Source organism: Colossoma macropomum, unplaced genomic scaffold (assembly GCF_904425465.1).
Source record: "Colossoma macropomum unplaced genomic scaffold, Colossoma_macropomum, whole genome shotgun sequence".
NCBI lineage: Eukaryota > Metazoa > Chordata > Actinopteri > Characiformes > Serrasalmidae > Colossoma > Colossoma macropomum.
The window spans coordinates 43,167,786-43,307,046 of NW_023494795.1; the positions used below are offsets into that span (position 1 = coordinate 43,167,786).

Below are 139,261 nucleotides of genomic sequence, written 5' to 3' on the forward strand. Positions count from 1 at the left end.
GTTTGGAGAATCTTTCAATATTCAGTTCTTGTGTGGGAAACTGTGCTTTGATTTACAACAAAGAAAGTGGTATCATTCTGTCATTTGTGGCTTTTTTCATTCCAGGGACGATCATGATTTCACTGTACCTAAAGATCTTCTGTGTTGTAAGACAACAAGCTAAAGTAATGTCTGAACGGGTAACTGTGAGGCGAACCTCTTGTGAAACACACATCCACTCCTCAGAGCAGAGGGAGTGGAAGGCAGCAAAAACTCTGGGCATTATTATGGGAATGTTTTTACTGTGCTGGTTGCCATTCTTCATTGTTACTTTGACTGATCCGTTTCTCAACTTCTCAACCCCTCTAGATGTTTTTGATGCCCTGATATGGTTTGGATACCTCAATTCTACTTTCAACCCCTTGGTCTATGGCTTTTTTTATCCACGCTTTCAGAGGGCGTTTAAGATCATCATCACAAAATATGTTCTACACCTCAGTAATGCAAGTCATTTAGTACTGTAATTCTACCTGGTTTCACAGGCCAGGGTGGGTAGTGTCATGAGCACTTTATTAGGTACACCTACCCTATCTGCATTTATTGCAAAATTTATCAGCTCCATTTAGCAAATAGGATCACTTTGTAGTTCTACAGCTACAGACTGTAGTCCATCTGTTTTCTGCATTCTTTGTTAGCCCCTTTTACCCTGTTCTTCAGTGGTCAGGACCACCACAGGGCAGGTATTATTTGGGTGGTGGGCCATTCTCAGCACTGCAGTGACACTGACATGGTGTGTTAGTGTGTGTTGTGTTGGCACGAGTGGATCAGACACAGCAGTGCTGCTGGAGTTTTTAAACACTGTGTCCACTCACTGTCCACTCTTTTAGCCACTCCTGCCTTGTCAGTCCGCCTTGTAGATGTAAAGTCAGAGACAATAGCTCATCTGCTGCTGCACAGTTTGTGTTGGTCATCCTCTAGTCCTTCATCAGTGGGCGCAGGACGCTGTTGGCTGGATATTTTTGGTTGGTGGACTATTCTCAGTCCTGCAGTGACACTGAGGTGTTCAAAAACCTTAGCAGCACTGCTGTGTCTGTGATTGTAGAACTACAAAGTGCTCCTCTATGGTCAGTGGAGCTGATAAAAATGGACAATAAATGTAGATACAATGTATCTAATCCATAATAAAGTTCTAAATAAGTATGGATACATTACAAAATGTAATACTGAATTTAGCATAAACCTTTGTTTAATGCATGCATAAATCTTGCTGTACTCCTTTGTTGTAGTGTTAAAGTTTGGAACATTTAAAAAGTTATATCTGGGCTAACAAGCAAGTTGCAAATTAATCTGAAATTAATTTTTACACATTGGCTAAGTACCACGCCTGTTCGGCCTTCACTCTGTCAATGTGTAAATTAGATTTAATAATAAAAAAGTTGAAATGTAAGAGACCTTTTTTTTTTTTTTTCTTCAAGAACATTTTTGGGGCCTGTGAACCTGTTTGGGGGCTTTTGTAAGTACAGTCAGATGTGTTTTGATCCAGGCTTTCATGCACACAGTTTCATAATTCCATTATATTGCTAATCAGTTGTATCCGACCTTATTATTTTTCATTGCAATAAAAACACGTTCACTAAGGGAACACTAAAAATCACTTCCGTAGTTTACACGCGGTATTGCCAAAAAGCAGCTGTACATACATCTGAATCTAGATTTCTAATAAACAATCTGATGGTTACAGTTCATAGGTTGAAAAGGAATGACCACTAAGAGAACCAAGGATCTCTAGGGCCAAGGCTCACTGAACCAGAAATGTACAAGAAGGGTATACCAAAGCCATGAAGGCACAGTAGGAAAACATCAGCCACTGCTGTGATTTTCATAATTCTTTGGTTACTGATAAAGAGGCACTGTGAGATCAAAGGAAGCACTGCAGATCATAAATCAATGTGTTTTCAAACACTGTTGAGGAAAACCATACCATCTCTTCATCAGTAATGGTATTTTACAATAAATGTGGACATGAACTGGCAGCCAGTGTAATGCTGAAAAAATAAGGGTAATATTCTCAGGGTATTTGGGCTGATTCCCTATTTCTGGCCTGATTAAATCTCGAATGTGCGTTGTATGTGAGATAACAGTAAATAATTTTACCCAGTTGTCACAGGTAAATGTGATGTGATGTTGAAAATACATAATGTTCAAACTGCTTGTTCCTAGGGAGCTTTGGAAATAAGTTAGTGGCAGCATACAATCTATATAAGAAAAAATATTGGTCCTAAAACAGGGCCTTGTGGGACACCGAAGTTAGTTCTTTGGTGTTCAGTTCTTTGTTTAATCTTACAAGTTGATAAATATTGTGGTCTACCAGCATGTGTAGAGATAGAGCCCAGGTGGAGGTTGAGCCCCTGCCCTTCCCTTTTGGCCTCGGACTGTACTAGTACAAGATCAGATGCCAAAGACGCACAGCTGCACTGAGAACACAGCTTGTGGGTCAGCTTGGGCTCTTCTTTTCCACCTCTTCAAGTGCAGTACAATTGCGTGTGGATATTTCACCTCAGTCATCTCCCAGCAGTCATGGTCATTTATTTAATGGCCAGATTGCCCTTTTTTCCTTATACCCCAAATCTCTATGCACAGACCTGGTTGTCTATTCTCTCAAATGCCAATGCAGTCCTGGTCAGAGGACAAAAACAGATTGTTTGTTACATCCCCTGGTGTTGTTTGTGTACTGTGATATGGCCTAAAACTGTGATGTCGTCATCATCATCATCATCATCGTTAACCGCTTAGTCCAGATAGGGTCGCGGTAGCAGTTGGGAGAGCAGAGAATCCCAGGTGACCCTGTCCCCCGCAACTTCCTCCAGCTCATTCCCGGGGACCCCAAGCCGCTCCCAGGCCAACTTGGAGATATAATCCCTCCAGCGGGTCCTAGGACGACCCCGGGGTCTTATTCCGGTAGGCCGTGCCTGGTACACCCCCACCGGGAGGCGTCCAGGGGGCATCCGGATCAGATGCCCGAACCATCTCAGCTGGCTCCTCTCAATGCGGAGGAGTAGCGGCTCTACTCCGAGCTCCTCCCGGATGGCCGAGATCCTCACCCTATCAAACAGAGTGTAGCCCGCCACCCTGCGAAGAAAGCTCATTTCTGCCACTTGTACTCGCGATCTCATTCTTTCGGTCATTACCCACAGCTCATGACCATAGGTGAGGGTCGGGATGTAGACTGATCGGTAAACCACTACAGTCCGGTACAGCGACCGCATTACTGCTGCCGCTTGTCCCAGCCTGCGGTCGATCTCACGATCCTTCTTCCCATCACTCGTGAACAAGACCCCGAGATACTTAAACTCCTCCACCTGGGGCAAGTCCTTTCCCCCTACCTGGAGTGGGCATACCATCCTTTTCCGAGCTAAGACCATGGACTCAGACTTGGAGGTGCTGATCCGCATACCAACCGCTTCACACTCAGCTGCAAACCGCTCCAGTGTGCGCTGGAGGCATCCATGCGATCCAGCCAAAAGAACAACATCATCTGCAAATAGCAGAGATGCCACACTCCGGCCTCCACACATAATGCCCTCCTGACCACGGCTACGCCTTGACACCCTGTCCATGAATATCACAAACAGGAGTGGAGACAGGGCACAACCCTGGCAGAGTCCAACGCTAACACTGAAAGAGTCTGACTTAATGCCGAGTATACGAACACAGCTCTCACTCCGGGCGTACAGAGATTGAATGGCCCGGAGTAGTAACCCCGGCACCCCATACTCCCGGAGGACCTCCCACAAGATATCTCGGGGAACACGGTCATAAGCCTTCTCCAAATCCACAAAACACATGTAGACTGGGTTGGCAAACTCCCATGCCCCCTCAACAATCCGTGAGAGGGTGAAAAGCTGGTCCATTGTTCCACGGCCAGGACGGAATCCGCATTGTTCCTCCTCAATCTGAGGTACAACTATCGGTCGAAGTCTCCTTTCCAGCACCTTGGCCTAGACTTTCCCAGGGAGGCTGAGCAGTGTGATACCCTGATAGTTGGCACACACCCTCCAGTCCCCTTTCTTGAAAATAGGGACCACCACCCTGGTCTGCCAGTCCAAGGGTACTGTTCCCGAGGTCCATGCACTATTGCAGAGGCGTGTCAGCCACGACAGCCCCACAATATCCAGAGCCTTAAGCATCTCCGGACGAATCTCATCCACCCCCGGTGCCTTGCCACTGAAGAGCTTGCCAACTACCTCAGTGACCTCCACCAGGGAAATGGAGCTTGACACGCCAGAGGCCTCTGGCCCTGACTCCCGTAAGGGAGGCATGTCACCCGGATTAAGGAGTTCCTCAAAGTGCTCTTTCCACCGACCGACAATATCCTCATTTGAAGTCAGAGTTTCTCCACCCCTGCTGAATACAGCCTGAGTGCAGCCACCCCGACCACTCCTGAGTCACCAGACAGTTGTCCAGAACCTCCTCGAGGCCGACCGAAAGTCTTTTTCCATGGCCTCACCAAACTCCTCCCACTCCCTGGATTTTGCTTCTGCCACCGTTGCAGCTGCCACCTTTTTTGCCTGTCGGTACCTATCTGCTGAATCGGGAGTCCTTTGGGCCATCCAGTCCCTAAAGGCCTCTTTCTTCAGCTTGACGGCCTCCCTCACCACCGGTGTCCACCAGGGGGTTCTTGGGCTACCGCCATGACAGGCACCAACAAGCTTTTGGCCACAGCTACGCCTGGCAGCTTCCACAATGGAGGTTTTGAACAGGGTCCATTCAGACTCTATGTCCCCTACCTCCTCCGGGACATGAGAAAAGCTCTCCCGGAGGTGGGAGTTAAAATCATTCCGAACAGGGGCCTCTGACAGTCGTTCCCAGCACACCCTCACTATTCGCTTGGGCCTACCGGGTCTAACCCTCAGTCTTCCCTGCCATCTGATCCAACTCACCACCAGATGGTGATCAGTTGACAGCTCGGCACCTCTCTTCACCCGAGTGTCCAGAACATATGGTCCCAAGTCAGATGAAACGACAACAAAGTCAATCATTGACCTTTGACCCAAGGAGCTCTGGTACCATGTACACTTATGAACATCCTTGTGTTCGAACTTGGTGTTCGCCAACATGAGCATTGAAGTCTCCCAGTAAGACTATGGAGTCTGTAGTCGGGACCCTTTCCAGAACCCCGCCCACTTGCTCCAAGAAGGCCGAATACTCCGACCTGTTGTTTGGTGCATAAGCACACACAACAGTCAGAGTTTTCCTCTCTGCAATTTTAATATGCATTGAGGCGACCCTCTCGTCCTCCAACTACATTGCCGCCAGCCGGGGACTCGTGAGTATCCCCACACCTGCCCAGCGCCTCTCACCTTGTGCAACCCCGGAGTAGGAGAGGGACCAACCCCTATCCAGGAGTTTGGTTCCAGAGCCGATACTGTGGGTGGAGGTGAGCCCAACTATATCTAGTTGGTACCTCTCAACCTCCCACACAAGCCCCGGCTCCTTCCCCCCAGTGAGGTTACATTCCACATACCAAGAGCCAGTTTCTGCCACAGGGGCCTAGACCACCAAGGGCCCCCCTGCAATCTCCCACTGCCTGTACGGCACTGCACCACTCCCCCATGCTGGACCTTGCGGGTGGTGGGCCCACATGGTCCCCCCACGTTGCCTCTTCGGGCTGAGCCCGGCCAGGTTACGTGGGCTGCCCGGCCACCAGGCGCTCGCCGAGGGACACTACCCCCAGGCCTGGCTCCAGGGGGTAGGTCCCGGTGACCCTCTCCCGGGCAGGGTACACGATGTTCTGTGTCCATTTATCATGGAGGTTTTTGGATCGAGTTCGTCTGGGTCTTCGCTCCAGACCTGTTCGCCCTGGGAGACCCTACCAGGAGCATGTTGCTCCTGACGACTTAGCTCTGAAGATCCCTAGACCACACAAGCCCTTCCGCCACGACAAGGCCCTGATCCAGGAAGGGAAAACTGTGATGTGGCCTGAGTAAAACATTTGGAAGGTATGATTCCTCTGTGAGGATGAGCTGTGGTGGTCTCAGGATGGAGAGCTTTGTAGTGTATTACCCAAAGTGGGCATCTCTCCCCCAAATAGGCCACCTAAAGGATAGGGAAGAGTGTAATTACACATTCTTATTTTGATTGTTGAGCAGTCGACATTGCTTACCAGCTTCAGCTTGGTATCTTTGATACATTTTTCTGATATAATTCTGTAATTTAAGCTTTAGCAGCCCTGCCAGAGTGGAAAGAACTATCTTTCCTTTTTTTCATAAGGTACGTGAAAGCCCAGAATAAAGTAAAAAACTGATATGTTGAATCTTACACATCATTATTCAAACCTATGTAATGCTGTAATGTAATAATGCACAGTTTACTTCAGCTCTCCTTTACATTGCATGAACATTTCATGATGAGTGAAGCAGCAGAAATGATCCATAATTAAGTGGAATGGACTGGTGGCCTGTGCAGGGTGTTTCCAATGACTGCTGGGATAGGCTCCAGCACCCCCCATGACCCAGAAGGATAAGCAGCTTAGATAATGTGTGTGTATATCTTTGGTAAGACTTTATTTGAATAGCCCATTGGAAATGCTTCATAGATGCTTAACTTAAGCGTAGCTTACGTTCTACTAATTATCTATTTAGCTCACCTTAATTTTCCCCAACTTTCAGCCTTCACCTAACTGTAACCCTAACCTTTACCCCAACCCAAAATCTAAACCTATCCCTCACCCTGGTCCTGAACTCTGATTTGCAAATCAAGTAACTCAACAGGTAGTTAACAAATAGAGATCTATAGACAATCTCTTGGGACCAATCTAAATAAAGTGAGACCAAATCTTGTCACATTTACTTACATTGAAATCTAAGATTGTTTTGTCCTTCTTATATAAAGTTACTATTTTGTGAGTCACTCATCAGTCAAATTAGAGCACAACAGGGCAGACAGTCCTAAGCAATAAAGACTGAAAAATAAAAGATTCTTTTGCACACAATTTACAGTCACTCCAAACCAGTTGAGTACTGCAGGATGATGCTTTATTACCACAATCTGTAGGTGAAATGGTATATTTTAACTCTTAGAAATGGCTGGCCATAACAATATGTTGTACTTTTAAACTAATTATCATTATCTTTACAACCCCCCCCCCACACACAACCCAGGTGGAGAATGGCATGGATATTGTGTGTGTGTAAACTAGCCAATCTTCCATACAGTAAATCTTTCTCACTGGGGGGGGACGTGTGGGGGGTGTTGGTCTGGTAGTGGCCAACTGTAATGTGCTATCTGATTACAGTTGTGATAACGTACAGAATAAGATATTTTTGCATAATCTAAGGCAGAATAAGATTTTATTTCTGCTATCAAAAGAAAAATGGTCTCTGTTTCTAAATAAAAGCTCCAGTATTTTATTTCTGTTACTTCATCAGTCTTAAATCTAAACACATCTTGTCATCATCTTATCTCAATACCTCAGATTTCAAATGTATGTATATATTTACATAACATTTTGTGTGGAGTTCACTAAGTTGTTCACTAAGAATTGGTGCCATTGGAGCGCACGACTAACACTAAGATGACAGATGAGGACAGATTTCAGAAGTAGCTAATGTTTGTTTGGTCATGGATGATGTCATATTAAACCAATCCAATTGGTGAAGGTGAAATCCAGAATCTATTTAAGCCAAGACGCTACTGTACAGCCTTAATTTGTTTAGTTTTGTGGGTGTAAGTCATATTTATCAACTACAGCCATATTTTAATGAAAATCTTTTTTCCCACCTATTAATAATTGTACTATGTTGTAATCTGTACCCTGGTCAATATTTTACTTTTGAAGGACGCATTTAAATGGCTTGGATGGATGCCCTTAATAAGAACATGACTGAAGCTGATGTGGAGAATGTGCTTCTCTGCTTCCCTCACCAGCCTGACTCCTGTCTGAGAGCACATCGCTTTCTTGCACTCAAAGTTGCCGTGTACGTCTTACTGCTGGCTACAATTCTTATGACTGTTTTTGGGAACCTGCTGGTCATCATCACTATTTCCCACTTCAAACAGCTGCATTCACCCACTAACCTCATCGTCCTCTCCCTGGCCTTAGTGGACTGTTTGTTGGGCTGTCTGGTCATGCCTTTCAGTATGGTGCGATGGTTGGAACGCTGCTGGTTCTTGGGTGATATTTTTTGTAAAATACATTCTAGTTTGGATATGACACTAAGCATTGTATCTATTCTACATCTATCATTGGTCTCCATTGACAGGTACTTGGCTATTTGTGAACCTTTGAGTTATAGAATGAGGGTGACCAATGGCACTGTGGCCGTGTGCATCACTGTCATTTGGCTGTTTTCGCTCACATATAGTTTTGGGGTTGTTCTGTCCAATGCAAATATTACAGGTTTGGAGAATCTTTTAATATTCAGTTCTTGTGTGGGAAACTGTGCTTTGATTTTCAACAAAGAAAGTGGTATCATTCTGTCATTTGTGGCTTTTTTCATTCCAGGGACGATCATGATTTCACTGTACCTAAAGATCTTCTGTGTTGTAAGACAACAAGCTAAAGTAATGTCTGAACGGGTAACTGTGAGGCGAACCTCTTGTGAAACACACGTCCACTCCTCAGAGCAGAGGGAGTGGAAGGCAGCAAAAACTCTGGGCATTATTATGGGAATTTTTCTACTGTGCTGGTTGCCATTCTTCATTGTTACTTTGACTGATCCGTTTCTCAACTTCCCAACCCCTCTAGATGTTTTTGATGCCCTGGTATGGTTTGGATACCTCAATTCTACTTTCAACCCTTTGGTCTATGGCTTTTTTTATCCACGCTTTCAGAGGGCGTTTAAGATCATCATCTCAAAATATGTTCTACACCTCAATAATGCAAGTCATTTAGTACTGTAATTCTACCTGGTTTCACAGGCCAGGGTGGGTAGTGTCATGAGCACTTTATTAGGTACACCTACCCTATCTGCATTTATTGCAAAATTTATCAGCTCCATTTAGCAAATAGGATCACTTTGTAGTTCTACAGTTACAGACTGTAGTCCATCTGTTTTCTGCATTCTTTGTTAGCCCCCTTTTACCCTGTTCTTCAGTGGTCAGGACCCCCACAGGACCACCACAGGGCAGGTATTATTTGGGTGGTGGACCATTCTCAGCACGGCAGTGACACTGACATGGTGTGTTAGTGTGTGTTGTGCTGGCACGAGTGGATCAGACACAGCAGTGCTGCTGGAGTTTTTAAACACTGTGTCCACTCACTGTCCACTCTGTTAGCCACTCCTGCCTTGTCAGTCCGCCTTGTAGATGTAAAGTCAGAGACAATAGCTCATCTGCTGCTGCACAGTTTGTGTTGGTCATCCTCTAGTCCTTCATCAGTGGTCACAGGATGCTGCCCACAGGACGCTGTTGGCTGGATATTTTTGGTTGGTGGACTATTCTCAGTCCTGCAGTGACACTGAGGTGTTCAAAAACCTTAGCAGCACTGCTGTGTCTGTGATTGTAGAACTACAAAGTGCTCCTCTATGGTCAGTGGAGCTGATAAAAATGGACAATAAATGTAGATACAATGTATCTAATCCATAATAAAGTTCTAAATAAGTATGGATACATTACAAAATGTAATACTGAATTTAGCATAAACCTTTGTTTAATGCATGCATAAATCTTGCTGTACTCCTTTGTTGTAGTGTTAAAGTTTGGAACATTTAAAAAGTTATATCTGGGCTAACAAGCAAGTTGCAAATTAATCTGAAATTAATTTTTACACATTGGCTAAGTGCCACGCCTGTTCGGCCTTCACTCTGTCAATGTGTAAATTAGATTTAATAATAAAAAAGTTGAAATGTAAGAGACCTTTTTTTTTTTTTTCTTCAAGAACATTTTTGGGGCCTGTGAACCTGTTTGGGGGCTTTTGTAAGTACAATCAGATGTGTTTTGATCCAGGCTTTCATGCACACGGTTTCATAATTCCATTATATTGCTAATCAGTTGTATCCGACCTTATTATTTTTCATTGCAATAAAAACACGTTCACTAAGGGAACACTAAAAATCACTTCTGTAGTTTTTTTTACACACGGTATTGCCAAAAAGCAGCTGTACATACATCTGAATCTAGATTTCTAATAAACAATCTGATGGTTACAGTTCATAGGTTAAAAAGGAATGACCACTAAGAGAACCAAGGATCTCTAGGGCCAAGGCTCACTGAACCAGAAATGTACAAGAAGGGTATACCAAAGCCATGAAGGCACAGTTAAAAAAAAACATCAGCCACTGCTGTGATTTTCATAATTCTTTGGGTACTGATAAAGAGGCACTGTGAGATCAAAGGAAGCACTGCAGATCATAAATCAATGTGTTTTCAAACACTGTTGAGGAAAACCATACCATCTCTTCATCAGTAATGGTATTTTACAATAAATGTGGACATGAACTGGCAGCCAGTGTAATGCTGAAAAAATAAGGGTAATATTCTCAGGGTATTTGGGCTGATTCCCTATTTCTGGCCTGATTAAATCTCGAATGTGCGTTGTATGTGAGATAACAGTAAATAATTTTACCCAGTTGTCACAGGTAAATGTGATGTGATGTTGAAAATACATAATGTTCAACCTGCTTGTTCCTAGGGAGCTTTGGAAATAAGTTAGTGGCAGCATACAATCTATATAAGAAAAAATATTGGTCCTAAAACAGGGCCTTGTGGGACACCAAAGTTAGTTCTTTGGTGTTCAGTTCTTTGTTTAATCTTACAAGTTGATAAATATTGTGGTCTACCAGCATGTGCAGAGATAGAGCCCAGGTGGAGGTTGAGCCCCTGCCCTTCCCTTTTGGCCTCGGACTGTACTAGTACAAGATCAGATGCCAAAGAGGCACAGCTGCACTGAAAATACAGCTTGTGGGTCAGCTTGGGCTCTACGAGCTTCGTTGCCTCTTTTCCACCTCTTCAAGTGCAGTACAATTGCGTGTGGATATTTCACCTCAGTCATCTCCCAGCAGTCATGGTCATTTATTTAATGGCCAGATTGCCCTTTTTTCCTTATACCCCAATTCTCTATGCACAGGCCTGGTTGTCTATTCTCTCAAATGCCAATGCAGTCCTGGTCAGAGGACAAAAACAGATTGTTTGTTACATCCCCTGGTGTTGTTTGTGTACTGTGATATGGCCTAAAACTGTGATGTGGCCTGAGTAAAACATTTGGAAGGTATGATTCCTCTGTGAGGATGAGCTGTGGTGGTCTCAGGATGGAGAGTTTTGTAGTGTATTGCCCAGAGTGGGCCTCTTTCCCCCAAATAGGCCACCTAAAGGATAGGGAAGAGTGTAATTACACATTCTTATTTTGATTGTTGAGCAGTCAACATTGCTTATCAGCTTCAGCTTGGTACCTTTGATACATTATTCTGATTTAATTCTGTAATTTAAGCTTTAGCAGCCCTGCCAGAGTGGAAAGAACTATCTTTCCTTTTTTTCATAAGGTACGTGAAAGCCCAGAATAAAGTAAAAAACTGATATGTTGAATCTTACACATCATTATTCAAACCTATGTAATGCTGTAATGTAATAATGCACAGTTTACCCCTTAAAATCCCAGTCTTATTAGTATTATTCAGTAACTACATGGACTGCAAACTGGCTAAGCTATTCTGAGGTTATAGAAGTGTGTAATGAAACGTTGGGCCCAACAGTGGGCCCTGGCCATTTAAGGGGTTAAATGCATGGAGGCCATACATCTGTGCCAGATCATCTTGTGCTTCCTGTCTGGTCATATGACATACATTACTGTATTGCTAAGGTAACATGTTAAGCAACAAACAAGCTGATGTAATGTTTAGTCTGTGGTTTCAGATGGACAGTAGAATGAAAGTGCAAAGCAATACGCTGTTGTGTCTATTACACCTGTAATTAATCTGATACCTGAGAGTGGAGCTCCATCATTTGAAGTGAGAGGTGATAACTGGCCTCTTAGGCCATACCTTAGATACCTACTCAAACAAACATTACATTATGGAGAGAGAGAGAGAGAGAGAGAGAGAGAGAGAGAGAGAGAGAGAGAATCATCCATAATGTAAAGCAAGAATCATCTGTATTGTATTAAACAATCAGTTGGCGTTACCTCAGTTTAAATTTAGGTAGGCCAACTCACTAAGCCAAAATATTTCCATTTTCTACTGTGATCTAAAACGAACACTTAGGAGAACTCAACACATGGTAGTCAACATAAATGGGAAAAATTGTCTCACAGTAGAGTTTGCAAGGAGGAAAGATCAAAGTGAAGTGGGTTCAGAAAACCAAATACAGCAAAAAGCATATTGTCGCTGTTGAAACAAAACCTCATATCTCTGGTTTTGTCATTTTTTCACATTATTTAAAAAAACTTCAGCTCTCCTTTACATTGCATGAACATTTCATGATGAGTGAAGCAGCAGAAATGATCCATAATTAAGTGGAATGGACTGGCGGCCTGTGCAGGGTGTTTCCAGTGACTGCTGGGATAGGCTCCAGCGCCCCCCATGACCCAGAAGGATAAGCAGCTTAGATAATGTGTGTGTATATCTTTGGTAAGACTTTATTTGAATAGCCCATTGGAAATGCTTCATAGATGCTTAACTTAAGCGTAGCTTACGTTCTACTAATTATCTATTTAACTCACCTTAATTTTCCCCAACTTTCAGCCTTCACCTAACTGTAACCCTAACCTTTACCCCAACCCAAAATCTAAACCTATCCCTCACCCTGGTCCTGAACTCTGATTTGCAAATCAAGTAACTCAACAGGGAGTTGACAAATAGAGATCTATAGACAATCTCTTGGGACCAATCTAAATAAAGTGAGACCAAATCTTGTCACATTTACTTACATGAAATCTAAGATTGTTTTGTCCTTCTTATATAAAGTTACTATTTTGTGAGTCACTCATCAGTCAAATTAGAGCACAACAGGGCAGACAGTCCTAAGCAATAAAGACTGAAAAATAAAAGATTCTTTTGCACACAATTTACAGTCACTCCAAACCAGTTGAGTACTGCAGGATGATGCTTTATTACCACAATCTGTAGGTGAAATGGTATATTTTAACTCTTAGAAATGGCTGGCCATAACAATATGTTGTACTTTTAAACTAATTATCATTATCTTTACAACCCCACACACACACACACAACCCAGGTGGAGAATGGCATGGATATTGTGTGTGTGTGTAAACTAGGGGGTGTTGGTCTGGTAGTGGCCAACTGTAATGTACTATCTGATTACAGAATAACGTATAGAATAAGATATTTTTGCATAATCTAAGGCAGAATAAGATTTTATTTCTGCTATCAAAAGAAAAATGGTCTCTGTTTCTAAATAAAAGCTCCAGTATTTTATTTCTGTTACTTCATCAGTCTTAAATCTAAACACATCTTGTCATCATCTTATCTCAATACCTCAGATTTCAAATGTATGTATATATTTACATAACATTTTGTGTGGAGTTCACTAAGTTGTTCACTAAGAATTGGTGCCATTGGAGCGCACGACTAACACTAAGATGACAGATGAGGACAGATTTCAGAAGTAGCTAATGTTTGTTTGGTCATGGATGATGTCATATTAAACCAATCCGATTGGTGAAGGTGAAATCCAGAATCTATTTAAGCCAAGACGCTACTGTACAGCCTTAATTTGTTTAGTTTTGTGAGTGTGAGTCATATTTATCAACTACAGCCATATTTTAATGAAAATCTTTTTTCCCACCTATTAATAATTGTACTATGTTGTAATCTGTACCCTGGTCAATATTTTACTTTTGAAGGACGCATTTAAATGGCTTGGATGGATGCCCTTAATAAGAACATGACTGATGCTGATGTGGAGAATGTGCTTCTCTGCTTCCCTCACCAGCCTGACTCCTGTCTGAGAGCACATCGCTTTCTTGCACTCAAAGTTCCCATGTACTTCTTAATGCTGGCTACAATTCTTATGACTGTTTTTGGGAACCTGCTGGTCATCATCACTATTTCCCACTTTAAACAACTGCATTCACCCACTAACCTCATCATCCTCTCTTTAGCTTTGGTGGACTGTTTGTTGGGCTGTCTGGTCATGCCTTTCAGTATGGTGCGATGGTTGGAACGCTGCTGGTTCTTGGGTGATATTTTTTGTAAAATACATTCTAGTTTGGATATGACACTAAGCATTGTATCTATTCTACATCTATCATTGGTCTCCATTGACAGGTACTTGGCCATTTGTGAACCTTTGAGTTATAGAATGAGGGTGACCAATGGCACTGTGGCCGTGTGCATCGCTGTCATTTGGCTGTTTTCGTTCACATTTAGCTTCGGAGTTGTTCTGTCTAATGTGAATATTACAGGTTTGGAGGATCTTTTAATGCTAAATTCCTGTGTGGGAAACTGTGCTTTGATTTTTAACGAACAGTGGGGTGTTATTGCTGCACTCGTGGCTTTTTTCATTCCAGGGACTATCATGAGCTCACTGTACCTTAAGATCTTCCATGTTGCAAGGAAACAAGCTAAAGTAATGTCTGAACAGGTAACTGTGAGGCGAACCTCTTGTGAAACAAAGATCCTCTCCTCAGAGCAGAGGGAGCGAAAGGCAGCAAAAACTCTGGGCATCGTTATGGGAATTTTTCTACTGTGCTGGTTGCCATTTTTCATTGCTACTATAATTGATCCATTCCTTGATTTCTCAACCCCTGTAGATGTTTTTGATGCCCTGGTATGGTTTGGATACCTCAATTCTACTTTCAACCCTTTGGTCTACGGCTTTTTTTATCCACGCTTTCAGAGGGCGTTTAAGATCATCATCTCAAAATATGTTCTACACCTCAGTAATGCAAGTCATTTAGTACTGTAATTCTAACTTCACAGGTAGGGGTGGGTAGTGTCTTGTTTAGTTTAGTCAGTTAGGCAGGGATGGAAAAGTCAGTATTGTTAGTTTTGACACATTGTTGATACATTAATAAATGCAGTATGGAAATCAGTCTAAATCTTTAATGCATGCATAAATCTTGCTGTACTCTTTTGTCGTCATGTTAAAGTTTGGAAAGTTGTAGATATATCCAGACTAATAAACAGAGTTGTAGATGATTCTGACATTTATTTTTTAAACATTGACTGAGTGCCATGACTGTTCTGCATTCACTCTGACAGAATGTTTAAAAGTAGGTTCAATAATAAGAAGGTTCAAAAGTGAGCGACCTTAGCTTGTTTATTAAAGTATATGTTTCCCTGGTTGGGGGCTGTGACCACTATACCAATCTTACTGGAAAAGCACTAATGCTTTTGTAAGTAAAATCAGATGTTCTATGATCCAGACACACCATTTCATAATTCTGTTATATTGCTAATCAACTGTATCCATTTTCATAGCAAAAAACACGTTCGCTAACAGTTTAGACTCTGAATACACAAGGCATTGTCAAATAGGAGCTGCACACAAATCTGCGTCTAGATTCCTAATAAACAACATGAAGTTCACAGTTAACAGATTGAAAAACACTGAGAGGATCCCAGACTTACTAGGGTCAATGCTCACTGGACCAAAAATGTACAGAAAGGTCATTCCAAAGCCATAAATGCACTGAAGGAAATAAAACCAGCCCCTGCTGTAATTTTCATAATTCTAGGTATTGAGAGGCAAACTGCTGGGCAAACCATTTCATTAGTTACAGATGTAAATAAAAAGGCATTCAGTGTCTCATGGCAGCATGGCCTGTGGTGGGAGACCAAACCGCTTGTTCCTAGGGAACTTTAGAATTAAGCAAATGGCAGCATACAGAATATAAGAAAAAACACTGGTCCTAAAACAGAGCCCTGTGGGACACCAAAGTTTACTTCTTTGGTGTTCAGTCTTACAAGCTGATAAATATTATGGTCTTCCAGCATGTGCAGAGACAGAGCCTAAGTGGGGCTTCAGCCCATGTCCTTTTGCCCTCAGACTGTACTAATATAAGATCTGATATTGATGAGGCACAGTTGCACTGGGAATACAGTCTGAGGGTCAGCTTGTGCTCCACAAACCTCATTTCTCCTTTTCCACCTCTTCAGGTACAGCACAATTGCCTATGGATATCACACCTCAGTCAACTTCGATCAGTCATGGTCAATTAATTTATTTCATGGTCAGATTGCCCTTTACCACCTAAGGGATTGGTAAGAGTGCATTATTATTCATTTTTCTTTTGGTTGTTGAGCAGCTGGCACTGCAGCTTTAGTTTGGTACATTTGACACATTATCCTGACCTGACCTGCAATTTTAACTTAAGCAGCCATGCCCAGGTGGAAAAGACTATCTTTTCCTTTTTTATAAGGTATTTGCAGGCCCAGAATAGAGTAAAAAAACTGATATGTTGAACCTTTTACTTCATTATTCAAACCTATGTAATATTAATGCTGTAACCATTTTAATAATGCACAGTTTAATGCATGGAGGCCACACACCTGTGCCAGATCATCTTGTGCTTCCTGTCTGTTCCTAAGTCATGATTATTGTATTGCTAAGGTAACATGTTAAACAACAAACATGCTGATATAATGTTTAATCTGTTGTTTCGGATGGACAGAATTAGATGAAAGTGTGAAGCAATACGCTGTTGTGTCTATTACACCTTTAATTAATCTGGTACCTGAGAGAGGAGCTCCATCATTCAAAGCAAGAGGTGATAACTGGCCTCTTAGGCCATACCTTAGATACCTACTCAAACAAACATTACATCATAGGAAGAGAGAGAGAGAGAATGTGATCATCCTTAATGTAAAGCCAGAATCAGCTGCAGTAATCATACGTATTGCATTAAACAATGAATTGGTGTTACCTCAGGCCAACTCACTAGGCCAACATAGTTCCTTTTTCTACTGTAACCTATTTCTAATAAGAATACTTAGAACTAGAATACTCTAATAAGAGACCTCATCACATGATAGTCAACAAAAAAGGGAGAACCTGTCTCACAGTGGAGTTCACGGGAGGGAACGATAAAAGCATGGGTTTCATGGGTTCCGAAAACCAAACGCAGCAAAATGCATACTGTCGCTCTTTTAAGAAAACCTGATATCTGTTTTTATCATTTTTTTCACATTATTTAAAAAACTCCAGCTCTCCTTTACATTGTGTTTCATTTAATTAAACATTTAACTCTTCGTAGATGCTTATCTTGAATGTAACTTACATTCTGCTAATTATCTATTAAACTCACTGTATTTTTTCCCAACCATAAACCTTCACCTAACTCTAACCCTAAACTTAGCTCCTACCCAAAACCTAAACCTTTCCCTCACCCTGGTCCTGAACTCTAATCCTTACACTATTGCAAATCAACTGACTTTCAACGGATAATTTGTTAATAAACTTAGCTTCTATAGACGATCTATTGGGATCAATCCAAATAAAGTGAGACCAAATCTAATTAAAATAGCTTATGTTGAAAGCTTAGATTATCGTCCTTCTCATGTAAAGTTACCATTTTGGAGATGATATTATAAGTCAAATTAGAGCGCAACATAACACACCTAAGCATGTTCTGATTAAACCCCAGTAACACGTACGTAAAGGGGGGCATTATAATGTCCTTATAATGCTCTTATTTTATCAAGACTGTAGTTGATAATTAACTGGCTACTTTATTAAGCAGCTATTAGGACTTTTTAAAAGCATTTATATATTATCTTCATCTTTTGTACAACATGTGTGCTGTTATTTCCTTATTAAGCTTTATCAAGCCAATAGATAGTAATTCATTCACTGGTTGCACATTACTAATTTATTAAGCAACAACTTAGCCGAGTTATTGCTTAATTCAGTCTAGTTATTAGCAACACCCCCACCCCTCCCTGCCACTCATGGTTCAACTCACTCTCTCCATGGCTTTTTTCCTGTTCTATATTCTTATTGGTCAGTGGGTGTTGCCTTTTAAAAATCAAAATGTATTTAAGTTCAAAGTTGGTGCTTTTCCAAATGATCTTATTTCCACTTGCACTGAGTATTCTTTTATTCCATTAGTGGACATGTAGGTCATCAGCTGTACTATCATTGATCATCTTCAAGTTATTTGGACAAAATTGTTTTTCTGAGGAAGTGCAAATTTGAATGGCTTGGATGGATTCCGTCATTGCAAATATGACTGAAGCTGATGTGCAGGATGTGCTCCTCTGCTTCCCACACCAGCCTGACTCCTGTCCCAGAGCACATCGCTTTTGTACGCTTAAAGTCATCATGTATGCTTTTATGCTGGTCACTATTTTTATGACTGTCTTTGGGAACCTACTGGTCATCATCACCATTTCCCACTTTAAACAGCTGCATTCTCCAACTAACCTCATCATCCTCTCTTTAGCTTTGGTGGACTGTATGATGGGCTGTCTGGTCATGCCCTTCACTATGGTGAGATGGGTGGAAGGCTGCTGGTTCTTGGGAGATTTTTTTTGCCAAATACATTCTAGTTTGGACATGACTATAAGTATTGCTTCTATCCTGCACCTGTGTTTGGTATCTGTCGAAAGGTACGTGGCCATTTGTGAGCCTCTGCAGTATCGAATGAAGGTGACGAACAGTAATGTAGCAGTATGTCTCGCCATTATATGGCTCTTTTCTCTGAGCTTCGGCTTTGGGATCGTGCTTTCCAAAGTTAACACTCTGGGTTTGGATACAATGATCAGCTCCTGCGTCGGATACTGCGCTTTGACTTTTAACAAAGAGTGGAGTGTTATTGGGTCACTTTTAAACTTTTTCATTCCGGGGACTATCATGAGCTGTCTTTACTTGAAAATCTTTTGTGTTGCACAAAAACAAGCTAAAGTAATGTCTGAGAGGACAGCGGTGGTAAAGTCCTGTGAGACTAGCCATTCCTCAGAGCAGAGGGAGAGGAAGGCAGCCAAAACTCTGGGCATTGTTATGGGATTTTTTCTTCTCTGCTGGCTGCCGTTTTTTATGGCCAATCTGATCGATCCGTTCCTTAACTTCATGACCCCTGTTGATGTGTTTGATGTTCTGATATGGTTGGCCTATTTTAATTCCATGTGTAACCCTCTGATCTATGGCTTTTTCTATCCACGCTTCCAGAGAGCTTTTAAGATTATCATCTCAAGATATGTCCTCCGCCTCAGTGACTCAAACACCTTAATACTTTAATTGGGACCGGTCTCACAGGCAGTAACTTGCTTAACGTTGGTAGTTTTACTATATAATAGGTAACTTCAGTGACGCTATATATCGTAATCAAACATAAATATGTGCCTAGGTTTTTGGGTTGTAATAATCCACATAGGTAGATTCTCCTTCATATATATTGTTTAATCCTAAATGCTGAACATTTTCTTTTTGTATATAGAATTTACATGTCAAGATGATACAACTAAGTGCAATGATGCATTTAAATTGTAAATAATCTATTATTCGTAGATGTGAATAATATCTTTGAGTGCATAAAGTAGATAAAGACATAAACACGTACAAACTCTATCAGTGAGTTCATCAACCCTTTATGAAACATTGATTGAGTGCCATGACTGCTGTGCAGTCATTCTGACAGCAATTTTAAATACAGGTGTTATAATAAAAATTGCATGTGTGATAGGCCTTGCTTATTCACGTGTGTGTTTGCCCAGCCCATCCCATCTCCTTTGTTGGAGGTTATGATCACTTTACAAGAAGCAGTCCTTGCTAGCAGAGCACTTGCAAACAGAATTAGAAGTGCTCCAGGCTTCCTGCTCATATGCTCTACTGCATTAGTAAGCCTGTCATCATGACTCATTCAGCAATCAGTGAAGCAAGAAAAAGACCAAATGCTTTATTGCACAGGGTGTTGGCTTGCTGTAAAATCCCTGATCCACCTTAAGTACTTACAAGACTTGACAGGGCATTTCATGATCCCACCTCCTACCTTTTTTGTTCTACTTACATTTTATTCTAAGACTGAGACCATCGTAAGATTTGAACATCGATCAGCCACTTCATTAAAACCACGTCCTTGTTTCTACACTCACTGTCCATTTTATGAGCTCCACTGACCATATAGGAGCATTTTGCAGTTCTACAGTTACAGACTGTAGTCCATCTGTTTCTCTGTATACTTTGTTACCCTGTTCTTCAATGGTCAGGACCCCCACAGGGCCACCACAGAGTTTTTTTCTGTGCTGGAGTTTTTTAAACATCTCAGTGTCGCTGCTGGACTGAGAATAGTCCACCAGCCAAAAATATCCAGCCAACAGCGTCCTGTGGGCAGCGTCGTGTGACCACTGATGAAGGACTAGAGGATGACCAACACAAACTGTGCAGCCGCAGATGAGCTATCGTCTCTGACTTTACATCTACAAGGTGGACCGACAAGGTCAGTGTGTCTAATAGAGTGGACAGTGAGTGGAGATGATGATGATGATGATGATGAATGCATTTCATATACATGTACATTTCAACACGCCATATTCAAAGTCAACCACAAGCATAAAACATGTCATTCAGGGAGTTTTATAAGAATCCTCAGAATCCCCACATTCCACAAACGAAGGACAGCCAAGCAGAAGGCGTGATCACCCCTCATATGGCACTTAGTTCTGGGTAAGGTGAATATTGTTAGATCTGAGGTTAGTGAGTTAATGTAGGGGGTAAGTGTTGCTCTGAGATCTGAGCCTGGTGCATTTGATTTCCATGAATGTACTGAAAGCATAATGGGAGACTTTTTTATGAATATCATAGTCCACTATATCAAATGTAGAATGAGTCTGAAACGAGGGGGAATGGTCTCACCAAAACATCATTCGTCATGTCATGAGAGCTGTTTCAGTGCTGTGGGCTACATAAAGGCCTGACTATCATTTCTCATAAAGGTTTCTGTGAGTAAATGTGGCCCTGAAGATGAGCAGCACCTTCCACACATCATCCTGATAGGTGTAGGTTTTTACGTGAAAAGAAAAGTTTTCTAGTAATTGTAGCTGAGTGTGTATTGAATGCCTTGATTGGAGGATGATGATAGATTATGTAATGCTCATGCTATATTTTAAGAATTCTTACATTTAACAATGGTGCATAGTGTTTAACTTGACAGATGAAATTTATCTGACCAGAGGTGGCAGAAGTACACAAATCCCTTACTTAAGTAAAAGTACTAATAATCTAGTAAAAAAAATACCCAAGTAAAAATAGAAGTAGGACTTATTACTTTTTTCTCAAGTAGAAGTGTAAAAGTATATGCTCAGAAAAGTACATACAGTAAAAAAGTTCAAAATAATTTCTAATTCAATTTTTTTAACAGGATATCATTTTATTGAGAGTCGGAGGTGCACATCATTCAAACCAAGCGTACATAACGGTTTATACTACAACTGCAGGCATCATCCTTAAAAATGCACTTATGTCAAATGCATTTACGTGTTTGATTTCCTCTACAAGAATTTGAGATGGACATTGATGGAAATTCTGCTAAGAAAAAAATGTGTTTTTTTATTTTAGCAGTCAATCAGACTGGGAGTTACATGATGCAAACCAGCCCACACTCCACACACACACAAAACGCACTATCGTCCTGCAATGTTAACCTCATTACATCAGGCAATAGGCTATTCCTAACATCAGTGCAGTCATCACCCTATATATTCCAACACTTCTGCCCTGACACAAAACAGTAGCAACCAGAAAGCTGGATTCACTCAAACAACCAACACTGCAGCACCTTCCACTCACCACAGACACAACTTCTACACAGAGAAGACGACAACACTGAGTTAAAATCAGACAGCTGGGATGTACGGTGTTAAACCTACAAAGTTAAACATGTACAAACTTAAAACCTTATAATTATCGAAGACAAACACACGCGTTACTGCCACATCAGGCAGACTCAAATGAAGATTACATGAAAGTTAAATCATACAGCTGATGTGGGAAGACGAGGAAAACCAGCACAGCAATCTTAAACACCTAAACCTAGTCATCCCAGGCTAAAGCATATTGCCACAGCAGGCATGAAACAAGTTTATGGTTTATATATGTCTTACCTGTAATGAATCGATGCACTGCAGTAACGTCTGTACAGAACTGAATGTCTGTACAGGCGTCTGAACGTACTGCTACATCATTTAAGCTGGAAGGGGGAAATTAAGCTAACTTCAGCTTTATCTAATCTCTATCCACAGTATGAGTCTCAATTACAGTCAGTAAACCGGGGCTGTATCACTTGGGACGGGGGCCGCTGGTTTAATCCTTAAATCACTACAGAAATACAGTTGAATGTAACATTTACAGTTACATTACAGTCATTCTTCAATCTGAAGTAACCGGCCCAAAACACTACCAGCCCACCAGGAATTCTCTCGACTCTCCTGATTTCCCTCTCTGGCCATGGATGTAGGTTTTTTCAGACGCATCATCCGCATTATGTACTGATCCGATGTTGTCACTTTCTAAAGATTCCGTTGTCTTATCTGTTTATTTTTCATCCTTTTCCCGTGTGCTCAATGCTGGGGCCTGTATATCATGATAGCAGCTGGTCACAGGTTCACTCTGCTCCACCTCTCCCGCTTCACATCCAGTAGGATTCCGATATGTGCTTCAGTAGGTGCCTTAATACAATTGCCTGATTAAAAATATATATAAATTGGTAATTAGAGATAAAATAGATAAATAGATCATTAAAACTAAAGTAATGAGCATGTTTTGAAAATGTAGTGAGTAAAAGTAAAAAGTATATGTCACTAAGTGACAGAAATACTCAAGTAAAATACAGAAAACTAAAAAAAATACTTAAGTACATTAACAAAGTACTTGTACTTTGTTATTTAGCACCTCTGTATCTGACACTACGGTTTGCAGGAGGGAGGAGGGAAAGAGAAATGGGTCTAAATATCTAAATACAGCGAAAAGCATGTCACTTTGAAATTTTCCTAAGATTGAACCACTTGACCACGTTGATTGTAGCACAAGGGGGCACATTTCTAAGCATTCTAAGCATTTTTAGGGAAATCATTACTATGTTCTTGAAACTCACAAAAAATGATGCCCCTCCTCCCAGTGATGTTCAGCTCACTCCCAACTCTGCGTGTATGGTGCCATGTGGTGATAATCTAGATGTTCCTATTGGTGAAGGGCTGTTACCTTTTTAAAATCAGAGTGTATTTAAGTCAAGGAGCTATTCTAAATGACTAGCATGCACGGAGAAGTGCATGTAGATCAGCTGTTTTTTTTTTGTTGATCCAAAAAGTTTTCTGAGGAAATACAGGTTTGGATGGACATCCTAATGACAAACATGACTGAAGCTGATGTGCAGGATGTGCTTCTCTGCTTCCCACACCAGCCTGACTCCTGTCCCAGAGTGCATCGTTTTTCTATGCTTAAAGTCATCATGTATGCTTTTATGCTGGTCACTATTTTTATGACTGTCTTTGGGAACCTACTGGTCATCATCACCATTTCCCACTTTAAACAGCTGCATTCTCCAACTAACCTCATCATCCTCTCTTTAGCTTTGGTGGACTGTATGATGGGCTGTCTGGTCATGCCCTTCACTATGGTGAGATGGGTGGAAGGCTGCTGGTTCATGGGAGAATTTTTTTGCCAAATACATTCTAGTTTGGACATGACTATAAGTATTGCTTCTATCCTGCACCTGTGTGTGGTATCTCTTGACAGGTACGTGGCCATTTGTGAGCCTCTGCAGTATCGAATGAAGGTGACGAACAGTAATATAGCAGTATGTCTCATCACCATGTGGCTATTTTCATTGATATTTAGCTTTGGGATCGTGCTTTCCAAAGTTAACACTCTGGGTTTGGATACAATGATCAGCTCCTGTGTTGGATACTGTGCTTTGACCTTTAACAGACAGTGGACTCTTGTTGCTTCAGTTGTGGCTTTTTTCATTCCGGGGACTATCATGAGCTCCTTTTACTTGAAAATCTTTTTTGTTGCACAAAAACAAGCTAAAGTAATGTCTGAGAGGACAGCGGTGGTAAAGTCCTGTGAGACTAGCCATTCCTCAGAGCAGAGGGAGAGAAAGGCAGCCAAAACTCTGGGCATTGTTATGGGATTTTTTCTTCTCTGCTGGCTGCCGTTTTTCATGGCCAATCTGATCGATCCGTTCCTTAACTTCATGATCCCTGTTGATGTGTTTGATGTTCTGATATGGTTGGCCTATTTTAATTCCATGTGTAACCCTCTGATCTATGGCTTTTTCTATCCACGCTTCCAGAGAGCTTTTAAGATTATCATCTCAAGATATGTCCTCCGCCTCAGTGACTCAAACAACTTAATGCTTTAATTGGGACCGGTCTCATAAACCAAGGAGACTTAGTAATGTGTACTATTTTCTCATGTGTACATAAATAACATTTATAAATGTGACTTTGTTGTTTATATTCTAAATTTTACACAGAAATATACAACAGTGTACTCTTCTCTTCATACGGAACTGATTCACACATTTGAATCAAGTAAATGTAATGCCCATTCTTTAGGGTGCTGTTGGGTTCTTCAATGTGAAATTGGTCTGAATCATTCTGGCTGTCAACAGTTCTGCAAAGACATCTGCAGTTGAAACAGCTGCCCATAGTGAATGGTGCTATGCCCTTTCTGTATTTTAGTTCAAATTGAGAGGAAAGCTCCTAATAAGCTCGTTCCAGTCTATTCTTTCATATTTTTCTATGGACTTTTTCAGTTTTTAGTGACATATCATACAATGAACTGAAAGATTGATCTTTTTTGGCAAAAGCAAACACATTTTACATGATTTCTTTGTCATGTGATTTAAATAATGAAATAAACAACAGAATTTTGAAAAGTTGAAAAGTCTGTGCCTTACTGAGCCTCTTGCATGCTTTAATAATGTTCCCAGTCAGTGTTTTAATTCAGGAAATAGGATATTTATAAGCATATTCATATAAACATCCTTTTAAGAAGGACTAATGGCAACCATTAAAATGGAACCATTATTAAAGCTGCACTCTGCATGTTTTCTGGATTTGGGGACCTCTCTGGTGGATGAATTTGATGACTGAAAGAGAATTCGAGAGAACTCAGTCAAAACTTGGTGAAGGATGTATGAATTATCTATTATTTTCATCATATCTTCATTAATATAATGTTGATTTTAAGGTCGTTTGAGACCTAAACATTGAGGCGGACCGTGTTTTTGACTTTTGACTTTAGTCATTAGCTCAGAGAAGCTATGTATTGAAATGGGAAATAGCAGATCTAAATCTTCAGTAAACGCTGTCATATAGGCAATTCATTTACTCATTGATCTCTACATTTTGTGAATATTACTAAAATTTATCTTAGCTGTCTCACAGAATTCTAAAAGTTCAGTCTGTCGTATTAGCATTTTGCACCTACTGAGAACCATTAACTCTATCTCCATCAAACAGCTGGCGTAGTCTTAGTCTTCCTCCGTCGTTTTGATGGAAGTTGTTATACATTACACATTTTTAATTGTCAGTGATTATTGAAAATATATGGCAAGACAATCATTATATATTGTCGGAAAAAGCAAAACGGGTTCTTAGGTTTTAATTAAAGTTAAAAGAAAATTTATTTTTTCCAAATAATTTTGGTCCATTTCTGCTGGTCCATTCATCACGAAATTCTCATCTGCTGATTTTAATTTATGCAGGGAAGAAAGAAAAATGACAAAAATGGAGACTTGACATTTTGTCCTGACACTGATGACAGACAGATCCCCACTTGCACTTTGTAAAAATGTGTGACCCCAGTATGCTGTTCATAAACAAGTATATTTCCATCCCTTAGGTCAGGCATGTCAAACTGGGAACCTTCCAGGCCAAAGTGCTGCGAAGATTAGCGTTTACCCTCATCTAACGCTCTGAATTCAGTTTATGAAGTCCCTGCTAATTAGCTGATGAGACGAATCGGGTGTGTTTGATGAGGCAGCATGCTGAAGCAGTGTTTTGGCCCACAAGGACTGGAGTTTGACGCATGTGCCTTAGGTTATTAGTAATTGTGTTTCATTCAGTGAATGACAGGATAAAGTTAGTGGTAGCTTGTATATTCTTTACTCTACATGACACTACTATTGAGCTTCAGGTGACAGACACCAAACCCATCAAACCAAGGGCAAGTACAATTTATGCTCTAACATCAAACATTTGAAGTTCATTAGACGTATTTTATATGTTTGGACATTAGACAAGAGGAAGACATGACCTTTAAACATGCGTGATGGAGAATAACATAAGTAACACTTCACTGAGGTCTGTGTTCTTAAGGTTATATGACAACACTTTCATGACAAATGACATAAACCGACAGAGATGTTTATAAAGGCTGTGTCTATTTTAAGTGACATCAGTCCTGATATCATGCCAGGTTGAAATGACGTAGCACATTATAATAACTGGCATAATGCTGAAGAAAAAAGTGGACAAAGGTGAGCATTTCCAAAAGATGTTCTGCAGTTCATTAAGACTGATTCCAGCTAGAATCGACTGTCATAAAAGCTTTTTTGTCAATGCAAATGCAAAGCTGACATAACACTTACACAAAGCCTTTTTTGTTGATATAAGGTTATGATACTGGATTAGAGTGACATGACAACTGATTCTGTAGTTCTTTGTATTTCTGGTATATCAGAGTAACGTTACTTATGATCTACATTGCCAAGTGAGACTACTTGGAAAGTTGATGGCATTGGCATCACCATGGAGAACATATCAACTGCAATATAAAGTTTTATTTAAAAATGAATGTCTCTGTGGAGTGCATCCGCTCGGTGTTCGGGCCCTGCTTTCCTGCAGGCTTTCGCGGCTGTCATCAGGGCCCGAACACCAAGCGGTGACGAACCCTGGCGAGGACGGCGGAAAGAGAGCCGCGAGTGAGTGGGGAACGGTGCGCAAATCCCGACCACCGCCGAGGGACGCGAGTAACGGCGGGAGGAGGTTGTCAGCTGCAAGAGAGGGAACGACGACGGCCACAAGAGGCACAAAAGCGGGAAGCGAGTCCTGAGTTCCGCCTTCTCGTCACCACCCCCACACCGCAGCCCATCCGTCTGGATCGGACGTCAGGTGGAGTGGAGCGGCCTCTCTCCGGAACAGGGGGTGGGGCCCGGACGGCAGAGCTTGGGACTCGCTTCCCTCAGCGGAGGTCGGGATTTGCACACCGTTCCCCACTCACTCGCGGCTCTCTCTCCGCCGCCCACGCCAGAGTTTGTCACCACTTGGTGTTCGGGCCCCGCCTTCCTGAAGGCTCTCGCGGCCGTCATCAGGGCCCAAGGAACAGGCACATGCCGCAGTCTCTCATTACAATAATTTTATAGTGTGTCACTATAATGTTATACATTTCTTACCCAAATACAAAACTAAGCTGTAATAAGAGAAGCCAGTCATTTAGACGATCAAGATTCGGAATGGTCACAGAGTGGGAAAGCTGTGGGACTCTTTTTGAGGACACTGAGTGGGAGATATCTGTTAACTATAGCAGAAATGCCAGTGAAATTACTAAGACTGTAATGGACTGTGTGTCCAACAACTAAGCATGGTGTCTAAAGAAGTAAACAGTACAAATGGCCACAAAGAATATTTTTAAGAATTATTTTATTTCACTGGCAATTTTTTAATGAAGTCATCCATTTTTTGTGTTGTCATGTTCTGTGTTGCATGTGCTGTGTTTGCGGGAGTGTGTATGTATTTTGTATTGTGATGCAGCCGTCATGAAGCCAAAGGCACATTTCCGGAAATTGACAATAAACCTACCTACTCTACCTACCTACCTACCTCTGTCTATCTATCTGTCTGGGATATGATTGCCATAAGTATCATAAGTATTATGTCAGCATTATGCTACTGTCATTTATGTACTTTTAACCCAGCAAGTGTCTAATCAGGACCTTATGGAAGTGGTATCCAATCTTATCCTCAAGGGTCCAACGTGGCTTCATGTCTTCATTCCAAACAAGCTGGAGCTTGTCCAATTCCACTTGTTAAAATAATTGGTCTCAGTCTTCACACAACTGAACAGGTGAGCTCCTCTAGCTACAGTGGCCCTCTGTGGATAAGATTGGACACTCCTGCCTTATGTCAATGTGACATCAGAAGGGTCATTCAACACCTTCTCATCTAGAGCACCAAAGCTTCCTATGAAAAGTTCAAGCAAAAACACCTTTTTTATTTATGAAAAGGTCATGTAAAATTAAAAAGATGGGGTCCAAATACTTTCTTAGTTATCATTCATAAAACTTTGCTCTATTAGGTTCCAAATCCTAAATATTGATCTCAATCTTAAATGTAACTGTTTACAGAATGTGAAAAAACAGAGTGAAATTGTTAATCGTTAAAATTTAAACTTCGTCATTTTTCGTAATTATTTTTTGAAAAGTAAAGTTTCCTGCATTTCTATCCAATTTCTTTATGCAGTATTTTTAAGCTAAACAACAAATTTAAAATGGTTTCACAATTAAAAAAAAACATTTTTCAGGCCCAATATGTCTTATTAAGTAAAAACTTTCAGCTGTACCTAAATATATTCAAATGAAACCAGTTTATTTAGTTTTTTTTTATCATATCATTATTATTATTATTATTATTATTATTATTATTATTATTATTTCCTGGATGTTTGCCAGTCAAGAGACATTGTGATTGGTTAATGTCTTGCCCAACCTCCAATGCTAATCACCTCTTGGTGCTGAGATGATGTCGAACTGGAGCTTTTCTATTGGTGAACTGTTGTTGCTTTCGTAAAAAACGGACGTATAAAAGCCACCATGAAGCAGTGTAGAAGGTTCATCTATTGGACTCTGCTAGATACAAATGTCATGTACTAGACTAAAATATTTAATATCATTTATTCTAACTGTTGATGCCTGAATTTTGCATTTCTTTGATATTTGTGTGCTGTTTTTATATCACCTGGAAAGCTTTCTGCATTTTGAAGAAGGACGCTCTCTGAATGGCTTGGATGGACACTCTGTTCATGAATAAAACTGATGTGGAGAATGTGCTTCTCTGCTTCCCTCACCAGCCGGACTCTTGCGCCAGCAAGAATCGCTTCCTGGTGCTCAGAGTGACCATGTACATCTGCATGCTGGTGGCTATCCTCATGACTGTCTTTGGAAACCTGCTTGTCATCATTTCCATTTCCCACTTTAAACAGCTGCATTCTCCAACTAACTTCATCATCCTCTCTTTAGCTTGGGTGGACTGTTTGTTGGGCTGTCTGGTCATGCCCTTCAGTATGGTGAGATGGGTGGAAGGCTGCTGGTTCTTGGGTGAACTCTTTTGTCAAATTCATTCTAGTTTGGACATGACATTGAGCATTGCCTCAATTCTCCACCTGTGTTTGGTATCCATTGATCGATATGTGGCCATTTGTGACCCTCTGAGTTACAGAATGAAGGTGACAAATGCCAATGTGGCTGTGTGCATCGCAGTCATTTGGCTGTTTTCATGCGTGTTTAGCTTTGGGATTGTGTTTTCAAAGGTAAATATTATGGGGCTGGATGAACACATGCTAAACTCCTGTGTGGGAAACTGTGCTTTGATTTTTAATAAGGAATGGGGTGTTATTGCGCCACTTCTTAACTTTTACATTCCAGGAACTATAATGAGCTGCCTCTACCTTAAAATCTTCCATGTTGCAAGAAGACAAGCAAAAGTAATATCTGATAGAACAGCTGTGATGACGTCAGGTGAGAAAAGCCAAGTGTCGGAGCAGAGGGAGAGAAAGGCAGCTAAGACTCTGGGCATTGTAATGGGGGTTTTCCTGCTGTGCTGGCTGCCGTTTTTCCTCACCACTGTAATCGATCCGTTCCTTGGCTTCTCAACTCCTATTGATGTATTTGATGCCTTGGTGTGGTTTGGCTATTTCAATTCCATGTTCAACCCTCTGATCTACGGCTTTTTCTATCCACGCTTCCAGAAAGCATTTAAGATTATCATATTAAGATATGTTTGTCACTTGACAAATTCAAACTTAGTACTTCAATAATTCTGCAAAGCAAATATCTCTAAGGGCGGAATAACGTGCAATAACATAAATGTCAATTGTGTTATTATCATTATTGTTATATCGTTCCTGTATTCAGATTTCTGGAAATTTCAGAAAACTGGACATTCATGAGGTGCTATACAGTACAATCTGATAAAACTTGCAAAACACACTGTAAATAGCACTTTAAGTCGAAGAACTGAAAACAGAAATTATAAATAAACACTTTTAGAATACATCATTTGTGAAGATATACTGGGCAGGGTTACATGGGGTAAGTTTAAATATCCCTTGAAATAGGACAGGAGAAGACTTTGTATGTGAAACAGTGGTATGTTTATGTAACAAAATCAGATTTTTTATGGTAAGAAAGTTCCATTTCACATCTGAATTATAGCTTGGTTTGCACTCATGTCATGAAAGTTAAATGTTTTTGTATTGTCTAAGCCAGTTTCTCTAGTTTAATTTGATGTGTGAAATGTATGCTGGTTCAAACATACATGATCTAGCAATGTCACGACTGGAGAGGACAGGGTGGTTTGTAAAACACAGCGTAACGTGGCTGACCAAAGGACAACAGGCCCTAGATTTCTTGCATAAACCTAACTAAGTGAAGGTTTAATTGTCAACAAAAATTAAACATCATCTGCAGCTTACACAGTGTTACATGTCTAATATGTTTTGGTTTAAATGATTAGGCCAAATATCATTGTTATTTCCTGTTTATGTGAAAATAAAAAATGTACCTCAAACAATTTTATTAGAACTCGTCACCTGTAATAGTTGGGCAAGCTGTAAAACGAGAATTCTCTTGTGTTTTACACAAACCATTGCTCTAAAAACAAAAGTGGATGTCTTACACAACAGTTTGAAAGGAATCACACAAACAGTTACAGAGGCAGACACAGAAAGTCCAAATTTGATATCGTACATTTCGTTTAACTTTCAGGTAGAGGTGTGCGCGGGACTGTTTTTTCAGTCCCGTTCCCGCCTGCTGTTCATCTCCCTCCCGCGGAAAATCAGAATCATTTGTCCCACTCTCGCCAGGGCAGCTCCGTCAAGGCAAAGTGACATCCAATGTCTGACATAGTCTAATCACAAATTTATTATTCTCTGCTGATGTAACACGGCAGTCACGGTCATCAGGCTCACTGTGAGTAACTTTACCAAACGCCATTTATTCCCAGTGAACACAAAGCAAGAATTAAACCACAGAGTGGTTATTTTTGGTCTTTTGCCAGACAGCCGTGGCCATCAGACTGAAGGCTCCGCTGTCTCTGTAAGCTACAAGAATTTGCATATTCTTCACATGAACGGTTGCTTTGCTCTTCACTCTTTAGAAGGACTTTGTTCATTTTAATTGTTTTACTGATTTATGTTGTTTATATATATGATTTAGTGATCTTTCTACTTTATTTAGGCTATTCTTTCATTTGCGGGATTTCTCTTCATGTGTGCTGCGTCCCACTCCCGCCTGCAGTGGGCTGGTTTCCCACCTGCTCCCACGTGCAACGCTGAAAATTAGTCCCGCGCCGCTAGATATTGTGGCAAGTCCAGCGGGAATCTGTGGAAGTGCAAACCTCTACTTTCTGGTAATAAATATGAATTAAGACTTTGAAGTTATGTAATTTTGTGAAAGAAAAAGAGAATGACTACATACAAAATATATACAAACACAATTAATTCCTAAACAATTTGCCACAGGAAACGAAACAAAATACTATAAGAAAAGTATTAGTACAATTCCTGCTGAGTCTTTTAGGTCAAGGATGCAACTGCTAGTGGAGCTCTTATACTTGTTGTACTGAACCCATAAGGCATGTTAGAAAACAAAAGAAAAAGAAGAAATTCACTTTGAACCAAACAACATTCTTCATGTAGGGCACTAGGCTCTAACAGTTCTTTGTTCTTCCATTGCTCTTATAGAAACTGTGCTGTACTTGTGGTTCTGTGTTCATGATGTTCATGACCAGTGAGTGCTTACAGACTGCATTTGGCTCATTTAGATCGGCCAATGCCAGTTCAAGAAGTACTGACAAAAACAAGCAATGCACAGAACCAAACTGTCAGCTTAGCAGATACTGTGATATTGTGTCGGAAATGTAGATGTGTTACTGGTGGATCCTTTTAGAAACGCATGGTGGACACTAGTACAATATCATTACAGTTAAGCTTTATTACTAAGTCATTACAATGTTCTAATTAGTAACTAGGATGGAACCAATATGTAGGTTTCACAGTTAAGAGAGGGGCTAAAACAAAATACCTTCTGTATGTGGTTAAACTTTAACTGCAAAAGTAATGTTAGCAGTGCTAGTATATAGCAAACGGTTTTGTTAAATGTAATCATTTTAGGTCCATAGAAGAGATAATAATTAATAATATGATTTGCACTGATGCACTACTGAGCACCTCAGTCTAAATCATTCTCAGACAAGACCAAGCTGCAGATTTCTGCAGTGCAATTTAAGACCGTTAAACACTGAATGCTACACAAATAAACAACAGAAAAATCTGCAACACAACAGCATTCGCATCACGAAAGACAGAAAAGTGGGCAGAAAGTCTTTAAATGAAGAAATAATTTTAGCTAGCGCTTCACAAAAGGGCAAACAGTTACATAGGCTATTTTCTTCACAGATGCTAAAAACAGATGTGATGAAGCAATCCTAATCCTTACGACATCTGTGCATCTTTTAGCTCGGTTGTTGTCACGCCAAGACCAGAGACTAGCATACTTGGTCAAGTAAGTTCATTTTGCAAAAATTCAACAAATATTAAAAATTATGCGTCCTTCCACAAAATTGTTTTGGGTATGGAAGATATCATAAATGACGCTGTCAACTTAGTTTATTGACACCTGAATAAACTGCACAAATAACACATATTTGCAAATGTACCATATCATTTTGTTTTCAGGCCTACAGGGAATTTAAGTTTGCTATACATTTCAATAAATTATGTGTGACACAGTCAGTTCAAAAGTAATTAATCATATCTCATAAAATAATAATTTTCCCTATATGTTTATCTGGCTAAACAATTAGCTGGGTTGCTTATTCTCTGCTTAGAAGTGATGCAGTGAACAGGCTGAATAGTGACAAAATGTATAATAATGTGAGGTTCCTAAACAAAACATTCAGATTTGCATAAGATTTACTGGGTCAACTTTCCAAAAGAGAGCATTTTTACACTGCATAACGTTTCTGTAGAAACAGTAAAGGAAAAGCCACTAAAGGTTCATGTTTTTTTTTTTTCATTTGTTTGGTTCCACTGAACATGGCTGTTATTGGACCACAGTCTCCCAGGTGGTCATCTTCCTTGAACAGGAGGCAAATATAAGTTCTTGCATTTCCATAACTAGGGATCATTCCACACATCACCATCTGACACAGTGGAGCCTCTGACCGACCTCTGTATCTTCTTCGTGTTAAGGGAGGCTGCAGGATGCTGCAAGCTACAAATTCATCTTTCCTGGTGGAGGCAGATTTAAAGGAGTACTGTTATCCTGAGTCTAATGTGTCTTGTGTAAAAAGCTCTTACAGTGTAACCTCTAGATCTGTGTTATATGTGTTACTGGTGTTGGCGATGTCAGTGACCATTATAGGGAACTCAGTGGTCATCATCTCCATTGCGCATTTCAAGCAACTGCACACACCCACCAACATGCTGGTGATGTCTCTAGCCCTGGCGGACCTGTTGCTGGGTGTGATTGTTATGCCGTTCAGCATGATCCGATCTGTGGATGGGTGCTGGTACTACGGAGAAGCCTTCTGCTTATTGCACTCTAGTTTTGACATTTTCCTCACCTCTGCATCGACCTTTCACCTGATGTGCATTGCTATAGACCGATATCAGGCTGTGTGCCATCCGCTTCAGTACCCAACAAGAATAACCATACCTACTGCATGGCTGATGGTAGCTCTGAGCTGGATTACAGCCGCAGTGTATTCCTACGGTCTCATGTATTCAAAAGCAAATGTAGAAAGTCTAGATGAGTACATTAAATCAATTTCTTGTATGGGAACTTGTAACCTTGTGTTTAATGCACTGTGGGGGCCTCTGGATGCATTGTTATGTTTCCTTTCACCTTGCACAGTCATGTTTTGCTTGTATGCTCAAATTTTTTTGGTTTCGAAAAGACATGCAAGGAAAATCGAGGGAACAAAGCAGAGCAAAAATGAGACGAGCTTAAACAGGGTTTCTCAAAGCATGAAACGTGAGAACAAGGCAGCGAAAACCCTCGGCATTGTTGTAGGTACGTTCATTTTTTGCTGGATGCCGTTTTATATCAACTCTCTAATGGAACCTCACATTAACTTTTCCACTCCTGTGGTACTTTTTGAAGTGTTTGTCTGGTTGGGTTACATTAACTCAACTTTAAATCCCTTAATATACGGCCTCTTCTACCCGTGGTTCAGGAAATGTCTCTATCTCATTGTTACACTGAGAATATTTGCTCCTCATTCCTCTGACACCAATGTATTTGCAGGTTAAAAGCATTTAACATCTCAAATGGAATTCATTAATGGTTTAAACCACATTTGAACTTAATTTCTGGAAAGGAATTAATATAGAAGGTCCATCAGTTCAGTTTTTCCTAGAGCAGATATGTTAGGAATTTTTCCACCTATTTATTCTAGAAAACCTTGTTCTCTGATACATACACCTGATACAGGTGGGCTATTGTTCTGTTCTCATTACAGAAAATTATACACTGTGAAAATCATCCAAATCCATGTTATTCTAGAGGAACTAACAGAAGGCCTTGAAGATGCTTTCGCTACTTTTTCAGCTCCAGTCTTATTTTATCTTAAGACAATTAAAAAGAGAATTGAATCATTATAAACTATTGTACCGTCACTGTCCAAAAAAAACCCTTCTTTATTTTCAATGTAAGTTAATGTAAAGACATTTTATTCAGAGTAGTTTTGGAGCATTTCTACTGGTCCATTCATAATGGATTTTTTACACAATGTAAAAGCTGCCAAGTTCAAATGATGAAGAAAAGTGAAAATCCAAAAAAGTGGAGATACATGTTTTTTTGGACAGTGCGATATGTTTCTAAACTATTTTGTATTGATTACTTTTTCCACATGAGATGAGTGACAGCTACAACCGTGTTTACAAAAAAGCTGGGACACTGTGCAAAATGTAAATAAAACAGAATGCAATGATGTGCAATTCATTTAAACTCTATATTTATCTGAAAATAGTACAAAGACAACATATCACATGTTGAAACTGAGAAATTATTATTGTTTTTTTATATATATATATGCCCGTTTTAATTTGATGCCTTATCCCTAGCTCCGGGTGGTCATCCCCATCCACCAGAAAAAACAGCCCCCAGTCCCCTGTACAATGTATCTGTCAGCAAGATAAAAGGGAGAGCAAAGTCAGGTGAGTTCAATAGTAGACCTCCACAAAGCACTGCTTTAACTTGAGTAAAAACCTGCTGACACTGCTCCATCTACTGGACTGGATCTGGTGCCCCCTTTTTAGTGATATCAGTCAGTGGGCTGGTGACGTCCAAATAATTAGAAACAAACGTGTTATAAAGCCAGCCAACCCCAGAAACTGTCTCACCTCCTTTTTGGTCTTGCTTCTCAGACAGGTCGCAATCTCATGAGTCTTATCAATTTAGAGACGCACCTGTCCATGACCCAAATGGAAGCCCAGACACAGTACCACCACCTATCCAATAGCACACTTCATCAGGTTTGCTGTGAGCCCTGCCTATCTCAAGGACTCAAGAACAGCCCTCAGATGCCATACATGTTGCTGCCAGTCATTGCTATAAATATCCAAATAAGATTACGAATAACTTTATTGTCATTGTACAAGTACAATGTGCACTTTGCTATAAAAATTACACTAAAATAAAAATAAAATAGAATAAGATAACATAAAATAGAGATAGACAGCACATTTACAGAAGAACAAATATGTAAGGTGCAATCCAGCCTTAGGTGCATGTGGACACACCTGTGGTGTGAGTATGTGCATATTCTGGAGTGGGCGGTGGGGGTGGTAGAATAGTTCAGGATGGAGCACCATGGCTGGGATTTTGCAGTACAAAAGTGACCACATAGCTATAGTCAGTAGCAGATGCCGACAGTCAGGTAATGTAGCAGCTTCACATTGTATCTAATGCTATGTAAATTGAACAATGTGCAAAGGTATACTATACCATACCATAATATGCAATACTATACTGTAATATAATAGATACTGTTCTATTCTACTCTAGGCATATCACACCTACTATACTACACATAATATGTAAGTGAACAATGTGCAATATTAATTAGTAGTTGAAATGTAGTTAGTAAGAAAGTGGTCAGAGCTGACATTGGTCAGTGGAGTTTATTGTGGTGTGTAGAAGTGAAGATCCTGAAGTCTGATTAAGGAGGATTATTGCTCTGGGGAAGAAACCATTCCTCAGTCTGGCAGTACGGGCGCTGATGCACCTGTATCGATGTCCAGAGGGCAGTAAAGAGCTAGGTGGCAGGGGTGTGTTGGGTCATTGCGGATAGTCGTGGCTCTGCAGAGACATTGGGAATTGTAGAGCTCCTCCTCTCTGCACTGTTGACTCTCTGGGGTGGTGTAGCTGGTGTGTTATCCTTTTTTTGTTGGGTCTTTTCTCAAATGCTTTGGGGGTGGTTGATATTCCTGCCCTCTATGGGGGCTCTAGAGTAGTATTAATAGAGGAAGCCAAACAGGAAGTCTTGTCTGACCAAGCACACATACTCTCTGCCTGGAATCTCCTTGGTGGGAAACTCATTGTTTTCATGCTCACTGTAACTGCTTTTATTCTATTCCTGATGGTGCACTGTTGCCTTTTTAAATCAACATGCAATTGCAATATCCAGCTTTGTTGCAGTTATAGGCTGTGCTAAGCTAGCGCTAATACTAAGCTAAAGCTAAAAATGCTAAGCTAAAGCTATTTTTGTAACTAAAGTTGGGTTTGGTGTGGGTTTTTTTATACGCTGTAATCATCTTTACATGCAGGAGTTTTTTGAACTTATATAATACATGGACTGGTTTATCGCTGGAGGACTGTGAGGAGTTTCAGACTTAGTTTCAGACTTTGATAAACCTCCCTTTCTACCCCAAGGCCTTCCATCTTTGTTCTCCCAGTTACTAGCTATTTCTACTTCTTCAGGTTAAATGTCATTGCCACATCAAAGACTTCTGACTTTAGCAGTCTGTACATAGCCTTTGTGTATATAGAATTTGTGGGTGGGTTTTCTGGGGTGGGAGTTTGTTTTATTGTTTGTGGGGTTGGTTCGTTGGTGGGGTGGTCGAACATTTGCATCAGGGGTTAAAGCTTTGAATTTATGGCCTTTTTTTTACATCATAACTTGGTAAAGACTATTGATTAGACCTGTTTGTTGTACCGGGTCTTCCTTTGAACTCCTCTCTGGCTGCTTTTATACATCTACACATATCATAGGTTGTCCCTACCCTTAAGTTTATGTAGCTATTTTTTCTAGAGTGTTCTCTAGGAGGTTAGTTACACAGTGGCGCCCAAACAGGGACCCTATATTTCTATTGTATTTACTCTTGTTTCCTATGGCAGCCTGTCAGCCGGAGGCAGTGGAGGGATCTTCACCCACACTGGATTTTACCATGGGACCATTTGTCATTTGAAGGGATGGGGTCAGCGAGATCATCTTAGTCATTTGTACATAGAGTCTAATTAGGTGGGGGTGGAGGAGAGTTCTGCAGCTGAGCAAGGGGATGTTCCAGAATGGCCACTGCTCCCTCCACCCCCACCTCCTGAGGATGGCAGTTAGTTCAGTCTGGCCAAATGGCAGGCTATGGCCATTTGGCCATACAGGCTATGGAAGAGGGAGTTTACAGTCTTGAATCCAAACTCCAAGTGATGCACAGTTACACGGATGACACCATGGCAACCAGGGAGGAAATTAAATCCATGAGGACAGAGCTTGAACAGAATGACAGTAATTGAGGAGCGGCTTCTCATGTTCTCATGCTTTTTGATTTGATGCCCATTGCTTCTACCCCACTTCCATATGCCCATCCTATGCATCATATCACTGGAGCTCAACAACCTCAACCAAGTTCTGTTGGTGACAGTCCATCCAGCACTCATCTAAGGCCACCCATCAAGCTAGAATTCCCCAGGTATAAAGATGAAGGTGAAGAGCAAGACCTTGTAGCATTCATCAAAAAATGTGAGGAGTTTTTGGCTGTCTGACCATTAAGTGATCCAGAGGCGATGACTGCCCTCACCTCTGTGTTATCAGGCATCGCCAAAGATTGGTGGAAATCTGAAAAGATATCAGTGAGGACCTGGGCTCAGTTCAAGCAAGCCTTTCTCAGGTCTTTTCTGTTAGAGGACCATGAGGCCGAGGCAGAAAGGCAATTAAGAGACCAGAGACAAGGTATCCGTAAGAGCATCCGGGATTTTGTCTTCCAGTAGAGGGCCCTGTGTCTTAGGTAGAGAGAGGACATGACTGAAAGAGAACTGCTGCAGGCCATACTAAGGAACTGTAATGCACGGCTGACAAGTTTGTTAAGAGGGACTGTTAAGTCAGTGGATGAGTTGGTGAGGATTAGGACACTGGTGGAAAGGGATCTGCCTGGTGCAAAAAGCTATTGGAACTAAACTCAGCATGATGCTGCAAGAAATACATCTCAGACCTCCAAAGCCACCAAGAAAGGCCTAACCCAGAACCCAGGACATGCTAGGGTGCTCCAACATGTTCCACCTCAGGCCAGAACCTTAACATTACCACTCCATTTGAGGGAAAAGGAAGTTGCAGCCATGGTAGACAGGCAGTGCCTACTTTTTATTTAAAGAGTCCTTTTGGGAAATGCCGAAGGAAAATCATAAGATATGAAGGAAAGGAAGAGCGCAGAACTTTCTGCTTGCCAGTGGGCAATCTCAAGCTGCTAAAGGGGTGGTTGAGCTTGACAGTCAACTACATACTTATCAATTGCGCCAACCTTTTTGCATCATGAGCAACAAGGACTTGGCATTTCCTCTCACTGTTTGTCTGGACTTCCTGCATTCCTCTGGCATCAATCTTAACTTTCAGAATGCCACCTATTCCCTTCCTGGAGTTTTCACATCCTAGTTTTACATGACCAACAACTTCAATTACAAGCAACCTTCCCACACAGTAATTATGCACCTATATATTGCCCAGAATGTGACTGAACCACTTGATCCAGAGTTACCGGAACAGATAGAAACTTAAGTGGCCAAGGCAGATGCCACAGACCAGCACAAACAACAGCTGGAAGAGCTGTTGCACCAGTGGAACTCCGTGTGCTCCAACAAGCTGGGGAGGGCAACGGTTGTCCTTCATCCCATAACTATCATTGATGAACTTCCTATTCAACAAAGGCCATACTGGGCTCCAATGGAAAAACAGCAGTTCATTAAGGAGGGTATAGGCAATATGCTTAAGAAAGGCATAATCCGACTATCCACATCACTGTGGATCGCACCTGTAGTGCTGATTCCTAAGAAGGATGGAAACGCAAGATTTTGCATGGACTATTGACGTTTATCTTATGCCACAAGTGCAGGAGATTCTGGAGTCACTCCATGGAGCTACTGTTTTCAGTACTCTTGACCTCAAGAGCAAATACTGGCAGGTCAGTCTTGAGCGAGACAGCATCCAGAAGATGCCATATGTCAAGGTTTATTTGAGTTACTGGCTCCTCCTTTCAGCCTCAAGAATGCTGCTTAGTCATTTCAGCGTCTGATGGAAACTGTCTTGCAGGACCTAAAAGGAGAATCATGCTTTGTCTACATTGATGATATGGTGGTCTTTTCTGCCTCTATCAAACAACCCCTTTACCCCCTGCAGGAAGTGTTTGAGCATCTCCACTGAGCTGGGATGGCACTGAAACTGAAGAAATGCAACCTGTTGTAAAGGTCTCTTGTCTTTTTGGGCCATGTGATTTCTAAAGAGGGCATACGCACAGAGCCAGCAAGGTGGTAGCCATACAACTTTAAAGCTTTGATTTCTCCATCCGTTACCGATAAGGCAAGTGCAATTTAGTCCCTGACACTCTCTCCTGCATCAAACCAAGACAAGAAGTGGGTCTCATCGCCACACACCAGGTGACTGACTCATTGGTGGATGACTTACCGGTGGAATGGGCTGAAATCAGCAGCGCACAAGAAGAAGATGCTGACCTTAAGCCTATCAGAGTGGAAGATGAACACCTAAAGCCAGGAGAAGACCAGATTTATTTTGTGTTGAGTAATGGCATTCTATTCCAGGCTGTGGATTTTATGGGTCCACTGCACAAGAGCCCACATCAAAACGAACATCTACTGGTCAACGTAAACTATTGTAGCAAATGGGTGGAGATGTTCCCTCTGCGTACAGCTAAGACACCTGCAATCATCCATATTCTGATCAATGAGGTATTCACATGATCGTACCTGGTGTCGGATCGAGAAGCACAATTTACCTTTCACCTGCTTCATTTCACTTGTCAACAGTGTAGTGCAAAAACTCACTATGGTTTATCACCCTCAAACTAGCCTGACAGAACAGATAAACCACACCCTTAAAACCATGACTGCAGCATATGTCAGTGCCAAGAACCAACTGTGGGACCAGTTGCTGCCAGAGTTCCATTTTGCTATCAACACCGATTGGCAAGAGAGTACAGGTTTCACTCTGGCTGAGGTGGCCTTGGGTAGGAAACTTAATGGCCCTTTGACAGGTTTTTGAGCCAAGCACCAAACCCTGGGCATATGGCCTACAAAGTCATCCAGAGACAACAGGACCTTCTCCAGCAAGTTCAGGAGAATGTGGCGAGAGGTCAAAAACTACAACCACCACTGGAAGACGGTGGATTTCCGAGAGGGAGATCTAGTTTGGGTGAAGTCACATCCACTGTCTCGGGCTGATGCCGGGTTTGCTACAAAGCTGGCAGAAAAGTGGAAAGGGCCTGCCTGAATTGTATAACAGCTTAATCAAGTCAATTATCAGGTGTTCCCAATGAACCCATTCAGGTTGATACTGTTCACATAGAGAATCTCAAACAATACTATGGTCGGGCCAGGTCACCTCTTAAGGAGGGGGTATGTAACCAAATTGGTTATCATTTTTTGTTGGGTCTTTTCTCAAAGCTGTGTGCAGCCCCCCAATGCATACACCCAGGAACTTGAAACTGGGAACTTTTCCTACCATATCATCATTGATGAAGAGTGGAGCGTGTCCATCCATGCCTTTCCCGAAGTCGAGGATGAGCTCCTTGGTCTTGCTGGTGTTAAGAACTAGGCTGTGGTCTGAACACCACTTGGACAGGTGCTGTACTTCCTCTCTGTAGGCAGACTCGTCAATGTCCGAGATCAGCCCTATCACTGTGGTGTCGTCTGCATACTTGATTATGGTATTTGTATTGTGGACAGGAACGCAGTCATAGATGAAGAAAGAGTACAGGCATGGGCTCAGTACACGGCCTTGAGGAGCACCAGTGTTCAGTATCAGTGGGGAGGACTGGTATGTCGCCAGCCTGACTGCCTGGGGGCGAATGGTCAGAAAGTCCAGTATCCAAGTACAGAGGTGTTGACTAAGGCCCAGGTTGTGAAGCTTGGAGGCCTATTTTTGGGGGATTATTGTGTTGAATGCGTGCACTGAAGTCAATAAACAGCATTTGAACATATGTGTTGGGGTGCTCAAGGTGGGATAAGGTGTTGTGAAGGGCAATAGGAGTGAGTGCGACCGGACAGAAGTCATTGAGGCTTTTCGTGACTGTTTTCTTTGGTACAGGAACAATGGTTGCAGTCTTAAGGCATTTAGGAGCGGGTCTGTAGGTAGGAGTGAAGAACAGGGAGATGTGATCTGATTGCCCCAGGGTGAGATAAACCATCAGTAGTTGATTAGTGGTTCCTGCCCCCCACATTTGCTGCCATGTGAGCCTCTGCCATGAACGCAAAAGGCCAGTTGAACTCTCAGAGTATTAGTGAGTGGAATCACTGCCGGTGCTGCTCGGGGGTCTGGCCCACAAGCTGGAGAATGGCTTTCTTCAGCTCTGTGTACTTCAGCTGTGAATGCAGTGAGAGCTGCTGAGTGGCCAGCTGAGCCTCCTCAATAAGAAGGGGAAGCAGTTGAACTGCCTAGTCCTTCTCGTTCCACTGACTTGTGCAGCAAGCTCCGCACCATTTTCCGATCCTTCTCCTGTCTTTTCACTAGGGCCTCAAAATGGCTCTGTTGTTTGTGGAAGGAGGGCTTGATGGTGGCTCTGCTGAATTTGAGTGAAGGTTTTAATAAAAAAAAAAACACTATGTTTGGAGAATACAGCTCTAATCAATAAGCAAATCAAGTGTCTGTCGTCAGTCTTGATGTTTAGGCTAAGCTTTTCATTCAGATGTTAGGTTTCTCTGCTGCCTCTGTTCCTCTCTCCCAGCTCTCTCTCTCTAATGAGCCCAGTGTGTTCTCATTGGTCAGCTCACCCACACTGTTCAGACTGGTCAACTGCCAGAGTGGCTCTTTCCACCAAACACTGTAATGATTTTGAAGGCAAAGCAGAGCTTGAAAATTAATGGTGCATAAAAAGAAACAACACAGGAGTTCGCCTACAGACAAGCATGCCAGTTTTCAGTGTAATCAATCTATCTTTACTCATAAACTTCAGATAATTTATTATCATTGATAAACCGAACAAATAATTTTGCATTGTTTTCAAGCAGTGTTTCACTTCAGAAATCATCATCAAATCTCCAGTAGATTTCACTTTAGTTTTGTGCTGAGCTGAAAGACTTTCTGTGTCTTTCATGATGTGAATGCTATTGTGTTTCAGATTTGTGTGTTGTTTATTTGTGTTGCATTCTGCATTTAATTGTCTTAACTTGCATTGAAGAAATGAGAAAATGACAAGTGTCACATGATTCCCTGGAGAATTTTGGGAGTTGGAGTCTGTGTAAGGACTGGTGTGCTGGGTATTATGGACTACAAGGCCGGAAGAAGGCGTGGTCAATCCATAAAGGAAAAGTGCACTAAAGGTTCATGTTTTGTTTTCATTTGTTTTGCTTAGCTGAGCATTGCTGTTATTGGACCACAGTGTCCCAGGTGGTCTTTTTCCTTGAACAGGAAACAAATATAAGTTCTTGCATTTCCATAACTAGGGATCATTCCACACGTCACCATCTGACACAGTGGAGCCTCTCTAAGACTGACCTCTGTATCTTCTTCGTGTTAAGGGAGGCTGCAGGATGCTGCAAGCTACAAATTCATCTTTCCTGGTGGAGGCAGATTTAAAGGAGTACTGTTATCCTGAGTCTAATGTGTCTTGTATGAAAAGCTTTTATAATGTAACCTCTAGATCTGTGTTATATGTTTTACTGGTGTTGGCGATGTCAGTGACCATTCTGGGGAACTCAGTGGTCATTATTTCCATTGCGCATTTCAAGCAACTGCACACACCCACCAACATGCTGGTGATGTCTCTAGCCCTGGCGGACCTGTTGCTGGGTGTGATTGTAATGCCGTTCAGCATGATCCGATCTGTGGATGGGTGCTGGTACTACGGAGAAGCCTTCTGCTTATTGCACTCTAGTTTTGACATGCTCCTTACCTCTGCGTCTATTTTCCACCTGATCTGCATTGCAATAGACCGATATCAGGCTGTGTGCCATCCGCTTCAGTACCCAACAAGAATAACCATACCTACTGCATGGCTGATGGTAGCTCTGAGCTGGATTACAGCCGCAGTGTATTCCTACGGTCTCATGTATTCAAAGGCAAATGTAGAAAAACTAGATGAGTACATTGAATCAATATATTGCATGGGAAGTTGTAACCTTTTGTTTAATGCACTGTGGGGGGCTCTGGATACATTGATAGGCTTTCTTTTGCCTTGCACAGTCATGTTTTGCTTGTATGCTCAAATTTTTTTGGTTTCAAAAAGGCACTCGAGGAAAATCAAGGGAACAAAGCAGAGCAAAAATGAGACGAGCTTAAACAGGGTTTCTCAAAGCATGAAACGTGAGAACAAGGCAGCGAAAACCCTCGGCATTGTTGTAGGTGCATTTATTTTTTGCTGGATGCCGTTTTTTGTCAACTCTCTAATTGATCCTTACATTAACTTCTCCACTCCCATGGTAGTTTTTGAAGTGTTTGTCTGGTTGGGCTACATTAATTCAACTTTAAATCCCATAATATACGGCCTCTTCTACCCGTGGTTCAGGAAATGTCTCTATCTCATTGTTACACTGAGAATATTTGCTCCTCATTCCTCTGACACTAATGTATTTGCAGCTTGAAAGCATTTAACAACTCATATGGAACTCATTAAACTACATTCCTTTCTGGAAAGGAATTAGTACAGAAGGCCCATCAGTTCAGTTTTTCCTAGAGCAGACATGTTAGCGATTTTCCTACCTATTTATTCTAGAAAACCTTGTTTACCTTGTTACATACAAATCTTGTTATATACACCTGATACAGGTGGGCTATTGTTCTGTTCTCATTACAAAAATTATACACTGTGAAAATCATCCAAATCCATGTTATTCTAGAGGAACTAACAGAAGGCCTTGAAGATGCTTTTGCTATTTTTTCAGCTCGTCTTATTTTACCTTGAGACCATTAAAAAAAAAAAAAACATTGAATAATTATAAACTATTATATTGTCACTGTCCGAAAAAAAATTTCAACGTAAGTTAATGTAAAGAGATTTTATTCAGAGTAGTTTTGGAGCAATTCTACTGGTTTACTTACTTTACTTTACACAATGTAAAGAACAGCTGCCGTGTTCAAATGATGTTCAAAAGAAAAGTGAAAATCCCAAAAAGTGCAGATACATGGGTTTTGGACAGTGACAATATGTTTATAAACTATTTTTTATTGATTACTTTTTCACATGAGATGAGTGACAACTACAACCGTGCTTCCAAAAATTTGGGACACTGTGCAAAATGTAAATAAAAACAGAATGCAATGATGTGCAATTCATTTAAACCCTATATTTATCACATGTTGAAACTGAGAAATTATATTGTTTTATATATATATATATATATATATATATATATATATATATATAACAATATACATTTTAATTTGATGCCACCAACACTTTTCAAAAAAGTTGGGACAGGGGCATGTTACCACTGTGTTACATCACCTCTTCTTTTATCAACACTCCATAAGCGTTTGAGAACTGAGGAGACACTGCTGTAGTTTTGAAAGTAAAATGTCACTATAATGAGCTGCCTCTACTTTCAAATCTTCCATGTTGCAAGAATGCCAAAGCAAAAGTAATATCTGACAGAGCAGCTGTGATGATGTCTGGTGAGGAAAGCCAACTGTTGGAGCAGAGGGAGAGAAAGGCAACTAAATCTCTGGCCATTGTTATGGGGGGTTTTCGTGTTGTGCTGGCTGCCATTTTTCCTTGCCGCTGTAATCGATTCGTTCCTTGGCTTCTAAATTTCTGTTGATGATTTTGATGCCTTAGTGAATTGGCTATTTCAGTTCCATTTCAACCCTCTTATCTATGGCTTTTTCTATCCATGCGTCCAGACAGCATTTAAGATTATCATATTGTGATACCCTCGTGGGTGGATGAGGAAGGAATACGTCCGAGGCAGTTGTGAAGGGACAGAGACATGTCATTATATGACTCATGATAGAACAAAAAACGCTAGGCTTGGAACATACAGCTCACATCAATAAGCAAAATCAAGAGTCGGTTGTCAAGCTTATCGTTCAGGCTAAGCAAGTCATTCAGACCTCAAGTTTCTCTGCTGCCTATGTTCCTTTCTCCCAGCTCTCTCTCTCTACTGAGGAAAGAAGGGCAAGGTGCACACGCTTACCACTCAGCCTGCCCACTTACCTAAACCAGCCCTTCGCCTCACAGACAGTGCATGACCATGCCCCCACTGCCACATACCCACACTGCCCCACTCGGGCTGGGTAGCCATCCAGCTAGCAGCAGATATCCTCCCCACCAAGGCGGGAGAGGAAATCTGCCACCAGCATCTTGGACCCCAGCCTGTGGACCACCTCGAACTCAAAGGGCTGCCAGGCCAGATAACAGCAGGTGATATGGGTGTTGGCATCTTTCATGCAGTGGAGTCACTGGAGCTTAGCATGATTCGTACAAACACCGTCCAGATGCTTGTTCTGTTGCTGTGTTGTGACCGGTAGTAGCTTGTCTAGCGCTAGCTTAGCATTAGCTTGTGGTGGTATGTAAACAGCAGTGATAATCACAGTGAAGTCTCAAGGCATGTAGAACAGTCTGCATCTGAGCATTAAAAAACCTGCCTTTGTTCTTAATGGAATTTGTGGTTTGATCTGCCCATTGTAGTGTTTGACCTGCTAGCTTGAGCGCTGCATCTGGCCTAACAACGGCACTAGCAGCAGCCAACCAAACGAGCAATTCGTCAATATGTGGCATAAGCACTTAATTTAGACACAGCATTGACTTTTCCATGTTCTAACAGGATCAAACAGCCCCATCAGGCTTGGGAACAAGTACCACAAGGCTGCTCCAATCACTGCTCAACTTCTATATTACTCTCATATGAAGCATTGCCTTAAGTTCCTCCTGAACTACTTTTTTCTTGTGTTCAGGTAATCTATAGGGATGGCTGCAAACAACTATGTGAAAGCACATCTGAAAACTCTGCTTGCAACCTGGCGACCTCTGTTTTCTGGAGAAGCAAGAGCTGGTCACCATATGGAACCAGAGTGTGTTTGTTCTGCGAACCTCCAGTCCCAACTCCGCCCTCTCTTTTTGGGACAGCCATCACCAGAGCAGCAAGGATCACCTCTCTCCATGGTTTAAGGAGGTTGAGGTGGTATATCTTTAGTGAATTATCTCTGTCAGACTGTTTTATCATATAGTCAACCTTTCCGACTTGTCGTGTGACCTCAGGGGGTCCTTGCCACTTGACAAGTAATTTTGAGCTCAATGTAGGAAGTAAAATGCATGATTTCTCTCCTTGTGTAAATTCCTTGTATGTGCATGTCTGCCGTTCTTAAGCTCTGAGCAAATTCCATTTGTTGATGGTACACACTGTTACAAATTGATTTAATACCCAGTAATTTATACAGGTCATGTAATGTGCGTGACATAAAAGTGGTGCCCTGGTCAGTTAGAATCTTAACTTGGGAGATAATGCCGAATGCTGAGGGGATAGAACCGGCGATCTTCCGGTCACTTTTTTCCAGTTCTGGCGGCGCGACGGGTAGCTGCAGTGGCCACTTTGGGAACAGCAAAATGTTGCCTTTTTTGCTGTTTTTTTGTCTACTATCTGTCGTGTAACCCAACCAAAACTATATATCATGACTGCGTCAACCAGCACCAGTGTCTACCATCGCCAGAGCTGAGAAATCAGCCTCAATCTCAATCTCTACTTCCAAACGAACTGCGGGAAGAGCTGCGCAAGCTAGGCCTGCTAAGATCCACGGCGCTGTGTGAGCCTGCTGGCCGAAAGCGATGTGCGAGAAGGCGGAAGCGAGGCAAGCGAGGTGGGGTGCGCGCTAGGCTAACGGCTAACCCCAGACGACCTGCCGTTCCATCGCTTCTTCTATCTTCTTCGTTTGTTCCTTGGAGAATAAACTGGACTACCTCCGGATTCAGTGAGCTACCCAGCGTGAGTTCAAAGACTGCTGTTTTTCGTTTTTACAGAGACATGGATGACGAGCTCCACTCCGGACTTAGCCATTCAGCTCGATGGCCTGTTGTGTTTCTGTGTGGACAGAGACACTGAGCTGTGCGGTAAGACTCGAGGTGGGGGACTGTGTGTTTACATCAGCACTGAATGATTTAAAAACACGACGCTAGTCTCTAGTCACTGCTCACCGCTGGTAGAGTTTGCAATTATCAGAGCCAGGCCATTTTATTTGCCAAGAGAGCTAAATACGATGTACATAGTAGCAGTGTACATAGCTCCCAGTGCTAATGCTAATGCCGCACTGAATGAGCTGTACAGTGCTATCAGCGATCTGCAAAACACACCCAGACGGACTGTTTATTGTTACTGGAGATTTCAACCATGCAAATCTGAAGTCAGTGCTCCCCAAATTTCACCAGTATGTGTACTTAACAACCCGGGGGGCGAACGTGCTGGATCTTGTTTACACAAACATCCCCGGTACGTATAGGGCTGAGCCCCGCCCCCACTACGGCTACTCAGACCACATCTCTGTGATGCTTATTCCAGCGTACAGACCGCTCATCAGACGTGCCAAACCAGACCAGAAGTATGTGAGAACCTGGCCGCCAGGAGCTATCTCTGCTCTTCAGGACTGTTTTGAGCACACTGACTGGGAGATGTTCAGAGAAGCAGCAACCTCCGGTGACTCCATCAACCTGGAGGAGTATACAGAATCAGTGACTGGCTACATCAGCAAGTGCATTGATGATGTTACTGTCTCCAAACTCGTCACAACTCACCCCAACCAGAAACTGGGCCATCAAAGAGGCAAAGCAAGCCTACTCAAAGAAAATCCATGAACATTTTCAAAACACTGCTGACACACGGCGCATGTGGCATGGCATCCAGGTCATCACCAATTATAAGTCACCTCCACCTGCTTGTGACAGTGACAGCCTCCCTTCCAGACGAGCTAAACAACTTCTATGCTCAGTTTGAAGCACAGAATGGCATGACGGCGAGGAAAACCACACCTCCTCCAAATGAACAGGTACTGTGTCTGTCCACTGCTGATGTGCAGAGAACTCTACACAGAGTCAACCCACGAAAAGCTCCAGGATCCGACAGTATACCAGGCAGAGTGCTCAGAGAATGCGCTGAACAGCTGGCTGATGTTCTCACGGACATATTCAACATCTCTCTGAGCACTGCAATCGTTCCAACGTGCTTCAAGTCCACCATCATCATCCCTGTGCCGAAGAAGTCTCCAGTGTCCTGCCTCAATGACTACCGTCCCATCGCACTCACTCCATCATCATGAAGTGCTTTGAGAGGCTTGTCATGAGGCACATTAAAGACCAGCTTCCTCCTTCACTGGACCCACTGCAATTTGCATATCGCCCCAACCGCTCAATAGATGACGCCATCTCCACCACACTCCACTGGCTCTCACCCACCTGCACAATAAAGACACCTATGTCAGAATGCTGTTGATAGACTTCAGTTCTGCATTCAACACCATCATCCCTCAGCAGCTGATTGGAAAACTGAGCCTGCTGGGCCTAAACACCTCCCTCTGTAACTGGGTCCTGGATTTCCTGACTGAGAGACCTCAGTTAGTCAGGATAGGTAATAACATCTCCAGCACCACCACACTGAGCACCGACGCCCCTCAGGGCTGTGTGCTTAGTCTGCTGCTGTTTACCCTGCTGACTCATGACTGTACTGCAAAGCACAGCTCAAATCACATCATCAAGTTTGCTGATGACACAACTGTGGTGGGTCTGATCAGAAAGAATAATGAGTCAGCATACAGAGAGGAGGTGCAGTGGCTAACAGACTGGTGCGGAACCAACAACCTGTCTCTGAATGTGGACAAAACTAAGGAAATGGTTGTTGATTTCCGAAGAGTGCGAGGTGACCACCCCCCACTTAACATCACTGGCTCTGCTGTGGAAATCGTCCAGAGCACCAAGTTCCTCGGTGTCCACATCACAGAGAACCTCACCTGGTCCCTCAACACCAACTCCATAGCCAAGAGAGCCCAGCAGCACCCCTACCTCCTGCAGAGACTAAAGAAAGCTCATCTCCCCCCTCCCATCCTCACCATGTTCTACAGGGGGACTGTGGAGAGCATCCTGAGCAGCTGCATCATCATCTGGTTTGGGAACTGCACTGCCTCCGACCGCAAGACCCTACAGCGCATAGTGAGAACAGCTGAGAAGATCATCGGGGTCTCTCTCACCTCCATCACGGACATCTACACCACACGCTGCATCCGGAAAGCCACCAGCATCATGAACGACCCCATCCATCCCTCACACAGAGGAATGCACTATATAAATAAACTTTGACTTGACTTGACTTGACTATTCACTTTTCTGCAAATTTCAGTCAACTTTGAAAATCCATGAGGTGCTATCTGTGTTATGCTCATTTTCAAACCTCCTGATGAGCCCAGTGTGTTCTCATAGGTCAGCTCACCCACACTGTTTGGATTGGTCAACTGTCAAAGCAATTTTTTCCACCGAACACTGTAATGACAGAAATCATCATCATATCTCATTATATCTCATCGTATTTCATTTTAGTTTTGTGCTGAGCTGCAGTGTCCATTTTGAGACTTTGTGCCCATTTTCTTGTGTCTTTCATGACGCAAATGCTGTTGCGTTTCAGATTGGTGTTGTTTATTTGTGTTGCATTCTGTGTCTAATGGCATTAACTTGCATTGAAGAAATATACAACTAGGCCTTGAAGAACATATAATCAGAGGGGCTAAGTAGTGCATTAGTGCAGTCATATTCTTAATAACCCTTCTATGGACCTAAAGTAATTATATTTACCAATAAATGTTTACTATATATTAGAACTACAAACATTACTTATTCAGTTCAAATGAAACCATGTACAGGAGGCATTTTAACTCCTCTCATAACTATACAACTTACATACTCGTTCTTAGTTACACAATTATTTATAGTTGGTAATGAGTAATAAGCCTTAAAGAGGTCCTACTATGCTTTTCTTTTTTTTTCCTTTCTTTAGTGTGTTATATAGCTTTTTGTGTGTTTAAACAGTCTGCAAAGTCACAATGCCCAAAGTACATGCAAGAGGGAGAAACTCTCTCCCACAGAAACCACTTTTCTCAGCTGTCAGAAACAGGTTGCTTGAATTTTAGCCCTCTTTTTTGTTACAAGCTGACCTCTTCCCATAACACAATTCTTATTTTTTCTCAAGCAGCACTGCTGTTTCTGATCCACTCGCACCAGCACAACACACACTAACACACCACCACCACATCAGTGTCACTGCAGTGCTGAGAATGATCCACTGCCCAAATCATACCTGCTTTGTGGTGGTCCTGACCATAATGAAGCAGCCATATGTTTATGTTGTATACCAAAGGAAGGCCTATAGGGAAATTAAGTTTGCTACACATTTCACTGAATAACACATAACCTGGTACATTTATATGTAATTAACTGCATCTCGGTACTTAAGTATTTCCCCCAAAAATGTTTGTCCACTTGAAAATGATTGAATAAACTAGCTGGGTTGCTTATTCTCCACTTAGAACTGATGCTTAGACTTGGTGTAATAGTAACAAAATATATTCAAACTTGAGATTTTTAAACCAAACATTCAGATTTGTAACACATTTATTGAGTCAACCAGCCAAAAAAGAACAATTTCACATTCTGCAATGCAATTCTGGTGAATCAGTAAAGAAAAAGCCACTAAAGGTTCATGTTTTTTTTTCATTTGTTTGGTTCCACTGAGCATTGTTGTTATTGGACCACAGTCTCCCAGGTGGTCTTTTTCCTTGTACAGGAAACAAATATAAGTTCTTGCATTTCCATAACTAGGGATCATTCCACACGTCACCATCTGACACAGCGGAGCCTCTCTAAGACCGACCTCTGTATCTTCTTCGTGTTAAGGGAGGCTGCAGGATGCTGCAAGCTACAAATTCATCTTTCCTGATGGAGGCAGATTTAAAGGAGTACTGTTATCCTGAGTCTAACGTGTCTTGTGTAAAAAGCTCTTACAGTGTAACCTCTAGATCTGTGTTATATGTTTTACTGGTGTTGGCGATGTCAGTGACCATTCTAGGGAACTCAGTGGTCATTATTTCCATTGCGCATTTCAAGCAACTGCACACACCCACCAACATGCTGGTGATGTCTCTAGCCCTGGCGGACCTGTTGCTGGGTGTGATTGTTATGCCGTTCAGCATGATCCGATCTGTGGATGGGTGCTGGTACTACGGAGAAGCCTTCTGCTTATTGCACTCTAGTTTTGACATTTTCCTCACCTCTGCATCGACCTTTCACCTGATGTGCATTGCTACAGACCGATATCAGGCTGTGTGCCATCCACTTCAGTACCCAACAAGAATAACCATATCTACTGCATGGCTGATGGTAGCTCTGAGCTGGATTACAGCCGCAGTGTATTCCTACGGTCTCATGTATTCAAAGGCAAATGTAGAAAGTCTAGATGACTACTTTGAATCAATATATTGCATGGGAAGTTGTAACCTTGTGTTTAATGCACTGTGGGGGCCTCTGGATGTATTGTTATGTTTCCTTTCGCCTTGCACAGTCATGTTTTGCTTGTATGCTCAGATTTTTTTGGTTTCAAAAAGACATGCAAGGAAAATCGAGGGAACAAAGCAGAGCAAAAATGAGACGAGCTTAAACAGGGTTTCTCAAAGCATGAAACGTGAGAACAAGGCAGCGAAAACCCTCGGCATTGTTGTAGGTACATTCATTTTTTGCTGGATGCCTTATTATATCAACTCTCTAACTAATCCTTACATTAACTTTTCCACTCCTGTGGTACTTTTTGAAGTGTTTGTCTGGTTGGGCTACATTAATTCAACTTTAAATCCCATAATATACGGCCGCTTCTCCCCGTGGTTCAGGAAATGTCTCTATCTCATTGTTACACTGAGAATATTTGCTCCTCATTCCTCTGACACTAATGTATTTGCAGGTTAAAAGCATTTAATATCTCAAATGGTATTCATTAATGGTTTAAACTACATTGGAACTTCTCATTTTCTGGAAGGGAATTAGTACAGAAGGCCCGTCAATTCAGTTTTTCCTAGAGCAGTCATGTTAGGAATTTTCCCTCCTTCGAAATATAGTTCCAAAGAATCATATTTTCTGATACAAACATCTGATGCAGATAGGCCAGTGTTTTATACTCATTACAGCAATTACACACTGTGAAATTCATCCAAATTCATGTTATTCTAGAGGAACTAACAGAAGTCCTTAAAGATGCTTTTGCTATTTTTCAGCTCGTCTTACTCTGTCTTGAAACTATTAAATAGAGAAAGACATTGAGTCAATATTAACTTTTATATCACCACTATCCAAATTAAACAAATATCTCTGAACTGTTAAGTTGACAGAAGAGGGCAAAAACCCTCTTTACTTTCAATGTAAATAAGGTAATGTAAAGAGATTTTTCAAAACTGTTTTGGAGCATTTCTATTGGTCCAATTATATGAACATTTTCAGACAATGTAAAGGACAGCTGCCCTGTTGAAATGATGAAGAAAATATATGCCTGTTTTTAATTTGATGCCAGCAATACATTCCAAAAAAATTAGGAAGGGGGATGTCACCACTGTGTTCCATCACGTCTTCTTTTAACAATACTCTGTAAGCATTTGGGAACTGAGGAGACCAGTTGCTGTAGTTTTGAAGGTAAAATGCTTTCCTATTCTTGCTTGATATAGAATTTTAGCTGCTCAACATTAATTCCATCATCCTTTCTTTAGATTTAGTGGACTGTTTGTTGGGCTGTCTGGTCATGCCTTTAAGCATGGTGAGATGGATGGAAGGCTGCTGGTTCTTGGGTGAATTTTTTTGTCAAATCCATTCCAGTTTGGATATGATGTTAAGCATTGCCTCAATTCTCGACCTGTGTTTCATATCCATTGATTGATACTTGGCCATTTATGAAGCTCTGAGTTACAGAATGAAGGTGAAAAATGCCAATGTGGAATAAGGAATGGGGTGTTATTGTACCACTTTTTAAATTTTAAAAGCCAAGTGTCGGAGCAGAGCTAAAATGCTGGGTATTGTTATGGGGGTTTTCCTGTTGTGCTGGCTGCTGTTTTTCCTCACCACTGTAACCGATCCGTTCCTTGGCTTCTCAAGTCCTGTTGACGCTTTTGATACCTCGGTGATTTGGCTATTTTAAATCCATATTCAACCCTCTGATGTATGGCTTTTTTCTATCCAAGCTTCCATAAAGCATTTAAGATTATCATATTGTGATACCCTGGTGGGTGGAGGAGGAAGGGGTATGATGGAGGTAGCCACAGAGGCATTGAGATATTTTATTATATCACTCACAAAGGAACAAAAAAAAAAACACTAGGCTTAGAGTTTGCAGCCCTTATTAATAATAAAATCAAGAGTCCATCATCAATCTTGTCGTTCAGGCTAAGCTTGTATTTCAGGTTTCTCTGCAGCCTCTGATCTTCCCTCCCAGCTCTCTTTTTACTTAGGAAAGAAGGGCATATAAGTAGGGAGAGGCAATTATCCACAGGTACACACGCGTGCCACTCAGCCCGTGCCCTCACTCACATCAGCCCTCCGCCTCACAGATGGTTCTTAATGGTGCCGTACTTATCCCTCACAGAGATCTTACAACTAATGTACAGCACCAGGCGGTCCTCCCCATCCACCACTTGGGACAAAACAGCCCCCAGGCAAGTCTGACACGTCTGTATGCAAGATAAAATGGAGAGCAACGTCAGGCGAGTGCAATAGCGGACCCTCACAAGGCACTGCTTTAACTTCAATAAAAGCCTGCTGACACTGCTCCATCCACTGGACCGGATCTGGTGCCCCCTTTTTAGTAAGATCACTCTTGGGTCTCAGACAGGTCGCAATCTCAGCAGTCTTATCACTTTGGGGATGCACGTGTCCAAGACCCATTTACACACTTCTTCAGGTTTGCTGTGAGCCCTGCCCATCCATCTCAAGGACTTCAAGACTGACCTCAGATGCTGTACTTGCTGCTGCCAACCATTACCATAAATAATGATGTCATTCAAATAAGCAGCAGCATATGTAGCGTGGGGCCTTAGGATTCTATCCATGAGCCTTTGAAACATGGCAGGAGCCACAAACAACCTGAATGGAAGTGTGACAAATTGGTGTAATCCAAAAGGAGAATGCTGTTTTTCAGCAGGAAACTGGAGTCAAAGGGATCTGTCTGTATCCCTGAGTTAAATCCAGTGCCAAATAAACGTGAGCAGCGCCCAACAGACTGAGCAAATCGTCAATATGTGGCATGGGTTGAGCACTGAATTTAGACACGATGTTGACTTTTCTATAATCACAGAACCAAACAGTCTCATCGGGCTTGGGAACAAATACTACAGGGCTGCGCCCATCACTGCCCAACTCCCATATCAAGCATTGCCTTAAGTTCCTTATAAACTACTTTTTTCTTGTGTTCAGGTAATCTATAGGGACAGCAGAGGGGTCTCCATGTAGTACTCTATGAGGTTTGTTGTTCATGGCAGACATGAAAGCACATCAAGAAACTCTGTTCGCAACCTGGCGAGCTCTGTTTTCTGGGACGGCAAGAGCCGGTCACCACATGGAACCAAAGTGTGTTTTGCGAACCTCCAGTCCCAACTCAGCTCTCTCTGGGACAGCCATCACCAGCACAACAGGGATCACCTTTCTCCACAGTCCAAGGAGGTTGAGGTGGTGTATCTGTAGTAAATCAACTCTGTCAGATCGTGTCGCCTCACAGTCGACCTCTCTGACTCGTCGTGTGATCTTAAAGGGTCCTTGGCACTTGGCAAGTAATTTTGAGCTCGATGTGGGAAGTAAAATGACTACTTTCTCTCCCAATGTAAATTCCTGCAGCTGAGTGCCCCAATGCATATGCAGCTCTGCAGTTCTTGAGCTCTGGGCAAATTCTCCTAAGTTTGGTTACCAAGTGCACAGAGTTTTATTCTCAGATCAAGAATGTACCGAACTTAATTTTTGCTATTTGAAGGTCCCTCCTCCCAGTTTTCCCTAATGATATCTAGAACATGATGAGGCTTTCATCTGTATAGCAATATAAAGGGAGAGAACCTTGGGGAGGCTTGCAGGACCTCTTTAGTGTGCTTTAGTGTGTCATCCTATGATGGCTCCAGAGGGAAAGCACCTAGAGGAACCCCGATGGCAGAGCCCTGGAGCACAGCCACCCTGTCAGTATTGGCTCTGCTATCCAAGTCCCCACCTTGCCTATGGAACAGCACAGGATGGACCTGGAAGCTCGTCTTGCCCTGAAGCCACACAAGTCACACACCATCTCTCACTACGGGACCCATCCTTTACAGTTCCTTAACTAACCCTTTAACTGTGGCCAATTGGTCTCCAAAATCAGAGGATGGGTAAGGCAAGGACCAATCGCTTTCTTGACACTTTTCTCCTCGGAAATCAGTAGTGACAGATACGAGCAGATATTCGCATATATCCCCATGAATACACAGAAAACTCACTGGTATGCAGTCTGTCCCTGCTCGATAAGGAGAGATGTGTGGAGAGTCGGGAATCCGGACCAGGGTCCTAACCTCCATGTGAAGACACTGATCCTGGAAATGGCCTGGTTCCCAGCATCCCCAACACACCTGCCTAGGCTTTGTCCCAGCTCTCATGGGCTCATCAGATGCCACCTGTGCAAATAGAGAGGGCAATGGATGAAAAAGGGAGGGGTTACCGGGCCCCATACATGCAGTAAGGGTAAGGGGAAAAGGTTTTGGGGGAAATGCTCCTTTTTTATCGCAGAGCTGGTATGGGGGGATAGAGAGAGAGAGAGAGAGAGAGAGAGAGGGAGAGAGAGAGAGAGAGAAAGAGAAGACATAGGTGGTTGATGAGTGGTTCCTGCCTCCCACATGTGCGCCTCTGCCATGAACGCAAAGGGCCAGTTGAACTCCCACAGCATTAGTGAGTGGAATTGCTGCTGGTGCTGCTCAGGGGTCCGGCCGCGAGCTGGAGAATGGCTTTCTTCAGCTCTATGTACTTCAGCTGTGAATGCAGTGAGAGCTGCTGAGTGGCCAGCTGAGCCTCCTAAGTAAGCAGGGGAACGAGTTGAACTGCTTAGTCCTTCTCATCCCACTGATAGTTCTCCATGGCCTAATCAAAAGGCTCCACAAACATTTCGGAGTTGTCTTATGAAGTCATCTTCCCGAGGGGGACAGTGGCAACAACTGGAGGGTTGGTACTGTGCAGCAAGCTCCGCACCATTTTCCAGTCCTTCGCTTACAGACAAGCATGCAAGTTCTCAGTTTAATCGATCTATCTTTACTCAGAAACTTCAGATAATTTATTATCACTGATAAACCGAACAAATACTTTTGCATTGTTTTCAAGCAGTGTTTCACTTCAGAAATCATCATCAAATCTCCAGTAGATTTCATGTTTTGTGCTGAGCTGAAATGTCCATTTTCAATGACTTTGCGCCCTTTTTTGCGAATGCTGTTGTATTTCAGATTTGCGTGTTGTTTATTTGTGTTGCATTCTGTGTTTAAATGCCTTAACTTGCATTGAAGAAATATACAGCTTGTCCTTGTCTGAAGAACATACAACTCCTCTCATAACTACAAAACATACAAAACTTACACAGTGATGATAAGTGTGATAATGATTTGTGATTGGATGCAGTAGACTAGGTAAGTGTCACATGATCCCCTGGAGAATTTTGGGAGTTGGAGTCCGTGTAAGGACCAGTGTGCTGGGTATTATGGACTACAAGGCCGGAGGAAGGCGTGGTCAATCCATAAAGGAAAAGCCACTAAAGGTTCATGTTTTGTTTTCATTTGTTTTGCTTAGCTGAGCATTGCTGTTATTGGACCACAGTCTCCCAGGTGGTCATTTTCCTTGAACAGGAAACAAATATAAGTTCTTGCATTTCCATAACTAGGGATCATTCCACACATCACCATCTAACACGGTGGGGTGGATAAGACCGACCTCTGTATCTTCTTTGTGTTAAGGGAGGCTGCAGGATGCTGCAAGCTACAAATTCATCTTTCCTGGTGGAGGCAGATTTGAAGGAGTACTGTTATCCTGAGTCTAATCTGTCTTGTGTAAAAAGCTCTTACAGTGTAACCTCTAGATCTGTGTTATATGTTTTACTGGTGTTGGCGATGTCAGTGACTATTCTGGGGAACTCAGTGGTCATTATTTCCATTGCGCATTTCAAGCAACTGCACACACCCACCAACATGCTGGTGATGTCTCTAGCCCTGGCGGACCTGTTGCTGGGTGTGATTGTTATGCCGTTCAGCATGATCCGATCTGTGGATGGGTGCTGGTACTACGGAGAAGCCTTCTGCTTATTGCACTCTAGTTTTGACATTTTCCTCACCTCTGCATCTATTTTCCACCTGATCTGCATTGCAATAGACCGATATCAGGCTGTGTGCCATCCGCTTCAGTACCCAACAAGAATAACCATACCTACTGCATGGCTGATGGTAGCTCTGAGCTGGATTACAGCCGCAGTGTATTCCTACGGTCTCATGTATTCAAAGGCAAATGTAGAAAGTCTAGATGAGTACATTGAATCAATATTTTGCATGGGAAGTTGTAACCTTTTGTTTAATGCACTGTGGGGGCCTCTGGATGTATTGTTATGTTTTCTTTTGCCTTGCACAGTCATGTTTTGCTTGTATGCTCAAATTTTTTTGGTTTCAAAAAGGCACTCGAGGAAAATCGAGGGAACAAAGCAGAGCAAAAATGAGACGAGCTTAAACAGGGTTTCTCAAAGCATGAAACGTGAGAACAAGGCAGCGAAAACCCTCGGCATTGTTGTAGGTACATTCATTTTTTGCTGGATGCCGTTTTTTGTCAACTCTCTAATTGATCCTTACATTAACTTCTCCACTCCTGTGGTACTTTTTGAAGTGTTTGTCTGGTTGTGTTACATTAATTCAACTTTAAATCCCTTAATATACGGCCGCTTCTCCCCATGGTTCAGGAAATGTCTCTATCTCATTGTTACACTGAGAATATTTGCTCCTCATTCCTCTGACACTAATGTCATTGCAGCTTGAAAGCATTTAATATCTTAAATGGAATTAATTAACTGAACTTTTCAATTTCTGGAATGGAATTAGTTGTAATGCAGAACATCTATCAATTCAGTTTTTCCTAGTGTTAGGAATTTTCCAACTTTTGAAAGAATTAAAAATACTATTCATTCCAGAAAACCATGGTCTCTGACACAGTTAGGCCAATGTTCTAAACTCATTGCAAATATTACACACTGTGAAATTCATCCATATCCATGTTGTCTAGAGGAACTCAGAAGGGCTTGAAGATGCCTTTGCTATTTTTTCAGCTCCAGTCAAACTATATCTTCAGACTTTTTAAACAAGAATGACATTAAATCCATATAAACTATTACATGTTCATAAACTGTTTTACTGTACTGTTTACTTTTCCATATAAGTGACTTATTTATTTTACCAAAAAGGGATTATGCTAATTTGTTTAAGAAGAAATAAACAGAATCAGGTTATTTTTTTAATAAATTCAGCCTAATTTAAAGTCATTGAAAATGTTTTTATGTGAAACTAGATTTTTATACAATGGAGGATACAGGAACCAGAGGCTGCAACATATCTTCTGAGTTTAAATGTGATATAAAATTATGAAAATATAAGGTAAACTTTAAAAAAAGTATGCCCTGCATGGTTGTACCCCTCCACCATGAATGGATTGAAAATATATCTTTCTGGCCAAACTCAGAAAATAATAAAACAATGTGTCAGACGTCAGCATATTCATAACCATTTCATGTAATAATACTCTTTGAGGGAGTTGAGGGAGCTGGTTTCTATCACCACTTCTGTGAACATCTTTTCTAGAACAGAGTATTTTGCATCAAACCACTCTGAGTTGGTTTACCTATTTACATGTTGATCTCAACACCATTTCTGAGCATACCTAGCTTTTACACAGGTCCAAACTGTTTCCACAAAGCTGGAAACAGAATAATCTGTTACTATATACTACAACATTGAAGTTTGCATTAGTTAGAACTATGGGAACCTGATCAGTTATGGTCAAAATTGAGGACAATGTGTGTGAATTCTGAATAAATGGCTTACCAATGGAGTATTGGGGGAAAATAAATAAACAAATAAATATGTGCCAATTTTTGATGCATTTGGGATCATCAGCTGATAACTGGAATCTGAAAAAGCCCTTTATGCACCAGGAGGTGTTGTTGAAGGTAGCAATGATGATGCAACTGTTGGACTCTGGGTCATTGATTGGCAATAAGAACAGGCAGCATGAAGAAACCCACTGGAGACCCCGGCAGTGCTGTGTAGACAGGTGGTATAGTGTAGTTCGCCTGGCCACCAAAGGTCAAGTTCTTGGCCACCAGTCGTTTTAGGCCGCTTAGAATTTTAGAGTCATATTTCCAACATTTCTCTTCTAGTTAAGAATTCAGAGAAAGTTGTTGAACAGCTGTATTCTTTTTTTACGCAAGGACAAAAATATTCAAAAATGTCATAGTAATGTAAATGTTAGGAAAACTTCATAATGAAATATGAAAACAAGAGAAACAACACAAATAAATAACAGAAAAGCACAATAAAACCACCCACAAAATGGGTTTTAAGCCACAGCTAAAAAAGTGGTCATTGGGTCAGAAAGTCTAATATCAACTTTTCATAGATTAGGGACATGAAAGGCAAATGTGCAGTCCCTCCTTCACTTTAGTTTTGAGGAACAACCTAAAGCATTTAGAAGACCTCAAAGCCAGGGAGCTAACAATTCACACTTGCATGGTGATATCCCTGAACATAGATGTAAATTCACTATTCAAAGGATGGTTTAGAAAGACAAGCTAATAAAGATTCTGATCAGGGTAAGGTTATATTTATAGTGCTGTGCAAAAGTCAGTCCGACCTTTATTTACTTAATTTCCAGTCAAGTGGCCATAAAGCACAAGTTATTCATTTTTAAGATATAAGATAATCTACTTGCATAAGAAAATACATTAAAAAAAGTTTCTGAGACTTGAATTCAAAAATGATTAAAAGCTACAGAAAAAATGGAGCTCCCAACAACCACGTGGAAGAGCTGGTCGACCACAAAACTGCCCCCATCAGATAAACAGCACTTAAAGCTTTCATCTCTGAGAGAGAGGAGAAAATCAAGCTGCTTCAGATCTGAAAACCTCCACAGGTGTTTCTGTCCATCCTTCCACTGTGAGAAGACGACTCAGCGCTGTGGGTCTGAAAGGATGTGTAGCTGTCAAGAAGAAACTCACTGAGAAAAGGAGACGGACACATCAAACAAAGAAGCTGAACAATGGACTGACCACCCCAGAGTCCAGACCTCAACACCACTGAATGTGTTTGATTACTTCAGAAAATCATCAACCAGCTTCTAAGACTGAACTTTATAGAATAATTGAAAAAAGAAAAATGGTAAGTTAGGCCTTCCCCAAACTGTTCCCACAAAGTTGGAAGCTTACAATTGTCCAAAATGTCTTGGTGCTGAAGCATTAAGATTTCCCTTCACTGGACCCAGACTCGTCCATCAGACTGACAGATTGAGAAGTGTGATTCCTCACTCCACAGAATACGTTTCCACTGCTCCAGAGTCCAGTGGCAGTGTGATTTACACCACTACACCCCCATTGGCATTGTGCAGCTGCTCAGTCATGGAAACCCATTTCATGAAGCTCCTAACACGCAGTTCTTTTGCTGATGTTGCTTCCAGAGGCAGTTTGGAACTGCATGGATAGACACTGTGCTTCAGCACTCGGTGCCCCACTCTGTGAGTTTGCATGGTCTGTCGCTTCGTGGCTGAGCTGTTGTTGCTCTGAGGTGCTTCCATTTCACATTAATACCACTTGCAGTTGACAGGGGCAGATCTAGTAGGCCAGAAATTTTACAAACTGACTTGTGGCAGAGGTGGCATCCTATGACAGTGCCACGTTTAATGTCACTGAGCTCATCAGTACGACCCATTCCTACTGCCAGTGTCTGTCTATGGAAACTGCAAAGCTATGTGCTAAATTTAATCCGCCTGTTAGCAATGGGTGTGGCTGAAACACCTGAAATCAATAATTAGGAAAATACTTTCCCAATACTTTTGTCCATATAGTGTATCTTCAACCATTTCTTAAATATTGGCCAACCACAGATGCATGAATAAAGGGAAAATCCTGAACTATAATAACACTAACTAAATAAACAATAACACGCCTCATCTCAGTGTCTTTCTGCTGTTGCAGTATGAAATATCCAATGACTTGAGAAATGATGATGTAAGCCCCGGTGACCAGTCCCCCTGCATATGGGTATATAAATAGAAGCATAGGTAATTGTCCTTCTATTCAAATCCAGAGTGCTTGCGCCTGGTTATTTTGACATAAGCCACAGAATGGAAGGATAGGCTTCTGGATCGGGTCTGTCAATGGAAGATTCTTCTAAGACCTTTTTTGCCCATGTGGATTATCGCTGCATTGCATTTCTGAACAAAAGCTGCTCTGAGGACGTTCTTTTGAATGACAGCGATCTGAGCATTTTTCTGTTCATGGTGGTGATGTCTTCGCTGACAGTGTGTGGAAACATGGTCGTGATCGTCTCTATTGTCGTTTTCCAGCAGCTCCGCACACCAACTAACTTCATCATCCTCTCTCTGGCTGTGTCAGATTTTTTAATCGGGGCAGTTATGATGCCATTACAGTGTGTTATGCTTGTAGACACATGTTTACATCACGGAAAAACTCTCTGTCCTGTTTATTCCTTCATCAGCACGATTGTTGGTACAGTGTCGCTCTATAACGTTGTGCTGATTGCAGTAGACCGATATTTCGCCTTATGCAACCCCTTCTGTTATGTAGCAAAAATGACAGTGAAAACTATCTCTGTGTGCATCAGTTTCGGCTGGTGCTTTTCATTCTGTTATAATCTTATAATGATGTATGTTGGGAGTTCAGAACAAGGGGAAGGAAATGTGATCTGCTTGAGACAATGTGCAATACCGATCAATGATACCTGGGGCCTTATTGATTTTATATTCATCTTTATTGTTCCCTGTTTGTCGATAATACTGTTATATCTTAGAGTTCTTGGTGTGGTCCTAAAACATGTGAAAGCTATTTCCGATACAGCAAAGTTAACAGCATCTCAGCAGAGGAAGAAATCTGAGTTAAAAGCAACCAAAACATTAGGCTCTGTTGTGCTGGTGTATCTGATGTGCTGGATCCCGTGGTACACGTGTCTAGTGAATATTGAGAGTCTTCCAAACCCCTCTGTCAGCATCACCTATTTGATGTGTCTGTTTTTTAGCAATTCTTGTATTAATCCCATTATTTATGCAATTTCTTATCCTTGGTTTAGAAAATCAGTGAAGATCTTTGCTTTACACTGAAAGCTCTACATTCAAAAGATTTGCATTTTGAATTCTATTCTCTGGTCATTCTTAACTGATAATTTAGTAATCTGCTTTAAACCTTTGATAAATTTGATCAATTTAAAAGTATAAATATATGTTTGATAATATACTTTTTGACACTGATTTTTAAGGTTAAGGTTTGATAGATTTACCACATTCTCAAATATTACTCTAGAATAAGTTCTGTATAACTTTTCTCTGTGTAAGTAATGTTGCAAAACTTTAGATCATAGTTCGCTTGTTTACACTTTGATGCTCTTGTATGCAGTATAGGAGTTTGTATGTTTCCTTCGGGTACCTAGGTTTCCTCAACACTCAGTCCTAAGACATGCAGTCAGGCCAAGTGGATACACTAAATTGCCCCTAGGTGTGTGTGTGTGTGTGTGAGTGTGTGTGTGTGTGTGTGTGAATGTATATGTCTGTCTGTCTGCCCTGTGATGGACTGGCAACCTGTCCAGGGTGTATCCTGCCTTTCGCCCAATGACAGCTGGGATAGGCTCCAGTTCCCGCCGTAACCCAGAAGAGTAAGCGGCTTAGAAAGAGAGTGTGATAATAGTTTTACTAACATATTCTGCTTGTTATGCTACATATGTAAAGTGCTGTGAAAATGTTCTGCATTTTTATGCATGGAAGTAGGCATTTTACTCTCATACTTTCATTTAATATCGAAAAGATGGCGAGTCTTTTACTTCTTTCATATAGTAATAAACATAATTGAATAGCATTTTTTAATTCAATGAATATTTTATAATGTAAGAGTAGAATCATTAAACAAAAGCATTCACTGGCAAGTTGGTAAAATAGATTAACCCCTAAATAAAATGCACCAATATTTATATTTGATTTATTAGTTATTAACTAATGTAAACAAGAGTTATGAGTGGATCAGACACAGCAGTGCTGCTGGAGTTTTTAAACACCTCTGTGTTACTGCTGGTCTGAGAATAGTCCACCAACCAAAAATATCCAGCCAACAGAGTTTTGTGACCACTGATGAAGGACTAGAGCAGTGTTTCTCAACCCTGGTACTGGTGGCCCACTACCCTGCACATTTGTGTGCTTTTCCTGCTTTAACACACCCACTACTCACAGAGAAAACACTAAAAATGAGCGGGACAGGAGCTCCAATATCTGGTGGACTAGGAGGGATACGGCCCCGAGGAGCAGTGTTGGGTTTCTGCGCGTGACGTCCTGGATCCTGGTCTGATCGCAGACTTCCATAGCCAACACCCTGAAAAACCTGCTCCTCAACCTAGGGGTGGTCCACGGAAGGTGCTCCCCAGTTCCCTCCTGATGGTCTGCAGGGTCGTCATAGACAGATCCTATTTGTCCAGCACCGCGGTGGCTCTGAGCCTGCCCCTGTTCGGATCTCCGGTGGTGGGCATTGTGGTCGTCCTGGCCAGCCTCCCTCCAAGGCCACCCCGAACTCTTTGGGGTGGTTACTGTCACGCATCCCTCCGACTCAGAGACCTACTTCGACTCCATCTCCCAGAACCCTGTAGGGGATTATGTGACTCCTCACCCGTCTGCATGCTCCAATCAGCGTTCGATCTTCTGAATACTAACGTGTTTCACCCCTCTGTGCTAGTTGGAGTTAGTATAAGGCATCTTTGAAAGAGCTACTGAGCGGTGATTGTTGTGATTTCCATTTATTGCCTGTTTTTTTTTTACATTGCCTTCTTGCCTGATCCCTTGGACTGTTAATTGTTAATGTTTGTCTTTTTGTGCTGGCTGTCTTTTTTGGATCTGACCTATGCCCGTGTACTGACTACGACTCTGGATTTCGATTCAATCAATAAAGCCTCTTTTTGCCTTTTTACCCGCGATCGTCTGAATTCTTCTGTCACATTACATATTAGTGTAAGTGTTTAGTCAGCATTAAAGATTTTAATATTATGTCCATGGCCTGGGGTTGAAGGGGATAGCTCTTGGTCCTGACAAATGGTAGACTAACTGTAGCTTACATAGCTTCCATAAAATTTTTTGTTGAGGTTCCACAGTTTGCCGTCTACTGATTTTTAAGTGCGGCTTCTGCTCTGAAGTATTTCCAAACGGGGCTTCTTAGATTGCTCAGAGTGCAGATCACTCTTTCTGCGGCCGAGTTGGGTTGTGAACTCTCTATATATTTATATTTAGCCAGCTAGAAGTCATTGCTAACAGTAATGTTAGCTATAGTCCCAAACTGGGTGACATAAAGCAGCTTTCTGTATCATATTTACCAGTGATTTTTGTATTGATTTATTCAAAAAAGCAAAAGTTGTAACTAATGCTACAGGCACTAAACTGTCAGCAATCTAATTTCTCTTACAGCAACTTAGTATGAACGGTTAACGTTAGCTAGCACACTGTCAGAGACGCACACAGCTCTCCCACACCACAAACTATCAGAAAAGGGAAATTAAACTGTCATAGCATAACCACAGTGCAAATACAGGCTGGGGGCCATGTTTTCTAGTCAGGAGTGAAAAGTGGATGTTATCCAGAGTACCGCTTTAAAAATTGAAATAAAATTAAAAGAATGATGGTGTTTGGCAGATTGCTAACATAGCTAGCCAGCTAATGTTTGCTACTCATATTAAGGCCAGTGCTCCTCAAACTGCTAAATTAAATTAGCTACACGAGAGCTTAAATGAGGTCTAACCAGCATCACAAGCTATTCTTTTTTATTGTTCGCTGGCTTGCTGTTCATGTGTCACTGAAATGGCTCATGTTAGCCAGCTGGTGCCAGCAGCTAATGATAGCTGCCTTGTTTGGGAATGTAGCTATGGTTAGCTGTGGCTTGTAGCAGGCACAGCTAGCTACCCTGCTGGAAAAAAGCACCACACCTGATGATTTTGCTTTATAATGGGAATTGGCTTAATGCTTATATTTAGAGACCACTAGTTTCCTGTAGAACACCTTTAGATCCCATTCAGAAACCATCAAATGCAGCTGGAACACCTGTTAAACCATCAAGACCCTTACACTACGATATCAACCCGTCAGGTTTTGGACACCACCAGGAACCAGGAGAAACTTTAAATGTGTCTATGATTTTTTAGCTGCGCTAATATAAACAAAATCTATCACATTCACACTACAGACGACAGGTCTGCTGTCTTTCTAAAATATTAAAAGGACAGAAATCGCTGGCATGCTGGACAAAGACACAGTGACTGCTTGATGTGAGCCAGATGCAGCAGTAAACAGGGCTATTGTTGACCGATACCCCCGACACACAGCATTTAATGTATGTAGCTTATTGTTTGAGTGCTACAGTACACTACAATGACGTATTTATATTGTCTCTGCAGTAGTTATACGTAGCTTAAGTGAGTTTTACCCCACTGACACTTAGCGGTTCTTTGTCAAAGGGTTCATTGAAACAGGGAACATGTTACAGACAAACCATGAAAAGCACTATTTTAAAAACCATAAAGTGAAGCATGAAAAATACAGCAAAGCAGTAAGTTCACATTGACCTCTGCTGGTGGTCTCTTTTCACTGATGGTTGCTAAAAGCAACAACTCTCCTATGTAACAACATCAAGGTGTTACATCATCTCTGTACTCCCCCCCTTTGTTGGCTATAAATGAGGGAAAAGGCAAACTCCAGTCCATTGCAAGTTCGATTTGTGTTGAAGCCTCTGGAATGGAATGGAACAGTGAGATTGATCTTAATGGAAGAGCTTTTTGAAACAAGCTTTGCTCATCTGGATTATCGTTGCGTTGCACTGTACAACGCAAGCTGCTCTGCGGACTTTCGCTTGAATTACAGCAATTTGATTCTGTTCCTGTTTATATCGGTGATGTCTGTGCTCACAGTGTGTGGTAACATGGTGGTGATTGCTTCTATTGCAGCTTTCAAGCAGCTCCACACACCAACTAACTTCATCATCTTCTCTCTGGCTGTGTCTGATTTTCTGGTTGGAGCGTTTGTGATGCCGATGCAGAGTCTTATGACTCTTGATATGTGTTTACAGCAAATGAAAAGCCTCTGCCCCATGTTTCACTTCATCAGCTCCATCGTCGGCTCTGTGTCTCTGTGCAACATTGTCTTCGCAGCCATAGATCACTATTTTGCCCTGTGGAATCCTTTCCTGTACACGGCAAAAGTGACTAAGAAGACTATGCAGATATGTATAAGCTGTGGATGGATTGCTTCCATCTTGTATAACGTGGCTCTTTATATTGGTAACTCAAAGGGGGAAAGAAAGCTGGTTTGTGTCCTTCAGTGTGCAGTGCCAGGCAATGATACATGGGGTCTTATTGATATTGTTTTCAGCTTCACTCTGCCATGTGCAGTAATAATAAGTCTGTATCTTTTAATTCTTAGAGTGGCTCTGCGACATGCAAGAGCCATTTCCACAATGCAGAAAACGGTGTCTGAAAAAAGGAAATCGTTTAGGAATTCACAGCTGAAAGCGAGCAAAACATTAGGGATTGTGGTTTTGGTGTATGTGGTGTGCTGGATCCCTGGATACACGACTCTTATCAATTTAGAAAATCTTCCAGACCCCACTCTGAGCATCACCTCCATGTTATGCCTTTTCTACAGTCATTCCTGCATGAATCCCTTCATTTATGCAATATCATACCCTTGGTTTAAAAAATCCCTGAAGCTCTTTTTCACACTGCACAAGCTGGCATGATGGCGTATATCTCAGTGCATGTAACTGAACATGCTGTAGATCACAGATCAAGAAAATTGTCTGTGATAATACAGGCCCACTAAATGCACCCAGACTGAAATGAAGTAGTGATGTTTCCTTTATTGATTTATGTTAGGATCCTCCTTGATTCCACATTTTCCAAGGGCCTCCACTTACGTCTACACTTCTGTTAGAGATTGTACACCCAAGTAAGCGCTGTATAAATAAGCTAATACTAAGTCACGGTTTTGAGATCAGTAAATAATGAGAGAAAGCAGCAGTAATATTTTATGTAATTGCATAATGAATTAAATGTCTTTTTTTCTGAAACAGTAAGTTCTTAGCAATTCCTGTTCCAGTATACAACTTTAGCATTCCTTTTCTGGCTGTGGCAAACTGGTTAGAGTGTGTTAAGCTTACTGTCACTTGCGTACATCACAGAAAAAAAAAAATCATTTCAATCACTTTCTGAATACAATTGTTTACACAGTGACCCCATATAATGGGGGGCTTATTGCAGGACACTGATATATAGCTGATATATAGCTTCCACATATGTGGCTAAAATGACCCCAAAAGCTTTGTGTGTGGTCTCCATGAGAGAATGTGCATCAATTACAGTCTGAGTCTTATTGATTTTCATTGTTCTATATGCGGTAATGACTCTGTCTAATGAACTGTATGTTCTTATTGTGTTCTTACTGTGGCCCTAAAGGACGAAAAAGCCAGTTCCATCACAGCAAAGAAAAACAAGCAATCACAGTTACTTCAGCCAACTTGTTCCCCTCCTTACATTTTACATGTATTTACTTTAAAAATAATTTTCAACAGACTTCATTACGTGGTTTCTGACAATGCATAATGTACAGTTGTCCATAAAAAATCCAATAAAAATACAATAGTACATCATATTTACCTTATAACAGTAGCTGCAGCCAAACGATGCTAATTAATGGCTACAAGCTTGCATTACTTGTTAGCAACATTAGCCTCAAAGATCTAGTTAAAAAGCAGTAAATCATACTTTGAACGCCAAACAAGTCCTGATCGATTTATACATTTGGGAAAAGAAGAAAATTGTATAAATGTTGGCCAAACAATTGCTTTAAGACTTCCTTTCCTTGGACATTATCTTTCCAAAGCTTTTTCACTAACCTCAATCTGTATAACTGGATTCTAGACTTTTTCACTAGAAAATGTTATTTGTCTGGGTGACAGCACTTTATTGCCGACTTGGCAAAAAAAAAATTGACTTCATGCAAACATCATAGCTTGTTCAATTATAATAAATACACATTTATACCTTAATGTCAACAAAAATGCAGCTTAAAAATAAGTAAATTAAAAACAGATGTTAACACCACACACCCGATCCAACTAATCAGCTCATTAGCAGCCTTTTTAGTTAAAGTGGGTGTGTTAAAGCAAGAAAAGCACTAAAATGTGCAGGACAGTGGGTCTTCAGGACCAGGGTTGAGAAGCACTGTCCCAAACAGGGTGGTTATTTCCTTGCCACTCATTCACTGATGGATTATGAAGGATTACTGAAGGACTGAATGACTTATGCTTGTGTGTGTGTTTTAGGCCAGTCATTTAAACTGCCCTATGGGATAAATAAAGATTTAAAGATGTTTTTGATCATTTTTTTTCAAAAATGTTCAACATTTGACCATTCAAAAAAAATGTATTAACCATCTCTTGGACCTCATTCACCAACCGTTCTGAAGAAGAACTTTCTTCTTAAAACCTACTTGCGCAGTTTTGATGACTCTGACTCACCAGTGTTTTCTTATCTGTGTTTTGTTCTTAGGTAAGAACAGAATCTACACACACTCAAGAGCACAAAGATGAGAACAGTTCTGTGCTTTAAGAACACATCATGGACCAGACGTAGACTTTTTCTTAGGACCTTTCTCAAGAACACACTTAAGAACAAACTTAGGAAGATGTTGTTGAATGAGGCCCGATATCTCATTTTTTACAGTTTATTTGCTGACAGGGGCTTAATTGACCTTACAGTGTGGAGCTTTTAGCACACAACTAGAAAACACACTGAATGTGGTTAACTAGCATCGATGGTAATGGCATTAGGACATTAATAGCATTCCCATGCTTTAATTTTCATCCATACTTTGCTTTAAATCTATGATTTGGGTAACAGGGTTGAGCTTTCAAAATGACCCCATTAGTACATATCACGATATCATTAAAAATAAAGCAAATATTATAAAAATTAATTATTTTCTTATTATCTTTCAGAAATTCAGATGAAGCAAATTCATATTGAACATGTTGACTTATGGAATATTCCAGATATTTCAAAAGGGTAAATAAGGTAAAACATTCTTAACCTATATATTTCCTTCAATAATGCATGATAAATATTTGAAGCGGTAAAAATTTCATGGATTTGCACATTAATGCAAAAAATAATATGATTTCTGAGATATTTTCATGGTTTATTTCAAGGTAAAGTGTAGCTGTAGTAGGCTGGGGCTGTTTGCTAAGTGCTGTAGTTAGATTTTGTTAATATGTGAAGTTCTGAAACATGCAGATAGTTTGTAACAAAGGAAACTTTAAAATGTCCTTTACCTTCACTTAATGTACACGTCTGTAAATGTAATATCGACAGGACGCAGATGGCTCCCCAATTGTGGAATCACCCAGAGCCTAACAAATTCAGTTCCAGTGCTGATACATCGAGGGTGGTCAACCCTGGTCTTGGAGATTGACCACCCTGCAGAGTTCTGCTCCAGACCTAACCAAACCCACCTTATCCAGGTAATGAAGGCTTTTAGGGGTATCTGAATATTAGACCTAGGTGTGTTGGATCTGGATTCTTCAGGGTGGTAGATCTCCTACTAGGACTGGGTACCCCTGGGCTCAGACGTGCAGAGGAACCTTAGAAGAACTCAGCCCCCACTTCTGCTTCTAGTTGAGCTAGGGGTGGGCAATATGGCAAAAATATCATGGCACTCAAAGACATTTCCATGATTCACAATATTCATAATAATAATAATACATCTACATCTGCGCAAAGTGCTTTGCACTAAATTCAGTTAAACAGGCCTAATTATGCTCACTTTGTACTGTGTACTTTATACTTTGTGCTCTTTAAGCATTGACGATATCCACAATATGATTGCTGTGTAGACCTGGATCAACCTGAATCTGATGATCCAGTTCTTCACAGCAACCATCGAGTCCATCCTCACATCATCCAAAACCATCTGGTTCGGTTCCTCCACCTCACAAGAACGAGCCAAACCCCAGCGCTTAATTAGGACAGCAGAGAGGATCATTGGACGTGGTCTGCCAACACTTAAGGACATCTACAACACCAGGGGGTGATGAAGAACACTGGCAAAATTACAGCTGACCCCTCTCATCCTGGACATCACCTCTTCCAGACACGTCCCTCCTCTGGTAGAAGATTCAGGACCATCAAAACCAGCACATCCACACATGCTGACAGCTTTTCTCACAGCGGACACCTCACACTGTAAACTTAAATTAAGCCAATAAACCTCTCTTACTGTATGACAGTATCACTCCCTCTGTAGGATAATGCTTATTTGCGCAACTTTTTACAAATATTTAAATATCACTGTATATATGTACTGTTTATTGCATATCTACTCAAACCTATATACATATATATATATATATATATATATATATATATATATATATATATATGGAGATATTCATGTCTGCATATGTACAGATATTCACACATCCCTTTAGCCCCTTTCACCTTGGCCTTTTATCATTGTGTTTATTGTATTTTATTTTATTTGTCTCTTAGTTAAATACTGGTTAACAGTCTGTGTGCCGGTCTGGTCTGTTAAGTGTGTTACATGGGTGCACTCACCAAGACTAATTCCTTTGTATGCGTAACTTGGCACACTGAAGGGATTCTGATGTGTAAATCTTTACGTTAAATACAAAACTAACTGCACATTTTACATTTACAGGATGATCTGCCAGAATATACAATTCCTCAGTGAACTGGGCTGAGCCCCAGATCTTTACATGCCCTGCCAACGCATCTTCCCATCTGCACCACTACAGAGTGGAGAAGGAAAAGGATTTCTCTGCTTGTTCATTTCCACCAGATGGGGAAAAATCTCAAAAATCTAGTTGTAGTCTTGCAAATAGTGACCCTGCAAAGTCCCCAGTCTTGTAAAACCATAGTCTGTTACAGAAACTCAGTGACATTGCCTTAATGCTAACCACACACTAGAAGACTTTGAAAAGACTTTTGAAAGACTAAAGTCTGACACCCTCTCACATCTAAAGACAGTGTCACGTTTTTTAGTCACAGAATATGATTTTGTAAAGACTAGGAATCTTGCAGTGTCACTATTTACAAGACTGCAACTAGATTTTTGAGATTATTCCCCATCATGCACCTGGTGGAAATTTAGAAGCAGATAAACCCTTTTCCTTGCACTCTGTAGGCGTACAGATGGGAAGACACGCTGGCTGGGTGTGTGAAGATCTGGGGCTCAGATTAGTTCACTATAGAGCCGTATATTTAGTTTACAATTTCTTTCCATGTGCAAGAACTCTCAACATCACTGCCACAGCACTTTACTGTGTGCAATATCTCAACCCACCATGCGTAGTATATTCACTGCGGATCACTGTCAATATGTTTACCACCATTATGTGCAATTATGTCAAGTGCAATATTTCTCCATTTATTTACTGTTTATTTATTTGCTATTTTATTCACTGTCCAACACTCACTACAATACATACATTTCTACATTTCTAAATTTAAATTTAATACTTTGTATATTTTTCTTGTAATTTTTGTACATATACATATATCTTTATTTTTTATTGTTTATTCTATTTTATGTATTGTTTGTATATTTCCTGCTGCTCTGTCTTCTGTGCTGCTGTAACACCGCAAATTTCCCCGTTGTGGGATTAATAAAGGATTATCTTATCTTATCTTATCATATACTCTGGCAGATCGTCACCCAGTATTTTAATTAACCTGTACTTTTTTAATTTGATATGAAGATTTACACATCAACACAACATGCAGCGAACAAAATAAGAAACCACTGTAAAAAAAAAAATAGAAAACAATTGATGATTCTTCAGTAATGGCGTTCTTAAAGTCCGTAACACATTTCCTCACGTGTTACAGGCTCAGTGAACCTGAAATATTAAAACAGTCAGTTTACATTTTAAGTTAATATGATTATTGTATTGAATTGCCGTTTTTACAGAGATTTCAGGCAGTCATGCCTGCATTCTCTCTCTCTCTCTCTCTCTCTCTCTCTCTCTCTCTCTCTCTCTATCGCGCCTGCAAGCACTCACGCGCGCCCCTGGCACGTCACTATTTGCATGAGCCAAGACTTAAAACTCACGATAATATTAAAGACGGTTGATTTTGTCGCGGCGTCAAGACGAGAAAAAGACTGACTTAAGACGGCCGTCCTGACCACCTTACACCAAACGATCGAGATGACGCGAGCGCGACGCGACTCTAAGACTCTCGTGATTTCATTCCGACATGGATATCTGTCTGCGTACGGAGCCCCGCTGGTGACATCCTGTATAAATACAAATAATACGTGGCCATGACTTAGTAAAGCGTGGGAATGAGATCCTAATGCGTGGCCACGACTTAGTAAGCCGTGATCTCGTTCCCACGCCTTACTAAGTCGTGGCCGCGACTTAATCATCTCATTCCCACGTCTTACTAAGTCGTGGCCATGCATTAGGATCTCGTTCCCACGCGTTAATAAGGCATGGCCACACATTATTTTTATTTATACAGGATGTCACCATGGGGGCTCCGTAGTCGTTTGGTGTAAGAGAGTGTCAGACTGCAGTCTTTTCAGAGTCTTCCATTGTATAGTAACTGCAGTTAGTCACTCTTTCACTGCAAACACGCTTCAGTCCCTTTGAGGAGAAGATTCAGCATTTTTTCTCTGTTCCCTTTCAGTTGTTTGCGTTTGGTGGTCCTAGCCAATCCTAGCGCAGGGGGGCGGGGCTTGCCGGAATACAGGTGGGAAAAGAAACCCTGCGTGTTCTCCTTGAGGCGGAAAGTCACTGAACGTCAACCAATCCCAACCGCACCGAGGCATCACATGACAGGCTCCGCTTCAGCCGTGAGGAAATCTGCTGTGGGCACTTTCGCTGCTACAAAGTCGAGGTAAAGCCTGAAAAGACACACTTTATTCCAGTCATTAAGGCCTAAGACGGTGCATGTTTGGGCTGGAGCAGCTTTAATTCGCAAATTATGACTGTCCGAAGCCGGAACACGTCAGAATTACTGTATGAAAACACTGGCGCCAGCGTTGCGCCGTAAGGCTGCGTGGACACTTCGCTCGGCTGTTTCATGTCGCTAAAATGTGGCTTAATGCATAAATGAGTGTGATTCGTGCTTTGTTTGGCTTCAGCGAAGGTGGCCTCTTACCTATAAGGACTGAAAGCTGTGTGTTGACCCACATACAGTCCACACTGTAGTCCATTTGGTGGACTAACAGTTCAGGGTGTGTTTGTTTCCGCATATTTTCGTTTTCCTTTAAGCTCAGCAGGTGCATTTGGTGAACGATGAAGCTCCAACACGTCAAGCTCTTGATGTCCTTTAGACGGAGGAATAAGGGCCTAAAGCTGTCATCCAGTAGAAATGCACCGACCGACCGCTTAGTTTCTGCACTCACTGTCCATTTAATCAGCGCGACTGACCATGTAGGAGCACTTTGTAGTGCTACGATTACAGACAGTGGTCCATCTGTTTCTCTGCATACTTTGTTACCTTGTTCTTTAATAGTCAGGACCCCCACAGTGGACGTGGTGGTGGTGTGTTAGGGTGTGTTGCGCTGGTGCGAGCGGATCAGACACAGCAGTGCTGCTGGAGTTTTTAAACACTGTGTCCACTCACTGTCCACTCTATTAGACACTCCTACCTTGTCAGTCCACCTTGTAGATGTAAAGTCAGAGACGATAGCTCATCTGCTGCTGCACAGTTTGTGTTGGTCATCCTCTAGTCCAGTGTTTTCTCAACCCTGATCCTGTGGGCCACTGTCCTGCTGTTTTTTTTTAGTGTTTTCTCTGCCACCAACACACCAGTGGGCAGTGGGCAGTGGGCCTCCAGGACCAGGGTTGAGAAACACTGCTCTAGTCCTTCATCAGTGGTCAAAGGACGCTGGTTGGTGGACTGTGCTCAGTTCAGCAGTGACACTGAGGTCTTTAAAAACTCCCAACAGCACTGTTGTGTCTGATCCACTCACACCAGTGCAACACACTAACACGCCACCACCACGTCGGTGTAACTGCAGTGCCGATGATCCACCACTCAAATAATACCTGCTCTGTGGTGGTCCTGTGGGGGTCCTGACCACTGAAGAAGGTTATGAACAAAGTATGCAGAAAAACAGATGAAGTACAAAGTGCTTCTATACGGTCAGTGGAGCTGATAAAATGGACAATGAGTGTAGATACAAGGAGGTGGTTTTAACGAAGTGGTGAAGTGGCTGGTCGGTGTACTGTTACTGCGTTGGAGTGATGACTCATGCAGACATAAAAAAAAGGATGACTGAAAATGTATCATGTCCAGAAACTCCTGTGGAGTGCCTGAGTCCTCTGAGAACTGCAGAACTGTGGTGGAGCTTCTCAGTACATCCTGCATCTATCAGCATAGGAACTGACCTGAACACCTGCCACAATTATACTTGAGTAGAAAGAGGCTGGGGACTTGACACTAATTCAGCTATGTTTAGAAAAAGAATGTGATAAAAATTCAAATTCAAGTACAAATCGTTCAAAATTGAGATCTGAGTAGCTGAAGTTGAGTGAATGTAACTAGTTACTACCCACTGCCAAAGTTTAGGAAGTGTATTTGTGTGAGTACAGTCTTAAAAATAAAGGTGCCAAAAAGGGTTATTTGCATAAAGCCATAGAAGAACCACTTTTGGTTCTCTAAAGAACCATTCAGTTGATTTTTTTTTAGAGAACCATTATTGTAAATAGAGGTAGGAGTGTGAAGAACCTTCACATCATGTCATGATTTTTTGTAAGAACCCTCAAGTTCATAAAGAGCCTTTACATTATGTGGAGGTTCTTTAAACCTTTCAAAATGTTCTTCTAAGGAATTGCTCAAAAAAACCCATTTGCAGCACTTAAGAATGTGAGACCAGCTAGTGTGCAGTGGCTGTGTGTTCTAAGAATGCCACCAATAAAGGAGAAGTAATTATTTTTTTTCCACAAAAATGCTTTCATGAAAGTGAAACTAATCTAAAGTGCCATATCTGAAATTTCTCTGCTCCATATGTGCTTCTGAGCCAAACTCAACAACATTGGATGGTGCAGTGAATTTGGCTTTTCTTTCTTGCTGTAACATCTGTACCATTTTCTGTTTGTAGTGGTGGAGGAGCTGAAAGGCCAGTTTGTTTATCACCATGTCGGGATCCAGAGACCCAAATCTGCTAGCTCAGACGATCGGCTCGAACATCCAGAATATAACGCAGCACAGTGAGTCGGATGTTTATCACTGACATTGAATTCGACTTTTAGTTAGTTAATTAAGCTTCTAGTTTTTAATAGTAAACAATACGCAATTCACCTTATTTATATGACCATTTTGCATCTCTTTTGTTCATCATATACACATCACAGAGGGTATATTATCAGCAGCTTTGGGAAAGTAGAGCAAAAGTTTGACTTTCTGAGTTCTGAAAGTGTCAAAAATGGGCAAATGGTCAGATATTTTCTTGTAGCTGCTGACTGACTAAGGGCCTTTTCACACTCAGCATTAATAACCAGTTTTGGTGATCGGATAATCAACTGATCAGGTCACATTTACACTTGGCCTTTTTAAAAGTAGCTTCTCCTTCCAGATATTGCATGGATTTCATTTTGGGCAATATTTAAATTTTCAAACAAGACAGGTGTGGTGCCAGAACAGAGTAGGCAGGCTGTGCACTGTTGGATCTAGTCAGCCCTCATCAGCACTTTTTCGGCTGATTGGGCATGTTGAATCAGCGCTGGTGGTCGTTTGCAAAAATAGCAAAGTTTTAGGACGAGGAGTAGAATTGAACTGTTTTTGCTATTCAAATATTAAAATGAATAATATGTGATTTTCATGTTATTAAGGAGACCATGTTTATTGTTGTGAATGTACACATATGGTGCTCTGATAGCGCACTAACAAAGCATAACATACTCAGTGATGTTAATGAGTTTTTAACTTTTTGTCATATAATTACAAACATATGACCATGCATTTATTTCACTGTGTAATCTGCAAACATTCACTTTTAAATAGCCTTTTTAGCTCCCAGTGCTGCTAACACCAGTGCTTTCCCTGTCACAGTTTGGGTTTAGTTAATAAGACATTCAGAAAGTATGTTCTTTACTTTGTACACTGCAGTTTTGGAGTTTTAGGCTATTGTCAACTGTTACTATAGGGATTTGTTCCTTTTGTGCAGGCACATTAAGTGTGTTGCTGTTGTCGAAAGAAAACCTTTTATCTCCAAATTGGCAAATTTTCAGGAAAAGGAAAAAACCTACTTTACTTTTAATGTAAGTCAGTGGAACCAGAGTTTTTTCCAAGTCATTTTGGGTCATTTCTTTTAGTCCATTCATCATGGAATTCACATACAATGTAAAGGGTAACAGGTATTTTCAAATTATGTCACAAACTGAAAAACGTCAAAAAATGGAGATACGAGGTTTTCTTCTGACAACGGCGATGTGCGTGTTGACTGTCAGCTGTAGGCTTTGTGGTGTGTGTGAGGAATGAGGAATCACAGATGAGTGGTGACAGTGAGCTGATGAAAGGTGATCATCAGTCATTCATAGTTGGCGCTGGTTCTTAAACTTTGGCAACCACAAAACAATCAAAAGAAAAATACATATCACAGTCAGGAGTGTTTGGAGAACCGTGTCCCATCCTTCATAGTGGGCAGATTGCTATTGTGTTTGAATACATGTGCAGACAGCTAAAAATAATTTGTTTAAATTATAAGAAAAACAGCAATGGTATTGAACAAGGTTGTAGCCAAGCTGGTCGCATTGCGTGTGCACACACAAATTACAATGCACGCTCAACTTCCTTTAGGATCAGGACAGCTAGATCTGATTACAATCAGAATCACAGTTACACTTGTCTCATAAATGCAACATCCAGATACAGGATGCATTTTAATGCCAAATGTAAGCAGGGCTTAATTAACACATTCCCACCCTATATATAACATAATGAGCAAAAACTATTGCGATGTAAATAGGGTGACTTGGACTGAATGAAGATGTCCAGTAGTGATTTTTGTGTTTGTGTTGCTTGTCATAATATTTTCCCTTTATTTCCACCAGCATCTGAAATCCAGAGAATAGTGACCCAACTCGGAACAGACAAGGACACAACAGAGCTCCGACAGAGACTGTGAGTAAAGCCAGGGCCTGAAAATATGCACTGTGCCCACAGTCTCTCATTATTCAATAAAACATGTCAATGTTTACATCTGTAAACTAATACAGTGTTTGTCTGTTGTCACGTGCGCACACAGGCAGCAGAAACAGCAGCATGTCAACCACCTGGCTAAAGAAACGGATAAGTGCATGAAGGAGTTCACCTCTTTACCTGTGACAGCTGATCAGGTAGCGTGCTCCGTTCAAGTTCAACTTTAAACAGTTTACATGCCCACCAGACTGTCACTGTAAGACTTGATCATGTAAACAGCGCAGTTCGATTGTTATAGTCCGACTAAGATCTTTTTTAGGTTTTAGCTTAATTATAATAATCGATGCGGTCTAGACCAACTTTGGCTGGACGTTTGAGATAGATTTGGATGTAAACATTAAGATCACTCCACTGTCTGTGATTTATGACACCGAACATGAGCGATAAAAGGTTAAATGCCTACCCTTTTGAGGGGAGGAAGAACATTCTGTCAGATACAGAAGTCATTAGAAATTTGAATATAAAGAAAAAAGGGAACGTTTTTCAGTGTGAAAAAGTGAACTGCATCATAATAAGGTTGTTTACCACTGAAAAGTCAGACTATGCTGGCATGCATGTAAACTGGACTGTAAATGGACCAGTCTTTTACACAGCTCTTGTAAATGTTATTGTTTGGTCCAGTTTCTTTCACTAAGAGTTTAGTTGGTCTATCAATAATATGCGTCTGGTACTTGACTGATCCCGGACACAGACTGAGAGAAAGGGCTAGTCTAGGACTACATTATAGCACAAATGTTGAATCACCGACTGGAAATTCATTTTAGTCTAGGCTTGGGCCTAATCTGGGTCTGGGACACTGGCCCTAATATATAAAAACACATCTTTACAGTTAAGTGTAAGGACGTGAAAAGGGCATGTTTCACATGCAAACGTTTGAAAACCACCGAGTTACAACGTGTTATTGATTTTTTTTTTTAAAGTGAAAATAAGTTAATGCACCCTCTACTGAGGACACACCTAAATATATACAAAATAATGTATAGCAATATTTTTCTGCTAATTTTAATGCACAATTTCTGTTTATTCTGTGCCAAAACTTTTATGTTGGCCACACTTTATGTTTCAATATGTTAGATTCAGGAAATAAACAGTAACTGTGTATTAGAAAGTTTTAGCACCTCAGTCAAAAGATGTTTTGTTAATTTTTTTTTTTTTTTTCTCTCCCCCAAGTGAGAAAAACAACAAAACATCATTTGACTGGGGTGCTAAATCTTTTGCATACGACTGTTAGACAGTGAGAGTATGGCTCTAAGATGTAGCCATCACATTAGTTTGATAATGCAGACTGAAAGGCAGGCCTGAGAAGTTTGTCGTGATTGATAGTAGCCCTTAGATGAGCTAACATTTGGCTAACATTTAAAAAAAAAAAAGTTATTTTATCTGTAACCCTTTTCACCTGCAGCGCCAAAGAAAGATACAGCGAGAACGGCTTGTCAGCGACTTCTCCAATGCGCTGGCAATTTTCCAGAAAGTTCAAAGACAGGCGGCGGAGAAGCAGAAAGAGTTTGTGGCCAGAGTTCGTGCCAACTCAAGAGTTTCGGTAAGGAGAGTTTGGGGTGATCAGTGTTCAGTATTAGAATCTGAGAAGTGAGAACTGAGAAGTGTAAAGTTTCATGGTTAAAGTAATAATAATAATGTGTTAAGTTTGAAATATTGCTCCAGCAGGAAAGGCTTATGTTTAATAGGGGAGATTACAACTTAATTATATTTGATTATGACACTAAATTGCTTTAACCAGTCAACACGCCACATTACAGCTTACTTAGGTGGAGTGACCCATTTTCCTTGGGTGTTATGGTCATGTGACTTGCCTTAACATGCAACACTCCTCTTGTCCACAGGGTGGCTTTGCTGATGATGCATTTGGAGGAAGGGCTTCATCTTTTGAGAGGTCATTGGCACAAGCAGTACAGCAAAGAACCTTCTGTCACCAAAACATTTACTTTTTTGACACATCACAGAATTCCAGAGTATCTAGAGATGTAACACATTCAAAGAACTCAAAAAGATATGCAGCGTTTTCCGTTAATCTCTTTTCTTTGGTAGTTTTACTATAACACATATGCAAAGTGCACATTTGTATATAAACAAAATGCCTTTACAGTTTCTTTTCTTGGTGTCTATCATTTGATTTGAGAATTGTGGATTGTTTCTGGCTTTTGATTTTCTGGCTCAGTCTCTTTATCTCCTTCTCTGTAGTGAGAGCCAAGCTCAGAAACAGAGTTTTGACGATGGCATCACTGAGGAAGATCTGCATCTCATCCAAGAGAGAGAGACAGCCATTAGACAGCTGGAGGTGAGGCAGTTATACCAGTGATATGAGATGGAATGAGAAATAGGCCCCACAGACCATTTAAAATTAATACTTAAACTCTTGAAAGCGAGGCTTACTTTTCAGTCTTTAATTGTCTTAAAGAGGAATTTCAGATGGTGATAGGAACCAGGGGTCGCCATGACTACAACACAAATATAGACATTTTATTTACTATCCAAAACCACCAGTGAACCTACACGAGTCTTCTTGGTTTATATGGAATGTTGATGATGGAAAATAGTGGAAAATCTGAAAAAAAATGCTTCGTGTTTGGGCTTTATTTTACCTCAGAATGGCTGGCATGTACTCCTCCATCATGAATGGATTTTTCAAAAGAACATTTTTGGACAGTACCTTCTCAATACTATTGTAAAACGATGTCAGACCGTGTGTTCATAACCATTTCATGTAGTAACTTTGTGTGAGGGAGCTTTTAAAGCCACATGTTTCCATCTTAGCCATTTAATTAAGCAGAAATTGATGGAATTCCCCTTTAAGACTTTTTGTTAAGTAGCAACAATGAATTGATCTGTATTTATTATGCAATTATGGATTATGTAAGTTCTGTAGTTATGAGAGTGAGGAGATAAGGTGTGGATCCACATATGGACGCTTACGGTTTAAGGGTTTTTTCCTAACCCAAAAAGGTCCATTAATTGAAACAGATGAACAGCTGAGATCAGAATCTACACATTCTGTCTTTGTATAAAAAATGAAAAGATTAGGGTCACAATTATACATCTGTCCCTTAATGTTGCAGGTAATTATAAACAAAATCCTGTGAAAGGAATGAGAGCCTAGATAGGCTATTAACTGTTTACCGGATAATAGATCAACTATAGTATCATTTTTTTTTTTTAACTTAAAAATCAAGATATTTTCCTCCAATTAGGAATCCATAACTGGGGGTAAAATGCTGTAGTGTCTGCTTTGCCTAAGGAATTGTGTGATGTTTTTCAGTCGGATATCACTGACATCAATGAAATCTTCAAAGACCTGGCAGTTATGGTGCATGAACAGGGAGACATGATTGGTAAGAACTATTAAAGCCTTTTCCAGTTTTTAACATCTCAGTTATCCGCTTGTATCTCCCTTTATTGCATGCACACATGCACACATTAGCTGCAGTGTTTCTGTGTTACCTCAGCATGCACACACGCATATCAGGCCTGATATCAGACTCAGGGCTTTACTGCTTATTCCCAAAGTACACAGCACTCAACCATTATGGGTCTACTAAGAATAGATGATAAGGCCTCTGGGCCTAATCTGACATGTACAGGTAACAACACATAATCTAGCAGAACAAGCCTGTGATATGGAATCAAAGTCCAGTGATTAGGATCTGTTTTATTGTTGCACATAGATTCAAAAGCCTAGTGGCATCTAATCTGGTTATTTTAGATCTGGCCTTAACAGCATATACTCTGATATTTCTGAACAAGCACTTGAATACTAGTTCTCAAAGTCACCCTAAAAACATAATATTTTATGCAATTTTTTGTCATCCGTCTGAATGAACAGGTGCATATCTATTTTTGGTTGTGCTAGACAGACGTTTTGACGGACTTAGGGCTTTTTTCACTTCCGTGCAATTGAGGTTTAAACTCTACACGAAGCCATAAGGCCAAGAAGTGATGCACTCACTCTAGAGTTTTGTTACAACAAGCTGATTTACTGTTAAGTTTTAAAGCTGCTATGAAACTATTTATTCAGAAAAGAAAGGGAGGGAAAAAACCTCACGTGATGGAGCCGAGTCAGAGCCAGTGTAGATTGGACGCATGGTGGTGCTCGGAAAAAGGATTGCTGTACTTGAGTATTAGAGATAATTCATCATTACGATATCATTCGATAATGTAAAAAATTCTGCCACACAATTCTTTCTTAGCTCTTTTAGTTCTGCTGTTTTGTTGCACACTGAGGCAAAGTGACGTGGATGCCTAAACCTAAACCAGCTATAGTTTATTTATTTTTAACATCTTCCATATCGTCACTGTCCAAAGAAAAACAAGGATCTCTAAAATTGTAACTTTACAGGAGAAGGGAAAAACCCTCTTACCTTTCAATTTAATATAAAGAGATTTTAGAGCATTTCTATTGGTCCATTCATCATTACATTTTTATACAACATAAAGGACTGCTGGTGTGTCCTTGATGTAGAAAAATAAAAATTGAGAAAAATGGAAATACAGTGTTTTCTTCGGACAGTGACGACGTATTAACATTAAAATTTCTATCAGAAGGCCTTGGATGATGATACTTTTTTAGGCTAAATTTTTTGTGGCTTAGAAAAGGATGAAGCCATGGAATACTAAAAACCAAGATAACAAATAAATACTTAAGTATTAGAGTTATTTGGGCCGGCCTTAGGTTAGTTTATTGAAATTCAGTAGTTTTTATTGTATGTTATATGGATTTGCAGTGTCATTCAGCAAAAGGCCCCTTTTACATTTTATTAACTTCTACACACACCTGCACTTTGGCACCATAACGATGGCATAACAGCGCCCCCCTACATCTCTGATGATCTGCTTTAGTTAAACTTTCACACTTAAGTCCCAGATGTATTAAAATGCATTCATCTAATGAAAGCAGGAAGCCCAGGGAAGTTACTGGTGCAAAAAACAAGCACGACATGAAGCCGTTGGTGTTAACAGTTGAACTGATGCAACCCCGCAGACAGAGAAGAGCAATCAAAGGTGTTAAAAGGGCCAGCACTCTTAATGAAGTCCTCTGGGACTAGCTCATGCAGTCACAGTGGAAATGTTTGTTTATCCACTAAACGTTGAATGTCAAAGCAGCAGGCCTCGTCGTGCAGGTTTGAGTGTAAGCATTGCTGGAGTTAGTAAACCGTTTGGAGGTCATCTGTCATGTTGCAGTACATAATTTTGTAGTATTTGGTTTACTGGCCAAACATCCAGACGAGGGCCATGAATATACCTTTACATTTACAGTGACAGCACTGAGAATGCAGAAGAGAAACTGGCACACAGGAAATCTATATATATATACAACATCAGAATCTCAGTCACTCTAAGAGTAAGTTAACTGAGTTATAGGCTTAAAAATGAACCCATTAGACAAAACCTAATGAAAAACACCTGAGTAGAGAGCAGATGACAATGCCTAAATCGGTGTGATTGTTTCCTCACACAGTTCTGTCAGTATGTTAATATGCTATGAATCCTAACCGAAAAGGTCACGTTCTTGTTTTTCTTCCTGGCAGTTGTTGTAGGCAGAGAGAAGGCCAGATACGTGCCAACCTGTCTGAACAGAGTTGTAGGTCTTACCTCATAGACCCCATTCTGAGATGTTTATTAAAGTTCTTCTCCCTTTCCAATCACTCTCCACAGACAGCATAGAGGCCAATGTAGAAAACGCAGAGGTGAATGTACAGTCTGCCACGCAGCAGCTGGCCAGGGCTGCCACTTATCAGGTAAAACCAACATGCTTTTTACAACAGTTTGTATAGTAATTGAAGAATGTAGATGAAGTACATTTTTTATTTTACTTACATAATTCATCACACACTCACTAGCCACTTCATTAGAAGCACCCCCCCTTGTACTTCCACTTTCTGGCTACCTTATTGGAAACACTTAGCTTGTGCTTCCAATTACTGGCCACATTAGAAACACCTAGTTGTAGTTGCACGCACTGGCCATTTTATTAGAAACACACCTGCCTTGTACCTGCACTCACCTCACCACTTGATTAGAAACACCTACCTTATAGCCCCACTGTGTTACAGTTTCTGACTACAGGGCTGCTGCTGTGCAGATATTATGTCGGTGGGGGTCCTATCTCAGCATTGACCCTGGCATGGTAGTTTGTGTGGTGCTGGCACGAGTGTATCAGACTAACTATATATATGCTAACTATATGCTAGAAGACTCTGAAAAGACTTTTAAAAGACTGAAGTCTGACACCCTCTCAGTTCTAAAGACAACATGCAGAGTTTTTAGTCACAGACTATGATTTTGTGAAGACTGGGGATCTTGCAGGGTCACTATTTGCAAGACTGCAACTAGATTTTTGAGATTATTTCCCATCATGTACCTGGTGGAAATTTACAAGCAGAGAAACCCTTTTCCTTCTCGGCTCTGTAGTGGTACAAATGGGAAGACACGCCGGCTGGGAATGCTCAGGCCAGTTCACTGTAGAATTGTATATTCTGGCAGATCAGCACCCAGTATTTTTTAAATTAATCATTTTTACACTAGCAATGTCTACCCACAATTACATTCATTCTGTTCAGTCCTTTTTGAAAAGACTGAATGCCACTTTAGAATGAAGGTATGACATGCATGGAGTCAACAGTAGAATTAGGATAAGATAAAGTCTGTGCCTTTAGGCTTAGAATATATAGCAGACACATATAGGGTCAGTCTCCTGAACAGGGATTAGGCCTAACCTTGGACTACACAGCTTTCTGAATGGTGATTCTGCATTAAAAGAAAAAATGGGTAACACTTTCTATGAGTGTCACTTTTGTAAGCATCTATAAACACATTTATAACATGTTGTAATGTATTCATAGGCATTATAAACGTGGTTATAAATATTTATAAAAAAAGAATTACACTGAATTACACTTTATAGCCATGTTTATTATACATTATGAATTGTTAATATAATGCATTATAAATAGTGTTAATAACATGTTATAATGTCAGTGCCAAAGAAGTCAGTTCCAGCTTGGAGATCGTAAAGTAAAGACAAATACCAAGCTAACGGTGGTGAACATTACCTTTCCCACATTGGGTAAAACACTGATGGCAGCTCTAGTTTAAACTCTGACATTTGAAGCCTGTAATGAGCTTTACTGTGAATGTTTTAGTGTTTCAGTAAATACTTCAGTAAATACTTCAACTTGAAGCCTCACTCTGAACACTGGAGGAGGCTTTAGTACAGTACGCTTCACTTTACTTAGAGCGGACAAATACGACTTATGAGCTCTTATAATTTGCTATGATCAGTACTTATAATGCATTATGTTAACAATTCATAATGTATAATAATCATGGCTATAACGTATAATGCATTTTTATAAATATTTATAGCTATGTTTATAATGTCTTATGAATGCATTATAACATGTTATGAATGTGTTTATAGATGCTTACAAAGGTGAAAGTGTTACCAAAAAATGTAGTCCAAGACTAGGATTGACTCCTGTCTGGTAAACTGACCACAGGGTCACTTTTCTAGACACAAATTAAGTGTTTAGATTGGGTTTTTTCCTGCACCTGACAAGTAGTTACAGACTCCTCATTACTATTTAAAGACAGCAAAGAAAGGAGGCAACACTCTATCATAAAAGCAGGGAGGGTATTTTAAACACTGGTATTTGTCCACCATCATGTGTTAATGTTAGATGACTTCTGCAGTTACCAGTCTTTCTCTTGACTGAACCAGGGTGTACCATGCTCCTGTGATTAGTATTAGAAATGAGCCTTAGGAAAGGTGTGTTAATCACCAGTTCTAATTTCCACAGCAAAAATCTCGCAAGAAAATCTGCATCCTGATCATCGTACTAGTGGTGCTGGCTGTGATCGTGGGCCTGATCATCTGGGGCTCGATCAAAGGATAAGATGCTTCACTCACCTGGATCTTCACAGGTGACTACTGACATGCCTTCCAGTTGGAGGATGAGGAGAAAAGCACTATATATGTATAAGATTGGCCAAAGGGGCCTGTTTTTCGCGCATAGACCAAATCTTGGACTAAATTACACTGTCATTGGGAATCGTCATGATCAATATGTGCCATTGAATCACCACAAAGTGACATTAAGGTTCAGTCAGTTAAAACAAACTCCATATGGAGCAGTTTAGTTAAAACTTTTTTAGCAGATGAATCAGAATTTTCATGCCCTCCATTCTGTAAACTCACATTGTTCTTATGAAAGAGCAAAATGAGACTCTCCTTCATGCAAATGTCACTAATAACGAATGAAAGGTAGCAACCTTCAGTTAGCGGTGTGCAGGTTATATCATGCTAATTGGAGGATTTTAGATTGACTCTTTTATTAGCCTTGTTAGCATTACAATCGATCATTTCTTTTAATTATATTCAATGAGTAATCAAAATCACTAAGTTAACGCTGCTGTCCTTTTGGAGAGCCAGGTCTGAATGTAGGATAGTGGTGAGTTCCACCATTTTTCCCTGCCAAAAGTCAAAGCTTGGCTTTGATTTGGATAGTTTCACGGTTAACATGATGGGAGCCTTTAACATTTGTTTAGATGATGACTTTAATTTCATAGACTTCCATTGTGTGAAAAAGAAACTTCATGTACGTTGAAGGAACAGCTTAAGTGCTGTATATTTGCTTTGCAAAGTAGCCATGCTCTGCTTAACCTACAGAGAGCATCTGTATCTGTGTTTGTTTTCTCGCGTTACTAATTTAAAAATTAATAATTAATAGGAATCGATTAGTTACTATTTGCTTTTTTATGCAATTGGCAAGTGCATTTTCATTCTGCTGTACAATGGTGGTAAAAGTCTTTTGGCTGTTCTGTGTCAAACTGATCGTCTCCAATCCAGTTTTTGACAGCACTTTTTCAGACACTCCCCAGAAATATGGGGATATATTTTCAAACCCATAGTAGATAATATCTTGGTCTTGCCAGAATTGTCAAAAAAACTGAAGCTGCAGAGGTTGGAAATTAATTACTATTTGAATCTGTCCAATTGTCATTCAGTCTTGACCTCTGCCAACCTTCATGTTATAGGGAGCTTCCATTATTAATATACTAATCATTGTCCAGCACTGCCTTGTGAAGGGAGTTCATTTTGACTATACAGGGCATGCAGGCTTAATTAATATAAAGCATCTGATCTGTTTTAACTTATTTCACTTATTGTTACCTTACCATGTTGTCAGTGTGGTCACCATTATTGGCAGTTCACTTGCGGTAAACAGTCCATGCATTCACTATGCAACACTAGTTTTAATGTAGCATTTCAGCAGATATCATAACTGTGTTTATGGCCAAATCTGATGCTTGTCTGAACATCTCTAAACCAGAAATCGGCACTGAGTCTGGTCTTTTCCACTCTTAATTGGGTCACAGTCATTGGCCTTCCGGAAAATGTAAGCAGTTAGCTTTTTGAAAGACTGAAGGAGTCGGAGTGCCAAGGTTTGTGAATATCTAGAAAATGAAGTGCCATTTAAAAAAGCATTCCAGTTTTACATTAGTCATTGTGTTGCCTTGCCAAAAAGACAGTACACAGGCTTAGGGGAGAGAGTCAGATCTGAGAGTTGTAATGATAATTTTATTCTGTGATACAAACACATTTCTGGAAAGTTATTGTGCCTTTGTTGTTTTTTTTTAAGAAATTCAGCGTGCATTTCTTTATGTCAAAGACACGTCTGCAGCTTTCCTGCTAGCTTTTTTTGTTCTCCGGCAGGTTCTGGTTTTAACTGTAACAACTTGCATCAAATTGTGGATTTAGGGTAGAATTAATTCATCTCTCTTCATTAGCTTCACTTCAGATCTCGTCAGTTTCTAGTTTTAATTTTGCAGTTTATTCTTTTTTTTTTTAATTTTATAAAATGTAATCACATAATAATATGCAGCCTTATTAAGAAAAAAATGTATTTGAATCAGAGCATAATTTTCCATGCTTTGTTTAATAAATATGATTTTAAATGTTTCATCTCTTTGTGTAATATGCCATCAAAACATATGTAGTGTTGAAAATGAAATGAAGTTCTAGCTATCAGAAACACTTTTTAATGTTTGTGTTGCAAAGACTAATCTAGAAGCAATAAAACGCTCCCTGTCAATTTTTACTTTTGTTTGCAAAAGTTTCCATACTTTTTTGGACAGTGTTACAATTGACAGGTCCACCTTTGGCCTGAAAAAAATATTAATGCCTTGTTCAACAATTTCTGTTCATTGTTCATTTTGGATGTGCATAAATTTTACTCTCTGATTTGTTCTAACGCCTGGATTTTTTTCAGACTTTTTTCACAATCACACTCACCCATCTGGCTGAAAGACTGTATAATGTGACCTAATGTTTCTTGCCAACATAACCTACTTCCTTTTTTTTTTTTTACATACAATAAATGGCACCATACACCAAACTTTTTAAAAAGATGGTTCTTCAAGGGTTCTTTAGTAAAAGGAATGGTTCTATGTAGAACTGTGAGTTCTATGTAGAACCATTTCATCCTTCAATGGTTCTTCTGATTGCTGGAGAATGTTTCTTTCAAAAAGGTTCTATATAGAACCATATTCAACATATTCCCCATCTTTCTGAAGAAGCATTTCACCATGCAAATAAGCATTTAATCATTAAATGATTCTATATAAAACTCATGGCTCTAAAGACGATTCAAAAAGATTCATCCAATTTCAAAGCGCCATATTTTACAACCCTGAGGTGCCTAGGAACCAATCACATTCCAATTGAAAGAGGGGGTCATAGAGTTTCTGACTGTCAGTGGAAGATGGATCCCTTCAGTCTGCAAAGAGATGCAACCCCTGAGCAGAAAGCGTTCTGCGTTCTCCACTTTAATAAGAGTGAATCCGTCATAACCGTGCAGTGTGATTTTCGTGGGCAGTGAAGCTCCAACAGCTCAGAGCGTTCGTCGTTGGTTCCACAACACTGGATGATCTCTGAAATCGCACTGAAAGAGCCGTGAGTGCAGCGACACCCGACATGCTCAATCCAGTATGGGATGAGTTTGACTATGGCGTTGATGTTGTCTGTACAGCTGGAGGAGGTTCATACTGAGACCTTGTACAATTACATAATAAACTTTATTCTTACTTAAAGTTTACAGTTCACTGCATTGATCTGTAATGATTTACAAGTGAAATAATGATGAATCAGAACTAAACAGAACTACTACTTTTAGAATATATATAAATATGTTTTATTTATATGTTCCTGTTATTTTTTTCTAAATGGGTGTCATTTTGCAGGGCACTGACTTTGAAAGACTGCATTGTGTGGTATGTGAACAGGCACTGTGGACATACAGCGAATTTGAGGACTGTGTTTATGACCTAGTGCAGCAAAAAATTACTCAAGTGTGCAGCAACATTCGGCACTTGTTTCCTCACATTAAAAATCTCTCAGTTCCACGCAGACCTATCAGTGCTGGTGTACAGAGGAAGTAAATCTAACGCACTGCGTATGTCAAAATCCACATGTGGAAACTGAACAACTGGTCCTCCATCCAGTGATGCAACAAACCATTGGATATTTTAGAACAAACAATGCAGGGTTTGGAGTTCGGGGGGGCCATGCACACCACATCTAACAAACACCACTACATTTGCTTATAAGATATACTTTTGCTTGGAAACTTGTTAGTTGAAGTAAACTACTGGCTTTACATTTGCATTTGGTCCCATCATTGAGTTCCACTCAGCCAAGTTGCACAGTTTGCACTTGAATGTCATATCCTGACAACACAAATTGTCTCCATGGGGCCATGGACTTGGTCACGCTACTGCAAATGAGGGGCTTGTGGGGGCTATCAGTTGCATTTGTCGCATTCTGTTTCACACTGGGGCTATACTGGAACTGAAATCTACAAATTGCTTATTTGTTTTCCTGTTAGTCTAATACTATGAAACAGAGATGAGATCTGTCTTTTACTTATAAGCCGTCTATGATCAGTGCCCCTTAATGAACACTAGTCTGTGAGATCTTTTCATGCTTCCTCATGTCGTGGGCTGGAGGTTAGGGAGCCAGCCTTGTGACCTGAAGGTCGCCGGTTCAATCCCTTGAGCCGACAGCACGTGATTGAAGTGCCTTTGAGCAAGATGCCTAACCCCTAACTGCTCCTCAGGCGCTGTGGATTGGGCTGCCCAACACTCCGGGCAGGTGTGCTCACTGCCCCCTAGTGTGTGTGTTCACTAGTTTGTATGTGGTGTTTCACTGCACGGAGGGGTTAAATGCGGAGGTGAAATTTCCCCATTGTGGGACTAATAAGGGTCACTTGTCTCTTTTCAATCCTATTGGGTTCCAGCACCTAGAAAAACTTCTGAGAAGTGCTGTCATTTGTAATTGTATTCCCCACATGCTGCAGATCACAATGATGGCATGATCAGCAGAATGTCATTAAGGTGTATCTTGGGGGCGGAGCAGAAATACAAAACGTATAAATGTGAGATCCCAGTATGGGTGGTAGTGAAAGTATTCCTGGCTGGTTGGAAATATATTTGTGTGCTGCCACTCGAAGAGGACCACGCGTCCATTGAGATCGACCCAATTTTGAAACTGTCCGGTTCATAACTGTGCTGGACCAATGAATGCTACAGAGGTTAACCAAACGGATCACTGCCTGCAGTTTTCCTGTCCAGAGAGATCTGTATCTACTGCAGTGTATGTGGTGTTGTATGTGTCTGCAGCTGCTGTAGTTCTGCTAACAGTGTGCGGAAACCTGCTTGTTATAATCTCTGTTTGTCACTTTAAGCAGCTCCACACACCGACTAACATGCTCATCCTCTCTCTGGCTGTGTCAGACTTTCTGGTCGGGCTTTTTGTGATGCCATTGCATTTCATGTGGTTGATTGAATCGTGTTGGATTTTCGGACACGTTTTTTGTGTCCTGTTTAACTTTGTCAGTTTTCAGTTAACCAGTGTCTCTGTGGGCAATGTCGCTCTCATTGCTCTGGATCGTTATGTTGCTCTTAGTCACCCATTTATTTACTCAAAGGACATTACATCAACAATCATTCACACTGTAATATCGTTGACGTGGTTGTTTTCCTTATTATACAACTTTGCAATGTTTTATGTCGGTGGAAACTTCACAGATTTAGTCATGTGCCCTGGAGAGTGTCTCTATTATCTGGGTGAAACAAACTCCTTAGTTGACCTGCTCTTCGTAGTCATTGTTCCGTGCACTCTAATGGTAATTTTGTATGTACAGGTGTTTGTCATTGCTAGGAGACACGCAAATGCTATAAGAGAACTCAATCATAACATCAAAAGCATTTCCAAAATGAACTCAGACTCCATGAGATCTGAGAGAAAAGCTGCCAAAGTTCTTGGTATTCTGGTGATTGTGTTCCTGGTGTGTTTAGTTCCGTACTATGTCTGTAGTTTAATGACTGATGCAATCGGAACTGACTCCTCATACCTCGTGATAAATAACATTTTGATCCTCTTTTATCTCAATTCTTCCATAAATCCGGTGATCTATGCCTTGTTTTACTCATGGTTCCAGAGGTGCATGAAGATGATTCTGACTTGCAAAATACTGCACACAGACTGCTCTTTTGTAAATGTGCTGGGAATAAACAGCTGACTGCAGGAAAAAGTTGGGCATTTTCATTTACTGTTTACAAAGCAAAATTAATGTATACCCAGATGCAGTAATGGTGATAATGCTCACAAGTAATGACAGAAGTCCATGTGTCCTTTTTTCAGCGCATGTGTTGATTACTATTACAGATGTGTGAGCATGAAACAAAGACTTCCATTTCTTTTTGCCACATTTACTTGTGTTAAAAATGTGGATCAGAATAAGTGCCAACGTTACAGTCCTTGTGTGGTCCTTAGTGTGGTCTACTACTGTGGCCTCTTTTCTCTAGTTGTGTGAGGATGATGCTAAATGTGAACACGACCATTCTAAAAGTTCCTGTGAACGATTATAACACATCTATAAACAAAATGTGTCTAAATCCTTCCTACCGGTGGCCTCTATGTGAGTCACAAATCATCTAAAAAGAAACATGAAGGCGTGCCTCTTCTGCATAAATAATTTAGTGCTCACACCACCATTTATTTGCCATTTAGGAGGCATAATATGCCTTTATGCAATAATATAGTAAGTTATTTTGTAGAAAAATAATAGATTACAAATTGAAACAAAGTTTTTCCGCAAATTTTAATGCACAGTAATGCACCTGAACACAAGTCCCTACTTTTCCCTAATAGGGAAGTCATATTCAAAAGTCATTTTCTATGTTTTGTTGAACACATCCCTGTAGAAAGCACACTTCTCCACATTTTAATATACAGTGGGTGTTTATTTGCAAACAGTACTGGGACATTACACACCACTTAAGGAAACATGAATAGAGCAAAATACTGAAAAATATTAGAGAAGAATTTAATCTCATCAGAAATAGAACCTGGGGCTCCCGAGTGGCGCAACCGTCTAAGCGTTGGCCCTATCATCAGGAGATTGCGAGTTCGATCCCTGGTGATGCTACAGCCGTCCGTAGCCGGGAGTCCGAGAGAGCACAATTGGCCTCGCTCTCTCTGGGTGGGTAGGATGGCCCCTCCCTCTCCCCCCATCACTCAGCGCGATGCTAGTCAGCGCAGGCGTCTGTTAGCTGACGTAACAGATCTGGCGGTTGGCGCTTTCCTCCGAGCGCGTTCGGCTGTCCAATGACGTTGCGTGAGCGGCAGCTCGAAAAGAAGCGGTGGTTGGCTTCACAGGTCTCAGAGGAAGCCTGTGTTAGCCTTCACCCTCCTAGCGTTGATAGCATCGTGTGATTGGGGGAGTCCTAACTAGCGGGTGGAATTGGAGACGACTAAATTGGGGAGAAAATCGGGTAAGAAATAGAACCTGGAGAGAAGATGGACCTTTCAAACGAGGTGCAAAATATACAGCCGTGCAAAATATACAGCCAAACAAAAGGTTAAAGGCGCTTACATGGCCTGGCCAATCTTCAGACTTGAATTCCATTGAAGGTTTATGGAGGATTTTATAATTCTTCGCTGAATCATACACATACATACATACATACATTATCTAAACCGCTTATCCTTCTGGGTCGCGATGGGGTGCTGTAGCCTATCCCAGCTGTCATTGGGCGGAAGGCAGGATACACCCTGGACAGGTCGCCAGTCCATCACAGGGCCCGAATCATACACAGTCAAAGCTAATTAACAGCTTTGTAATGAAGCATCTTTTTTTTTTCTTATCAATTTCATTTTTAAATATGTTTTATGCTTTTGAATACATGTTTCCTCTTGCTGTATATTTTGTTTATGACCAAATTGGGGCACAAGACCAAGGTGATAGAGTGATGTGATGTAGAATGATCTTCAGCAGATCCTACATGCGTCAAAACCTCAACTATCGTTCCAGTCCAATAAAATAAACATTATTGGACTTACTGACTACAGGCCAGTAGCCCTGACCGCCGTAGTCATGAAGGTCTTTGAACGCCTGGTCCTAGCCCATCTGAAGGCCATTACAAACCCTCTGCACAATCCCCTGTAGTTGATGTTTTAATATCATAGTGCCAGAGCTGCTCTCCTAGCTGTCTGTGCCAGATCCCATCTACCAGTGGACTGTGGATTTCCTGACAATCAGGAGACAGCAGGTGCGGAGAGGAAAACACACGTCAGACTCGGACTCAGAAATGAAGTTCCACAAAGTTGCTTGCTCTCACCCCTCCTCTTTAGTCCCTACACCAATGACTGCATCTCCTAAGAACCAGCTGTGGAGATCCTGAAGTTTGCAGACGACACCTCCATGGTGGGCCTCATGGCCCATGGTGATGAGTCTGGTTACATAAAGGAAGTCGGCAGCTGGTGTCCTGGTGCAGCAGCAAACACTTGCTTCTTAACACACTAAAGGCTGTAAAGATGGTGGTGGACTTTAGGTGCAACCCTCCCTCAAACCCTACCCCCCCCCCTTAACATCAACGGCGCTGTGGTTCCCACTGTAGAGTCAGTCAAGTTCCTAGATACCACCATATCCAAGGAGCTGAAGTGGGAGAGGAACACGGTCTCCACCGCCAAGAGAGCTCAGCAGAGAATGTTCCTCCTGAGACAGCAGAAGAAATTCAACGTGCCGCAAAGCCTGAAGATCCAGTTCTACACAATGATCATTGAGTCCATCCTCACATCATCTATAACCATCTGGTTTGGTTCATCCACCTCACAAGAATAAGCCAAACTCCAGTGCATAATCAGGAAAGAGGATCGTGGTCTGTCAACACTTAAGGACATCTACAGCAACAGGGTGACGAAGCACACCAACAAAATTACTGACCCCTCTCATCCTGGACATCACCTCTTCACTTCCAGACATGCCCCTCTGGTAGAAGACTCAGGACCATCAAGACCAGCACAGCCAGACATGCTAACAGCTTTTTCTCCCAGAACTGTAGCTCATAAACCACAGTGGACACCAAGTCCATCCTTGGCACTTTAAACTTAACTGAACCTAACAAACCTCCCTTACTATATGACAGTATTAACTACTCTGTAATGTCATGCTTATTTGTACAAATGTTAGTTTTTACAAATGTTCATATCATTCAGTGAAATTCTGTATATAGTAGTTATTATATGTCTTCTCAGACCTGCATATGTACAGATATTTGCACATCTCTGTCTCATTTCACATTATTTCTTATTCTTTATTGTATTCTTTGTATTTTTTATTTTAATTTGTCTCTTAAAATTAAAATACTCGTTAATAGTCGTAAATACTCGTAAATGTTTGCTTGTCTGGTCTGTTCAGTATGGCTGCGTTCACACAGCAGGTAAAAGTGCCCCAAATCTGATTTTCTCACCAAATCCGATTTTTTTGTTTGGCTGCTATTATTATCTTTTAAATGTGACCTGTATGCAACATTAGTCTGAACAGATCATACTCCACTCCTAAACTGACTCGCATGCACAAAAGAACAGTGCTCATAAACAATCATGACAGCCAGCAAACGGCGGTTACTCCTGGAGCTTCCAGTTTGTCTTCGCCAGCATGACAGGAGCGATTATGAAGTTTTTTGACGCTGCAGCCACAGTCTCCTCCGGCCGCGTTCGGACGTTTCTTTCGAAATCTCTTCAAACACGGAGGGTTGTGATAATTGTCTTCTAATTTTTTGGTACAGAACCATCAGCCTAAATGTTTATGAGCCTCAGCAGCGCGAAATTATGACGGATGTCGAGTTGAATTGTCGTAAACGTCGCATGAATTCCGATCTGACTGTTCAGACTGAGTCACATTGCCGCAGATCGGATACGTATTGGATTTCAGTACCACATATGAAAGCGTCTCAAATCGGAATTGAAAATGTCAGATTCAGTGTGTTTATCTGTTCACACTGACACACAGACACACATCTGTGTCACAGATGGAGAAAAAGATCAGATTTGGGCCACTTTTACCTGCTGTGTAAACGTAGCCTATGTTACGTGTCATACATAAATGCACTCACCAAGACAATTTCCTTGTATGTGTAACATGCTTTGCTGATTGACCAGTAAGCCAAAGACTTTGCTTGAAAAGGTGATAATCGCCATGATGGGAAAGAGAACTGAGAAAAGTACAGAGGACTTTTATAATTGTGAACTGCTTGCTAAATAATATTAAGTATTATGTACATAATGTGGTGGGATATTATCGATAATCCAGATTTTTAAACAAAATATCATGCAAATTATACTGGCCGCCATGTTGGCCTAATGATTTAACCCAACTGGAGTAATGGCTGATGTAAGTTATAAACCTTAACCTTTTTATCTAGGTTGGCCTGACATCTCAAAAATGTGTGAAATATTGGTGAGTGCAAATTGTCCACTTTTTGTAGAATGATGTAAATGGAATGTATAGCAAAATAACTAACATAATTCTTGCTAATTAATTCCTTGTTAAACATATGAATTTTGAGATGTTGTTGGATAAAACTTTCAATTACAAGGTTTTTTCCTGAGGCCAAAAGAGAAGTAATTTTTTTCTGTATTTTAATATTTCATACTCATGGTAAAACCTTATTCTCTGTTCATTTTGCTTTTGTGTTATTGTTTGCTATCCTGTGTCGACCAGAGGAGAATGGGTTCCTCAAGGTTTTTTCCTCTTGCTTTTAGGCAGTTTTTCTGTAAATCTGCTTTATGACAACACCTGTTCTAAAAAGCACTGAATAAATAAACTTTGGCTTGGCTTGACTAATTCTGTTCCAGCAAAACACCAGAGAACAACCCATAACAACAAGCTGTCAATCAAGCTAGGGGATGTGAGCAGCTTTGAGACCATATAAAACAGATGTTTCTGCCTCCTCAAGCCATAATGCATTTGACCATGAACTTGAACTCTTGCTTTCCTACTGTTTCTCAAGAAAAGCTAAGATCTTCTTTATGTTTTTTGTCTAAACGTTGGATTCATGAATCCTACGGAGGTTAACCAAACTGATCAATGCTTCAGGTTTTCCTGTCCAGAGAGATCTGTATCTGCTGTATATGTGTTGTTGTATGTATCTGCAGCTGCTGTAGTTCTGCTAACAGTGTGTGGAAATCTGCTCATCATCATCTCTGTTTGTCACTTCAAGCAGCTCCACACACCAACTAACATGCTCATCCTCTCTCTGGCTGTGTCAGACTTTCTGGTCGGAGTTTTTGTGATTCCTGTATCATTAATATGGATGATCGAATCATGTTGGATTTTTAGTGCAGTTTATTGTGTATGTTTTATTTTGATGTCTTATTTTCTAACAAACACATCAATATTCAATGTTGCTCTGATTGCAGCTGATCGGTATTTTGCTCTCTCTAATCCATTTCTATACAGTAATACAGTCTCTGTGAATATTATGTGTATTGTGGCTTTATGTACTTGGTTTGGGATATTGTTTTATAATGTAGCACTTCAGTACTTCAATGGATACTATGCAAGTGTGGTAATGTGTCCTGGACACTGCTTTTTGATCTTGGATGAGGTCTGGTCTTTGGTTGATCTTCTGATGTCCTTTGTTTTTCCATGTGCTGTTATAGTCATATTGTATATTCTAGTTTTTTTTATCGCAAGGAAACATGTCACTGCTATCAGAGAGCTTAATGCTCACACTAGAGTGACAGACTCGATGAAATCAGAGAGAAAAGCAGCTAAAGTACTTGGCATTCTGGTGTCTGTGTTTCTGGGATGTTTATTTCCATATTTCATTTATACTGTATTAGGTAACGTAATAGAAATTGAAATGGGATCTTTTCAAAAAGTCTTGTTGTTGGTTTATCTTAATTCTACCATTAATCCAGTTATTTATGCTCTGTTTTATCCGTGGTTTAGGAGGTGTGTTAAACTCACTTTAACTCTACAGATATTTAACACAGATTCTGCTCTGATGAATGTCCTTTGATAAGTATGTATGTGAATGACCTGTTGATTATACATCAGTTAATGAATGATCACATCATACTCTAAATAACATTAGCAGCCTACTGTCCTTCGAGCCTCGAACAGATGTTAGGTAACACTTTATTATTAAGGAACACAGTGTTTTTTGCTCAGTAAATAAAAAAATAGACTCTTTTAATATTAATTCTGTCCTGCATTAGTACAACATTTTGAAATATCTTTCTGATGCAACGTTTAAAAGAAGACAGTCACAGTCTGTGGATCCTACCAAATTCACAGCCATAAAATTTAAGCTCGGACCCCAGATTAAGTCTTTTTCTGTTTAATTAGCGATCTGTTGTGACCGGCAATAAAATGAGAATATTGTGTTGAGGTGATTTGTCATTTTAGATATGCAGAGCATTCACAAAAACATTCATTGATGTACACCAGGTTTGTGACAATAACTATTTTGTTAGCTTTAACATCATCACTGTTTACATTTTAACATGTTAGCTTGTCTACAAACGTTAAAGGTCTTCTACACAAACGTCCACAAAACCCCAAAGAGCTGAAGTTTATTATACACAGGAGTGGGTTCATGTGAGGGGCAAGGCAAATACCCACTTTACAAATCCCCCTTGTTTATGGCTATTTAGAGAAGAAAAGGTTAAAGGTAAAATTGCTCACACTTTCTGGCTCAGTGTCCCTCCTCTCAGCCCCCCATTGGCCATTCAGAGCCCTTTGTTGTGGCCTCCGATTAGGTTGTTGCTTTTTAAACCCTGAGAAATATCTCTCTCCAGCCGTAAGGGGCTAGTCCTGGGACCCATTCTCAGAGTCTGACCTGGGCTGTGGGGTCCAAGTTGACTGTGATACCAAAATCAAATACACATACATTTCTTGAGCAGAGCATGAATCCAAAGGGGTTTCTGGGAAGTGACAAGCCATGAGCCACAGTTTGGCCAGTTGACATCAGATTTTGATGTCAGGCTCAAAGGGGATAGGTTCATTGCAGGGGCTGCCCAGTCTCAGGTAGGATAGGTCTGTCCCCTGTACTGTCCCTTTAGCATCCCATCAAGGTTGAGGAAACTCCCTTAGCTGTGTGCAACACCCTCCCAACTCTCCAGGCAAGACAATGAGAGAGTGCTTTTGGCATATATTGTAGCCTCCATTATCTTCTGTGTGTTCTCTAGACTTTGTAGCCTAACTGTTTTTCTAACCTCTCGAGGCAGTGTGCATAGGAAACAATCCATTACCACCTTCTCTGGACAGCAGCCAGTGTTTGGTGAGACAAAGCAACTGCTTCATCACTGTCAGGGCACCACACCAGATTTTAAGACCTAACTACAGAATTCATCCACAGCAGCAGCAGGACCCATCTCAAGACATGCAAGAACTTCCTCTTCACATTTAGTTTTGGTTTTTCTATCAGGTGGGAGTAGTAGGCTAGTTGGGCCTCTACATCATCTTTTGGAATAAACTTAATTAGGAGCTGATGGGCTGATTTATGGGGATCTGGGAGTAACGGGGCTCAAAGCCAACAGATCCTTAGTCACTTGTTTCAAGCTGTGAGTCAGTTTTTGGGTGACGACTCTCTAGAACATGTTGTTGCAGCTGATCCATGGCGTTGCATGAGAAAAACAGAGGTAAGAAGTGCAGTGGGTCAACCACACTCCACACTCCTTACTACAAAGTCTCCCTTAATATCCCACCTCGACTCTCATTTCACCTTTACCCTCCCATTGGTCCACTCCTCTGCTTGCTCCATCACTCTCCCAGCATCCGACACCTTGCCATCCTTCTTGACACCACGGACCTCTCTTCTGAAAGCTCAGCTCAACTCTCTCCCAGGCCACCTCAACCACACTCACTGCATCTTACTGGAGAGACAGCATATCAGAACATCCTTCAGTCTTGCTCCATCTGCTACTTAACTGGATGATGCGTACCTCGTGGCAGGCTTTTAGTCTGGCCCCTTCCCTCTTTGGACTGGGATGGCAATGGTTCAATCTGTGAAGATACTGCCTGTGCCTCTGGGAGCCATTTTGGCTGCTGAATTGCCAATATGGCTGTCGTATCCCGTTAATTTCACAAAGGATACTATGTTAATACCTTATCTCAGAATTTACCTAATTACCAAATTAAATAAATCAGTCATTATTCAGTCTCATATATAATGAAGTTCTAACTAGCTTTTCAACTAAGGAAGTTGACATTAATGAAAGTTCTGAAGGATTTGTAATAAATGTCAAATCTTTTTCAAATCATTAGTTGAATGATATAAAGACAGACAAATTGGTGAAAATAAAACATTTATTAGCACACAATCAGTTCTAGCCTATACAGTACTAGCCTGTTTGAGAGCTTGTCGATTTACTATCAACAACCTATGACATCATTTATCAAGCTGTCATGTAAACTAGGGGGTGTGAGCATTGTTTTTATATTTAAAAGTAGCAGCCCTTCTACTGCAAGCCATAATGTCTTTCACCATGAACTCTCACCATCTTACCATTCCTCATACTGTTCCTCAGGAAAAGCCAGCATTTTCTTTTTTTAAGGCTTCCTTAAATGCTGGATTCATGAATCTTACAGAGGTTGACCAAACTGACCAGTGTCTCAGGTTTTCCTGTCCAGAGAGATCTGTATCTACAGTATATGTGTTTCTGTATGTGTCTGCAGCTGCTGTAGTTCTGCTAACAGTGTGTGGAAATCTGCTCATCATCATCTCTGTTTGTCACTTCAAGCAGCTCCACACACCGACTAACATGCTCATCCTCTCTCTGGCTGTGTCAGACTTTCTGGTCGGAGTCCTTGTGATGCCAGCAGCATTAATATGGATGATTGAATCATGTTGGATTTTTAGTGCAGTTTATTGTTTATGTAATATTTTGTTTTCTTATCTTCTCACAGCTACATCAACATTTAATGTTGCTCTCATTGCAGTTGATCGGTATTTTGCTCTCTCTAATCCGTTTCTCTACACTAAAATTGTCTCTGTGAACACGATGTGCATTGTGGTTTTATGTTACTGGTTTGTATTAATGTTTTACAGTCTAGCACTTCAGTACTTCAATGGACACTTCACACAACCAGTAATGTGTCCTGGACACTGCTTTTTGGACTCAGATGAAGTCTGGTTTTTGGTTGATTTTCTGTTTACATTTGTTTTGCCGTGTGCTGTTATAGTCATACTGTATGTTCTGGTTTTTGTTATTGCAAGGAAACATGCCACTGCAATCAGAGACCTTCATATTCAAACTAGGACATCAAAGAACATGACAGACTCTATGAAATCAGAGAGAAAAGCAGCTAAAGTACTTGGGATTTTGGTGTCTGTTTTTCTAGGATGTTTATTTCCATATTTTGTTTCTACTTTATTAGGTAATTTTATAGAAATTGAAATGGGATCGTTTCAAAAACTCTTGATGATGTTTTATCTTAATTCCACTATTAATCCAGTTATTTATGCTTTGTTTTATCCGTGGTTTAGGAGGTGTGTTAAACTCATTTTAACTTTTAAAATATTCAACACAGATTCTTCACTGATGAATGTTCTTTGATTAATATAATACGTAAGACAGTTGACACAGTGAACACTGAAAAAAGATGGTTCTTCAAGGGTTCTTTAGGAAAGGCAATGGTTCTATTTAGAACCAGGAGTGCAACTTAGAATGATTTGTTTGCTTAAATGGTTCATTGCATGGTAAAACAGTTCTTCAGATTGTTGGAGAATGTGTTGCATATGGTTCGACATAGAACCTTTTTTAAAATAGTTAAAGGGTTCTTCTGTTGTTGCAATGTATACTTGTATACAATAGAGGATTCCTTTTGGTGCTATATAGAACCATATACAGCACATTCTCTATCAGTCTGAAGTACTGTTTCACCATGCAAAGAACCATTTAAGCATTCAAATAGTTCTACATAGATCTCAAGAACTAAAGACCCTTTGAAGATCCATCTTTTTTTTAAGTGCGAACATCAGGCTTGTAGGCACTATGATTATATTTACCAGTTCTAACAGCTCCTCTGACTGTGTCATATTCAAAATAACACACAGCTGTCCGTACACATACTGTCCCCTGAGCTCCCAAAAGAAGGCTGGACATTAAAATGACTTTGGGGCATATGCAGATTTTAGGCATGTTGTTACAGGCATAGCAGGAAAAATGTTTAATGTGCCTCTGTTCAGGGTACAGAGGTTCAGTACTTTTATGGTGCAGACAGAATGAATTCTGTACCACAGAGTATCAAAAAACATCTGTGTCATTTAATGCCAAGTTTTAATACCAAAACAGTCACAATTAAAATTATTTGCCTACTACAGTGGGAATAGGATCAAATTTTATGGGCCTCCTTGATAAAGTGTTGTAAATACACTGCAGTTTTATATTGCTCTGACATGCACACACTTGCACACACATTGCTCTAACATGCTATTTTCACTTGATTTTAAACACACTATTTCTGCTTACTCTGGTATAAAAAAAGAAGTAGTGCAACATAGCAGGAAAAGAGGAACATTTATATGATATTTTCATTTTTGGCCAGTTGCAACTAGCAAGAGAAAACATGGCAGGACTGTTTTTGTACATGGATCTGGCAGCATGTCTCTCGTGACAAGCAGCAAAAAAACAATAGAATAGCCGCTTGCTCACCTTTGGTACCCATTCTTTGGACAAAATGTATCTATTTCAAACACAGGAACTGCAGAGACGACACATTTTTATTAAAAAAGCAGCTCTGTAGACATTTAGACCACTTTGTTACCTTCTGAAAACATGCCTCACTGCAGCTGGCTGCGAATTATATCTGTTTATGGCAGTGAAGTAAGGATTGTAACTGGGTCACATTCAATTTAACAGATACCTGATCCATGAAAATGTGCTTGGAATCCCCAAATTTAATACCTATAACAGGAAAAAAATAATTCAGGCATTTTATGATCTTGAATTTTAAAAATCAATTTTAAGACTTTATAGGTCTTTTAAGGATCGGGGGTAACTGTGCCATAGGCATCAAGAGCCGCTGAACTGAATGAAATTCATGTACTCCACCCATCATTCTTTTCTCTCTGACCCTACAACCCTCAACAGCAACACACTACGTTCACGTCAGAGTGCCACAAAGGATCAACTCAAGTAGTCTATCTGCTGAGGCTAAATTCCTCAAATTAAACCATTTGAATCCTAGAGTGCAACATCTAACTTAGATATTCCAAATGCTCTAACATCTGACCAACCTTTTGTTCTGAATCTAGCTCTTCCAAATCTTATACTTCACTCATACACCCACACTGTGTTTTCTACTTACCACAATTTGACCATCACAACAAAGACCAAGCATTGTTGTATGCAACTAATCGAGGGTTAGTGCATACAGAGGTGATTGCGATGGGGGAAGGTTAGTCTCGCCTTACAGTCCAATTTCTAACTGTGAAGATCGGAGTGATTTGTCACCAGCCCAGTATGATTTCAGAGGAACTATAACATCTGCCTTATTTAATAAGGACATTGTTTCTTATTTTGATCACAGGATACAGACCGTTGGCTTTGAAGATGTTGTGACAGGTGGTGAAGAGAACTTTACGTCTCCATGCATGGAGGACCCAGTCAATTTGTTTAATCTCCACCATGGGGGGCAGTCGTGGGCTGGAGGTTACAGATCCAGCCTTGTGACCGGAAGGTCACTGGTTTGATCCCCTGAGCTGACAGGACATTACTTAAGTGCCCTTGAGCAAGTGCACATAGGTGCTCCCTGGGTGCTGTGGACAGGGCTGCCAACCGCTCTGGGCAAGTGTGCTCACAGCCCCCTAGTGTGTGTGCATTCAGTAGTGTGTATGTGGGTGTTTCACTGCACTGATGGGTTAAATGCAGAGGTGAATTTCCCTGTTGTGGGATTAAGAAAGGGTAACTTAATGGATGAAACATTTTGCCCCAGCATGATCTAGATTGATGATGGCTGTGCCTCTCAACAAACCAATACAGTAATATTGATGGAAGCCAACGATTAATTACCATCACAGGACAGATGGAATTTATCGGGTTCCATGGGTTTTTAGGATGACAGGGCAGGAACTTTGGAGTTTCTTTTGGGTGAAACAGATTTATGGGGGACTCAGGAAGGACCCGCAGTCACAGCAAGTACAATTTTCGAATAAATTTCTCAGATTTAGGTACCGGTTTGATTTTGGGTACAGTGCCATCAACCAGAATCGCTGGACGAGGCCAACAAGCTGGCAGAGGTGCACATGGCAGCAGAATCAGGGGCAGGAACCCCCACCCAACCAACATCTCTCTCCTCTGGCCCTGCTCCGAGGAAAAAGGGAGCACTTGGGCCCAAACCCTTTCCCCGCATTTGCCCTCCCCGCAACCCCCCCTTTGTACCTAGGATATACAGAGTGATGTGGGAAACACAAACATCAAAGGTTTTAACACAGCTGTTGGTACCAAATAGTCATAGGAAATTGTTATTCCATGTGGCTCATAATAACCCCATGGCAGGGCATCTGGGGCAAGAAAAGACACTTAATTGTCTAATGGTCCACTTTTATTGGCCAGGCATTCTCACTGATGTACACAGGTGGTGTGCGTCATGCCGTGAATGTCAGCTGGTGAATCCCCCGGCCATCCCAAAAGGGCCTTTGCGCCCCCTTCCATTAATCAAGATCCCCTTCAAAAGAACTGTCATGGACCTCGTCGGAACATTGGATCATATTTTAGTAGATTATGCATAGTGGGACCCAGAGGCGGTGTCTCTTTGCAACATATCAGCAAATACGGTTGCAGAGGCACTCTTCAAAGTGATCTCGAGTCGGGATCTCGAAAGAGATCCTGACTGATCAGGGCACCATGTTTATGTTACTCACTTTACACGAACTATAGGAATTGTTGGGCATTAAATCGATTCATACCAGTGTTTACCACCCCCAAACGGATGGACTGGTCAAACACTAAATATGATTCAAAGGGTTTGAAGTTTGTTCACGATAGCGCTAAAAATTGGGATAAGTGGCTAGAACCCCTGTTGTTGAAAACATCATTAAAGTCATTAAAGAATATTGGGAGGAACCTTCAAACAGTAAGAATGAAATCCAAAACGTTCTTGACCTGAGAGCAAAACTCCAAGCACTGGGGCACTTAACTCAGGAGAATTTGCTCCGGGCTCAAGAACGTCAGAGCTGCGTCTACAACAGGGGCACTCAGGTGTATACGTTTTCACCAGAAGACAAAATGCTCGTTTTACTCCCCACATCTAACTCCGAATTGCTCACCACGTGGCAAGGACCCTTTGAAGTCACACCACGAGTAGGAGAAGTTGACTCTGAGGTCAGATGGACAGGCAGAGTCGGGGCACTTCTCCTTAAACCCTGGAGGGAGGCAGTCCCTGTTTCTCTGGTGACGGTAGTTCCCGAGAGAGCTGAGTTGGGGCCAGAGGTCCCACCAAACATAATCACACTCTGGTCCCCTGTGGGGACCCGTCCCAGAAAGCCGAGGTGGCCAAGTTACAAGTGGAGTTTTCTGACATGTTTTCGCCTCTGCCTGGCCGTACTGACATCATAGAACACCACATTGAAACCCCTCCTGGCATGGTTGTACCTAGCCTGCCTTATCGCTTGCCTAAGCACAAAAAAAGGTGGTTCAGGGTGAAATTAAGGCTATGCTCGATATGGGGGTATATGGGGGTAATCGAATCGAGTCCGACAGTGATTGGAGCAGCACTGTGGTGTTTGTACCCAAGCCCAACGGGACTGTTTGTTTCTGTGTGAACTACAGAAAAGTCAATGCAGTGTTCAAATTTGATGCATATTCCATTGTACATATTGATGAACTGCTCGATTGGTTAGGTGCTGCTCATTTTCACTCGACACTGGATTTGACCAAGGGCTACTGGCAGATCCCCTTGACTCCAGTATCCCAAGAAAAAACAGCTTTCTCCTCACCGTTTGGGTTACACGAATTCGTCACTCTACCTTTTGGGTTATTCGGGGCACCGGCGATGTTTTAGCGGCTCATGGACAGAGTTCTCCACCCACACTGTGTTTATGTTGCTGCCTGCTTAGATGGCAGTCATGTATAGCAACGATTGGCAGCAGCACATCCAACATTTGAGAGCTGTTCTGAGGTCGCTGAGACGGGCTGGGTTTACGTCCAACCCAAAGAAGTGTGTGATTGGTCGGGTGGAGGTATGGTATCTGGGCTTCCAGTTGGGTCGCAGACAGGCATGTCCCCAAATTAATAAGATCGCAACAACTGCGGCCTGTCCAGGACCCAAGACCAAAAAGGAGGTGAGACAGTTCCTGGGGGCGGCTGGCTATTATCATAGATTCATACCTAATTATTCGGATGTCACCAGCCCATTGACTGAGCTCACTAAAAAGGGAGCACCAGATCCGGTGCCAACAGGCTTTAAACCGTGTTAAAGCAGCTCTCTGTGGGGGCCCGCTGCTGCATTTGCCTGACTTTGCTCTCCCTTTTGTCTTGCAGACTGATGCGTCGGACAGAGGGCTGAGGGCCGTTTTGTTTTAGCATCTTGTCGTATTTTCTGTGTGATGAAAAGCTCCTCCATATCTCACTCTTCGCTCATACATCCACACCAAGTTTTCTACCTAAGCTATCAGTATCTTCTGCAGGCCAGGGACTTCCAGACCATGGTCACCACTTTATCTCTCAAAGTACAACAATATTGAAAACAAAATGGAATTATGAAATAACTGAAGTTTGGAAAGAAGACCATGCATGAAGCCCATCCTCCTTTCAATGTAATGTCCTATAAAGTTTCCATATCTAATTTCTATTATGGAGTTTGCATGTTCTCCCCATGTCTGTGTGGGTCTTCTCTGGGTGCTCCGGTTTCCTCCCACATTCCAAAGACATGCAGCCAGGCCAGTTGGAGATACTAAATTGGCCCTAGATGTGAGAATGTGTGTCTGCCCTGTGATGGACTGGTGACCTGTCCAGGGTGGTTCCTGCCTTCTGCCTATTGAGTGCTGGGACAGGCTCCAGCATTCCTGCCATGACCCAAGAGGATAAGTCGCTTAGACGATGAGTGAGTAATTTCCATTATCTGTAACTGTTCTCGCACCCCAAAAGCACCCCATCTCCTTCCTATTCCTCAGGGGAGGTCCGGCCTTCTAGCTTCAAGGAGAAACTGCCCCGAACTCCGGCCTACATTCTCAGAGGGTTCCGTCTTCCTACAGTCTCTTCAACATGGTCAGCGCGTGGTATGACCATGCTGAAGACACGGCCAGAACTAGTAAATTTGTTTTCATTAGAAAATTGCTGAATATTAGTGACCTATGGTGCACTGTGAAGTTTATCATTATATTCTTGCCAGTTAACCAACAGATGTCAGGCATTGCTTGCAATGAAAGGATGTTGTAAATTTCTTCTATTATACGTTAAGTATTTCTCAATTATTAAAGGAAGCACAAATTCTGTAAAAAGGAGAGATTATAAATTTTTATCCATACAAATTTGTGTTTGTTAGTAGAAGAAAAGAATTTTGACTACGAATTGAATTCAGTTGTTACTGTACATTTTGATTGTCTTGATTTATAGAAAGAAAAAATGTCTTTTACTTTTTTTGCCATTTTGCCATTTGTCAGAAAGTCAAGAAAGTCAAGTCAGACATACAGACCTAAACATGTCAATACAGCTATACAAGTATTTCATACTTAGACATAATGAATCATGTAATTATACAATTTAATTAAAATTATTACATGCTTTAATATAATATATAGTGCGCATAATTTATAGCATACTGATCTGTAAAGGTCAACTTTTTGACTTTTGAGTTGTTATTTGACAGTAGTTTGTCTGTGGTGAATGGATCTTCTACTGTAAGAGTGGAAAATGTCTTTCAGGTCTTAGAGGACTGTTCAAAACTGTGTATTTACTACACAGCCAACAGCCCATGACATCATGTATTAAACTGTCATTCAAACTAGGAGGCGTGACTTTTTTTTTTTGAAGTATAAAATAGCAGAGCTGCTGTCTCAAACCATAATGCCTTTTACCATGAACTTGGACTCTAACTATCTTACCTCTTCTTCTTAATGCTTCTCAGCCAAAGCCAAGATCTGCTTTTTTCCTTTGAGCTCTACTCAAATGCAGGACACATGTCTGTTATGGAGGTTAACCAAACTGATCAATGCCTCAGGTTTTCCTGTCCAGAGAGATCTGTTTCTACTGTATATGTGTTAACATATGTATCTGCAGCTGCTGCTGTTCTGCTAACAGTGTGTGGAAACCTACTTGTTATCATCTCTGTTTGTCACTTCAAGCAGCTCCACACACCAACTAACATGCTCATCCTCTCTCTGGCTGTGTCAGACTTTCTAGTGGGAGCTCTTGTGATGCCTATGACATTAACATGGATGATCGAAGCATGTTGGATTTTTAGTGCAGCTCAATGTTTGTGTAATGTATTTTTTTCTTATCTTTTCACAACAACATCAGCTTATAGTGTTGCTCTCATTGCAGTTGATCGGTATTTTGCTCTCTCTAATCCATTCCTCTACACTCAAGCAGTCTCTGTGAACACGATGTGCATTGTGGTTTTATGTAACTGGTGTCTATTACTGTTGTACTATCTAGTACTTCAGTACTTCAATGGATATTTCACCAACCTGGTAATGTGTCCTGGAGACTGCTTTTTGGTCTTGGATGAGGTCTCATTTCTGGTTGATCTTCTTTTGGGATTTGTTTTCCCCTGTTCTGTTATAATCATATTTTATGTCATGGTTTTTGTTATTGCAAGGAAACATGCCACTGCAATCAGAGACCTTAACATTCAAACAAGGACATCAAAGAACACAGCAGACTCTATGAAGTCAGAGAGAAAAGCAGCTAAAGTACTTGCCATTTTGGTGTCTGTATTTTTGGGATGTTTATTTCCATATTTCATTTATACTGTATTAGGTTATGTAATAGAAATTGAAATGGGAGCATTTCAGAAAGTCTTGGTGCTGCTGTATCTTAATTCGGCTATTAACCCGGTTCTTTATGCTTTGTTTTATCCGTGGTTTAGGAGGTGTGTTAAACTCATTTTAACTCTTCAAATATTCAACACAGATTCTTCACTGATGAATGTTCTTTGATGAATGAATTATGTAAGACAGTTGACACTGTACTTTAGGTTTGTAGTCACCTTGATTGTATTTGCCAGTTTTGATGAACAACTAGAAATTTGCCTCTGTGTCATATGATTAAATAGACTATGATTTCATATCGCTCTGACGTGCAAACAGTAGCTGCTCCTTTCACTTGGTTTTAAACACTCTCTTCCTGCTAGGAAAAGCAGTCCATTTCTGTGATGGCTTTGTTTTCGGCCTGTTACGACTAGCAAGAGAAAAATGTGTCAGGACTGTATTTTGTACATGGTTCTGTCAGCATGTTGCTCCTGACAAGCACCAGAAAACAGTAGTATAGCCACATGCTCACATTTTGTGCCAGAGTTAGATTAAATGCATCTATGTGAAACAGCATAAACACAGGCGCTGCAGATATTACGGATTTATATTTTCCACCTAAAAGCAGCTCTGTGGACATTTAGACCACTGTGTTACTTTCTGAAAGGTGGTTGTGGATAATGTCTGTTTATGGCAGTGCAGTAAACAGAGACTTATTTTAACAGACACCTGATCCATTAAAATATGCTTGGACATGCTCAAAGTTAATACCTCTAATAGGACAAAACAAGATTTTCAGGCATTGTATGTCAGTTTTATAGCTTTATTATACTTTTTAAGGATCTGCAATAACTGTGATGTAGTTGTCAAGAGCTGTTGAATTGAATGAAAATTCATCTACCCATCATCTTTTCCTCTCTGATCTTACAACCCTCAACAGCAACATATCACCTCAGAATGACACAAAGGCCCAACTCAAGAACTCAATCTCTTGCTTAAGCTAAATTCCTCAATTTAAACCATATGAATCCTCAGGCATTCGAATGTTCTATCATCGGACCAACTTTTCGTTCTGATTCTAGCTCTTCCATTTTCTCATACACCTGCACAAGTTTCTACCTTCTGTAGGCCAGAGACTTCTGGGCTACGGTCACCTCTTTTTCTCTCAATGTACAGCAATGTTTAAAACAAAATGAAGTTATAAAAACTGAGGTTTAGAAAGAAGACAATGTGTAAAGCCCATCCTCCTTCCAATGTAATGCTCCCTAAATTTTCCATCTCTACCCCATCTCCTCCCTGTTCAGTCCAGTCAGACCAATCTCTGCTGATCTAAAAGAGGAGGTCCAGCTTTCTAGCTTCAAGCAGAAGCTGCCCAGACCTCCAGCCTAGGTTCTCAGAGGGTTCTCCCCTCCTATAGTCTTACAGTTTCCTCTCGGGCTATGACAAACATGGTCAGAACTAGTAAATCTATTTTCATTAGAAAATTACTTAATATTAGTCACTTATGGTGCACAGTAAAGAATATCAGTTTTAAGCCCCACTGAGGGCAGTCGTGGGCTGGAGGTTAGGGAACCAGCCTTATGACTGGAAGGTTGTCGATTCGATACCCTGATCTGACGGGACATGGCTGAGGTACCCTTGAGCAAGGCACCTAACCCCCAACTGCTCCCCGGGCACTGCGGATAGGGCTGCCCACCACCCTGGGCAAGAGTGCTCACTGCCCCCTAGTGTGTGTGTTCACTAGTGTGTATGTGGGTGTTTCACTGCACAGAGGTGAATTTCTTCATTGTGGGATTGATAAAGGGTAACTTAAATACAGGCATACTTAAATACTTAAGGTAGATGTAATCAAAAATGACAAACAACAAAATAAAAACTATTCTAGTTTATTCTTGCCACTTAACACCGATGTCAATTATTGCTTGACATAACAAAAGCATGTTTTAATTTGTATCTATTATATGTTGTTTCAATCATTGAAGCACACATATAAATTTGATAAGGTTGTATAAAAAGATTATATAATGTATCCATACCCAACTGTTTGTAACCATAAGAGTAGATATTTTACTATAATTCATTACTGTACATTGAGTATCTTGATATGAGGAAAGAAAAAAACATCCTTATATGATTTAAACATATCCATACACATGTACACGTCTTTAATAATTAGGCATAATTAATTATTTAAGTGTAAGAATTAATTTAAATTATTACATTAAGATAATATACAGTACCAGTCAAAAGTTTTAGAAAACTCCAATTTTTCCAGGTTTGTGGATGTTTATGTAGTTTAATGTCTCAATGTATTCAAATTAAAGTATAGGACAAATAAACAATATAAAAAAGAAATCCTGGAGTTGCTTTAACAAAGTTTTATGTACATTTTTGATTCATCAGAGTAGCCATCTTTTGTATAGCATTTTGCTGCAAAATGCTGTGGTAGCCTCTGACTCTGGATCCGGCATAAGATCCGTGTCCATCACACTTCCTCTTCTATGTTTGACAGTTGGTGAGGAATCATCCTTTCACCTACTTGATGCCAAACAAAAGCCCTGCATGATGAACCCAATATTTAATGTGAAGATTCAGTGAAGAGTTTGATTCACCTGTTTATAAGACCTTTTTCCAGTCTTCAGTAGTCCAGTGGTGGTGCAGCTGGACCCTAAAAAGGCTTTTTTTCTCTTCTTGACATCTTAGCAATGTCTTTTTTACTGCCACTTGACCAATCAAACCTGCAGCTCAAAGTGTTCTCTTCACATTTGAAACGGAGATTTTCTTACTTTTGAGGTTACGATGTTAAGCTGTTGTCCTGTGAGCCAAACTGTTCACTCTCAGAACCTCAAAGTCTTCTGATAGTTCTGGGTCTTTGGGTCTGCCAGACCAAAGAGTTCCTCCTCCAGTTTCCTCTAGTTTCCAAGTGCATTTTTATGGTCTAGGAAACTGTACACACTGACATCCTGGCTTTCTTTGCAATTTCCTTAAAGAACTGATCTACACTCTTAAAGGTTATAATAGCCTGTATGTTTTGCTGGGTTAACTGCCTTTCTCTCAAAATTATGAAACTACAAACTGCAGTGAAATAATGTTTAAATACTGCCCAAGAGTGTTAGTAACTCAGTCTGTTTCAGCACTGCTTCTATAGACACAGAGGCTTTGAAACACCTGTAGGAATTGTTCTCATCAACTTTCAAAACTTAATTTGATTCCAATGTGGCAGAACAGTGAAATATTGTTAAACAATGACTTGTTTATCTGAGAAAGGCCCTTTTGTATCTAAGAATGTACATTATTTTTCAGTTTCCAGTTTATTATTCAGTTTCTTTTAACCTCTGGTAGTTTACTGCTTACTTTTGTACCATTTCAGGTTGTTTACTGAACTATATAAATATCAGCAAGACTTGGAAAAAAGGGTCTGTTCTAAAATGTAAACTGTTGGCAGTGTTCATTCACAGTACGCATATACTGTTTAACTTAGAAACTGTGTTGCTGGACAACTGTTTGTCTGTCTGTGATGAATGGATCTTCTACCATAAGAGAGGAAAATGTTTTTCAGGTTTCACAGCCCTGTTCAAAACTGTGTATTTACTACCCAGCCAACAACCAATGACATCATGTATCAAACTAATATTCAAACTAGGGGGGTGTGATCATTTTTTTTAAGTATAAAAATAGAAGACCTGCTATCCCAAGCCATAATGCCTTTTACCATGAACTCTTATCATCATACCTTCTTATCTTAATGCTTCTCAGCAAGAGCCAAGATCTGCATTATTTCTTTAAGCTCTACTCAAATGCAGGATACATGTCTGTTATGGAGGTTAACCAAACGGATCAATGCTTCAGGTTTTCCTGTCCAGAGAGATCTGTATCTACTGTATATGTGTTGTTGTATGTGTCTGCAGCTGTTGTTGTTCTGCTAACTGTGTGTGGAAATCTGCTGATCATCATCTCTGTTTGTCACTTCAAGCAGCTCCACACACCGACTAATATGCTCATCCTCTCTCTGGCTGTGTCAGACTTTCTGGTGGGAGCTCTTGTGATGCCAGCAGCATTAATATGGATGATTGAATCATGTTGGATTTTTGGTGCAGTTTACTGTTTGTGTTATATATTGGTCTCTTATTTTCTCGCAACTACATCCATATTTAATGTTGCTCTGGTTGCAGTTGATCGGTATTTTGCTCTCTCTAATCCATTTCTCTACACTGAAACAGTCTCTGTGAGCATAATGTGCATTGTGGTTTTATGCAACTGGTTTGCAATAATGTTTTATAATGTAGCACTTCAGCACTTCAATGGACACTTCACAAGTGTAGTAATGTGTCCTGGAGACTGCTTTTTTGTCTTAGATGAGGTCTGGTCTCTGGTTGATCTTCTGCTGACATTTGTTTTGCCATGTGCTGTTATAGTCATATTGTATGTTCTAGTTTTTGTTATTGCAAGGAAACATGCCACTGCAATCAGAGAGCTTAATATTCATACTAGGGCATCAAAGAATATAACAGACTCTATGAAGTCAGAGAGAAAAGCAGCTAAAGTACTTGGCATTTTGGTGTCTGTGTTTTTGGGATGTTTATTTCCATATTTCATTTATACTGTGTTAGGTAATGTAATAGAAATTGAAATGGGATCATTTCAAAAAGTTTTGATGTTAGTTTATCTTAATTCTACCATTAATCCAGTTATTTATGCTTTGTTTTATCCGTGGTTTAGGAGGTGTGTTAAACTCACTTTAACTCTACAGATATTTAACACAGATTCATCACTGATGAATGTCCTTTGATGAATAAAGTATGTAAGACAGTTGGCACTGTACTTTAGGTTTGTAGGCACTCTGATTGTATTTATCATATTTATGTATCATATTTATAATAAGACACAGCGTACTGTTCTCTGAGCTCCAAAAAGACGGCTGGACACTGGACATTTTTGTTGTCTAGGACTTTAAAATGACAGTTTTCTGGGGGATTTCCAGACTTTCATTTAGCACATTAACACTGGCACTGAATTTTCTATTTTATGTGCCCCTGCTTGGGTACTGAAGTTCAATATTTTATGGTACAGAGTAGTGAAGTACTACTGAAGAACACTTTGTAACATTGGTTGTCATTCAGACCCCTCCCCCAATGACTGAAAGAGCGTTCAAAGAAAACTGTGGGAGTAAATCACCCACTGATGTAATCATATCTTCATCAGTATAATGTTGATTTTAAAACCTAAACATCAAGACACACCTCCTTTTAGAGTCTGTGCAGGTGATGTAAAGACATAGGCCTGTCACTACACCTCTGAATCATCATGATGATCTCCATGGATAATCTACACCTCATCCACACCTCATCAGACTCACTCTGATCTTACTGCACCTTCAATCTAGCAAATCTATACTTACACATATGGAATGACATCTTGCACATCTTCTATCCACATTTTGTATAATCTGGAGGATTTCTATATCAATATTCTATCCCATGTACCTGAATCTCATTTATTATCTACCTCAGACTAACTGCACATACAGAGATGTCTACAACAGTACATTTCATAGTTTTCTTTCATAACTTATTACTGTACAACAGTACATTGGACTTGTGTATATTGTGTATATGTGTATATTCAGAGTCGGTGTATATATATTTCTTTTTTTCTTCATATATATATATGTGTGTGTATATATATATATATATATATATATATATATATATATATATATATATATATATAATGTTAAAAAGGGCCGTTGGGGGACTTTAATTTTGCCTTTGAATGACTTGTTCATGTTCAGCCTGCCTACCTGTGTGCCTTCGGCCAATCGGAATGCAGCACAGAGCATTTCTGGGTTTGTAGGTTGGTCTGTGTTGTTCGATTGTAGTGGAGGAAAAGGCCGTTGGATGGTCCCCGGTTTGGCCGTGGGATTTACCCCCTCTTTTCAATGTGTTGTGTGCGCACATTTAAATGACCACACACACACACCTACGTTGACACATTAAAGGGAATCAGTTGGATTCAAGTGGTGGTGGCTCTCTGTAAAGCATTAGAGAAGCATCCTGACCCAAAGCCCTATAGTGATTCCAAACGTCCCTGAACTAGCCAGCAGTTTAAACCTTTAAGTAGTTTTCAATGGTACTTCGAGCTGGATTGGGGAACTGCTACAGTTATGATGTCAAGCTCTGACTCAGAACAGCCCGTTACTCGACCTCGCAGACGGACAAGCCGTCCTGCATACCTTGCAGACTATGACACGAGGACAAGGTTCCAGAGACAGAGGTCACCATCATCTAGTCCCAACCAAGATGCCTTGGAAGATGAACCACATGGCGCAGCAGGCCAATCACGATCAACTTCTCCACTCAGCCAAGTTTCCAGTCAGCAGGAGTGGCTCCTGAAGGACACGTGGGAGGCCATGTCGGACAGCATGAGGACAGAAAATGAGGATTTAAGGCGTCAGGCTAACCAGCTCCCTGATGTTATGGTGGCACTCCAAGAGATGAAACAGGAAAATGCTATACTGCATAGGAAGCTGCAGAAGATTATGTCAGAGCACAGAGACCTGTCAGAATCAGCAGTTTTGCCAGTGCCATTGCCACGTTCCCATGTCCAACAAGATGAACGCAGTCAGGAACTGAGGCTAAATCGCCCAGTCCCTGCCCCACGGACAAAGTTTCCATTAATCCCAGAGCAGAGATACCCTCAGTCCTTAACTAAAGGCTATGAAATAGGAATGGTGCACCAGCTCAGAGACGTCGCATTGTCTTCTGGGACAGTACCAAACATGCCTCGTGAGTCAACGTTTTGTGATCCACCCCCTAGCAGGTACTCCACCTACTATAGTCCTCCAGCTCACCATTTAGAGTCCTCCACCCCAGTATGTGAGCAATATGACCATCATCATAGAGTACCAAGAGGCCACCACTCCCCAGATCGCTACCACTCGCCACATCAGACGCCTATGCCAGAGCCTCAGGAGAGAATATCTCGAGGGCCCACTCCAACAATCCCCAGCTTGACTTCTCCAGACCCAAGGGAGTTTGCAAGGTTGAAGATTGCCCTGGAGAATATTCTTCCAAAGGATGCCACAGAACGGTTCAAATTCCAGATCCTCACAGACCAGCTACAGTTTGAGGAGGCTTTGCTTGTGGCAGATTCCTACACTAGCTCCAGGTACCCCTACACAGACACTATGGCTGCTCTCACTAAAATGTATGGACAGCCCCACCAGCTCGCCCTGCACATTGCAGAGCTCATGGATGGCCCAGACATTATGAGCGGGGATGTAAAAGCCTTCCGCATGTTTGCATTACGAGTGCGCTCCCTTGTAAGTATGCTAGAACAGCTGGGAAGAAAGGGCAGTGTCGAGTTAGAGTGTGGGTCTCATGTAGCCAGGTTACTGGGGAAGCTACCCCATGAACTCAGGTCCAGCTTTAGGAGGTCCATCCACCCACTGAGAGTTCCAATCCCTACGCTCCTTGATCTTGCCAACTGGTTAGAGTATGAGCTCCATATTCAAGAGGATAGCACTAGGTTCTCTAGTCTCACTAGGCTTGAGCCATCAGCCAGAAGAAAGGCGAGCCGTAGAGATTCTAAACAAGCTGGTAAAGTGGCCTCTGTTCTTCTGGGCACAGAGAAGGCAACTCCGGTGAACCCTCCTCCACCAGATACACAACACAAACCCAGTGAGGGCAAGAGAGAGAAGGGAAAGGCCTACTGTTCCTACTGTGATAACAACAATCACTTCTTGAATAGCTGTGCCAACTTCAAGCAGTTAAACAGGGAACAGAAAGAGAAGTGGATTAGAGACAATAACCAATGTTGGCGTTGTGGGCGTGGTCATCAGGCAGCCAAGTGCACCTTGAAAGCCCTCTGTCCCACCTGCAACCGGAAGCATCTGCTTGTGTTGCGTGAGGCGAACGAGAGAGCCACAGAGAAAGTTACCGAGGTGAACTCCTGCCTGGTGAACGCTCCAAAGGAGGTACTGTATTTTGGCCATCCAACTTACAACCCCAGAGTTCTATTAAAAGGTAAGGTCATGCTCAAGAATGGAGATCGGTCCCTAGAAGCATACGCAGTACTAGATGATGGTTCAGAGAGGGCTATCCTCCTCCATACGGCAGCACAACATCAAAGGGACACCAGAAGACTTACTCCTTCGAAGTCAGGCAGGACTTGCAGGTGCTTCATGGAGCAGTCGTGTCCCTCACTGTATCCCCTGCCGCTGAGCCAAAGAAAGCATTCAGAATCCACAGTGCCTTCACAGAGTCCCTGGGCTTAGCAGAGCACACCCTACTGCAATGTCAGTACAGACATCTTGCTGGCCTACTCTTGTGGAGCTTATTGTGATATTTAACACAGATTCCTCACTGATGAATGTCCTTTGATGAATAAAGTATGTGAGACAGCTGGCACCGTACTTCAGGTTTGTAGACATCTTGGTTGTATTTACCAGTTTTAATGAATGACTAGAAATTTGCCTCCTCTGACAGTATCATATCATTAACAACACACAGCCTACTGTCTTCTGAGCTCCCAAACTATGGTTGGACACTGTATATTTTTGTAGTCTAGTCTTTTAAAACGACATTGTTACTTTGGGGATGCACTGACGTTCATTAATCACATCATCACTGGCATGGCAGGAAAAAGTATGTTTAATATGCCCCGTTCAGGGAATTCAAATCCAGTACTTTCAACCAATAACGTCAATACCATATAATATCACAAAAGTCTATGTTATTCAATACCAAATCTTTTGCAGTACTATGGCCTTTGGGCCCCTCCATCTTACTAGCTGATATAACATAAAATTAGAGGCCAACTGATAACAACCAATAGCAAATAGCTAACAGCTTATGACTGCTACAAACTGTCTGAATTATATACATCTCTTATTAGCTACTGGTATATTGTGTCTAATTGTGGCTAATTATTATAATGACTGGATGGTTGTCTGGGGTTCTCACAAGTTACAGTTAGCTTAGTTTGATATAGTATCAGTGTCCATGGTGACAGTGTTGCTTTTTTACTGTTTCAAATGCTTCACTTTCTACATATTTAGGTTAAATCATTTCATTTTCTCTTTCTCTTCATGTTTCATGCAGTTAGCTGTTTGTCGTAAACACCATGCTTTCATGTGCAGGATTAATCACAGCCCGAGAATCTAAACCTGGAATAACAGAGAAAGGCATTAAACGCTGTAAAACAAGTTAACCATATCTGTTGCGTTTTGTGGAGCTTAAACTTAGTTCGAAAGTCTAAGTGGAACCTGCTCTGAGATAGAGACCCTAGATTCATTACTTCTTGTTGTCTGTGTAACGTAGGAGTCTTGCAAGTCAGTTGCAGTGCAAAGCAGCCTTATGCGGGACAGTCCAACACTCAAAGTCCATACAGGCAGGGGTCAAAACACAAGCAGGCAATATCAAAGGCAGATCCATATCAACAAACCAGAGGTCAAAGTGGGGGTCGAAAAACAGGAACAAAATAAATGAAAACAGGCTTCGAACTCAGGTTAACAGAGAATTTACAACAACTCAAACACACGAGGGGTGCAACAATTAATCGACTTAGTTGACTAAAATCGATGACCAAATTAGTTGGCAACTAATTTAATAGTTGATTAGTTGGTGACATCACGTGTGTTTCTCGCCATCACTAGGAATGTTCTGACATTACCGCTTACTGGAGAGTTAACAAAAGCACGATGGCAGCCTCAAGAACAAAAAGTGAGGGAGCATTTCACGTTAAAGCCGACCTTAGTTGGCATGGGAGCACGTCCTCCATGCTGGAGCATCTGAAGAGGAAACATGTCGGCTCACTGGATGAAGAAGATTCATCTGGGTAGATGTTATAGTTGTGCTAGCGAGGTTAATGTTAAAAGTCGTCCTACTTCATGTAATGAGCTGAGCTGTAGCACTTTCTATTCAGAAATGCATGTTCTCTTGAATCTTTGGTGGGTTTGGATCGGAGAGGCAAGTAACTATTATTCACAACGGCCCTGTTCACTTTCTAAATAACGTTCACAGTTTTAAACATTGCATCATTTCAGAGGAGAATTACAGGAGAACGTTTGCAAACCAGTGCAAGCAGCTTTCTGTTTGCCTTGAGTTCTCCGCGAACGTTTGCCATCACTTGCAAACAGTTTCAGGAGGTAGTTCTCCACAAACATACAGGGGAGCTGGACAAAGGGTTACAGCTGAAATGGAATGTTTGCACAAAATCGCTCAAATTTCACTGTTCATAGAGAACAAGTTTGCCACAAACGTTCGCCTCTGCTCGCCCAATTTGAAGGCAACTCATGTTTATGGCTGGAGATGTCAATGGCGCCGTCATTTGGGGGCTGGTAACATCGCTGCTGGAGTGCGTTTAGTACCATTACAGAGCTGCAGTTTCTGAAAGGTTCTGTCCAAAATTATACTATTTCAAGAATGTCGCATTTAGAAAGTGGAATAGGACTTTATAACAGAGCCAGTGGAGGAGAAGCAGTCCTAAAAGCTGCCACTAGAGCAGCTCTGGGTGCTGGGACAAGAACAGAACAAGAAGCAGCTTGGGAAGCCAGCACAGGAAATGATGGGGAGCAGCTTGGGAAGCTGGGACCAGATCAACACAGACAGCCAGCACAGGAGCTGCATAGGGAGCTACTTCAGCTCGAGAAGCCAGCAGTAAATCAGGACCAGTCTGGAACAGGAGCCTTGCATGGAGCCAGCACTGGAGCCCTGGGTGGAGCTAGCAAAGAGACCAGCACTAAAGCAGCCCAGGAAGCAGGAACAGGAGAGTCAGCTCCAGCAGTAGTTTCCAATTCAGGGAAGGTGGCTAGAGGATGAGGAGACCATGAAGAAGAGGAGGCTATCAAGACCCTCATACACCTGCACCTGGCTGGCTGGCGGGAGCTGCAGGCTGCTTCTCGTGATGCTGAAAAGCGAACAGCTTGAGGAGCAGCAGGTGGCGAACCGTCAGATGGTCAGGAGCCTGCTGGCGGAGCGGCAACCCTCAGTGTGCACAGGGGCAGGAGCCCCCCTCTCACTCCCCCCTTAAGCCCCCAGTCCCAGCTCTGAGGAGGACTGGAGCCTTCTTTCCCCCTCCCCTCCCTGCTCCGAAAGTGTTTGAAGCTCACCTTCTCTCCTTGCCCATCCCATGAGGAGGTTCGTAGCGCTCCTTCTCTCCCCTCCCATCCCTGCTCCGAGAGGACTCGGAGCTCGCATTCTTTCCCCTCCTATGCTGGCGAAGACGTCGCTGAGGCCCTGCCTGCTGGTGAAGACATCGCTGAGGCCCCGCCTGTGTCTGCTGCCAGCACAGCTGACCGGTCGCTGATGAAGCCCATACTCAGGCTGCGGCTTCGTTCTCCTGCCCTGTGCTGGATCTGTCTCCCAGGTGGTGTTGGTGGGGGGGGTTATTGGCTCAGGCTGGGTATATGTCATGCACCTGTCCCACGGGCCCCGATGAAGGCCGCAAGAGCCGGCAGGAAGGCAGGGCCCGAGCTCCAAGTGAGGACGAACCCCAGCAAGGACGGCAGGGAGAGGAGAACAGCGAGGTGGAGCAACGAGCTATCTTTCCCTCTCAGCTCAGGTGCTCAGCTTGAGCGCCTTTTAAAAAGAACAGAGAGTGAACACACACACACACACACTAGAGGGCAGTGAGCACACCTGCCCGGAGCAGCGAGCAGCCCCATCCACGGCGCCCGGGGAGCAGGTAGGGGTTAGGTGCCACGCTCAAATGCACTTATGTCATCTCCTGTCGGCTCTGGTGATCAAACCAGTGACCTTCCAGTCACAAGGCTGGTTCCTTAACTTCCAGCCCATGACTGCCCCCTTACCTGTAGAAAGGCCTACTGAGGAGCAAAAAATAGCTGATTGTTGGATTCATTACCACCATTTACTAACTGTGGCATGGACTGCTTTGGTCCCCTTCTCACAAAACATGGACCTGTTTTTGCTGTAGTGCTGTCCACCTTGAAATGATCAATAACATGTCAACAGATGCCTTCATCAATGGTCTGTGTTGTTTTATTGCCATACAAGGAACAGTGCGGCAGAAGATCAAGTCTGACCAAGAAAGCAACTTTGTGGGTGCCAAAACTGAACTAAAGGAAGCAATGAATTAAGCTGACACAGAAAAACTGGCTGCCTTTCTCGCACATAAACAGTGTGACTTCTGTATGAATGCACTGCACTCGTACAACTCATGTTGGTGGAGTATGGGAGCAACAAATCGGGACAATTAGAGCAGTCCTGAACTCTACACTTTTGCTCTCTTTCAGTAGACTGGATGACTATTCCTTACAGGCATTCCTTTATGAGGCCTGCAACTGTAAATAATCAGCCTCTAAGTATCGACAACCTCATCAATCCAAATTGGCGAGTCCCTCACACCTAATTACTTGTTTACCATGAAGCGTATTACAGCTCTGCCTACACCAGGCAAGTTTATGAAAGAAGATATGTACGCACAAAAAAGGTTTCATACCTGGCAGAGCAGGTTTGGAATCACTGGCGAAAGAATATCTTGTAAAAATTGCTACTAGGCAGCATTGGCATGTGCCAAAAAGAAATTTGCAAATTGGTGAAAGATGACAACTTGCCTAGAAATGGGTGGTGGTGGTAGTCTTGGAAACCACTATTGACAAAAATGGACTAGTAAGGAGAGTTAAAATACAACTTGGTGATCAGAAGCTAAGCAAGATGGGTGAGCATCTCAGCAAGCCATCAGTAGTTGAATGTCCCATTCAGAAGTCTGTACTGTTGCTGGAGACTGATTAAGGGTTTGCCTCCCAACACTCTCTCCCCAACGTTCTCTCTCTCTCTCTCTCTCTCTCTCTCACTCTCTCTCTCTCACTCTCATGGCAATGCTACGCCCAAGGTCTAGTTTTAACAGTGGGATCTGGTTTATACTTCATATCATTTGGAGACTGCATCACAATTTCCTTGTTATTGTTCATACTCAATCTAGGGACCTTGAGCAATAAAAGTCATTCGTGACCTGTGTAAATGGTTCATAGTTTATAACACACTCCCCCAAAAGTCATAATCATTTTAATTATTCATTTTTTTTTCAGCCTTTGTTTTGGATATATTTCTTTTGGTTTTACTGGCTCATGTTGCTGCACCTATGTAAAAAAAAACTGAGGCAACACTGGGCTAATGGAAAGAATCTCCCTGAAAGATTGAAGATGAACAAGCTCTTACAGTGAATTAATGGAAATTAAGGCAATACATTTCTGGGAATCATCAGTTCTCAAGTTGACCATTGCTCAGCTACACAGTTGACAGATCTAGCAGGGCAGAAATTTCATGAACTGACTGGTGGCAAAGCCGGCATTCTATGACAAAGCCACATTTAAATCACTTGGCTATGCGCCATGCCAGTGTTTGTCTATGGAGATTGCATGACTACGTGCTTCATTTTTTACATGCGTTTGCAATGGATGTGGCTGTAACAGCTGAACTCAATTAGAAGGGGTGTCCATATACATTTGGCTATAAGGTTTATAGGCCTGTTATAATCAGATGTAACAAATTATATATTAATCTGATTTAATTATTATTTTGAACTATTCTAACTATTTAAATGATTATATAATCTAATTGACTTTGAAAAGAATTCGTAATAAATCTAGACTTCTAAAAGTTTAATTTTTTGCTGTCAACCAATTATAAGTAAGGTGCAACCAAAAATATAAAACAAAGTGGTTTTTCTGATATTTTGTACATCTGATAAAGGCCTTGAACATGGACTGAAACGTCTTTAGCCAAATAAATTCTCTCTGGGACAGTGAGTGTTGCAGCATATTCTTGGTAAAACATAGGAATTTTCATGTTTTTAGACTAGTCTTCATCTGTCTGTGGTCAATGGTCAAGCGATAATGCCTTTTGCTATGAACTTCAACCATCTTACTATTTCCACTGTTTCTCAGGAAAAGTCAAGTTCTACTTTAGTTATTTGAGCACAGTTTAAAATCCAAATCCAAGCCCAATTTGGTCGGTTTGGGCTGTTTACTTCCTTAGTAAACCTACAGCATAAATTTATGCGTACCCTTTCCATGCACTTGACATGATGTTTGTTCAGTCGTTTTGTAAACAGATCCACTTCCTTCCACTGTGACACGTCATGTTATGTGTAGTCCACATTCTGCATTTGATTGGCTTTGGTTAGCCAATCGGAATACATGATTTGGAGAGTTGAAAGTCGAAGTGGGCCTGTCAATGCGCAGCACCAGAAAACCGGTGGGCAGACTGGCTTTGATTAGGTTGCTGCAGCCAATCAGAGTTCTGATTCATAGAAAGTCATAGTGGAAGTGATTTTGGGCAACCCTGAGAGAGAGAGAGGAAAGAGAAAGAGAGCAAGAAACGCAACCTAAAAAACAAAAACATGAAAAAGCAATGTTGCATAAAAACGCAGAAGGACACAGAAAAATGTAAATAACTTGTATCTTAGGTTAAATGATTTCATGCTCATGTTAAAACTTTATTTTAATATGATGGTTTAAGGTTTTTTTCAATACTAACTGCATAAAATAAAGTTTGCAAAAAATGAGTTTGTGCTGCATCAGAGGATGTCCTTGGGTACGTGATTTTTCTGTTGTGGCTGCCGTATTTGGGACTGAATTTCTGGCTTGGCTGCTCCGCACAAACCTAACTAGAGGTGAAATATGGCTAAAATTACTCTCCTTACTTTAGAAGAGAAAATCGTTCCTCGACAAAGTCGATAAAATAGCCTGAGATCCTCCCTGTTCCCCCTGAACTCCTGGTCCCACTTAAACTGGCACAAAAGCCCAAATTAGTGTTTTCTTGACATTTCTATTGATCTCAGCCCCTCTCCTATTCTGGAGAGTCTCTCAAAGCATTTACAAGCACAGAAGCCCACCGGCTCTTCACGTCAGGGTGGGTAAATAAAGAGGAGAAAAACTCTGTGATCATAGGAGGGAAACAACATCAGCTAATTAACACAGATGTGAACAATGCTGGCCTTTAGATAACTTTAGCTGATGTTAACAGAGAGAGATGAACAGTCGCCCCCCTAACGGAGCTGCAGACCGCCGGGATAACTTTACTCTCTGTTTCTGGAGATTTAAATGACATTTGAATGGAGAAACTAAATGAACATGCAAAACGCAAAAGCATGCAAAGAAAGTGCGTCAGTGTAAGTCTTAAAGGGTTAACCTGTCATTTAAACTAGAGGGCGTGAGCAGTTTTGAAACCATACAAATAGCACACCTGCGACCTCAGGCCACAATGCCTTTGATGATGGAACGTGAACTCCTACCAGCTTCCTCCTACTGTTTCTCAGGACGAGTCAAGATCTGCTTTATTTTTTGAGCACAATTCAAAAGCTGGATCGATCAATGTTATGGAGGTTAACCAAACTGATCAATGCCTCAGGTTTTCCTGTCCAGAGAGATCTGTATCTACTGCAGTGTATGTGTTCCTGTATGTGTGTGCAGCTGCCGTAGTTCTGCTAACAGTGTGTGGAAATCTACTCATCATCATCTCTATTTGCCACTTCAAGCAGCTCCACACACCGACTAATATGCTCATCCTCTCTCTGGCTGTGTCAGACTTTCTGGTGGGAGTTCTTGTGGTGCCGACAGCATTAATATGGATGATTGAATCATGTTGGGTTTTTAGTGCAGTTTATTGTTCCTGTTATATATACAGCTCCTATTTGCTCACAACTACATCCATATTTAATGTTGCCTTAATCGCAGTTGATCGATATTTTGCTCTCTCTAATCCATTCCTCTACACTAAAGCAGTCTCTGTGAACACGACGTGCATTATAGTTTTATCTAACTGGTTTACATTGATTGTTTATAATGTAGCACTTCAGTACTTCAATGGACACTTCGCAAGTCTGGTCATTTGTCCTGGATACTGCTTTTCATGGTTAGATGAGGTCTGGTCTCTGGTTGATCTTCTGTATACATTTGTTTTCCCATTGGCTGTTATAATTATACTGTATGTTCTAGTTTTTATTATTGCAAGGAAACATGCCACTGCAATCAGAGAGCTTAATATTCATACTAGGACATCAAAGAACATAACACACTCTATGAAATCAGAGAGAAAAGCAGCTAAAGTACTTGGCATTCTAGTTTCTGTGTTTCTAGCTTGTTTATTTCCATATTTTATTTATACCTTAATAGGTAACGCAACAGAAATTAAAGACTTTCAAAAAGTCTTGATACTGGTTTATCTTAATTCTGCCATTAATCCAGTTATTTATGCTTTGTTTTATCCGTGGTTTAGGAGGTGTGTTAAACTCACTTTAACTCTACAAATATTCAACACAGATTCATCACTGATGAATGTTCTTTGATGAATTAAATAGCATTATAGGTGAGACAGTACCTCAGGCTTGTGAACTCCTTGATTATATTTACCCACAGTTATCATGAATAGCTAGAGATCTGCCAGTTTGCATTATGTGTATGTCAACTTCAAAATAACAGTTATTTTGGGGTAGGCAAACTTTCATGTATGATATTACACTGAGCTATCAATGTGCCTGCGACACATACTTGTCCTATTTTCACGGTCCAGACCGAATTATTTCAATACCCAGAATATAAAAATAATAAAAATAACCATCTTCAATACTTCAGAAGTCGGTACTATCATCAGGGAGCCAAAAGGCAAGCTTGTTCCAAAATATAGACTGTTTGGCTGCGTAAATTACAGGCATAACATAACATGTTAATGTCAGCAATTTCCTCTGTGATCTGTGGTCTGTAAACATACTTCCTGCACCTCACACTCATTTCTGGTTTAAGCCATACCCACTTTTAGTTTGTATACAAATACACATTGTTATAATTGTTGAACATCTGTAAGTACGAACATGAATAGCAGTATCTCTAAATAACTCTTCTACAGTTGTCAAGTAAAAGACGATATCTGAAAAGTCTCTGGCATCAGTATTGATATCAAATCATTTTGTAAACACCTAATTATGTAGTTAATTCTTTGTTTAATGATAAAAAAAATCCACTGGCCGAACTCTATAGTGGGTTTGTAAGTGTCACATTGGGTCTTGGGCTGCTTGTATGGTCAATGAACTAGATTTACATGGTGCTCCTAGTACAACTAGTACTACTAGTACAAGAAGTCCACCTTAAAACCATCACAAACAAGGAAGCATGAGTCCTTAACACACTACAATGTCCTGTTGGTGAGGTAATTGTACCAGAGACCTCAGTTTCACTCTTCTCCCATGTTACTGACAATGTGCCATGAAATGCAATAAAATGTAGAATTTAGAGGCAGTGTTAGTGCCACTAAATAACAACTATAGTAGTTTGGATTCACAGTCAGTGACACATTGATATTGATGTTTTTTTTTCACAACTTTGGTTCCACCCACTGTAAATCATAACAAAACTATCTGTTTCCAATGTCACTTAATATATTCTGTCAGTGGTTAATCTAATGTATAAGTCCAATCAAAGGAAGAGCTGGCATTACTGTATCTATCCATTTGCCATGATAAAAAGCACCATCAGATCACTTCAGCACTACTACACATGTAAAAATGATGGTTCTTCAATGCCCTTCATAACGCTTCATAATAAGGTTTCTTTACTAAAGAAACTGGTTCTATGTACAATCATGACCCATCAAATAACTGTTTGCATAATAAAGGGTTCTTGGCATCATGAAAGGGTTCTTCAGTTTGATGGAGAATGTGTTGCAGTTGGTTCTATATAGGAACTTTTTGAAAAGGGTTCTATATAGCACCAAAAAGGGTCTTTTATCGTTCCAGGATTAGCATGATAACAACAGAAGAACCATTTTTGGGGCTGTTTAGAACTCTTTTCAAAAAGCTTCTATTTAAAACCTTCTTCTGTACATCGTCCATCATTTGACAATGCAAAAAACTCTTTAAGCATGTCAAAGGTTCTTTGAGTGTTTATCTCTTCTTCTCTTGACCCTTAAAGAAACATCTTTTTACAGAGTGTAGTTCTCTCACTTATAAAGTTTTTATTTTTGGAAAATTATTTTTGTGCATTTTCAATTGTTGCTTTGAGGAAAGAAGCATAATTTAAATTTTGAAATTGTTTTACATTAAAACAAATGGAAAATGTCAGAAGTCTAGACTTCAACCTCTCTATACAGATCTTTGTCTGTTATAATTGTATTTAAATAATCATGTAATCATACATAAAATGATTACATAAGGTTAATTAAACATATAGCAAATGCACAATAATAACACTAGGATTCTCAAAGTTAAACTTTCTGCTGTTAAGTCCGAGATGTCGTTGGATTATTTAAAAGGAGTCTCTCTGTCATCCCTGATTCTCCTACAGTAAGAAAGGTCTATGTGTTTGAAGTTGTCCATTCCCACACAGAGGCCTGTTCCAAACCGTTTTTTTTTTTTACCACCACACAAACAATCCAATACATCATGTATGAAGCCATCATTCAAATTAGGGGGTGTGAGCAGTTTTAAAACCATACAAATAGCAGACCTGCTACCTCAAGCCATAACGCCTTTGACCATGAACGTAACCTCTTTCATATGATTCACCCTACAGTTTCTCACAAAAAGTCAAGTTTTGCCTAATTTTTTTCAGCACATTTTAAATGCTGTGTTCATGAATCTTACGGAGGTTAACCAAACTGATCAATGCCTCAGGTTTTCCTGTCCAGAGAGATCTGTATCTGCTGTGTATGTGTTTCTGTATGTGTGTGCAGCTGCTGCTGTTCTGCTAACAGTGTGTGGAAATCTGCTGATCATCATCTCTGTTTGTCACTTCAAGCAGCTCCACACACCAACTAACATGCTCATCCTCTCTCTGGCTGTGTCAGACTTTCTGGTTGGAATCCTTGTGATGCCGACAGCATTAACATGGATGATCGAATCATGTTGGATGTTTAGTTCAGTTTACTGTTTATGTTATATATACAGCTCCTATTTTCTCACAGCAACATCAATATTTGCTGTTGCTCTAATCGCGGTTGATCGGTATTTTGCTCTCTCTAATCCATTTCTCTACACTAAAACAGTCTCTGTGAACACATGGTGCATTATAGTTTTATGTAACTGGGTTGTATTGCTGTTTTACCACTTAGCACTTCAGTATTTCAATGGATACTATGCAAACCTGGTACTGTGCCCTGGAGACTGCTTTCTGGTCTTGGATGAGGTCTGGTCTTTGACTGAGCTCCTGCTGAAATTTGTTTTCCCATTTGCTGTCATAATCATACTATATGTCCTCGTTTTTGTTATTGCAAGGAAACATGCCACTGCCATCAGAGAGCTTCATATTCACACCAGGACTCAGACATCAAAGAATATAACAGAGTCGATGAAATCAGAGAGAAAAGCAGCTAAAGTACTTGGCATTCTGGTGTCTGTGTTTCTGGCTTGTTTGCTTCCATACTTTATTTACACTGTGTTAGGTAATGCAGTACAAATTGAAATGGGGTCATTTCAAAAAGTCTTGATGCTGGTTTATCTTAATTCTACTATTAATCCAGTTATTTATGCTTTGTTTTATCCGTGGTTTAGGAGGTGTGTTAGGCTCACTTTAACTCTTCAAATATTCAACACAGATTCTTCACTGATGAATGTCCTTTAATAAATTAAACGCTATTACAGTTTTCACAAGTCTTCATAGTTGTGAACAATTATTTCATTGCATTTGTGCACCAATTGTAATTATAACAGCAAATCTACCTACTCAGACTCCATAATAGTACAAATCTACTTTAAAACAGCCTTTTGCACTTGACATTTAGTGAATATATAGTGAAGATCTTTAAATGACAAAGTGAGCGTGGAAGGTGCACAAGCTTCCACTTATAAGTGCTTTTTTTAAAATGAAACATTTAACAGTGCAAGAATGTCATTCATGGTAAGGGCTCACGGATCAATTCTCTCAGGCTGGACTATAAACACAAATGCGTAGAGTGCAATGTTTATCTTTTGTATGTTACCATATGACGACAATCGTAAGATAGTTGTTGTGATATTGAAATCAGATGACTACATCCCAATATAATCTTAAACATCATATGAAACTGCAATGGTTTATTGTGGGGAATCCTCCAAAAATTCCACATACCATACAAGCCTATACACCATCTCATCCAGTACACACATGTCTGTGTTCTGGGCTTTGAGCTAATAGAATTACTTCAGTTTGAGATCTGTGTGTCTATGCAGAGGGACTGTCCTGAAAACCTGTCAACACAACCACGAAAACTATGGTTTAACAAGTGAACCTGGAAAGAAGCACTTTTCAGAAGACAAACAAGGAAAGTGTTCAGTTCACAATAAAATAAATTAATGAGGAAATAAATGACCTATGTGACACTGTTGCTCAAGACTATGCTATGCTACTCGCCATTTCAAAGGATACGTGCATTAGGGGTGGTTTTATTCAAAAGTATTCAGCACTATTTTAAAACTATATACATATATAGTTTTACATACATACATATAAGTTACATTTATATAGCACTTTTGACAATCCCAAGGTTCAATCCCAGTTGAAGCCAAGCAAGCTGTGGAATTCATACTATTAGTCTGTGCCCCTGTTGTGACCCTACCGTTTCCCCCTCCCCAAATGACAATTTCCATTGTATACTGAAGCTTTGGTAGGAGGGAAAACCTAGAACTGACGGTTTGCTGTTTAGCCACCTATTGTGCTCTTAAAATCAATTACTTTAAAACTTACCCTGGTATTCCATTGGTTTAGCTGTGGTAGTTAGGGATCAAAGCAACCTGCAAGAGAACAAACAGTTTATTATTAGTTTATCTTGTCCCTCGATTGATGGGTAAAGTGGAACCCTTTAAGCCCTGTCCAGATGTATTTTCTTTGTATGTTGTTTACTTCACTGTTTTTTTTTTTTTAATAAATAATTTAAAACCTGATGTGAAAGGAGAGATTAATCCTTCAATTCACATGTATGCAAAAATTTGGGCAAAATTATGTATGTTTTTTTGAGTCTTTGAAGTGAAAAGAAGTAAACAACCTCTGCAGCACACTTCTGCAAATGTTGATGCACAATTGCTTTATATTTGACTAACTTAAAATACAGAAGAAAATAATAATAATGGCACGTGAAACAGTTCGGACAACTTACTACATCAGTACGCTGCCCTGTTGCCACTTGTAAAGAACTCTTTACTATGACATGAATGAAGGGCAGTTATTAAGTCTCATGCAGTCACCACACTTAAAGATTTGAGAATATTTTTTGCTGCTTACCGTGAGCTGCATGCCACTGTAATCATTAAAAAATCACTTCTGTTTGTCACTTGCAGCTCGTAAATTCCCAGTGCAACACCAGTGATCAGAAAACAATGGTTAACTGAGTAGCCTACTAAACTAGCTGAAACCACGCATCAAAACAGATTTAGATTTTTATTTTAATTTACATTATTATTGTAATTTTTTTTTATTTTTCGATTCCAGTCCCACTAAGTATGTAACAGTCTAGACCTGAGCATGTTTGATTATCATTGTACTCTTTTTCTCTTCTTAATTGAAAGAAGAGAATATTGAAGGAAGGGAAATCAGACAATTTTACATTTACATTTATGGCATTTATCAGATGCTCACATCCAGAGCAACTTACAGTTTGATCATTTTACACAGGTAGGTGAAGGCAGTGTTAGGAGTCTTGCCCAAGGACTCTTATTGGTATAGTGTAGGGTGCTTACCTAGGTGGGGGATTGAACACCAGTCTATAGCGTAGAAGGCAAAGGTGTTACCCACCACACTACACCAACCACTACCCACTCCACTACCCACCACGCTATACCAACCACATTTTTTGAAAGGTTTATGTCTTAATTTACTCCATAAAATGTTTGGTGAGTCTTTAGACAAATAATACCTCGAAGTTTAGGTCCTGGCATTGAAATGTTAGGGAACCCCTGTCTAGTTTCCTTAAGCAGATTCCATGATCAAAACCAAGTATACCTGAGTATTAACACCTACCTGTTATGTTGGATTACAGGATTTCCCAAAACTGTATTACTAAAACACCAAATACTGATTTTTCAAAAGAAAAACAATATTTACATGCACATGTTTGTACAAATGTAAACCTAAATCTGTACTTTAGGTCCTTATTTTTAAAGGAGCATCCATATTGTGCATTTAACAGCTTTTATGTTAAAATGTTTAGTAGTGTACAAGCATGTAATTTGTGTGATGCAACAAATTATGTAAAACTAGTATTTATGAGCTGATTTTTTGTGATAAACTGCCAGCCAGCAAGAAAATAGCTGAAATGTGCCTCAGAGGGTCTGACTTCATTTAAAGAGTGGACTTATTTGAAATGTTTACTGGAAAAGTAATTGTCTGCAGTGTGAAACCTTTGTGTTCTATCCATGTTTTCCATTATTGTGAGCATTTTTGAAAAACAAAATACTGACTAATTGTATTTCGTATATTTGTAATAATAATAGACATCCAAACTCAAACACTGCATAAATACATCACATATGGTAAAAAGGAAGATGATTGCATCAGATGGGAGTTGTTCTTTTTTTTTGCTATGCTACATCGTAATACATTCCACCATACATGTTAGAAGTGGGCGTGAACAGTTTCTAAACCTTATAAATCTCAGAGCTGCACAACCCAAACTTGGGTCAGTGGTGAAGCTGCCATTGTAGCATCACTAGAGAAGACCTGAGTTAGATAATCAAGCACACTTTAAATGCTGGAACCATGAATTCTACTGGGGTTAACCAAACTGATGGCTGTCTCGCTTATATCTGTCCGGAGAGATCTGTATCTACTGCAGTGTATGTGTTGTTGTATTTGTCTGCAGCTGCTGCTGTTCTGCTAACAGTGTGTGGAAACCTGCTGATCATCATCTCTGTCTGCCACTTCAAGCAGCTCCACACACCGACTAACATGCTCATCCTCTCTCTGGCTGTGTCGGACTTTCTGGTTGGCGTCTGTGTGATGCCAGTTGCCTTAATCTGGATTATTGAGTCATGTTGGATTTTTAGGACACTTTACTGTATATGCTATCTTTTGGCTGCTTATTTTCTTACAAGCTCATCTATATACAACATTGCTCTAATCGCAGTTGATCGGTATTTTGCTCTCTCTAATCCGTTTCTCTACACTAAAGCAGTGTCTGTGAAAACAATGTGCATTGTGGTTTTATGTGACTGGTTTGTATTGCTGTCATATACTTTCGCCCTCCAATACATCAATTTACCCTTCGTAAATGTAATGACGTGTCCCGGAGACTGTTTTTTATTATTGGATGAAGTCTGGTCTCTGGTTGATCTTTTGGTTACATTTGTTTTTCCATTTGCTGTCATAATTATTTTCTATGCTCTAGTTTTTATAATTGCCAAGAAACACGCCACAGCTATCAGAGGCCTTAACGCTCAAACTAGGACTCAGACATCAAAGAACATGGCAGATTCAATGAAGTCAGAGAGAAAAGCTGCTAAAGTCCTCGGCATTTTAGTGTCTGTGTTTTTGGCATGCTTATTTCCATATTTTGTGTATACTTTGTTAGGTAATGTTATTACACTGGAATTTGAAACATTTCAAAAAGTCTTGATTTTGCTTTATCTTAATTCTGCCATTAATCCAGTTATTTATGCTTTGTTTTATCCGTGGTTTAGGAGGTGTGTTAAACTGATATTAACTTTTCAAATATTTAACACAGATTCTGCACTGATGAATGTTCTCTGATGAATTACAAAGGTATTGTAGTTTCAACAGAACCTAAGCTGGGCACTGGATGGGTATTTGCTCTGAAAGAGAGGATAAATGAAGTAATGAGTGTAAAAAGAAAAAAAAAATACAATGCAAATTATAAGTAACACAACAATTGTTCTTCTTTTGGCTTTGTACTCTAAATTTGATTTAAGATGTATCTATAACAATAAGGTTAAAATGAGGAATGGCAGCTTTAATTGTATTCTCAGTCAACCATACAGGAATCTGTTTAAAGGAATCAAACATAATTGGGAATATTACAATAATCTCAAATAAAACTAACATTAATTACTTGGTTTAATTACTTTTTCGATCAGTGGCTGTGTTTAAAACTCGCAGACTTTGTGCTAAACTCTCTGAGCAAACTCTTGTGTTTTCTTCTCTTCCTGACACACATTTTCATGCCATGAATAGATCTATCCATCAGTATTTGTTTATGATCAAGAGGCCCTCTGTTGGCTCTTTTGTGAATTACTTAAGGACACAGTGACACAGTGCTGATCATAAGACAACTGAGCAGCCATTTGTCACCAACATGGGAGGACTATGTATAAAAGAGCTTTAAGTCCTGCTCAGTTCACATAATATGGACATGCACATCCTGTAACTGAAGCGTGGTCAGCCTTTTAATGCCGCAGCTAAATTTTATTTAAAATCTTCTGTGTTGAAGTACAGAGAAAAAAAATCAACAAAAACAGTCACCATGAAGATTGCATGGTATTCAGTGAAAGCTATGTATTCTGTTTCCTTACACAACGTGTGTGATAAAGTAAACTCCTGCAGGAAGACCTTTTACTCATCTAGGATGAGAAAGGGTGTCATGGCTGATCCCTCACACCCTGGTCACTCTCTCATCCAGCGGTTTCCATCTCAGTGGAGACTAAGAGTGAGAGCCCTAAAGACTCGTACCAATCACCACCTCCACAGCCTCTTTCCCCAGAACCTCACTGTCCTAAGCAAGAAGCCTGCTCACATCCCTCTGCTGTAAACTGCTGCACATGCACTTTATTAATGTACATAACCACTGTACATACCATGCCATATAACTGTTCTGAATAACAACCTTTCCACTTTAGCCAGTCCGTTGAATTTTTTTTTTTTATATACATATTTCATAAATATACCTAAATATATATCAGCTGCCTAATTCTTTTAGCTGTACATGTATTTGTACTTCAGTACTTGGTTGTAACTATACTCATCTTCCAGTGCACATTGTTTATGTTAGCCACAGATTGTTTGTGTACTGTCTTTTATGTATGTGTATATTGTATATCTTTTTCTATTTTTATTTCATTGTATTTTTCTTTTGTTCTACACCTGCACCAAAAGAAATAAAGATAAAATAAAGATGAAGAAATAAAGAAATAAAGATTCTGCAAAACTGATTTGCTACAGTAATTTATTTTGCCTAAGAGTTTTGCTGCTTTTGTGGAAATTAGACATTATTTTTGCTTTTTTAGGGAAAATCTCGTTCTAAGTAGCTATATCAATGTCTTACTCTTCAATTAGCCAAATGTGATGCGATAAACAATGATGTGATGAAATAATAACCTTTGGCTTATTTATTTTCATATGTTCGTATGTGGGCGGCACGGTGGCGCAGTGGGTAGCGCTGTTGCCTCACAGCAAAAATGGCCTGGGTTTGATTCCCGGCCGGGCGACCAGGATCATCTCTGTGTGGAGTTTGTCTGTTCTCCCCGTGTCTGCGTGGGTTTCCTCCGCGTACTCCGGTTTCCTCCCACAGTCCAAAGACATGCACTCAGGCTGATCGGACATGCTAAATTGCCCCTAGGTGTGACTGTGTATGTCTGTCTGTCTGCCCTGCGATGGACTGGCGACCTGTCCAGGGTGTATCCTGCCTTCCGCCCAATGACAGCTGGGATAGGCTCCAGCACCCCACCGCGACCCAGAAGGATAAGCGGTTTAGATGATGTATGTATGTATGTATGTTCATATGTTAATTTGGGGAAAGATAGCCCCACCCCCTTATTTTCTCAACTAATCAAATAAAGATGGCAAACCTAATCTAAATAAGGTTTTCGCAACAAACACTCAGGGCAGGTTTGTGTAAAAAGGTGGTACAAAATTAATGGTTAGTCCCCGCCCAAAACCCCACTGAGTTCAATAATAATATTGACTTTTTTTCCCCCAACTTAGCCAGTCAGGCAAGTATACATGAAGTATACTGTCCTGAACAGAACTGAAATTGTTTTAAACAAACTGTTGGTCGATAACAGCAGTTGTTTCAAGAAAAATGAATAGTCTTACTAACAGTCCTTAAAAATCTGTTATCAACCTAAGAACTTTTGTAAGGAATTAAAGTCTTTTAATCGCTTTGTCAAATTCTCCCACTTTGTCAGATCTTGGGCTGCTAATGAGTACCAACAAACATTGCAATTGGCTAGATTTGAATACAGGTGCTATTCAATTACATCATTCTTTCCACAGCAAGGGGGTGTTTGCATATAAAAGTGAATGAAGGCAATGTCAAGTGCTGTTTTTTTGTCAAAAGTATCCTCAGTCTGTCTCACTGCACTATGTGTAACACGTTTCTACTGTTATACAGTTTCAACCAATGCTTACATTTTTCGTGCTCTGCAAATATACATGCTAAAATTGCCATTATTTATAATACCTATCAAATGAACATTGTCTATAACAGCTAACAATTTCCCACAAACATGGTATAGCACATAATTAAGTTAGAACGTCGAGTTAAAACAAGACTAGACAAGCCTAGTTTTGCCGAACTGACAGGCTACACGCCCATTTTAAAAGTGAGGGAGGACACATTTGTCAGTACATGACACTGCTCAGACACCCCATACTTCTAGGTTCAGTATTAGTATGACTTCTATAAAGCCTGAAGCAGGATGTGCATTTTTACAATTAAGCCAGTTTGAGTGCTTGGGGCAGCAGTATGCAAATGTACCTCGTTAAGAAGTTAACCAGCTCACATATGGTCCAAAATTAGCCATTCATTTTTATTTTTATTTTTTAGCTAGACACACAATCTACTCCAAGAACAGAAAACTGTGGTCACGCTCCAAAATAAGAAGCTGACCTATTCCTTCAAATTATTGTTGCCTCATTCACATTTAAATACTTCACAGATTTGACCACAGTCCTCCAGTTGCGGTACAGGCAGGTACTGGCAGCACTGGCTGTCAGAGAGTGGCTCCTGGCAGAGATGAAGGCCAAAGGGAGAGTGGATAAGCATGCTGGCGGTGGAACTGAGCACAATGGCCTGGCAGGCATACCCAGCCTTAGTTAGCACTAGAGTACTTCCTGGACATGCTGCTGGTGGAGGAATTGAGGCAATGGGTGGCTTACCAAAACACCTAGCCTTCGAGCAGAAGCAGAACTCATCCAAGGCGTGGAGAATGTATAATTATATGACATTGCTGTCCAAAAGATAACTGAATAATCAATTGTCCAATTACATAGGATTCTCCAACAGGAGACCGTTATGTATAATATTAAGTAATTTCTACATACATGTCTTTCTTTGTTTTTGTGTCTGTGAAGGTGTTGGGCCACCAGAAGCTGCCACAAAAGGTTCAGTGTGTCTTGGCATAGACTCTATATGCATCTCTACATCTTTTGGAAGAATTTTTTTTTGCATTTTAAAGGGGGTAAGGTCATCGTGGACAAGTGAGGAACTAAGTGAACATAATATCCAGTCCAGGGCTAAAACCCTTGTATCACAGGATACCTGTAGGTTGTAATGTAATAAACTCATGTTACATGTAATCAACTCAGTCCTTGGGGCCCACCTTACAGTTTCTTATTTTTGCTCTATCCCAGATCCCAACACATTAGGTTAGGACAAAATTATGGACCCATTTGGTGGGCTGTGTTTTTCAACCCAGTCCTAAAGCGTACTCATCATATGTGAAACAGCAACTTCAAAAGCATCCATAACGCACAAAACCCCAGAAAATAGACTTTTAACTTCTTCACCCTAGAGAGCATTTCCCAAAGATCCATTTTCAATGACTTAAAACTGCTTGTGGACAGGAGGCCAAAACACAAAAACTACTATTAAAAAAAATATATCTATACACAAGTGGATGAGCAAGACTGTGTGCATTAGCATAACTCAGGATAGTACTTGAAGTGCCTAATAGCTGAGTTAGCAGCCAACAGCTCTAAGCAATATCAGTTCTTTGTTCAGGAATCTGCACTTTCTGGTGTGCCATTTCAGCCCTGCTGCCCTGATTCTTTCTAGTACCAGGTACCGCGCCTACAGCAGAGTCAAATAAGCTTCTGTGTACCAGTATGTCATCCAAGGAGACTACACATGCTTGTCACAGAACACCCTCCAGCACCCTCTTCACTGAGCATTAGAATATCGTTGGGGCATTACAAAGTCCAAAAGCAAGAACCTTAAAATGCTATAGCTCTCTATCTGTGCACAATGCTGCATGGGGACAATGGAACCTACCAGTGCCTGCCTCTTGAATCTAAGGATGAAAACCAGGATTATTTGACCACTAGATCCAAACATTCATCCACATGTGGAATGGGGTATGAGTCTTTCTTTTTAACTTCATTGAGCCTCCTATAATATATGCAGAAGCACCACTCACCTCCTTTCTTTCCCGTGCTTCACCGCGGCGTGCTGTTTTCTTTTGCTATATTCAGGAGAGCGTACTCTTCCCCCTTCCGGCCCCATACTTTGCAGCGTCTTCTCATCCTCCATCGGCCTTTCCTCCCTACGGGCCCCACCTGATCTTTGCCCTGGACCTCTGGTGGCTTTATCATCGCCATATGCCCCTCTTTGAATCTCATCGTGGTGCTCTGTAGGTCTAATTAGCACCTGTGGTTTCTCAAAACGTCCAAGCCCAGAATACGTCTCGCACTTCAATGTCAATGTCAGCCATCCTTTCCCCCTCATCGGTGCTAACTCATTGGTCACAGTGTGGACCCTGTAGGTACTACCTCTGGTTGGGTCACTGTACATGTTGACCCCCTGTCCACCAGAACTGTATGTGGAACTCCTTCAACGTTGATGAAAATACGGCAAAAGTCTAATATGGATGCCTGCCCCACTACAGCCACTGCAAGTTTGCTATATCTGTTATTCCTCCTGACCCTGGCAACGTTCACCTATTGAACACGCTATACTAAGTATTTGTTTTTAAAAGTTAAAATAAAGAAATGACACCTTTGGGGCAAGAAATCCCACCACACCCTCAAAATACCCTCAAAATTATTATTTAGTTTGATTCTCATATATCAACGTCTAACTGGCATGTCTTCATGAATGGCAGCTCACCATGTAAAGTTCAACCCCAGGCAAGACTCACCATGATCTTGCCATCTAATCTGAGAACTCCTTAGTTGGTCCGTCTGAAGATGCAATATATCTTGGTGTGATTCTGAACGACCAGTTGTTATTCTGAGCTCACATTGCAAACCTGATTCAGTCATGCAGGATTCTCTTCTTAAACAACCAGAGAATTCGACCCTTTCTCTTTTGGGACGTCACCCAGGTGCTTGTTCAGATTCTTGTCATCTCAAGGCTTGACTACTGCAACTTGCTCCTGGCTAGTCTTCCTATGCAGGCCATCGGGCCTCTGCAACTGCACCAGAATGCAGCCGCACAGCTTGACGTTGATCTTCCCCAAGCTCACTCATGTCACTCCACTGCTGCGTTTTCCATCACTGGCTTCCTGTAGCTGTACGCATCAGATTTAAAACCCTGACGCTTGCCTACACAGCCAAAAATTGACCAGCAGATCCGCACCCTACCTTATGGCAATGGTAGCTTAAGTCCTTTGAGCCTCAAGAACAGCTCGGCTTGACTCACCATCCTTCAAGACCATGGAAGACAAGCATCATGGTTCTTTTCTGTCCTTCCACCCAGGTGTAACAAACTTCTACTGACTGTCTGAACGGTGGATTCTGTCACAGTGTTTAAACACAAACTGAAGATCCATCTTTTTGTAAAACACTTAAACGAGCCCTAACCTATGTACTTACTGAAATGCATCGTATTGCTACATCTAACTCTGTATCTTTTTAAGTATCAGCACTTGTTTTTGTGTCTTGCAGTGAGTGAGCTCAAGGGTAGTTTGGACTCTAGTAACCTATTTGTACTTGCTTAGCTAGGATACATTCTTTGAGTGGACAACAAAGCACTTTCGTAAGTTGCTCTGGATAAAAGCATCGGCTAAATCCGTAAATGTATGTGTAATTTATATGATAAAATTGTTCACTGAAGTTTGATTGATTAGCTATCGTTAAATTAATTTATATAATAAACAAACATAATTGTTTAAATTTCTCTGTTATTAATCATAGCCTATTAAAATAAAGTAGAATCATGAAGATATAAATTGATAGAGGCCTCAAATTCATATTCAAATATAATATTTTAGTGTAGTATATTGATTAATAACATTTTTTTAAAACCAGCAAAGACTAGAAATGGTCTGATAAAGCATACATTCTGAAAGACCGAGCATGACAGATTGTGGGATGTACAACGTTAAAATGGCCCTTTCTAAGCCTTTTTTATTGGACTACAAAAACAATACTGATTGTTCATCCAATAAGTGTATAAGTTTATCATCATCATATTGTACATGCTAAACTCATGCACAGATACAACAAATGGACACAGTCCTTAATGAGAATGTTTTCCTGTCCTTAGAAAATGTATGATGAAATGAAATCTCATTGCATCAGATAGGTGTTGTCGCACCATAGCCCAGCCCATCATACCACGCACATAACAACTGGGCATGAACCATATAAATTTCCATTTATGACTGCTCAACCCATGCTTCTTTGAGTCATGAATCAGGACACTGCCATTACAGGACTTCTGAAGAAGATGTGAATTAGATACTTAAGTGCACTTTAAATGCTGGAACCATGAATTTTACGAGGGTTAACCAAACTGATGACTGTATCTCATACACCTGTCCAGAGAGATCTGTTTCTACTGCAGTGTATGTGTTTCTGTATGTGTGTGCAGCAGCTGCGGTTCTGCTAACAGTGTGTGGAAATCTGCTCATCATCATCTCTGTTTGCCACTTCAAGCAGCTCCACACACCGACTAACATGCTCATCCTCTCTCTGGCTGTGTCAGACTTTCTGGTTGGAGCTTCAGTGTTGCCAGTAGTGTTAATCAGGAATATTGAATCATGCTGGATTTTTAGGAGGGTTTTCTGCATATGTTTTC

At 40.9% G+C, this 139,261-nt stretch overlaps 21 protein-coding genes across 21 annotated transcripts in view; all 21 read left to right on the forward strand.

Moving 5' to 3' along the window:
- Window positions 1–503, forward strand: part of LOC118816238 (trace amine-associated receptor 4-like) — a 1,053-nt gene extending 550 nt beyond the window's left edge. The window contains exon 1 of the mRNA XM_036582759.1: window positions 1–503. This exon is cut by the window's left edge and continues 550 nt beyond it. Coding sequence (XP_036438652.1) covers window positions 1–503 — 503 coding nt within the window.
- A 7,324-nt stretch (window positions 504–7,827) lies between these two features.
- On the forward strand, window positions 7,828–8,880 carry LOC118816239 (trace amine-associated receptor 4-like). Its single transcript, XM_036582760.1, has one exon. It carries the CDS (start codon window positions 7,828–7,830, stop codon window positions 8,878–8,880), a length of 1,053 nt encoding a protein of 350 aa, XP_036438653.1.
- A 4,905-nt stretch (window positions 8,881–13,785) lies between these two features.
- On the forward strand, window positions 13,786–14,838 carry LOC118816240 (trace amine-associated receptor 4-like). The gene has a single exon (XM_036582762.1). The coding sequence runs from the start codon at window positions 13,786–13,788 to the stop codon at window positions 14,836–14,838; it is 1,053 nt and encodes a 350-aa protein (XP_036438655.1).
- A 3,231-nt stretch (window positions 14,839–18,069) lies between these two features.
- Window positions 18,070–19,110, forward strand: LOC118816241 (trace amine-associated receptor 3-like). The gene has a single exon (XM_036582763.1). It carries the CDS (start codon window positions 18,070–18,072, stop codon window positions 19,108–19,110), a length of 1,041 nt encoding a protein of 346 aa, XP_036438656.1.
- Window positions 19,111–23,197: 4,087 nt separating this feature from the next.
- LOC118816242 (trace amine-associated receptor 3-like) lies at window positions 23,198–24,280 on the forward strand. Its single transcript, XM_036582764.1, has one exon. The coding sequence runs from the start codon at window positions 23,198–23,200 to the stop codon at window positions 24,227–24,229; it is 1,032 nt and encodes a 343-aa protein (XP_036438657.1). The 3' UTR covers window positions 24,230–24,280.
- A 4,589-nt stretch (window positions 24,281–28,869) lies between these two features.
- LOC118816243 (trace amine-associated receptor 4-like) lies at window positions 28,870–29,907 on the forward strand. Its single transcript, XM_036582765.1, has one exon. It carries the CDS (start codon window positions 28,870–28,872, stop codon window positions 29,905–29,907), a length of 1,038 nt encoding a protein of 345 aa, XP_036438658.1.
- A 269-nt stretch (window positions 29,908–30,176) lies between these two features.
- Window positions 30,177–38,359, forward strand: LOC118816319 (trace amine-associated receptor 13c-like). The gene is made up of 4 exons (XM_036582843.1): window positions 30,177–30,181; window positions 31,388–31,499; window positions 33,343–34,399; window positions 38,184–38,359. The coding sequence occupies exons 1-4, from the start codon at window positions 30,177–30,179 to the stop codon at window positions 38,357–38,359; spliced, it is 1,350 nt and encodes a 449-aa protein (XP_036438736.1).
- A 2,119-nt stretch (window positions 38,360–40,478) lies between these two features.
- Window positions 40,479–44,173, forward strand: LOC118816320 (trace amine-associated receptor 13c-like). The gene is made up of 3 exons (XM_036582844.1): window positions 40,479–40,602; window positions 41,239–41,411; window positions 43,112–44,173. The coding sequence occupies exons 1-3, from the start codon at window positions 40,479–40,481 to the stop codon at window positions 44,171–44,173; spliced, it is 1,359 nt and encodes a 452-aa protein (XP_036438737.1).
- Window positions 44,174–51,495: 7,322 nt separating this feature from the next.
- On the forward strand, window positions 51,496–52,515 carry LOC118816322 (trace amine-associated receptor 13c-like). The gene has a single exon (XM_036582845.1). It carries the CDS (start codon window positions 51,496–51,498, stop codon window positions 52,513–52,515), a length of 1,020 nt encoding a protein of 339 aa, XP_036438738.1.
- Window positions 52,516–57,548: 5,033 nt separating this feature from the next.
- LOC118816323 (trace amine-associated receptor 13c-like) lies at window positions 57,549–58,598 on the forward strand. The gene has a single exon (XM_036582846.1). The coding sequence runs from the start codon at window positions 57,549–57,551 to the stop codon at window positions 58,596–58,598; it is 1,050 nt and encodes a 349-aa protein (XP_036438739.1).
- An 8,027-nt stretch (window positions 58,599–66,625) lies between these two features.
- LOC118816324 (trace amine-associated receptor 13c-like) lies at window positions 66,626–67,597 on the forward strand. The gene has a single exon (XM_036582847.1). It carries the CDS (start codon window positions 66,626–66,628, stop codon window positions 67,595–67,597), a length of 972 nt encoding a protein of 323 aa, XP_036438740.1.
- Window positions 67,598–73,646: 6,049 nt separating this feature from the next.
- On the forward strand, window positions 73,647–88,201 carry stx7l (syntaxin 7-like). The gene is made up of 10 exons (XM_036582472.1): window positions 73,647–73,778; window positions 75,991–76,099; window positions 77,942–78,011; window positions 78,136–78,226; window positions 79,492–79,629; window positions 79,931–79,980; window positions 80,289–80,385; window positions 81,364–81,436; window positions 83,757–83,839; window positions 85,901–88,201. The coding sequence occupies exons 2-10, from the start codon at window positions 76,027–76,029 to the stop codon at window positions 85,994–85,996; spliced, it is 771 nt and encodes a 256-aa protein (XP_036438365.1). The 5' UTR covers window positions 73,647–73,778; window positions 75,991–76,026; the 3' UTR covers window positions 85,997–88,201.
- Window positions 88,202–90,580: 2,379 nt separating this feature from the next.
- LOC118816244 (trace amine-associated receptor 13c-like) lies at window positions 90,581–92,062 on the forward strand. Its single transcript, XM_036582766.1, has one exon. The coding sequence runs from the start codon at window positions 90,677–90,679 to the stop codon at window positions 91,679–91,681; it is 1,005 nt and encodes a 334-aa protein (XP_036438659.1). The 5' UTR covers window positions 90,581–90,676; the 3' UTR covers window positions 91,682–92,062.
- Window positions 92,063–96,500: 4,438 nt separating this feature from the next.
- Window positions 96,501–97,469, forward strand: LOC118816245 (trace amine-associated receptor 13c-like). Its single transcript, XM_036582767.1, has one exon. It carries the CDS (start codon window positions 96,501–96,503, stop codon window positions 97,467–97,469), a length of 969 nt encoding a protein of 322 aa, XP_036438660.1.
- Window positions 97,470–100,029: 2,560 nt separating this feature from the next.
- On the forward strand, window positions 100,030–101,010 carry LOC118816246 (trace amine-associated receptor 13c-like). The gene has a single exon (XM_036582768.1). It carries the CDS (start codon window positions 100,030–100,032, stop codon window positions 101,008–101,010), a length of 981 nt encoding a protein of 326 aa, XP_036438661.1.
- A 6,563-nt stretch (window positions 101,011–107,573) lies between these two features.
- LOC118816248 (trace amine-associated receptor 13c-like) lies at window positions 107,574–108,554 on the forward strand. The gene has a single exon (XM_036582770.1). It carries the CDS (start codon window positions 107,574–107,576, stop codon window positions 108,552–108,554), a length of 981 nt encoding a protein of 326 aa, XP_036438663.1.
- A 3,619-nt stretch (window positions 108,555–112,173) lies between these two features.
- On the forward strand, window positions 112,174–113,154 carry LOC118816249 (trace amine-associated receptor 13c-like). The gene has a single exon (XM_036582771.1). It carries the CDS (start codon window positions 112,174–112,176, stop codon window positions 113,152–113,154), a length of 981 nt encoding a protein of 326 aa, XP_036438664.1.
- Window positions 113,155–123,701: 10,547 nt separating this feature from the next.
- LOC118816250 (trace amine-associated receptor 13c-like) lies at window positions 123,702–124,673 on the forward strand. The gene has a single exon (XM_036582772.1). The coding sequence runs from the start codon at window positions 123,705–123,707 to the stop codon at window positions 124,671–124,673; it is 969 nt and encodes a 322-aa protein (XP_036438665.1). The 5' UTR covers window positions 123,702–123,704.
- A 2,278-nt stretch (window positions 124,674–126,951) lies between these two features.
- On the forward strand, window positions 126,952–127,938 carry LOC118816251 (trace amine-associated receptor 13c-like). Its single transcript, XM_036582773.1, has one exon. The coding sequence runs from the start codon at window positions 126,952–126,954 to the stop codon at window positions 127,936–127,938; it is 987 nt and encodes a 328-aa protein (XP_036438666.1).
- A 3,108-nt stretch (window positions 127,939–131,046) lies between these two features.
- On the forward strand, window positions 131,047–132,036 carry LOC118816252 (trace amine-associated receptor 13c-like). The gene has a single exon (XM_036582774.1). It carries the CDS (start codon window positions 131,047–131,049, stop codon window positions 132,034–132,036), a length of 990 nt encoding a protein of 329 aa, XP_036438667.1.
- A 6,915-nt stretch (window positions 132,037–138,951) lies between these two features.
- Window positions 138,952–139,261, forward strand: part of LOC118816325 (trace amine-associated receptor 13c-like) — a 981-nt gene continuing 671 nt past the window's right edge. Inside the window, exon 1 of the mRNA XM_036582849.1 lies at window positions 138,952–139,261. This exon is cut by the window's right edge and continues 671 nt beyond it. Coding sequence (XP_036438742.1) covers window positions 138,952–139,261 — 310 coding nt within the window.

Excerpts from the sequence above, each read along its gene's own strand:
- LOC118816239 (XM_036582760.1), top strand. The coding sequence starts at position 7,828 with ATGGCTTGGATGGATGCCCTTAATAAGAACATGACTGAAGCTGATGTG.
- LOC118816240 (XM_036582762.1), top strand. The coding sequence starts at position 13,786 with ATGGCTTGGATGGATGCCCTTAATAAGAACATGACTGATGCTGATGTG.
- LOC118816249 (XM_036582771.1), top strand. The coding sequence starts at position 112,174 with ATGTCTGTTATGGAGGTTAACCAAACGGATCAATGCTTCAGGTTTTCC.
- LOC118816319 (XM_036582843.1), top strand. Across the intron at positions 31,500-33,342 it reads GTGCAAACCTCTACTTTCTG|GGAGGCTGCAGGATGCTGCA; the intron begins GTAATAAATATG and ends CTTCGTGTTAAG. Across the intron at positions 34,400-38,183 it reads TGACACCAATGTATTTGCAG|GCATCGCCAAAGATTGGTGG; the intron begins GTTAAAAGCATT and ends CTGTGTTATCAG.
- LOC118816245 (XM_036582767.1), top strand. The coding sequence starts at position 96,501 with ATGAATCCTACGGAGGTTAACCAAACTGATCAATGCTTCAGGTTTTCC.
- LOC118816244 (XM_036582766.1), top strand. The coding sequence starts at position 90,677 with ATGAATGCTACAGAGGTTAACCAAACGGATCACTGCCTGCAGTTTTCC.
- LOC118816322 (XM_036582845.1), top strand. The coding sequence starts at position 51,496 with ATGGAGGCAGATTTAAAGGAGTACTGTTATCCTGAGTCTAACGTGTCT.
- LOC118816246 (XM_036582768.1), top strand. The coding sequence starts at position 100,030 with ATGAATCTTACAGAGGTTGACCAAACTGACCAGTGTCTCAGGTTTTCC.
- LOC118816252 (XM_036582774.1), top strand. The coding sequence starts at position 131,047 with ATGAATTCTACTGGGGTTAACCAAACTGATGGCTGTCTCGCTTATATC.
- LOC118816320 (XM_036582844.1), top strand. The coding sequence starts at position 40,479 with ATGACTGCAGCATATGTCAGTGCCAAGAACCAACTGTGGGACCAGTTG. Across the intron at positions 40,603-41,238 it reads TCTGGCTGAGGTGGCCTTGG|GCAGACTCGTCAATGTCCGA; the intron begins GTAGGAAACTTA and ends TCCTCTCTGTAG. Across the intron at positions 41,412-43,111 it reads AGTATCAGTGGGGAGGACTG|GGAGGCTGCAGGATGCTGCA; the intron begins GTATGTCGCCAG and ends CTTCGTGTTAAG.
- LOC118816324 (XM_036582847.1), top strand. The coding sequence starts at position 66,626 with ATGGAAGAGCTTTTTGAAACAAGCTTTGCTCATCTGGATTATCGTTGC.
- LOC118816248 (XM_036582770.1), top strand. The coding sequence starts at position 107,574 with ATGTCTGTTATGGAGGTTAACCAAACTGATCAATGCCTCAGGTTTTCC.
- LOC118816251 (XM_036582773.1), top strand. The coding sequence starts at position 126,952 with ATGAATCTTACGGAGGTTAACCAAACTGATCAATGCCTCAGGTTTTCC.
- LOC118816241 (XM_036582763.1), top strand. The coding sequence starts at position 18,070 with ATGGCTTGGATGGATTCCGTCATTGCAAATATGACTGAAGCTGATGTG.
- LOC118816243 (XM_036582765.1), top strand. The coding sequence starts at position 28,870 with ATGGCTTGGATGGACACTCTGTTCATGAATAAAACTGATGTGGAGAAT.
- LOC118816242 (XM_036582764.1), top strand. The coding sequence starts at position 23,198 with ATGGACATCCTAATGACAAACATGACTGAAGCTGATGTGCAGGATGTG.
- LOC118816250 (XM_036582772.1), top strand. The coding sequence starts at position 123,705 with ATGGAGGTTAACCAAACTGATCAATGCCTCAGGTTTTCCTGTCCAGAG.
- LOC118816323 (XM_036582846.1), top strand. The coding sequence starts at position 57,549 with ATGCTGCAAGCTACAAATTCATCTTTCCTGGTGGAGGCAGATTTGAAG.
- stx7l (XM_036582472.1), top strand. The coding sequence starts at position 76,027 with ATGTCGGGATCCAGAGACCCAAATCTGCTAGCTCAGACGATCGGCTCG. Across the intron at positions 76,100-77,941 it reads CCAGAATATAACGCAGCACA|CATCTGAAATCCAGAGAATA; the intron begins GTGAGTCGGATG and ends TATTTCCACCAG. Across the intron at positions 81,437-83,756 it reads TGAACAGGGAGACATGATTG|ACAGCATAGAGGCCAATGTA; the intron begins GTAAGAACTATT and ends CACTCTCCACAG.